Source organism: Microchirus variegatus (genome assembly GCF_963457635.1).
Source record: "Microchirus variegatus genome assembly, chromosome: 12".
Lineage (NCBI taxonomy): Eukaryota > Metazoa > Chordata > Actinopteri > Pleuronectiformes > Soleidae > Microchirus > Microchirus variegatus.
This window is the reverse complement of record NC_139813.1, coordinates 17,445,303-17,572,311: the sequence shown is the minus strand read 5'-3', so window position 1 is coordinate 17,572,311 and position 127,009 is coordinate 17,445,303. Positions and strand designations below refer to the sequence as shown.

At 38.8% G+C, this 127,009-nt stretch overlaps 6 protein-coding genes across 7 annotated transcripts; 4 read left to right on the top strand and 2 right to left on the bottom strand.

The window, feature by feature from the left end:
* Positions 1–32,655: 32,655 nt before the first annotated feature.
* acp1 (acid phosphatase 1) lies at positions 32,656–42,537 on the bottom strand. Of its 2 annotated transcripts, none has more exons than XM_083898791.1 (6): positions 42,404–42,537; positions 41,157–41,230; positions 40,161–40,274; positions 35,935–35,996; positions 34,490–34,595; positions 32,656–32,942 (listed from the first exon to the last, which is right to left on the bottom strand). In XM_083898791.1, exons 1-6 carry the CDS (start codon positions 42,444–42,446, stop codon positions 32,865–32,867), a joined length of 477 nt encoding a protein of 158 aa, XP_083754917.1. In that variant the 5' UTR covers positions 42,447–42,537; the 3' UTR covers positions 32,656–32,864. The 2 variants fall into 2 exon arrangements, with proteins under 2 accessions (XP_083754917.1, XP_083754916.1); XM_083898790.1 differs by lacking the exon at positions 40,161–40,274 and adding an exon at positions 39,983–40,096.
* A 10,764-nt stretch (positions 42,538–53,301) lies between these two features.
* Positions 53,302–54,297, top strand: fam110c (family with sequence similarity 110 member C; the record flags this gene model as incomplete). Its single annotated transcript, XM_083899227.1, has 1 exon — positions 53,302–54,297. The coding sequence occupies one exon, from the start codon at positions 53,302–53,304 to the stop codon at positions 54,295–54,297; it is 996 nt and encodes a 331-aa protein (XP_083755353.1).
* Positions 54,298–60,046: 5,749 nt separating this feature from the next.
* On the top strand, positions 60,047–69,518 carry fbxo25 (F-box protein 25). The gene is made up of 11 exons (XM_083898835.1): positions 60,047–60,105; positions 60,757–60,920; positions 63,519–63,631; positions 65,178–65,227; positions 65,323–65,415; positions 65,515–65,608; positions 66,133–66,317; positions 66,407–66,589; positions 67,384–67,527; positions 68,378–68,404; positions 68,778–69,518. Exons 2-11 carry the CDS (start codon positions 60,802–60,804, stop codon positions 68,865–68,867), a joined length of 1,098 nt encoding a protein of 365 aa, XP_083754961.1. The 5' UTR covers positions 60,047–60,105; positions 60,757–60,801; the 3' UTR covers positions 68,868–69,518.
* A 2,846-nt stretch (positions 69,519–72,364) lies between these two features.
* LOC310935274 (testis development-related protein) lies at positions 72,365–88,256 on the bottom strand (the record flags this gene model as incomplete). Its single annotated transcript, XM_083899132.1, has 4 exons — positions 72,365–72,785; positions 74,063–74,178; positions 80,733–80,783; positions 88,170–88,256. The coding sequence occupies 4 exons, from the start codon at positions 88,254–88,256 to the stop codon at positions 72,365–72,367; spliced, it is 675 nt and encodes a 224-aa protein (XP_083755258.1).
* A 13,565-nt stretch (positions 88,257–101,821) lies between these two features.
* cmtr1 (cap methyltransferase 1) lies at positions 101,822–110,857 on the top strand. Its single transcript, XM_083899027.1, has 24 exons — positions 101,822–101,961; positions 103,074–103,178; positions 103,776–103,927; positions 104,043–104,201; positions 104,326–104,418; positions 104,508–104,579; positions 104,752–104,846; positions 105,626–105,698; positions 105,809–106,007; positions 106,090–106,208; positions 106,361–106,457; positions 106,575–106,707; positions 107,071–107,250; positions 107,491–107,547; positions 107,648–107,705; positions 107,784–107,852; positions 107,971–108,102; positions 108,427–108,552; positions 108,742–108,833; positions 108,978–109,046; positions 109,129–109,176; positions 109,353–109,465; positions 109,594–109,702; positions 109,821–110,857. The coding sequence occupies exons 2-24, from the start codon at positions 103,079–103,081 to the stop codon at positions 109,954–109,956; spliced, it is 2,481 nt and encodes an 826-aa protein (XP_083755153.1). The 5' UTR covers positions 101,822–101,961; positions 103,074–103,078; the 3' UTR covers positions 109,957–110,857.
* A 605-nt stretch (positions 110,858–111,462) lies between these two features.
* Positions 111,463–116,560, top strand: hebp2 (heme binding protein 2). The gene is made up of 5 exons (XM_083899174.1): positions 111,463–111,526; positions 111,755–111,868; positions 113,802–113,937; positions 114,529–114,709; positions 115,536–116,560. The coding sequence occupies exons 2-5, from the start codon at positions 111,791–111,793 to the stop codon at positions 115,711–115,713; spliced, it is 573 nt and encodes a 190-aa protein (XP_083755300.1). The 5' UTR covers positions 111,463–111,526; positions 111,755–111,790; the 3' UTR covers positions 115,714–116,560.
* Positions 116,561–127,009: the final 10,449 nt, after the last annotated feature.

The following is a 127,009-nucleotide window of genomic DNA, read 5'->3' as shown; positions in this document are numbered from 1 at the left end:
CTGCTATTTTTTGACCACTGTAAGCGGTTAAAATACAGCAGGAGCTTTAGTTATAGCAGCTCAGATCTGCACAGTACACACACACACATCATGTGATGACTGTTGCACAGATTTATGACGCGAGGACATACAATGCAACTATATGACCCAGTTTAGTTTGCTGTAATGCATTTTATAAATGTAATAGAACAGCAAAACTGCACATGGGATATGCAATATATACAGTATGAGGAGATTTGGGAATGTGACGTCATTGTATTTGTTGTCTATATGGAAAACACGAGGCCCTGCGTTTTTGAGATTTTCCCACTCTGGGAGGTCCTAAAACAACGTCTCCGACAAAAAAAGGACGCATATTCACCTCGACCTGTTTTTGTGTGGACCTCATCTCCATTTTCAAATTTTTAAATTTCAAATTCAGAAATGGAAGCTATCGCAGCAAAGATACGCAAGTGAGCTTTAGCTGTAGAGAGGATGGCGCTCTCCTCCATTGTTGTTTGATTTTGCTGCCCTGTCTGTGCAAATAGAAAGACATAATACATATATAGCTATATATATATAGATGTGATTTGAGTGCACATATGTGACACGTATATCTGTTTCCGTTTGTCATTGTTACACATGCAGCTTGATGATCCGATCGATTATTCTCATCACATGTTGGAGCTACACGGGGGGAGGGTCTGAAAAAGGAATGTGCTCTGAGACGTGTGTGGCCTACAATGAGTCACCTTAAAGAACCATGGAACCTGTTTGTGGTTAAGCTTAAGTCATAACCCTGCAGGGGTTAAGATATTTTTTTTTTATGACTTAAGATTTGAGATGTTTTGTGCTTTATGACATTTTCAATGTTTAACCAAGAACATGACATTTCCCTGGCGTTAGGTTCTCCACTATAAAATATACATATATTTAATGAGGCTTTGAATGTTAATGTGAAGCATGAGTACACTCTTAGAAATAAGGGTTCCAAAAGGGTTCTTCTACAAGGGCTGAGGTTCTACCTGGAACCATTTTTGTCCTCATAGGAGAACCCTTTTGGACGGTTCCACCAAGAACCCTTTTAAAACCCTTTATTCAGTAAAGGGGTTTTAAAGGGTTCTCTGGATCAAAATGGAACCATTAGTGTTACGAAGAACCCTTGAAAAAACTTTTTTTTGGGAAAGGAGCAAATGGTTCCAGGTAGAACCTCAGCCCTTGTAGAAGAACTCTTTTGGAACCCTTATATCTAAGAGTGTAGCTATATTATAGACAACTTATAATACTAAATATGATTGATAGCTGTTGTCATGAACCGTTTGAAAGGGAAAATGTCTTCTTCAAAAGCACATAATGGCGTCCAATAGTCAACGTTAACATCCGCAAAAGCTTTAAAAATCAGCAGTCCACATTGTTATTGTTGTTATGGGTGACATTATTATTATTATTATTATTATTATTATTATTACCAGTGGCCATGATATCCACACACACTTCCTCATCACTTGCTCTGCAGCTTAAGCTTAATCCAGACAAGGATTCTTCTTCCTCCCTTAAATTCCTACATTCCAAGTCTCCGGTCAACTCCCTTGTATGATTATTTTGTCTGTCTGTACATTAAAGATTTTCTTTCTTTCTTTCTTTCTTTCTTTCTTTCTTTCTTTCTTTCTTTCTTTCTTTCTTTCTTTCTTTCTTTCTTCCTTCTTAGTGCAAAATGGAACACCTGCGTTGAATGTGTGTCCTTTGACACAGAGGAGGAGGACACAGCAGTTAGACGGTGCACATTCACTGTTTGACTCTTTCAATGAATCTTCCTGAAGGAGCAGGGAGAAAACCTCCCACTCTCTCTCTCTCTCTCCACTCTGTGCACCCACTACATTCCTCTGACAACAGTCATGTCCACTTAATGTTGGACTGCATGTGTGTGTGTGTGTGTATACCTGTTATTCCTTATGTTGTGGGGACCTAAAGGCACATTATAGGGACTCGTTTTCCTTCATGGGGACAAAAATCAAGTCCCACATCAAGTAAATGACTACATTTTGAGTTAGGCTCAGTAGGTTAAGGTTAAGGTCAGGTTAGTAGTAGTATAATCCGTCTCCACCTTTCCTGGAGAAGAGAAGACATTTACCTGAAAGGATCTTGAAATTGAATTATTTGGCAAGATTCAGAACAAACCTTAAGTGGTACTGTATATCACCTTAAATTTAAAGTGTTTCTCAAATTCTTAAGTGCAATAATAATACAAAATGGCTCATGTTGGAAGTGGAACATGGAAATCTGTTTGGGTTGACTAGTTGAATAGTACGGGCTAATGTGAACACAACCTTGTTATTAACTTCAGGGACATTTTTATTTATGTTTAAAGAAAGAAAAATACACTCTGAAAGAACCAACGACAGCTCATTATCAGTAAATAGTAAATTGTAGCCATGTCTAAATTTAATTTACTTGCATGAGAAGATGAATCCAAATGAATGATGCAGGTTTTGTACAAGTGAAAACACAGGAGTAAATTAATACTGAATACTGAAAATCTGCTTTAAGAAACTGCTGCTGTGTTTTTACAAAAACTATGAAAATCACCATCATTTTCTACACCTTTAAATACTTTATATACTCAATAAAATGCCAGGACTCTGGAGTGTGAAGCTGCACATATTTCATAATAAAAGCCTTGTTGAATAAAAGCATGAATTGAGGAGTCTCATCATAGTGTACTGTAGCAGGTGGAGAGAGCAGGAGGGAGGGAGGGTGAGTCGATGTCACACCTTTTTTTAAAAAATGCAGAAAAGCTGAAAAACAAAGTGACTTTGGGAAAAAAGTCCAAGAGGATCAGTCACTTGATCAGGAAGTGAGTCAAAGCTCATAATCACGGTCTTTTGTTATTGTATTGATTGAGAAAGAGAGCCTTAACTGGCAGACATCACATCATCACATAAGAAAGCCAAACAAATCAAAAGTCTCCTCCAACCAAGTTTTACTCACTAAATAACAAACAGAACTTCTCTTTACAAACCTAATCTTATCCTCACTAGCAGTTTAGAGCGTAAACTTAACCACTGTGCTCAATCAAGTAAAAAGTAATGTATTTCTTTGACCTTTATTCAACCAGGTAAATCAACTGAGAACTAATTCTCATTTGATTGTGATGATGATCGGACAAGAGGCAGCATGAAAACAAGGCACACAAACAACACAAAAGGGATACAAACAATATTAAAGTATGGTGGCCCTGGAGTGTCAAACACTACAACATTGAGAAAATGGAAAGACATTAAGAAAACACATAGACAATAATAAAACTCAAAAAAATTCATAAAACACTAACACTTTAAGAAAACACAAAAACATTGAGGAAATGCAAAAACATTAAAGAAACACAAAAACTTTAAGAAAACACAAATCTAATGTGTTCTGTTTTGCTAATGTTTTTGCACTTTCTTAAATGTTGTAGTGTCACTCCAGGGCCACCGTATCAAACCATTCATAACAGTCACATGTATGAATATAAAATATTTTGTTTATAGCAGGTCATTTACTCATAAACTTACCCAGAAACAGACTTACTGTTTGTATCCACTGGCGTTGCCCCCTGATGGCCATTCAAGAGAATGCAGGTATCAGACACTTTTGCATTTGCTTCCATCTCTGGACCAGTATTCTACATAATTAATAGTATAATATACTATTAATTATGTAGAATATTATTATTGTGGTATATTGTATGCTGTTAAAGAAAAATATCCACCATATGAAACAAACAAAACTTTTTTATATATGTTTATATATTTAATACTTACGTTTTTGACGGATCATTCAGAGGAATCTCTGAAACAGACATTTCTGCCTTCTGTAAACACACACAATTTGGACGCAATGATGTTTTTTGAAGCATTTGCCCTCATTTTTGCTCCTCGCATACATTGTTTTTTTTTTTTAAATACTTATTTTGATTTCTCTTTCCCAGTGTTAGTTTTTTAAATGGCCTCTCTTCACATTGGTGTTCATTTAACGTGTCTTTATCCTTTTGTTTTGACTCTCAAACATTAGAATATTAGAGAATGGTAAATATGTTGCATTGGCGTTCATGTTTACAGGATTCTGTTACCGCAGCAGGAAGCGTGACGCGTTCAGTGTTTGTGTGCACATATTGTTTTTATTATTATTATTACTACACGCGAGCACGCATCACACCACAACACTGGTGTCCTGTTTCATGTGCGAGGCTTTTGCTGCTCTGTCGTCACGGCGAGCACATGTAACAGGAACTGCGTGTCATGTGACTGGAGAGAATAGTACGCCATAAAAATAGGAGGAGGATGATGGGAATTTCTTTCCATGTCACATACCATAAGCTGATAATATACTTAAGTACTTACAGCGCAACCGGTACACCGCCACATTACTCATGTGCATGAACTTTAAAATGAAAGTGAGATACCTGACACGTACTTATAGTGAAGTATAAAAAAAAAAAAAGTGTGAGAAATCGACCTGATCTAAGTGAAATTAGAATTTCATGACGAAACTTTCCAACACAAAACCAGGTCTTAAAGCCTGGGACAACAATCCTGTTGTTAACTGTTGAGCAGCAGAGTTAAGCTCTGAAACACACACACACACAGAGAGAGAGACGTGTGGAGCTCAGAGGCTTAATCATCAGGTCTGTGTGAACTCATTTGACCAGTGGCAGCCATTGAGGGTTTGTCTGTGTTTAAAAAGTCAGCGTTCACATGTGATGCAACCGCACTGGTGTGTTTTCTTATATTAAAACTCTCTGCTCGGAAACATTGTTTGTCCGATATTGGTTTTCCACAACAAATTCCACATTGAAATTAAGCTTCAAGTTAAAGGAGATATTTATGTTGGAGCCCAACTTTGTCAAATCATCCATTAAAAAAACCAAGCCAGAGAAAACTCATGCACATGAATGCCACTGACAGCTCTCTGCAGATGCAGTAGAAGTGCATCACTGCACTGATACTGCTTCTACTTCATCTACAAATCAATCCTTGGACTGCTGCCCTCATATACACTACCGTTCAAAAGTTTGGGGTCACTTAGAAACGTCCTTATTTTTTAAGGAAAATAACTTTTTTTCAATGAATATAACATTAAATGAATCAGAAATACACCCTATACATTGTTAATGTGGTAAATTATTCTATACTATTCTAGCTGCAAACGTCTGGTTTTTAATGGAATATGTACATAGGTGTATAGAGGCCCATTTCCAGCAACCATCTCTCCAGTGTTCTAATGGTACATTGTGTTTGCTAATCGCATTAGAAGGCTATTGGATGATTATATGTTATATTGAGAGTATACCTGTATATATCAAGGTTAAATTTAAAAAGAAAAAAGGCCTGGAAATGAACCAGCAACCCAGTGCTAGCCATAGATGCCACTGTGTAGCCCTTAACTATTATATTATAACATTTCTGGTCATTTTTTATTGCCATTCCTTTAAGTTACATACATTATTGCGGACTCCTGCTCCAGACTGTAACACCTCATAGTATTTGAAAATAATTTTATGCAGGTAAGACATTTTCAAGAGATTCCATTTTGATAAATGAATAAAAATTTTCATTTTATTCCTGTGTCATTTAATAGAACTATTTAACCCTGAACAAACAAAAACTTTTTTTCAAATATCAATTTCCATATAGGAGTTTTCATTTGTATCATATTTGATACAGCGGTCACAATGCTCAAAGTGCTTTTTCTTGAACAAAAAATACACAAACAAATCCAACAAAAACAATGCAGCAATTGAACTGGTTGGGTGGAAGTCTGGCAGACATAACATTTCAGTTATTTTTACTCATTTTACGGTTGACAACCTTTTTATTTTGAGTGATGGTAGACTTGAAAACAGTTGTTCAGACAAAGATGCACTCTGCATTTCTCACAGTACACATGGGCAAAGTGGGCTACGCAGTGTTTGCATCTCTGTCGGGTTTCCCATCATTTTATACTATATATATACTATATTTATCAGGTTTTTCAGGGAAAAAAGTTGTCACACTGCTCAGGTGGAGGGCTCAAAAACTCATGTATCACATTATGATACGTTTGGCGTTACAGGGTTAAAAAAAAGAACACATTTATTTGGCACACTCACTTCTGGGTCCCAGTCTGCAGATATATTACAATAGAAACAGGAAAAGGTCACATTAAAGAAGCTGGAAAGTGCAAATGTTTGATGCCAAGCTGGTCGGGTCCAAGCTCTTTGACGTCTAGTTTTTCCTGCAGTCTTGTCTTTTTTAGAACAGTGTTGTTTATAGTGACTTAACTGAGTTTTTTTTCCTCCTCCATCCTCCCTTGTTCCCCTTCCGAGTTCTATAAACCGTAAAAATGTCAGTGTCTTATTCACCGTTTGTCTCTGCTGAAAAAAGAAAAAGAATCATCTTTCTTCAATATTCCAGACTTGTATTGTAACTATATGTTATTATAGTATGTATATGTATTGAACCACGTAATAAAGACAATAAGCAGGTGATAAACGGTAATATATCGGTCAAATCTAAGTGTGTTGACCATGTATTTGTACTTTCTGTAAGAGTCTGGCTACAAATGACTTGCTACTTTGCCTAATACGCTCAGGATCACTTGGACGCCTAAAGTAAAGACTGTCAGAAGATTATTACGTCACCATGATGTGGTAAACAATGTCTGGACTGAGTCCTAGGTAACTGGTGCACATTTCAAATGAGAACAAAAATGTCGCATCATCAAGAGCACAAGACTTAATGGATCTTTTAAATTAAAAAAAAACAAAAAAAAAAAACAGTGTACATGTGAATAATGTCATCGTGGGATCATGCAGGCAAAGATAATGATGTAAGTACTTCAGTTCTTCCAAAGAAGCAGCTCCTAGAACGAAGGCTGCAGCCACACAGTAACTGATCCTTGCCTGAGTGCATTTACTGTACAGTCATGGTGATGCCTTTTCTCGAGAATATACTGTTGTCAAGCAAGAGTCTCCTTGGAAGTAATTAATCTCTCTGATATGAGCGGGTGTTATATCACGTTTGGTTATTTTTCCCCCCAAATGCAGAAACTGTTCCTGTAAACATTTCATTGCTCATCTATGCTCGACATGTGGATAAATGATGATTAAAAGATTTTTTATTAATGTGACTATTTTGGCTGTACTGTTGTTGTTGGTGAGTTCAGTTTGTTATATGAACATTATTCCTGAGTCACATATTAGGAGGATTTTTACGGCCAGTTGCTTTAGATTTATCACATAATGAACCTTTAAAGCGTTTTCAGTCAGAAACAAAAACACACATTTGCTGCCTCAAGCTAACAACGTGTTGATATTTATTGTGCATCTTTTCTGTGTTTTTAATTATTTGAGGCTAACATGCAGGTAGTTATTGCAACTTAGTAGTTATTTTATGGACATTTACTCCCCAAACCTGGCTGTTAACATGACAACAGCGCGGTCAATTCCAGCAGCAGAATCTATTTGAATCACTTCAGATTTTCTGTTTCAGAATAAAAGCTCTGAACTCAATATGAAATTTAACATTTCATTTCAGATTAGATTTGTTAAATCATCTGCCGGGCTAGACGCTGATACTGGCGGGCCAGTTTTGGCCCACGGGCCACCAATTGCTGACCACTGACACAGTGTCCACTTTGCCTAATCTTTTCTTGAGCTCTGCCTCAGCTATTTGGCAACTGCTCTACAAAATAAAGCATTTAGCTTTTGCAACCATTCACTTACTGTCTCTCTCAAGCTTTTAGATCCCTGCAAGAAAAGTGTGTTAGAAACATTTACTCCCCGAGGGAAAAACAACAACAACAACAACAACAACAACAACAACAACAACAACAACAACAACAACAACAACACTATAGATTCTCAGGAATCAGCTGTCTTCACTTTCAGCAGTCACTGCTGGATGAGGTGACGTGGCATGACTCACCACACGTGTACCGAAGAAGTGAGAAGAGAGGTGAGATCAGGAGCTGCTGACAGGATGCTCTAACTGCATAGGAATCATTTCACTCCTGGGTAGTGGGTATTACATCAGCACCGATGATGTCTCGTGTCTCCGTCATCTCTTCAACTCTCCAAAATAAGTAAACGTGGTGATTCTGCACTCCCGGAAATTTGAAAATAGGGAGACACTGGCGCATCCTGCCTAAACAAACAGACTCCACAGCGTTTGTTCGTTTGCTTTGCGAGACTCCGCCACAGACTTAACGAAACCGTCCACCACAGCTTTCACTCTTCGCCGCCGTGTCTTGAGTCTTTGCATCGCCTGCAGATGTAAATGAAAGGCAAGTCTAACGTTTTTTTCTTTTTTGCTGAACACAGGGCACAGAAGTCATTAGCCAACCGTGTTGACCTTATGCCGAAAAACACGTGTGCCAGCGCCACGCAAAGGCAAAGGCCCAAGAATCGCACACACAGGCACTAAGCAGGATAATAATCTGATAATAGCAAACACACATTAAGAATTATTATGCACAGACAGGCAGCAAAAAAAAAAAAAAAAGTGCTGCATGATCAAAAGAAAAAGGCAGCCGACAGAGTGGAGAGGCAGAGCAGAGCTGGCTCAGGGAGATATCATTTCCTTCTACTTAATGTTTTTGTTTTGGTGCCTGCTGAGAGAACATGAGATCCAGGCCTTTACTCGTAAAGTGATTTACAAAAGAAGTACAACTTTGCACAGTTATTGCTTTAGTTAGTGGGTCTACTAGGCCTTAAAGGTTTGCTTGAACCGATGAATGCATTCGACATTATAAAGATGCAATATGTTAATCTTAAAGGGGACATATTATGCAAAATCAACTTTTTTAATCATTTAGATCCTTATATTTGGGACTCTGGAGGTCCTATCAGTTGGCAACGTGTGAAAAAAGATGACTCACTCATCTTTTTTGTGGTCCTCCTCAGTCTAAGTACAGGGGATAAAACACACGATGTTGACTTCCGCATTCACTGGGACGTCACAATGTGCTAAATTCCGGGAATCGTTGTATCACGGAGCTCCGCTTTGTCTGTAAAACACGCGAGTGTGCTGGTGAGGCCAACGGCATCCGAAAACCGAAAGTCCGTGAAGTGTTCTATTCTTGGCTCCACAGTGCAGCACAGAGTTCTACACAAACTTCCAGCCTCAGAGGATTTATCTGTCCAGTGGGTACATGTTATATATGACGGCAATGTGCCTGGTAGTGTCAGCAAATGATCGCTTTTCCAAATGCTAACTGCTGTTAGCTCCCAGTAGCCTCTGTGGCTGATGTCATTTCCTATCCTGTTCGTTTTACTTTTTTTTAAGGTGGACCTTTAAGGTGGACCTAAAGAGATACTACTAAACAGAGCATTCTGAACAGGGCTGTTTTGGCAGGGTGGTTGAACTGCTGTGGTGCTTCATCCTTTAGGTATTTTGACCAAAGCATGTCACAGACATGTTCATTAGGACACCAGGGAACTAGGTTAACTTGTCCCCTTTAAGTCTTTAACTGTGCACATGTTGTCTGTGATCAGTCTGGCGTCATGGCTCATGGTTTTATAGATGGAGGACAACTGAGCTGTATGTTTAAATAAAAAAAACAATGATTGATAATATTTATTTTATCATTTCTGATGTAGATTACCATTAATCTGATAAAAACCAGCATCTATGAGTGGGAAATCATCTTCACATGCAGTTCATCATTGGGTTACTGGTTTTATATTTCATGAAGATCCACATGTTTGTTTTACTCCCTGAATTAAAAAAATCTGTCTCGTGTTTTAAGGCTCCACAAATGAAGTATTTGCTGAAATAAAGTTATGATAAATATTTTTTTCAACAATATAAATAACCAGAATTCTTCTTGTGAGATCCAGAAAAACAGGCTAATCAGCAGTTTACAAAATAAATATTTTAACCTCTCTGGAAAAACATCATGGGTGTCATGCTTATTTATTCTCAGTGGCTTCACACAATTCCCAAACCACTTCAATGATTAGCACATGTGTTCTTGCGTACATGGTTTGTCACAATTAACATTTCAAAGCCAGATTACACACAAAAGTTTTAATAAAGGTATGAGCTCAATATTTACTCATGGAATACTGCGTCACTTGTGTTTATCAAGGAGAGCAGATGGCACATCTCGTGACAACCTCAACCACTAGAAACTCGACTGAAAGAGTTTGCATGTTAGCAACGAGGCTGAAAAACAATCAGAAACATTTTGTTTGGACAGAGGAACTCGGCAAACGTGTGTTTGCTCGATGTAGTCTAAAATGGGTAAACATGATTTATGAAAATGTGTTCCCAACTACTGCCAAAAGTAACAAACCTACAGTAATACGCAACCAGAACAAAGAGAAGTAGGCAGTAGCAGTAATAATAATAATATAAGACATACACACAGACACATCAGTAGGAGATAATTTGACCAAAGTTATTTCAGCTTGTCTTTACAAACCATCTGTTTTAGCTCCATTGTTTCAGTGCATTGAAACCAGACCTACACTGATGATGATGATGATGATGGTGATGATGATGATGATGAGGTGTCTCAGAAAGGGTCAGTTTGGTACAGTGTGGTATTATACCAGAGTAAATGGATCAGTTAAGTCTTGACGGAGCTTGAGCAGCTTACAAGACATCACTCCTTTGTGACCGGTGTAAATATTAGGGTCCGGTACCGTTGATAATTGAACCGATACCGTATCAGTATCTGGAATTCTGTACCGGTACCAAACGGTTCCTTATTTCAGTACTTTTAAAATGTTTTTTAAAAAAGTCTACACTTCTCAGTTTAAATTTTTTATAAAGAAGATTAAAGAACAGTCAATAAATAAACCTAAATAAATGTGAGTAAGAAACTAGAAAAGCACTCGGAGAGTGCAGACCTCAACCAAGGCAGCTCAGCCCCCCACAAAATAGCGATAAAAATAGTGATAGCGTCTACGGATCGCGCCCAAAATTCAGGCACTTGTTCCTGGTCCCACTGCGGACATTTCCTGAACATTTCACAGACAGACAAATAAACAAACAAACTCCGGCGAAAACATATACCTCCAGGCCAATAAATATAGAACATTTAGGTTCATCAACAACAACAATACCTCTCTCTTCCACAACCAACGCGTCTTCTTTTTTTTGTCAGCCCTTTGTCTCTCGTCACAAACAAGTGCCGAAAGTTAGCCAAACGGCTAATGCTAATCACAGACGGCAGGCTAATGACAATCAAACGCTTTGCTGTCGTGCTCTCGTTACATCATTTAGCCGACGCTTTTTATTCAAAGCGACCTACATTGATCAATTCTCACATCTGAGAAAGGCAAGTAGCATTAAGGGCCTTTTACTAAGGGCTTTGCCTAAGGGCCTTGCCAAAGGGCCTTGCCAAAGGGTCCACACTGTGTATTAGCTGACCTTCCTTGACCCTCCACACCAAGGTCTGTGGACTATACCACTGAGCTATACCAGCTGTTCTTGTGGTCTCGCGATGCATAGTTCTCACATTCCCCTGCTCTCCCATACATTTGAAGTCCCAAAATTTGGCACCGTAGGAAATATCCCATGGAAGTTGAGGTAATTCAATGCCCGTCCCCCCTCACATTCTCTTCTCATACAAAGCTTGATGTGTTGTTGAGACAAACAGCCACCAACCGAGCTGACAGTCCGCACAATTATATGCAAACCGATGTATGTATCGTATGTATGTCTGGAGCTGGAGATCACAGCAAAGCAGAGCAGAGGGAAGATCTGGTGGAGGAGCTTTTTAGTGGAAAAACTGCACAGCTGCTGATGATCGTGAAATAGTAACTGCTTTACAATATAAAAGGGGATTGTTGAATCAAATAAATTCCAAAAGCCCCACTCTGTGTGTGTGTGAGTCTTTCGGCTGCTCCCTCCACGGGGTCGCCACAGCGGATCACCCACACATTTGTTTGTTTACACCGGATGCCCTTCCTGACGCAACCGGCCCATATATCCGGGCACGGAAAGGTAAGTAGCATTAAGGGCCTTGCTTAGGGGCCCACACTGGGTATTAGTTGACCTTGCCCTAACAAGGTTCCACACCGAGGTCTGTGGACTCTACCACTGAGCTGTCCCAGCTGCCCCAATGCCCTACTCTCCGGAGCTGATATCTAAAGTAGCAAAGCTCACTGTTCCATGCAAACTGAGACAAGGAATTCTTTACAATTTCCATGGGTCCCTTAGGAAAAGTGAAGCATGCCAGAAACATTCTGAACTGGCCTCACATGTCTCAACACACTGAGGAAATAATACCTCTGCGTAACCCATTTGTAACAAGAACAGGAACAGCAACCCGAGAGTCTCGCCGCCAGTACCCGACTGACCGTGGGAAAAACGAGGGATGTCGTGTGTGTGTGTGACTATTTCTGAATGTTCAAAAAAGACTTCCAAGTTCAGAGGCACCACAAGCAACAGCGTCGCAATGAAAGCAATGTTTCCGAGGAATGCTATTCCTGATGCTGTCATGTTGAATAATGGTCCACAATATACCAGCGCTGAGATCAAAGACTTCACAGAAAGCTGGGGATTCCAGCACATCACATCTAGTCCAGATCAAGCCCGATATAAAACAGAGAGTTCGTAGTGTGACACTACTAAAACTTTTACTGGGTAAAAGTCCAACAGTGATGACTCGTCCAGCTGACTCACACGTACGCTGAATGAAAACACTGATGCATCAAACTTTTGGTCACACTGAGAGCTGAGAAATGTTCAACTTTACAGTCGCAGCCATCAAAACACAAGGATCGTATAATGTTTATGTGTTTAGCTCTCGCACAACAAAGTTCCAGGTTAGTTCCAGGTCTTCACATTAGTGTAATTAAAAAATTGTTTTTGTAATTTTATAATTATGTTCCTATTTGGGGGAAAATACAGAATAAAGTACGACACATTCAAGTGGACATCTGATTTAGCGTGTTGTCCAAACAGGTGCCTTGTCTCAACTAGGCTTTAAAACACGCGTTCAGATTCATGACAGCTGAGAAGTTGCATGTAAAAACCTGCAAATGTGGTTATCGTGGTAATTTCACTCTTTGTCACCAGAGCGGAGAGAGCTGGAAAAAACGCCTGTGCATAGTTTCCATTTGTCGACTGTTCAAATTTAACACGCAAAATCTGGTCTTTGTGTATAATTACAGTGTGTTTTCTAAATAAAACTGTTAGTACACTATTTTAACATGCAGTTAGCTGTGAATAAATGCCAGATATTGAACGTTATTGGGCAAAAGCACTCAACTCCCTGTTATGGTTAAAATAAGCCAAAAACATGTACACATTTTGAGGCTTAGGTGTTAAAGGGGGTTAAATGTGTGGATTCTTTAAAAAAAAAGCAGGTTTTTAGTTAGACAAGGGTTTTTATGGCTTTATTTTTATGTCTCTACTTATTTTATTGCAAAGGTGTTATATTAAAAAACTTACCTACTTAGGACTTTAGCACCATAAGTTGACCGTCTTTCTTTGACGGTCTTACCTGCAAGTAGAATATAATGTAAGACAGTAAAGCGTTGGTCCTGCAAAACATCAGCAAAATGCAATCGTTTTTTTTTGTATCGTACACACCAGATGGTTCCGGTATCTGTATCTGCCACTGAACAGGACATCTAACAGAACACAGAGTCAAGGGTGTTCGGTAAATGCGAACAAACAAACAAATCACTGAGCACACACTGTTACGCCAAAATATGAGGGACAATTAATAAAGCAGCCAGAGATAATATTATAATAATAATAATGTCAAAGCAGATCAGATCCACAAATTAGACGACTTGGATGTGGAGTTTCAAAAATGCAATAAAAGCCGCTTCAGCAGAAGCCCAATATCGTCAGCCATCTCCATCTTAATTAGATAATAATAAACTAACTAATGTAATGGTAAATTCAATTTCTTTGACGCAGAGCTACAGCTGCCCAACAACCCTTTCCTAGAAGATATCAAGGCAAGTCCTTTTGTGTTATTGGTTTACAACATCTGCAGGATACCTCTGTGGGAGTCTGTCCCCCTGATACCGACCGTAGACAAAGGGGTGTGAAAGCACGACCTGGAGGGGCAGACCCCTATCCCAGTTAAAGAGATCTGAAAGGGATTTTCCTCCACTATGCTCTGGGTCTTTCTTCAGCTATGACTACTCGTGGGTAGATTGAACTTTTCTTTGCAGAGAAAATAGTCTCTATTTCATTCTTCACCGGCAGCAGAGAATTTCCACAACACTAACTAACTAGCTAACTATGTTCAGAGCAGAGCATGCATGTGGACATGTGAAATTGAAGGTGAGTTGCTCTTCTGTTTTGGCCAAGACCATCAAAGACAAGGCCAAACCCTACGCTTGAAATACTTCATTGTGTGACACTGCCTCGTTTATACATTAAAAACAGGTTGTATATAGTGGATGTTATGGTAAAAAATAGTAATGCTGTCAAACGTTAATGCGTCAACATTAACACGCGTTAGCGCATGACGCGTTTCCATGACGACTGACCGGAAAAAGACGCGCGTGACGTCATGTTTACGTGACTCCCGATTGTTAAAATGAGTCTCTAAAGTAACGCTAAACTTTAAAAACAGAGGCACACATACGCAGTACACAGGTTACGCTAGTTATTTGTAGCACTGCTCTTCTCGTTGAATAAAAAGACCGCTCCACTTCCACTGTAGACGCGCTAACCGGCGCTAAAAGGAGCTAATGCAGCTAACGGAGCTAACTGGTAAACGGTGCCTGGACTACAGTGTCGCGGCACGCAAACATTACAAAGACCACAGTCATTCGTGTCTTTTCCCGGTCAGTCGTCACGGAAACGTGTCTTGCGTTAACGCCCGTTAATGTTGATGTGTTAACGTTTGACAGCACTACTATTTTTGTTGTGTTGTGTGTTAACGCGTGTTAACCTTTTGCACAGCACTAAAAAAAAATGTTTTTGTCCAGGTTATCTCGATTAAAGTGACGATTAAAAGGTATCAAGACTTTTATGCCTAATGCACCAGATGTGAAGACCTCACCAAAACAAATTCCTCAAGCTCTTTTATGTGTACCGGGCATGATCATCACCTTCATGAAACCCAAAGAGACAGAAGACCCGAGCTTTTCTAGCTCCAGTGAGTCACTAAGCGAACGCACATGACTGAAGCCGAGTGACTCAACATCCCTCCGTAGTATGAGTGTGGAGTAACCGAGAGTGTGTGTTCATGTGAGTGAGCGAGTGATTTGTTTTCCTGTGTGATATATATCATGTTTCAGTGACGCGCTGGCAATATCACATCTTTACATTTACCCTGTTTAAGATACTTCCTGAAACAATTTGCCACACAGGTGTTTTATAATCTGGACTGATTTCTCTGCTTCAAGCTTGTCAAGCGAGTCGCCTCTCAATCTAAACTTAAAGGCGACTAATATTCTTTATTTTTCTCTCACTTCCTGGATACTTCTGTCTGTCTTCCAGGCATTTTGACAGCTCAGTTCCATTTAGCTTCCACAGTATCGAGATGCAGATGCATGCTGTTCCAAATCTCATATCGTGTCTTCCACCTGCAGTAACTCTCTGGAACAACTCAAGTCAAGTCTCTGTTTGTGAAATTTAAAACTGATATTGATTTAAGATTCTGTGATTCCCATGCTGAGACTGGAAGTCTACACATAAACACCTGTAAACTATGACTAGAAGACATTTGTAGATTTATTCTGGATAATATCATCTGTTTCTCTCGTTTGAAAAGGTAGTTTTTGGTTTCCTAAAGACCGATACAAAACACAAGAATCCAAATTTATGGAGAAAAAAACAAACTTTCTTGTATTTTGAAAGAGTTTGAATTTAAACCTAAAGACAATATCTTCCATTTTAATGTTGTTTTACAAGATTATTCCTTTTATCTGTTTTAATGTATTTTATTTGTATATATGTATTATTTTATTTTACTCCAACATAGAGCTGCAACTAATGATAATTTTCTTAATCGATTAATCTGTCGATTATTTTCTCTGTCTATAAAATGTCAGAAAACATTAAAAAACGTTGATCAGTGTTTGTCAAACCTGGAAATGACGATGTTCTCCAATAACTTGTTTTGTCCACAAACCAAAATGACTCCGTTTTAATGATTTCTTTGTTACGTGGAGCAAAGAAACGAAGAAAATATTCACATTTAAGAAGCTGAAACAATCAAAAATCTTGTTTTAAACATGAAAAAAAGCTTCAAACCGATTTAATCGATGATCAAAATAGTTGACGATTAATGTGCGATGATCTGAAAAACAGGTCAAAATGGCCGCTGTAAAAAAGGTTATTTGATATCATAAAAAAAGGTGGCACACTCACAGTCGGTCAAGCAGAGAAGGTTGCTCCATCCCATAATCCATAATCCCATAAAATGCCTTCATTTATGTGCAGATGAGAAGGATAATTATACTCACTGTCGTTCCATTTACACCGACCAGATGAGAGGATTTTGTGGGGGCCGCTAACAAAAGCAGGACCACTACAGGTGTATCCAATGATCTTAATGGTGGCTGCGTTCAATTGAGGCAAATAAATGGCAGAGTTTACTGCGATTTAATGAGTGAATGCAATGGAAAGAAAGGCTCACTAATGTGATCATTCACACCTGTGCTTTCCAAACAAGCCCACACTCACACTGTCTTTTATTGCTCAGGTTTCTTTATTTGATTCAGGTTTGTTTTCCCTACGCAGTCGACGTGTAATCTGTCAGCAATACGCCTCGAAACGCACGTGCGTTCACGCTGTATTAAAGTTTTTACACAAGGACGCACGGCTGCAGCAGCAGGACAGTGAGAGTTACAGTAACCGAGACCCTACCCTAACCCTTGTCGACAGACAGTAACACACATTTATCCAAATGTGTGCCAAACCTTTCTGCAGCCTTTGCACTGTGCACGAACGCCAATTACACACACTGCTGCTTGATGCAGAGGAAGCAATAGTTCCCACAATGCTTTTAAAAGTTCATCAATCACACTCACTCAGTGTTACAGTCAGCTGTTCCATGTGTGTGTGTGTGACCTGCATGTATGAGTGTGTGTACCGAGCAGCTTGACATGAAAAACAGACTTTGACCCAAATTGCCCTCTCACACAGCACGGAGCTGCAGTAAATAAAGAGAACGAGGTTGGCAGCGAGATGGAGACACAAAAAAACCACATGCAGCAGACACATGAGGCTACGTTTACACTAGCACAGGTATTTTTAAAAACTTTAAAAAAAAGACTTTCGCCTGCGTTTGTGCCTTTCGTTTACACACAAACGGCAATTTCGCCTCTGAAAAACGATTATTTCTAAAAAAAAAAAAATTGAGATTTTGGAAAACTTGCGTTTGCATGTTAACGGAGAAAAACATAGTTTTAGGCAATCTACGCTCCAAAAATGCAACCTTTTTACATTTAGTTATGATCATTTTTACATGTTTGCATTTGCAAATACAGCTCTTATATTACGTAGAGGAGCAGAGACGTGTTAGGGCTCGGAGGTGAGCCAGTATCGCCGGTTTTGGGTCCGACCTGGGCGGACTGCTGTGTGGTGGGAGAACTTTGAGAATGAGGTTATTGTCCCGGAGGAGTGGCGTGACAATTTTAGGATGTTGCGATCATCGCTTCTGTCACTTGTATAGTTACGTCAATACATCGAGGGTTCTGATTGGCTTGTATGGATTTCTCCTTCTTCCTACACTGCCGCCTACAGGCCTGGCGTAGTTACGATGGCTCTCGACAGCTTATTTATGCGGGTTCATTTTAAATGGAAACCTTTTTGAAAAAAATTATGTGTGCACAAAGTTATTTTGGAAAACTGAGAGAAGAAAAATGCTTTAAGTTTAAAAATATAGTATAGTTTTAAAAAAAATATCCAGCTAGTGTAAACGTAGCCTGATTGTTAAAAAAACACACAACATGTCACTCTCATGTCAGCTTCCTTGACTCCAAATTGTTAGAACAAATAGTATTTTACATGTATATATATATCGATTATTTCCAATCAGAAGGGGAAATAGGCATAGTTTGCGCTATATTAACAGTTAAATATATGTACTCTCAGATGACCTTATACAGACATGTGATTCAGTCAGCTGTCCCGCATGTTCTTGATGTTTCCCCGCTCCAACACGCCTGATTCTAATAAATCAGTAATTATGGGTTCTGCAGAGCATGTTGGCGAGCTGACCATTTGAATCAGGTGTGTTGGAGCAGGGAAACATGTAGAAAATGCAGCACAGCTGCTCTAAATGAACAGTCAAAATCCTTCTTTATGTTTCTGTAATGGTTAATACACCATTATGTAGAAGCTCTTTAGCCAAAATGATATTTTTAAGGCTCAAATATAATCACTATTGTTATCCATGAGTTTTTAAATGTACCATTTTACAAAAAACAAACAGAAAAAAGATAGAATAGCATGTTATTATTTCTCGATTAAGATGTCAAATTATAGTTATACTTCTCAGAGAAGTCCAGTGAGCCAGCTTTAATTTGGGTACAAAAAGGGGAATTCAACATTCAGGTGATTGTACACTCAAAAATACATCAGTATAGTTATTTTTTACTTTCCATTTCTGCCAAATAAAAATGATTTCAACCACACTGGACCTTTTAGGCTGCGAGATGCAGCACACATTTTAGACACAGCATCTTTATTTTCAAAAGAAAACGTGTGAATGGATGCAAATGATGAAAGAAAATTTCCTTCAGAATCATCAAAGAAAAAAATTAAATACAGACTCTTTACGTTTTATATCACGTTTTCTGATTATAAAGCATCACAATCATCTGCAATTTCTGTGTAAAAGTGATTTGTTTGAAGCGGCAAAAATCAAATTGTGTTGTTTGGCTTAAAGGCGACGCAGTAGCAAGAAAAGACACAGCAGGTACTTTTCTTCGGAGCTGGTGTTGTGATGTAAGACAATAAAAACTCCTCCATGAAAACCATGTGGGATCTCAAACACTCTTCCCTTTATTTGGTGATGGGTTACATGTGTGTGGTTTGCGATTGTTTTTCTGCCAATTCTGCATCCCAGTGGCCAGATGTATCCATACGTTTTGCGATCTGTTTTAGGTTCAGATGTGACCAAGTTGCCTCTTCTGACTTTATTCCATACTGTCACAGAATGACATGTTCTCACGCAGATCATGTGCTTAAATAATCCCACCAAAGGTCTGCTCACCACATCCCTGAACACTCCACTGCCTCCACATCAAAGGGAAAGCATATGTACACATTCAGTACATCCATACTTAACTTATGGTTCACTCTCACATCTGTTTTGTTTCGTTGTGTCTTGTTCATTTCCAGCTGTAGATTTTTGACTCTGGGACTCAATGTCCAAATGAAGCTGTACTGTATGGCTTGCTAACAATATAGCAGAAAAGGTGTCAACAACAGGTTATGGTTGCAAACGAAAGATGTTTTTTTGTCAACGAAAAAGTCTGATGCAGAGCGATCAAAGACCAGAGTGAACATCGTTGCTGGGTTTGGCGACTGAAAGTCCAGAAATGGCTGCAAAGCGATGCCATGGCGGCCCGGTATAGGTTCACTTTATGTCTTTGTGGTTTTTGACCTCCGCCAAGGAGGTATGTTTTTCGATGGAATTTGTTTGTTTGTTTGTCTGTTAGTTAGCAACATAATTCAAAAAGTCAGGCGAGATGTTTGGATTTGGATGAAATTTTCAGGAAATGATCAGGAATAAGTGATTACATTTTGGGCGTGATCCGTGGGGGGGGGGATTTCTCAGATTTCCTCAGATCAACAGTTCTTCCACCGCGGAGAATGAAAGAAGCTGTGTTGTTGTTTCCTTTATACACACAGTCTATCGCAGGATCTCACAAAAGTGGCGTCCATTCGGAATTATCGCATAATCTTCCGTGAATACTGCTGGCTCCCAAGGCACCGCTGCGCTACCGTAACGTAGTGCCCGGTTTGGGGATCGACGCTAGGCAGAGGACAGGAGAAAAAACCACGCCGCTGACATTCTGCTGCTGTAACGCTCGCGGTGGAAATCCGCCTTTAGCGGAGTTCTGCGCTCTCCGAGTGCTTTTCTAGTTTTCTAATAGTTTTAGTAGTATTTGTTGTTTTTCATCATCACGTTGTCAACTGAACAAGTATCCAACAAAACTTTGGCGTCAAGGAAAGTTATCGTGAATCCGTGTTTGAGGTTCTGGAGGCATAGCTTCGGAGGGACGTCTGAAGAAAGGGGCTTGGACTTTTGAATTCAAACTGTAGCCTGCTCCAACGGTTTTTTCCAGGATCTCCAGCCTTTAATCTTGCCTGTTAAACAGTTATTCCGCTCTTCCTCGAGAGGCCTACAGTCCTAAAACATCTGGAGGTCTGCAGAGGAACAGTGTACCTTACACTTGTGTGCACTGTTTTATCCTCTTACTGGTGCGGGCACTTCTAAAAACCAAATCGTGAAACTGAGCAACTCGTAAGAACCTCCACTGGGTTAGGGTTAGGGCCATGTAGATGTTCAACCCCAAACAACACAGATTGCAGCATGATGCCTCTGTTCAGTAAAGTTACCTGCATATTCAGAGACATAGCGGTGGATTCCGTCTCTCAATCCCAGTTCATTCATAAAAAACTTTTCTATAAATTACCCCTGTTATTACTTGTCATAAACCAGTGTCGCCGCTGTTGCTAAAATGGCTCTATAATTACAAAGAGTACATTAAAACACCCTGTTAGAACGAGGTGTGCTCGGAGCAGATGACATCCTCTGGCTTGGGGTACAGAGTAACCTGACATATGAGCCCTTTTGTCCTCATATTTTACATAATAAAACATAAGCACTTTGTGAGCTGATGGACCAAGTGGCCACCTCGGTCGTGAGGTCAGCCGCCTCCAAGTAAAGAAATCAGGTAAATAAAACCCCTCATTCTTGCCTCACATCCATTTTCTAGCGCTTTATCCTCCACAGGAGGGTCACGGGGGGGGGTTTTGTCAATCTCAGCTGACATAGGGCGATAGGCGGGGTCCCCTGGACAGTTGGCCAGTCCATTGCAAGGCCACATATAGAGACAAACCACCATCCCTTAACTTCTGCTGCATGTAAAGCACAGCTCCAGAGGAAACTGGATAACGATTCTGGACATATTAAACTCATCTTATCATCACCGTCGTTAATGAAAGAAATACTACAAAGCTCCCACTCACTGAAAAGGTCCCCAAAGTTCCATCATCATCCCGACATGTGATTGGAAGAGTCAGTACCATGATCTCAACGACGATGGGGGATTTATTAAGCTGTCAAGTTGTTTGCTAACTGCGCAAATCAAACTCGCACAGCTGTGTTCACCAATAAGGGTTTTTATTGTGAGTGCGACGTCGTCCCGATGTGTACACAGAGATTCATATACAGTCGTCTCTGTTTAAGACGATGTCCTACTTTTTTTTTTAATTATGAAATTATTTGATTCAACATTTAATTATATATAACCCTGTCTAATATTTAAATTACAATTGTCTACATGTGTATTTTTTTATTTAATATTTTTATTCTATTTTATTCAATTTTCCCCCGAATTGTTCCCCTGATTCAGATGAATTTTTCATATGGTCGAAACCCAGCGAAACAGATACAGTATCAGTCCGATACATGGTCAAAATCACTGGATTGGATATCGGACAAATAAAAATGTCACAATCCAAAAACTCCTCCATTTATCACATGCTTCACCATGCACAGACTGCAAAAAATGTAAATAAAAATCAGCAAGAGCATTTCAGCTGAGTTATGTTTTGGGCTGTTTCTTTTTGCTTTTTAGGAGAACAACATTTGTCACGTAGTTGGAAAATTATGTCATTGAAATAACTTGGCACAAATGTGTTGTGATTCAAGCTTACTGTAGTGGCAAATCCTATTTCTTTGTCTCAGAGCTAGAGCCTTTCCCTAACACATAATACCAGGTCCTTTTGTGTATTGTATATTATGTAATTAGGATGTCTAGCCTGAATTTGCACCTTCCTACAACATCCGCAGGTAGTCGGCTCCCCGATAACTACAGTAGACAAAGAGGTGTGAAAACATGGCCAGGAAAGGCAGACTCCTTTGTCTATTGGAGGAATGAAAAAAGGAGAGTTGCTCAGGTATAAATGTGGAGGGCTCACTTTGCTCTGGGTCTTTCTCCAGCTAGGATCACTCCTGTGAAGATTGACCTTTTCCTTGCCAAGAAAATAAAACCTTGTCGGCCGGCAGAAGTTCTCTATTTTCGAAAAAAACTGATACAAAACCAAACATACTTTGGTTTTGAAACCAAAGTATGTGTTTCCTGATTTGAAACACATTATGTTTAACATTCAGTATTCCATAGCCATCTATAACATCAATTTATTGCACAAAATGAAAATATTTCTGTGGCCAAACTCAGATGACCTCCCACTCTCTGACCGCACTGAAACAATGGCCTTGTGTAACACCTTCAAGGAAGGGACATTTTCCACTTGGACAAGCAATAAGAAAAGGGATGAAGTTTACATCCTCCTCTAATTATAATAATAAAAAAAACCACGATGTTGAAACCAGTGAGGGATCACATTTAAAATCATATGAACGTGACTCACTGTCCATCACAAGGTATGGACAGAAGCGTTTCGGCTCCAATAACCAGTGGCATGTACTTATATTTGCACACAGTGTCACAATGTCATAACATTATAGAGGACACAGGATATAGATGAGGATGTAGCACGGGGGGAAGTTGCCAGAATGACTTGAGATCGTATGTGAGCCACACTGAATCATCAGCCGCTTCACCGCATTTTGAAAATGGAGTATTTTGTTTTCCCTTGGCACTTTCTTTTTCCCCGTCTATATGGAAAGATTTTAAGATTAAACTCAAACAAAGATGCTGGCTTTAGTGTTTGTTATTTTGGATAAGAGTCAAAAACTCTTTTTTTTTTTTTTTGATGCATCTCAAATTTGCCTCAATAGACTCAACCGTCTGTGCACCAGAGGTCTGCACCTCGCACTTCTGGAGCCACGTGAAGCCCTTCACACCTTCTGCAGCGTCTCCTAATATTCACTAATATAAGTAAACACCGTCTTGAATGACTTGTGGTTGTCCAATCTCGAAGATAAGGCTCATCAGAAGGGCAATTTTTTGCAGAAGCACAAATGAAAACCTTCCAAATCACAAAAAAATGTGTGTTTGAAACATGGATTGCCATTCCTGACACTTAAGGAAAATGAAAAAGTATGCATTTGATGTCTTGTCTATTTTTGGATCCACATAATAATGACAAAAATGATTGCTAATCTTTTAAAAGGCTGAAGCTATTTATCTATTTAAATAAATTTTACGTGAATACGATAGGGATTCAAATAGGTCTACGAAAATAAATTCACAAATATAACTACAACCTATTGGTAAGTGCAATTAGCATCTCTGTGCAATACACCCTGAGGTTCTCAAAGTGTGGTACGTGTACCATCAGTGGTACGCAAGCTTCCTCTGGTGGTACTTGGAGGAAAATCAGAAATATTCCAGGGTATTTGCATAAAAAGTTTAAGAACCACTGCTTTAAACTACTTTATTGGTATGACTTTCAGTATGTTCATATTATGTGTCAGTGTGTGTGTATTGAGTTGAAATCTTGTTTATGAGATGTTGTTTTTTATCTTTTTTTATAGTTTTATTGTATGACACGTTTATTGACCGCCGCCAGGTGGTATATGTTTTTCGCCGGAGTTTGTTTGTTTGTTTGTCTGTTAGCAACATAACTCGAAAAGTCACAAACAGATTTGGATGAAAATTTGGTGGAGGTCTGCGCTCTCCGAGTGCTTTTCTATTTTGTGTTGTTTTTATATTTTCTACAGTGTTTTATTGTTTTATTGTATATTCTTAGGTCTATTAATTAGAGGGCTTTATAAATAAAGATGGAATGGATTGGATAGTTTTTAGAAAATACACGGTCGATTTTGTCTTGTACAATGACAATAGAAGAATTTTTGTTCTACACTTAATAGCATGAGATCTAGATACATTTAATTTGGTGAGATGGGCCAAAAAATACTCTTAATCATGAAGGTTGTGGACCTGTGTCCATGAATCATTTAAGAAAACTACTTTTGAGGTGACAACGTCATATCTGTTGGATGTTACAGGAGAACGTGGCCTCTGGACCACTGGAACGAGTACAGTCAACACAAACACCCGAGAGCTAAAAAAAATAACACAAGCAAGATTGGGAGAAGGAAACTAAAACACTGCTGTTTGAAAAATAATCAAGCAGTGATTTGATTTAGAGAGATAAAGCAGGCATAAAAATGAGCTGCGAGTTTGGATTTAAAATGACTCAGAAGAGTCCAACAGTCTGATGTCAACAAGGGAGGCTGTTCCAGAGAAAGGGAGGCAGCAGAGAGATGAGCTGGCTTCTGCACTGAGGACAGACTGAGACTGTGAGACTGTGAGAGTGACGAGCAGACAACAATATCAGCGTACAGTAGGAACAACCTGACCGCAGAATGACGCCCTCTGCTGAAACAGCAGCTGCAAATGTCAGTCAGCAGGGACGGTTTTATACGTCCTGGATAGTGTGAGATATTGAATTGAATGCATGGTAAAAAAAAAACATGTGGTATCATTTAAAAAAATGGAATTTAGTCTGTGGAATTGTGATTTGAATAAAGGTTATTCCAAGTTTTACACTGGTCTGGACAGTCCAGATTATTTGTTTTACACAGAAAACAAGTGGTCATTTTAGTCTCAGGGTCAGAGGTCACCCACTCCCAACTCTAACTGCAAACTGACACATTGACAAATGACAGGGCACATTTGCTATGAATTAAGTGTGTTGTCATTATTATAAACAACAGAGGTAGATTCATTCCTAACCGTGCAGGGAATCATCATAATAAAGTAAATCAAAAGCATATAAAGTCTGAAGTCTGTGGTTGCATGGAAGCGTATCATTGTGCCGGTTTTGGGGAGGAGGTGACAGCTGTGCGCGCTGTCCTTTCAGCACCAAGGTTTGACTTTGTGCTCAGTCACCAAAGTTAAAGGCAACTTCAGGTCACGAAATCACGAGATCAAGCAAACACAGCAGGGGCTGCAGTGATCATATAAAGGCGAACAAAAAATAAGTAAAATGTGTTCAGACTTTTTTGGCTTGAATTCATTGTGCGGCTTTAGTCGAGCTTTCTGTTTAAAGACCTGAAACACGAGATTGATTCCGCTCACATTTTTTTCATAATTCAAGGTTTATGAAATGTTTGGGGCGGGGGGAGCCAACTGTCTGAAGTGGCTTAAAACCAAAGCCGTAGCACTCACAGTGGAGTAGAACAGACTTATCTCCAAAGGGAGCAAAGCCTCTGTGTTTGTGAGGTCCAATTTGCGCCAGAATCTATAGCGCAACAGTAAGAGTTAGAGATTATTAACATTATCAGTGAAACGCCGCGGAACTGTGTGTTCCACTTCCCTGGAGCTGCGTAAAAGGTGCATTAAATGGTGTTAGGGGACTCGCAAAAAGGACTACAGGGAGAAAGATGTGGGTATTCGCGCTCTGTTCTCGGCTGAGTGCAAATTTCCGTGGAAGTATTAGCTGGAAAGGGAGGCTTCCTGTAACCGTATCGCACAGATAAATGGGAAAAACGAGAAGGAGGGGGACGCGCGCGTATAACTGCTCGTTGGAGTCATTTGGACTTTGCGGAGTGCCGGTGGTGCGTCATATTGTTATCGCCACAGACACGGCGGAGTAACCCACGAGGGAAAGGTCACCACGTCTCTGCGAGACAGAATAAAAGGTGAGCGTATAACTTCACGGAGATTAAAGTGCCACTGCAGCAGCGAGGACGCACGCGGGACTTGGATCGTTGGAGCCGTTCTTCCGCGCTCTCCTCACTGACGCAGGCACACGGCGCACGGTGGATGAGCACGGATGCTCGCGGAACACCTTCATATGACTTAAGAAGCTTCATTGGTTTTTGTTCCGACACAAGAAGAGACTTTGAGACCACATACTTGGGACTGGGCGCAGGAAAATAACCAAAGTTGCGCACATTTTGTCCTCCTTTTTCATCACTGTTGGACGCACGGGACTTTATTTTTTTATTATTATATTTAAGGAATATATATAAAAGATCTGCAGGTAATGGCTTTTAAAAGTATTAATCCATCTCTGTTATGTATAACTTTAATACAATGTCTTGTGTCAGCGTCGCGCCTTGGCTGTGATGCAGTACATGAGTTTCCTTCCAAACTCATGTCATTTATTATAAGAAAGTATTTAAGTTATCAAATCTCACTGATGATGTGACCAACATGGTTGTATTGACTCTGGTTTATCTTTATGGGAATAACTTTTGATTTATGGGGGGGAAATAATGCGATGCGTAAAGTTGGAGTTATTCTGGATAAACGAGAGCTTCAGATTTATTGCGCATAGTTTCATATCAGTTGGCACTTTTCTCACTGTGATGATGAGATGTGGACGCTCTCCGTTACTCTCCTTGAGGATCGCTCTCATGTCTCTCTGGTTATATCCCGCAGGTGTCCGCGCTCACTTTCACCACATACGCGTTGGATGAGGAGTTCGGCTTTTGTCCGGTCGTCTTTTTCACTTTCCCACTCCACGGGAGCAATGAACGGACTGCGCAAGCATTTCACCGTGGGACTGGTACTAATCATGTGCACGCTCACCAGCCACTGTAGCCGGAGCGCGCCCTCGCTGGCACCGGCGGCGTCTGCAGCCACCGGCAGGCACGCGCAATTGCAGCAGCAGCAGCAGCAGCAGCAGCAGCAGCGGGGCTTGAGGCGGATCGTGGAGATCATGAGACACGCAGAGGAGAGCCAGAGCCAGAGCCGGAGTCGGAGCGCGGAAACGGACTCGCAAGTGCTCTCATCCTCGATGGAACCGAACGATTTACGCAACCTGAGAACGGACAGAAGAGATCCGACTCAGGGTGAGTGACTGCTTCTCATTCTCTTTGCCTCCTCATCAATCTCCTGCCAGTATTCAGATCACTGATTGATGCTTTAAAGTCACAGCAGATATAGATTTGAACTTTAGCGTTAAATGTGCCTCCCCCTTTCTTCTCTCTGTCCACAGTTATTTACTCCAAAGATCACAAAAAGAAGGAGTTCCTCACACATGTAACAGGTAAGGCAATCCCTGTGTTTCTCACGCACAAGTGTCTGCTGGCTGTCAAGCGCAAGTGTGCAAGGAAGTTCAAGTGGATCTGTGTGTTTTATGACTGGCCGTGAAAAAACAGATGTTGGTGCAGGTGCTTTTGCAAAAGTTGGAAATGTTCTTCATGCCGGTTCTTAATTCACCTTTCAGGTCCACTCTCCTTCAGCCCTAAGTGCAGAAAGCAAGTGTACAGACTCTACTATCACACCAGAGACTGCACGATACCCGCATGTAAGTTGCAATTACACTTGTCACTTAACACTACACTCTTAGAAATAAAAGCGCTAAGTAGAACCATATAAGGTTCTTCGGCTTGTCCTCATAGGAGAACCCTAAGAAACCTTTTGAAACCCTTTATTCGGGAAAGGGGTTTTAAAGAGTTCTCTGGATCAAAATGGTTCTTATTGGAACCATTAGTGTTACCAAGAACCCTTGAAAAACAAATGGTTCCAGGTAGAACCTCAGCCCTTGTAGAAGAACACGTTTGGAACCCTTATTTCTAAGAGTGTAGGGAACTGAAGGGAAAATGTGCCTCGTTACCAAAAAGGTCGTAGAAGTCCGAATCTGTGTACTTTTTAACAAGTTTTACATCATAAAAGTTCTTAAACAGACCAAAAATAGCTTTGTCATGCTTCACTGCTTCACGATCTCCATCATAATGCGAAAATCTTAAGTCAGCTCAGAGATTACGTAAAAAAAAAAAACCCCACTGAGAACAGGACATTTTGTTTCACAGGTCATAGAAGGACGCTGCACACTGGAGCAATGTGCAATAAACCAAATGGAGCGGGCCCCTTTTTTGTTTTAGCAGGGAAAAGCACAGGTGTTTCTGATCACAGGGCGGTGTGAGTGACAGTGAAGTGAGGCCGCAGAAGCAAAATGGAACTCAGCCAATCGCTAATTGTGTGATTTAGCTGCGACTATGTCCTACCGTGACCTGCCAAAGTGGCTGCTGCTGCTGCTGCGTTGAGTGTAAATAAGTTTACGCTGTTGACACGCAGCTGGTGCACGTTTGTTAGCCTTTCTATGCCGCAATCATCGAAGAAATAACCCATGCAAACATGCCACTTTTTTTAAAATAGATTACTCTGCACCATTAGTTGAGGCGTTAATATTTGTTTTTGATAATGCAAAGACTGCATCAGTCAAAGCTTACATCAAAGAAAGGAAGGAAGAGGCAACTGAGGAAAAACAAAGGATGAGCAGATGATGTGAGATAAAGAGCAGGTTCACTGCAAAAGGACAAAATATCTCAGATCTTGGCAAAACAGGCTCGTTTCTGGATTGACTCAATGTTCCCTGTAAGCAGTCAGGTTTTGAGAGAGGACATTTTGTTTGAATTAAGCTCGGAATATATGTGCGATATAAATCGACGCAAGGCGCTGCACAACAAACGCTCCCGCCGGCCGCACTTTGACCCCCGCCTGATTCATTTGTCATGTGTCGGGAAAAAAAAAGAGCCACTGAAAAAGGAAACAGTCCAGCGGGCTGACTCTGTCGGAGCGGGTTCACGTCAGTTCACTTCAGACCTTTTCTGTCCCTAAAGGGGGGGGAATTTGACACGAGACGTGTTTGTTTAAAACAAATTCCACCGAAACATCAGCAGCAATAAATACACGAATAGATAAATAAGCATAGGGCTTATATGTGCTGCTTAAAGTGTCCCGGAGGATTTGGCTGATTGATTGAGGAACAAAAGGAATCTGGGATATAAGTAAAGTAGAATAACTAAAACTGCATTATAGGTGGGATAGATGTTGGGTAATTATGTTCCCTGAATAGAATTCATAGAAGAAGCAGCAGCCGTCTCTTAAACATACTGGCGTTTATCAAATGTAATGAAACAAATTGCACCCGACTCATGACTTTGTCTGGTCCTCAGAATGTGGCTGGAGAGCAACACACTGCACAGACATACACTGCTTTGCTGTTTGCTTAATGAGAATAACTACTGTATATGGTGAAGACACTTAAAGATATGAATAGTTTGCAACATGTATGCATTACAAATTCATTTTTTATCGATACCAAATGTCACTCTCTGTCACTTTTGTGTCCACGGTGCCCTGACAGCAAGAGAGGATGTTATTTGGCAGCGTACGTGTCTTTGTGCGCGTCCTCCGAACAAATCACCCCCCTACTGTGAGAAATAGGTCGACGTACTGTGTTGAAAATGCACTCGCTCACCTGTCTCTCTGTGTCATTTCAGACTACAAAAGATGTGCGCGGCTCCTCACGCGGCTAGCCGGCAGCCAGCAGTGCACAGAAGGGTAGCGGAAAACACAAGGTATGATATAGCACACATGCACACACACACACAAGACATGAGGTCACAACATACAAGTTTAACGCACGAGAAGAGACACTCGTTCACTTGTGTAAAAGTGACTGTTAAAGGTGCATAATGTAATAAATCTAAACCAACTGGCCATAAAATCCTCCTAATATGTCACAGAGACTCAGGAATAATGTTCATATAACAAACTGAACTCACCAACAACAACAGTACAGACAAAATATTTGCATAAAAAAAAATATTTTGCAGTCAGTAGAGTCTCAGCTGCCGAGCAACCACGGGTTGCCAGTTACGTCAGGAAACGAAACCTAAAAGACCTCAGTATTTTGAATTTGAATGTAGTAACCGTTTTTTGGCCACTTTCTTACATATGGCACCTTTAAAGGTTGTAAAGTATACACTAATTAAGATCGATTTATCCTCCGTACGAGGGTGTGGGTGCCAATCCCAGCTGACATAGGGCGAAAGGCGGAGGGGGGACACAATGGACAGGTTCACCAGTCCATCACAGGGACAACATAGAGAGACATATTTAGACAATCATCCACTCACACACACGTTGGTTCAATTAACCTCCACACAGAAAAAGGCTTGGACTGGGACACGAACCAGCAACCTTCACGTGCACGTGCACCGATTATTACATACCCATTACTGCACACAATAACATAAAAAAAACCCCAAAAAAACAGATTTAATTTTAAATACATGTTAACTTGTAATTGAGCTGATTTGTTGTCTTGTAAAGCCACTTTCACTGAATTGAAAGTGTTAAAAAAAAAAAAAAGGAAAGATTCTTGTGTAAATAAGAGCTCGAGTTCAATCATGCTTTTCTGGAGACACTCAGAATCAATCATGGGGCTAATGTGCGTGCAGAATCCACACACACACACACAGAGGCCTCAGCAGCTGCACAGTGAGAGTAGCAGATCTGCGGTTTCCTGATTTGTTGTTCGAAATTGTTTTTGGAGAGGAAATATTTCGCCGTACGCTGCCAAGTTGGAAACGCCGCTGAATTTCACTTGCTTGTCTTTGCAGGAGGAAGCCAAACACACCAGTTCTCAAGAAGAAGAAGAAGAAGGAAGAAGAAAAAAAAACAAAGTAAAGTGCCTTGGACACTAAGAGGGAAGCCTAAAGTACTCTGATCATTCCCAACTGATATTATGCACAGTATTGTCATCCAGTGAGCTCGCTTGTGCTAAGGCGTGGATTACTGCCACCCACTGCTCTGGCTGGACTCCGCTGTTAGCCGTCACCACGAGGGATCAAATAAGCAACAACAACAACAACAAAAGGAAGAAAAAAAAACAAACTGATCAAAGATAAAGAAACTGAAGAGTGGAGAAGAAAAACGAGGAGGCCAAAAGAAACAAACATGGAGACGTTTTGTTTTTTTCCTGCTGGCGTCCAAACGAAAAAGGGATTGCAGATGTGTTTTAATTTTGTTCATTTCTTTTCGAGCAAAAGAGCAAATATCAAATGTACTATTTTCAGTATGATTCGCCTTCTGCGATTGGTTTACTCTATTGGAGTTTATCGGGTTGAGCCCAAACTTTTTACTACTGCACTACTTAACGACACTGATATATATATAAAAAAAAAAAAAGGTCTCACAGAGCCCCGAGTTACTGCACAATGACCTGCTCACACCGAGAGAGAGAGAAAGAGAGCGTGAGCTGTGATTGAATTATCCATTCCATGATTATTTCTCTGCGTCTTTGTGAGACATGTTGAAGAATGAAGTGGCAGTTGTAAGTCACAGCCCTCCTGTGGATCTCAGAACGAGTCTCACAGTCTCTATTTATTCATTTTTGAAGTGTCGGCCACGACCAGTTAAACCAGGAGAAACACACATGTACAGTAACTGTAAGGCAAATCGTAAGAGGACTCCACCTGACTACCATAAATCAAAGTGACTGGCATTTATCAAATGGGTGTTGACTACATATATACAGTATATACTGTATATTTAAAAAATAAATAAATATATTTAAATAAATTATACGATTGGTACAACAGTGGCTCGTCTTTGTTGTCTTACATTATGTAGTATTGTCTTCGAAGGAAGGAAATTCTCCGTGGATGACTGCATGAGCGTGTTTGTCTGCTTAAAATGGAGGTTGTTGCAAAATGATTTTTTTATGTGCGATCCTGTTGAGTGACATATTTCACTGGGGGGGGGGGGGGGGGAGGGGAGATAAAAGATTCTTTTTGATGGCCCCACTGAATAATGGGTTAAAGGTTTGTGTGAAGTGAACTGTTTTAATGCAATTTGATTGATGTGATCCTTTAATACGTGCCTCTTTTGAAGCTTGCGCGATGTCGAAAGTAGAGACTGCAGGAAACGGGTGGAGGGGGGGTGATATACATCAAATGATTTCAAGTCAGATCTCTACAGGTGATCGGGACGCTGTCATTTTGAACTAATGCTAAAACGTTTCTTGGATGTTTCACCGAAATTACATCTCTTCTCCTTGTACTGAAGCTAAAGTGGAAACATCACTACTGTATGCATCATCAGATTCCTGCACGCTAGACATCCACAGTGCTGGGTGGGAGCCAGTTTGCAAGTTTTTTGACACAAACATCTGCTAAATTTCTTTCAAAGCGCAAATGTACTTGCAGGGGGTGTTTTGGAACATGAATTTGGTTGTTTGTGTTACCTTGAATCAAAGATCTAATTTGCCAGAACTCACGGCGAACGCATCACCCATTTACAACTGAGTCAACGCCTGCCTCGCACACATTATTCACATTTAAGGTCATTGAAGGCACCTTAAAAAACTTTCCAGTCATCGTTTGATTCAGCTTCCCTTTTAACTCCACCCGTGTTCAGTGTTTTACAGCAGCCCTTTACTCTATGTTCCACCTCAACCGTGGTGAAACGAAGTTTGAAAACAAAAACACACAGAGGGGTCATTTGCAGTCGAACTGACGTCTCATTCGTCTTTGTTAGAAAAAGCATAATCAAACACAGGTGTTAATATCGGTAACACTTTTGATTAGGGAACACATATTCACCATTAACTAGGTGCATACTAACATACAGAAGTAGCATACTAGCCCTTTATTAGCAATCATTAAGCACATATTAACACCTTATTCTACCTCTATTACGACATGATTTAAGATTTTTCCTACATAAGGTGTTAATACGTGCTTTATATTTACTAATAAAGGGCTAGTATGCTACTTATATGCATGTTAGTAAGCAACAAGTAATACAAAAATCACAAAACTTACTCTGTTTAATTTATTTTATTAAATCAAACGTGTCCACGCAGAGCTGTTGTCATCATACACAATGTGCGGCTTGTGCAACATATACAACACTATGACTACAAGTACTTTCATTGACATCTACACCAGGGTCGGTACTGCCGAGTGCTTGTGCGACACACCGCAGCGCTCTTGTGGGGATTATTTACGTGTGTCCTACGCACTCAGGGAAAGGTCACGCGTCGTTAGGAGTTTGCCTCCAGAAAAGCTTTGCAGCAGCGCAAGCACTGCTCATACACCTTTTCAAAGTCGGAGGCACTTCCCTAAGAGACAAAACATAAAGGAAACAAAAATTCAAAATAAATTTCAGTGACAATAGTGAGAGATTAATGTTGTATGGCAACTGCAACTGATCCATTTGTTGGGACATTTAACTACATCGCAGTGATACACATTACTGTCATGCCATGTGGTCGATGGCAAGGGAACACAGTCTGATATTCTTTCCAGAAACATAGGGTTCAAAGCCAAGAACATGAGACAAACTAACACAAATGACTACAGTCAAACTGTGGTCAACCACAAACTCTTCCTCGAACCACATCCCTAATGCGATGACTTGCATCTTGGGATGTTTGTTTGACAAAAGAGGCAAAATGATCTGTTCTCCGTATAGACCATACAGGAAATGAATACTTTTCGAGCAACATAACCATTAATTTATAGGAGTTGTAAAAAAAAGAAAAAAGAAAGAAAGACGAATGGAGAGTTTGTGGAGTTAAATCTTATCATCACAAATCAAACTTTTCATTTACTCCCCCTCCACTGTTCCTCCTCATAAGCCATAAGATGATAAACAGCAGCCATGGACCTGGTTCCAAATTATTTGGCTGCAGAAAAAAATCCCGCAAGGCACAAGAGCAATGATTGAGCCATGGAACATGGAGAGGAAATAAAAACTAATTTGAAAGCAGAAAATGCACTCGTCCGTTCATATTAACATAATTAAATAACAGTTAAATTACTTTTAGTGGTGTTTTGTGCACATTTTACAGCTGCAGTGCAGTCTGTTTGTTGTGTTGCTCCATATGGAGAGTGGATTCACTCCTCAGCACCTGCAGAGTGAAGTGCTCAGTCCACCGTCATGGACTTGGGATAAAGTAACTCCACCGCCCACTGTGTAACATATCCTAATCCATTCCTTGTCCTTAAAACCATTTTTGGAATACGGACAGTACAAGTAGTATTTTGCATATCCACTGGGGAAAATGACATTTTTCTTTGTTCAAAGGTAACCGACAGATTGCATTGGCCATGCACCATTAAATAGTTTGAGGTTATTAAAGCGCAAGTTCTCAACTGGTCTCCAACTTTGAGCAATGAGTCTTCCAACAACCATCTCTACTTGGAACGCTACGATGACTTGAGATATTGAACGTCTTATTTTCCTATATTTTTTCCTCTGATCTCAGGTGAACAGGGGTCACACAAAGGTAAATAACTCCACACTTCAAATCATAATTTAGCAAGGTTTAAGTTACAATTATGTCTGAAAGGTCACCATCATTCAAAGCTTTTAACACGTGTCAAAAACAAATTTTTCACCTCAAAATTGAGGACAATTTACAACTGTAAAAATGTTATTATTTGACATTTATTTGTATTAATTTCTTAATCTGACATAAATGTGGAACTTCTTTTATTTTTCAGTTGTACAGCTTCCCAGCTGTTATTTTTGTGCTGTAGCTTCTTTATTTATAAAATGCATTAAGTGGGCTTATTACGTGTCATATGTAAACACATATTCTCAATGTGTGGAAATCATATTTATTATGCTTCAATAAAAATCCTATTTAACTCGAATACTTACATAGTACGGGTCTTCGATGATCCTCTGGTTCTGCGGATCATATAAACCAAGAAGCTCAATCTTGGCTGTGGACTTTTTCATGGCGCTCGCTTTGCTTTTCAAGTCTCTGTGAAGGCGATGAAGCAACAGCACGTTACTTCATGAGAGCGCACAACAAGGAAATAAACACAAGGATCTAGCACATGTTGTCTGAACTGTAAAAACAGGGAGGGAACAAAAGACATATTTTTTTTTTATCCTGTTCTTAGAAGAAAAAGAGTGACCTCTCCATTTTCCCTAAAGCTGTTGTCACGTTTTAAAGACTTTCAAATAACAAATGCATCGTAAACTTCCTGCCAAGGCACAGCTGCTGAACAATGTAATAATATTCACCAAAAAAATGTTAAAACAATACTTAACATGGACATATTAGCGTTTTGTCTTATTTTCACAGTCTGGACAGCTTAGCACTTGTGGGGGGGGGGGATGTGTGGGAGAGAAAACGGGGGAAAAACTGCCCAAAGAGCATAGACGAGGCATCCAAGGAACTCAGTAAGCTGCTTACAGATCAGATCTGCCATGGGCATGTGATTTCTAAATGATCCCTAAATGTTCAAAGTAGCAAAAAAAAAAATCCCCCCCCACCCTCACCCATGACCTTTGGTAAGAGCTTAAGAAAGGATATTGCTCATTAAAGGGAGGCATTCACCTTCAAGTTAGCTGTAGTTCAATGTTACTACCATTTTTCGTGTGTATGTGGCGTTAAAATCACTGTCAAGACGCCAGCCTTGATCCACGGTAACCACTAAGCAACAAGAAAAGACACTTCACACAACACCAGTGTTTTAAAGGACTCATATTATACCCTATTTCTCCAAGTTAAGCTAGTTCCCTGGTGTCCTAGTGAACATTTCTGTCACATGCTTTGGTCAAAATACCATAAGAATGAAGCACCACAGCAGTTCAATCACCCTGCCAAAACAGCCCTGTTCAGAACGCTCGGTTTAGTAGTATCTCTTTATGTCCACCTTAAAAAAAAAGTAAAACGAAACTTAAGGGACAGGAAATGACATCCGCCACAGAGGCTACTGGGAGCTAACAGCAGTTAAAAAAGTGATCATACATAATATCCACTTGACAGATAAATCCTCTGAGGCTGGAAGTTTGTGTAGAACTCTGTGCTGCACTGTGGAGCCAAGAATAGAACATTTCACTTTGCTGACTTCCGCTTTTCTCGGATACCATTGCCCTCGCCAGCACTCTCGCGTGTTTTATAGACAAAGCGGAGGAGGACCAGAAAAACATGAGTGAGTCATCTTTTTTCACACTTCCAGAGTCCCAATTATAAGTACTTAAATTATTAAAAAGTTGAATTTGCATAATATGGGACTTTTAAGCCACTGTGCATGCCACTATGACCCAAACTCAGGGGGAAACAAACACTGCAGCATGATAAAATACTGTACCTCAAATTACTCTCGTCCATGCAGAGAATGTATTCAAAGCCTGTGAAATCATTCTTGGTCACCTGGAAGTGGAGAAGACAAGACAAACATTACATTTGGCTTACCGAAAAAATACAATTCAACACTTTATCACGAAGATCCACAGGTGGCTGTGCAAATGTGTCATCAGACCTCAAAGATCCACACAATGGGTTTTGATCGGTCGGTGCCGCCGAATAACGACATCATTTCGGTCTACAAAAGCCGACAGAACGTGTTTGCCATTCTTTGTCAGTGTGTCAATTTTAAAAGTGGGTAAATGAAACGAGAAGAAGCTGCCACAGTGTTCCACAAAGAGCTGTTTACTCAGCAAGGGTAGCTGACTTCATTTTGCTCCGCTGTTGTGTGGGAAAACTATTTGAGCTGCGCACAGCATGAAAACAGATCATAGTTCCAATTATAGCCATCTGAACTACAACAAGCATTTTGTTGTCTGGCTGTGTGGTGAACAGATATGCCACTTTTGTTTTTGTTGACTGGGAAAACACTATTGGTATTAAAACACTTTTGTTGTTGCCACGGTGACCAGGGGCGTAACCAAATTACCCAGGTCTGCAATCTTAAAGGTAACAGATCTGAAAAAGATGCAGAGGGGAGTTGTGCAAAGAGTTCACTGTGCCAATTTGTACAAATGCCTCAGTCGTGAGGGCAACAAGGGGCAAATGACAGAGGAGAAGAACAAAAGGAAACATGAATAAAACTCCTGTATGCTCCAGATGTTGAACTATAGATGTTTTTAATCAGAGAGACAACCATGGACATTCATTTACCAGCAGTGGAGTAAACGGATGTTTGGTAGAACTCTTATGTTGTAAAATGCCAACAGTGTCTGGCTATGTATTTTTCATTTGAACACTCGCAAGCCCCTTCTCTCGCACACAGTGGTAAACACTGGTGATGACAATCACAGCAGACTGTGCTGACTACTCAGCTCTTGTGCAAAAGCCGTTAATTTATCTTCTTTATAAATCCCAATCATTTCGTTGTTTGGTCTAAAAAGTGTCAACAAAGTTTGAAAATGTTGACGGGATCAGTGTTTCCCCAAACCTCCAAATGATGTTCTCAAATGTTGTACTTGTTCCACACACAAAAAATATTCTGCTTGAATAATTTATTTGTTATATGAAGCAATGAATATTTTGTTTTTTCAAGAGGAGGACTGACAGATCCTCCCACTAACCACCTAAATCAAATATCACTATATACTGCTAGGAAAATGCTAAATAGGGGAAATTGTGTTTTTAAATCATTATTGACATGTGGAAAACACTATAGTAACAAATCAGTGCCAAATATTTCACTTAGCTTTGCAATGTGTTGGAAAAAGACCAAAAACTCAACCTGTAACTTACAGCAATAAAATCAAAACAATGACAGGTGAAATGAATGTGACTACAACAAAATGGTATTTATGACTAAAACTGATGCACATTTATTTATCATAAGTTCACTCAAGGACAATGTACTCATGTTTGATATAAAAATGTAGGATTTGGAGGGATATGTCAATAGAAACTGAACAAAATATTTACAATTATGTTTCATATTTATTCATAATTACTTGGAAATTGAGAACTGCTGGAGCTCTTCCACAAAACTATGAACAACTCAAACACTGGCTCAATAGGAAGGGCTTTTCGTGTTTTTATGCTACCTGAAGGCGACCTTATTTTCTCATATAGATTTAGTAAGGAGCATTTAGACAAATATATTTAGTTAATTGCTGTTTGATGCCACTAAACACTGGTCCTAAATCTAACGTCTGGCTGGGAATAGCACAAAACCTGGATGTCTGGACATACGGCTTGAAAACTGGCAGTGCCAATGGTACTGTAAACTTTACCAAGCAAAATAAATTGGGTGACAAAAAGGACAAATTAGATGATGAGCAAAGGCCAGTGAAAATAAATGAATATGGTGATAAAGGAAAACAGGAAAGAGAAATGCTCGTCAGCGCTCAATTTATGGATTTGGCTGGGTTTAAGCCAAGGGTTGAACCGCTCCCCTGGTTTGAGGAGATTAGATCTCAGGCATAGGGTGAGATCTCTCAGGATTGCACTGAGGACAAAAACCAGTACATCATAACAGTTGGAAGCCGTACGTGGACAAAACTCTGGGGGTAAAAGCAGGCCCATTACAGGATTTAAAACATATGCTGCAATGCGATACAGTGATTGATTGGCTTCATCAGTGTCACACCTCAAACAGATGCCATCATTTTTGCAAAGTCGACCTCAATCTGATCACAATGTTCTCCATCACCTTCACCGACAATCAAGTATACAACAAGAGATAAAGATGGATGACAAATCAAACTCCAAACGTGTGCAGACCTGACCTAAAATCTACTCTGGAAAAACAACATATCACGTTTCCACCATATTTACAGATAGATCTTGGCGGTGAGAGGGAATCACATAAATATCAACTGCTGTACCAACACAAACATGTGCCAGTGAGGGTTTGCCTGGCTAATTAAGCAAATGCTATGCTTCAAGCAAAGAGGGGAAAACTGGGCTGGAATGTTAAATATGAACAAGATGGTGAGGCAATAGCTTTTATGAGTATTTATTAACATGTATCCCGACGTTAAGATTTATTTCAAAGAATTTTAACGAGAAACACCGGTCAGGCAACAAACAATTTAAATCCTTTAAGACTATAGATCGTCTCATTTTACCTGGCAGTGAACCAAACATTACTAACTCGTCCTATCAATCATCACATCCAGCTAATTGTCAGTACTGCATGTGTCTCTTTGCCATTAGCACGTTTTTTGTTCTCGAAAAAACTCGAAAGCAGCTGTGCTGAACTATTTCTGAAATGAAATATACAACAGCTGTGCAAATGTCTCTTTATACAATTATCACCCAACTAAACAAAACTATGGTAAAACTTTTACAGCCTTTCCTGGTGGAAATTAAAACTAATAAGTGTTGTGCCTAAATGTAAAGAATGTAGAGCTTGAATACATTGTCCAGACAGATCTGAAGTCCTAAAAAAGATAGTAGATAACTTGTGTATATAAAATAACATAAGGAGCTGAAAAAGAAAGAAAGAAAAACTCAAATACTGTTTAAAGTTCAAACTGGTTCTTTCTGTTTTGGAACAAGTCATGAGATCCCTTAAACCCTAGGGTTGTGTCCTCAGAAGCTAAGGCCCTGCTCAGACGGATCACAAAGCGGACGGCTCCGAGAACATGTATGAACGCACCAAACTTCCACATCTGATGAGGCCACATTTTTACTTCCTCTTGCATGTGACAAAACTTTCACAAGACGTCACTGTATCCGAGGGTTGGGCTACACCAGCTTAAATGGCAACAGTTTACACTACAGTTGTTGCCATTCACTCACACATTGTGCAATGACTTTCCTATCACATATTTATAACACCCATTCAAATACAGTCTTCACAGACATCAGGGCCAACAAGGGGTTAAGTGGAGTTAAGTCTCCACCACTGAGCCACAGCTACCTCACCACACTAAACTTTATTTCTACAGAACAAGTCATTTTTGTTTATATAAACAAAAAGAGACAAGAGTGTACTGTTAAAGTAGGCAAAAGTCAAATGCCAGTCCAAACAGTGCTAACACAAACAGGGGGTGCAGACAAAATTCCAAAAAATCCAATTAAAACTGTCAAAATGTGAAGGCAAACCACAAGGATCACAAACAAGAAGGACGCAGTAACTAACACCACACTGTGGCAATGTAAAAGGCTGTAAAATACAAGGCTATAATTACACTGAAAAATAATTAATTACATAACGAGACAAAGGTGCAACAGGAAACTCATGGGAAAAGTAAAGAAAAGAAGGAAATACAAAGATAACAAAGTGGCAAAGTTGAACTTGGTAAACTCAGTCATTAAATATGTGACTGTGTTTTAAAACCAAAGGCACAAGGTACTAGTTTTTAGTGTAAGTGTAGGTGTAATTTTTCCAACTTCACTCATACACAAAAGCATCCGTGATGTGAGGAGAGCAATGACACATCTGGTTGTACCTGTCGGGCCCTGTGGTTTGTCTCAATGCCATGACTCCTGAGACAATCCAGACCACGGGCGTCCGGTAAGCTGCCTGTATTCCAGTCGGATGTGGCACCACTGTCTATGACCCACTGCAACAACAGAGAGGAAAAAGGGGACGCTAACTACTGTAAAGAAGTGTAGAGGTGGTCATACCTGCCTGGCTACATGCCTCATTGGCACATTATGCTTCTCCATGCAGGCTTGGCCACGGTAGTCTGGAGGGTTTCCTATCTCATAGGTGGAGGTGGCAGCACTGTCTATCCTCCACTGGTCAGAGCACAGGGAAGAATAACACAAGTCTGATTCAACTGTGTAACTCAAGCTCAGACATTAAAGTACTGTGCCATGTCCTTCAGAGCTTCAACTGTATGTCATGTATGAACCATGACATATAGAAAATTACTAGGCACTCAATAAAAATGATATTACATTTATTTGTGATCATCAGCCAACCTTTAATACCAATAACCGCTCATTTGTCACCATTAACTATGCACTAATGTATTTTGAGGTATAAGACATGAAATCACAAAAACAAGTCTTGCGTCAGTTTACATTTATTATTATTATTATTATTATTATTATAATTATGAATATCAATGGATTTGAAAATGACGCTCATATCGCTCAGCCCTGCTTTGATTAATAATGTACTGTATGTAAATGTAATGGCAAGAACCATTCAAACTCTTGCATTTGAGTGCAGATTTGTCCACACTAATAGAAATGAACGATTGCATGCACATCATTTTGAATTAATTATGTGAATCTGGTGGATTATGGCACAAGTGGAGTCAAGAGTCTGGCTTTTCAGTGGACCAGTTAAAGCCCAGACAATAACTCAGTAGAGATGCAATAGAACAACATCATACCTAGTTCAAACGAGGGGTAAATCCGAGCTTAAGCTACAGAAAACTTTTATGAAAGTGTTACTTGCGTCAGCAGTGTGTTGATGTTTTACGAGGGCTTACCTACATTTACTTGCCAGTGAAGATACAAAACAAAACCTGTAAAGCTGCTCTGATTGCAAAGTCTTTCCATTGTGTGCTCAACACTTATATATTTTTGCTAATTTAATAGCTGTACTAAATAACACATTTCAAGGACAAAAGGTGTGTGCATGTATTAATATTATAATAACGTGACTACCTTATCAACAACGCCTGCATCTGTGGCCATCTTCCTGAAGACGGCTTCAGCGATGGGGGATCGGCAAATATTCCCTGTTTCAAAGCCAGACAAGTTTTTACATTTTTAAAAAAGGTACACACCAGGTATTCACCTACAATACACAATATACATGTCATAGTCTTAGTTTATGTTCTGCTATATTACACATTACATCTGACAACATATTTATGCTTTATTTAACCAGATGAAAAAGAAATATTTCTAAGTGACCTGGCCAAGAAGGCAGCACAACAGTCACAGACAATGAATTAAACACAGCATATAACCAATCAAAAATACAAGATCAAGGACACACGTACAGTTACTAAAATGACCCTGGAAAAAAATTAGAAGAATTCACATCCATCAAAAGGGTTTATCTTGACGATCAGTGGAAATCGACTTAAACTCTGCCACAGAGATCAGTTTGGACAATTTCAGATCAGACTGTGAGTGGTGCCAACTAACTTGTTATGAAAAGTAAATGTTTTCACCACAAGGTTAAAAAAAAGTAAAGGGTTATTAAATCATATATGCCACACAAAGAGCTAAAAGTAATCCTGCATTAACATTTGACACATTTAATACTTCATGTCACATTTTATTACCTATGGAGGACGAGGAACAATGTTTTCTTATTTAATTTCATTAATCAACAGTCTTACTTAAGTTAAATTACTTTTGATTACTTTGTGTTTACCGCCTTTTATCATTATTATGCGCGTTTTATTTATTTATTTATAATATGAAAAGGTGAGGTTTTTTGTTGACCTCGGGGAGACAACAGCTGCAGTAATGATAACTAATGATTAATGTCTCTCTGTGTTCTGATTGGCTGTGAGTTGTTTTAGTGGGACAGGGAAGCCGTCAGCCTCCATCATGTACTTTGACCTGCCGTAAACTGACCGATGACATAAACCGGTCGACATTTGCAAAACTCTGTAACAAGATATCACCGAAAATGTGACTCGACGTTTTCACAACACACACTGTGTAGCTCGTGCTTCCATCACACGAGACGGACATTTCTGTTAACGAATAACCATATTTTACCAATAGTCATTCATTCATTTATTAGCGGATGTCTGTTAGGTTTCGGTTTTGAAAAGAGAAACGTAACTCGTGTCACATTATGACAACATAATACACCCCGTGACCTGTAAAGACATGTTATACATACTTATATATACTTTTGATAATATATTGGGTTAAAACCAGCTTCTTACCCAGGCAAACAAACACAACAGACTTGTTACAGCTGCCTGCCATGTTGACGCTGATCTTTTGTTGCTGTCCTCGCTTCTTCCGTCTTCTCCGTCTCGTTTCCGGCAGCAGGAGTGGAATGCGTCGCGTTGCTGCCTCCCTCGGTCGGGGACTGAACTGCAGCTCAGAGAGTCAGTCAGTCCACCTGTGGATAATGGATTGTTTTTCAGTCTGGTCAAGGAAGTTTCTCCTGCAGTACTACAATGTTCTTCCTGTACATTTACTGTCGGCTACTTTATTATAATATAACACTTCATATTATTTTACTTTTACTTATATGTCTATAATAACTAGTACAGATATTATAATAATACATTTAAAATAGTAACATTTCCCATTTGAAAGGAAAGGAATCAAACATTAAAGGTTAAAGTTTAAAGGAATAAAAAACTATTTTAAGAGGTATTTACAACTTGGAACAGTTGTATTATCTCAGTGTACAGCCTGTTGGAAATCATTGAACAAATACATTTTATACACACATATACATACTGTGTAAAAACTTGTGAATAGTTTTAGCTACTTTCTGCATCTACTCAGCAGCTAAATGGAATTGTGATTGGAAGTGATATGGATTATGCAGAAATAAAATAAAAATATATTCTATTTGGTTAATTTTCCCCATATTTGTCAACTGCATGGGTTTGTTCTTGTTTCAATGACTTGGTCTTACAAGGTATTTGGTAAATAAATAATAAAAAAAAGACATTTGTTTGCCAGACAGGAAAGAACAAATTTCCACTGATCTGAAACGCATGCAAATCTGGCTCACCAGCCTGTAACAATCACTTACTTTTTATCACCAGATTAGTAAACTTCTGTCTTGAAGTGTTGATAGCAAAAGTTAAAGTTGCAGGGAGGATTATCATCTTACGAGGGAATATACCCATTGACGTGGATACACAGCTGGGTAGAAGACACGTGCAAACTCATCGTCACGATTGATGAAATCCACAATTCTTACGATGTCAGATAACAATATGGGTAAATCGGCCCATTTCAAGACACAATGTTCCTTGTGTGTGGACTCCTGGTGTGATTTCCTAAGGCCGGGTGAGAATTGCACAGGTCATGAGAGAAAATCCTGGAGCAAAACAGATGACTTTTGTAATTACACAGTGCTGCATTGCATCACATTCTTTCTTTACAATGACCTATTGTCTCAAATTTATGGAAAATTACAGCATCGCTTCTATGCCAGTAGTGTGACCTTGTTTCAAGAGCAATGTGTTGATCAATGCACATTACCCCATATCAGGCATTGGTCTCACACTCATATTAATCTTTGACTTTTGTCTCCGAGTCTGTTTGAAAGAGCTGCACAAATTGGGAGTAACACGGTAATGTTTTCTTTGATTATTATGGATATGAATTCAGAATACAATTGGCTAGAACTGTTGCCTTGCAGCATAAAGACCTGGGTTTGCAAACCCAGAGGGAACAAGGGTTTTCTCTGGGTTCTCCGGTTTCCTTCCACAGTCCAAAATATGAAGGATAAAGAAGTAGACAATGAATTAATGTATTGCCAATACAAAGGTCAACTTCATACTTCCTGTCATCACTTCTGGATGAGTTCTAAACATTCCAATCACCACCTCAGAAATCAAAGATTTTCAGGAAGCGTTAGAGGGTGGATCATCAGTTTAACTTCAACGTGGTGGTTTACTAAAGTTTTAATTCTGGTAACAGCTAAGGTTTAATTACAGTGGAATCTGTGTTAATAAAGTATATTTTCATATAGTAAGTCAAACTCAGGGGCCCCCGGTTGGTATAGTGGTTAGCAATCTTGTCTTTGCAGCAAGAAGACCCGGGTTCCTGGGTTCGAGCCCCGTTTGGAACAAGGGCCTTTCTGCAAGGAGTTTTCATGTTCTCCCCGTGTGTGCGTAGGTTTTCTCCGGGTTCCTCCCACAGTCCAAAACATGCAATATGGGGATTAGGTGAATTGGTCACTCTAAATTGACTGTAGGTGTGAGTGAATTGTTGTTTGTCTCTATATGTGGCCCTGTGATGGACTGGCAAACTGACCAGGGTGTACCCCGCCTATCGCCCTATGTCAGCTGAGATAGGCACAGCAACCCCCGTGACCCTCCGGTGGAGGATAAAGCAGTAGATAATAGGTGGATGGATGTCAAACTCAATGTTATTTTATAAGAAACAATGAAAGCATGACTACATCCATTCAAGACTATGGAACCACACAATCACCATACAGCTGTGTACACAGATGTGTTAATATTACGTGCACTTGTCCATCGTCTCGTCTTGTAAGCCGGTTGTGCCGTTTGTGATGCCAGCAAATGTAAAAAGAGAAGGAAAACGTGTAAAGAGAAACAAAGCATTCAACACCTCTGGAGTGACTGTATCCAACTGCAGCGTCCTTATGACGCTCAGACTTACATCTGGATTCCTGGGAGGCACAACAAAGGCAAACACAGGAAGTGTTTTGTCACACCTGTAGAGATCCAACTGACAAAAAAAAATACCAAAGACTTCAGAGAGACTGAAGAGAACATAGTCCAGGACAATGGATTAAACATCCAGTGCACTGCAGGTGTGAGAATATGAATGAGAATAAGCACAGAGTTTGACTGAACCAGGTTGCGGCTGTGAAAGCAACTGTGACAACTAAATACACTGTATTATTGACCTCTTTCCTCTTGGAGAGGAAAAGCAGACTGAAAGAATCTGTGCTGGGGCATGCATGTCTGTCAACAGCTGACAAAACAAATAATGTGACCAGTAAATCACCATTTGACTTACCGTCTGCTTCTGTTTTCATTTAAAAAAAAAAAAAAAAAAAAGGTTTAATGTTGTTTAATTGAGTTTCTCAGTCTGTGACGCTGATTGAGGGCGGGGGATAAACCCTTCTTACCTTCAACAATGAGACGCAGATGCGGCGGATGAAGTAAAGCACCTATATTGAGCACAGGCTAATCCCTAAACTACCCTGTTCCATGACGTGGATGGAAATAAGCGGTAACGTATTTCACACTTCGAGGAAAACAAAAGCTTAAGAATGAGTAATTCTACTGGAAGAGCTACAATAAATAACTGACCCCAGCAGGACAGACATCACTGTGTCCGAGGGGCATGAGAGACCGTGGACATTTTTGCTTTTAGACTACGAGCATGCTCGTGTTTGTACGTGTGTAGAACGACCGATTGACACGCAATCCACGCTACAGCACACAATGTATATTGTCAAATTGACAAATCAGCCTTATCTGACCAGTGCAAAAGGGGAAATTACATTGTGGACTGTGCTCTGAAAGTAATAAACACTCGGGAAGGGCCTTCGAGGGCAATCGAGATCTGGAAATTGGTACTCTAGCTGAGGTCTGACAAACCTGTATGAAACAGGAAGCAAGACACACGTCACATGTAACCTCATGTGACCCTTCTGAGGAAAGAACACAGGAAATGGTCAAAACATGTCAAGGTATCGAAAACTTATTTCTGCTAGCAATTAAATCTTAATCATTTACAGACAGAGGTAAATACATTTTATTATTTCCGCTTCTCTGTCTCTAGGGGTCGCCACACCTGCTTTTTTTAGTGATCCACATATTTGGATTTGACATGTTTTTTTTTCTTCCTCCCTTGCTCCGGTTTCAAGGCAACCTCCATTTCCCCAGGAATGACAAAATAATTAGCACTATTCCAACTATTGGTTTGGCTGTCTGAGCTCTTCAGAGAGGACACTGACATCGTCTTAGGAAAAACTCACAAATCAAATGACAATTAATTGGTCTTTATTTTCTATTTACCATGTTCATTGTCTCTCGTCTCTGCTGTAAGCTCAACACCCTCATCTGGGCCAAACAGTGAATCATAATAAAAACGAGACTGAACACAATGCTGCTGAGAGACACAGAATAAAACAGCTTTGTTCTCGTCCACAATCGGCCTCTGCTTAGCACCCTACAAACGGCATGCTCTAAATTTAAAGGATGTATATACAGTACAGCATTTGTTGCCAAAAGATGTCATCTCATTTCAATGCTTTTGCCGGCCCCCTTTTTTAGTGTACTCAGCATGCAATGTTATGAATACAGTCTCCACGTGTTGTGAAGCCAAAAAGTGAAAGTGGAAGCCAAACCCTACCACCACACTACAACTTGATAAAAAAAAAAAAAAGAGCAGAGTCATGAAAAAAGTGTAGTGTCTCATACACAGGTAGCTGAGCTTATGTTGGGGTTGCACTTTTTTTTTTAGTGTAAGTGTTAATAGTTTGCACACGGAATTTATGTATCCTTCTTCATTAGTGGAAAAACGCATCGACATAAACGACATACACAGGCATCGCAGTCATTAATCTTCACAGTTTTCTTTTCGTTTGCTCCGCATCATGAGAATTCAAATGAAGAATGTCACAGATGTTCTTGTGCAGAAAATCCCATTGGCTAAAAAAAAAAAAACGTGCTTCCATTCGATTTCTCTCGCTGATCCATTATTCATGCAAGGATTCGTTTTAATCTGGACAACATGTGACTATTAGCCTCCCACTTTCTAAGAGAAGAGGGTGTTTTTGGTGTGTTCCCAGTTACAGATGTGATGGACGGGGTCAGAACAGTGTTTCGCCAAAACAGCAATTTTCCTTTAGAACATTCTTTAATATAAAAGGAAACATTAAGTGCAGGACAAGAACTTATGAAATCCAGGCCTGCCGTGTTTTAAGACGTCGGAAATAATTACTATGAATAATAATTAAAGACTTCAGATGCTTTGTTCTTTCATGTTTGGCTCGCTCTCATTACACTTGCAAAGTTTGTTTTTGATATTGCACTATGGTGGTTTTATTTATTCCCTGTTTTTTTGCAATCAAGCATGTGATTGAATCAACCACAATCAAAGATTTGAATCATTTCAATGTGATGAATGTAAAAAAAAAGCTAAGTGGGTGAATTTTCAAAGAAACCCTGTTATTTTCACATTACCATGTGAAATGTATACATCTTATTGAGTGCATATGTCATATTTATCATTAAAATAAAAATGTAAATCTAATTAATATGCTTATTTAATGCTCCAGGACAGATTATTCATCGTTGACTCCACCAGACTATCAGACGACATTTGGATAAATATCACATGTGTAGCCCTGACTTGAGATTTCACCTTCTTCTCTTTTTTTGGTAATGCAGCAGTTATGCATTAGTGGACGACACCATGACATCAGTGAACACAGAGAAAAAGAATCTGATAACTGACCTGCAACAAAAACAAAAACCTCCAGTAACTGGGTTTCAACAGTGCATATTTATTTATAGTTATTCTTTCAGTTGTTTATTTTCATAGTTGAGCAGGCTATTTTTCAAAGACTTGAGAACTGCAGGATCAAGTTTTCATATGGCAGGAATTACAATATTTTCAAACTGTTGGTCTTGGTTGTAAAATGAAGTAGCATTTCCATATATATTCCAGATATTCTTCTACATGAATAGGTTTATTTACTTTATGTGACTTTTTAAACAAATTATGAGCAGGAAAAACAAGTTGTCAAACTGATGGCTACGGACACCAGGAATGTATAGTTCTATTATCATTGTAATTCTTAAATCAGCCTACACCAGTGCATTGAAAATACCACAAATATGAGGAGAAAAAGCTTCACTTGCACATACTGATGGCAAAATGTACATCAGTCACACTCCAGTGGACACTAAACTCAGTTCCACAAAGCTTCAGAACGTGCACATGGACAGGTGTGGATGCTATGGATTGTTGTTCATCCACACTGAAAAGTGCATGCACTGTGGTCGCCTTGAAGCACAATTTCTGGCAGACAAATTTGCGGATATATGGACATCTGCACTGAGCCTTGTGTGGACGATTCCCTCTGTGTCGGAGGCTGCCAAAGCATTTTGCATTTTTGAATAAATAAATGAATTAATGAATCAATGAATAAAGGAAAGAAAGGAAACCCAGTCCTGATAGGTGGATACGCATTCGGCATCTCCAAAAGAAGTAGCGGAACAAACAAGTCATACTGGTCTTAATTTAAGAATGTTGTTTACTCCATTCTAAATTTCTTTGAACACATGAGGGGCATACCTGGCTCGTAGCAGTACATCCACCGAGAGCGGGTGTGCCGATTATGTCACTTCCGGGTATTGGCCAATCACAAGACAGTTGGGAAGGCTCTACGCTGGCTGGCCAATCACAACACACTCTGTCGTCTGGGTGTGAGATTTCAGTCGCAAATATCGCGGCTGAGGACAGCGTCAGAAAAGAGAGATTTCTATCGGCTCATTTACAGTAGCTGGGAGGTTTTTGACCATAAAAACAAGTTCATGTATGTAAGTAGACCTCCATAACTAACATATATGTGCAACAGGACCACTCTATGTGAGCTTTAACAAATGATGATGATGATGATGAGAGCAGTGAGGGGAAAACAAAAACCCTAAGGAAGGGTGTGTGATATGAGCTGTGAGACGAAGCTTCAGACGCCTTATTCAAACTGCCAGGAAAATGTATTTTACTTTGCATATTCAGATTTTATCTAATTGGCTTTGTACGTCTGCAGCTGTGTCTCAGTCTGAAGTTAGCCTTGGAGCTACTGCTACATGTCGTATAAAAATATTGATTAGCTTTTAAATTTATTTGCCACAAAAGGCCACAAAGTAATACAAAAAAAAATGGACGATTAAAATGTTTGAAGTGCCATTAAAAAAAGTCCAGTAATCATCCACACAGTTGTTTACAGAAATACAGTAAGACGCGCCTGTGATAAATAGTGACTGATTAAGTGGGAGGTGACGGTGACCTTATATTCCTGTAAAATTAGTGCTGAATGCGTAATGACTAATTATCTCATTAGTTTACATAAGACTCAAACAATAACCGCTAGCGAAAGATGCCTGTGGCAATTAAATTTAATCATTTGCAATTCATTTTTATTCGAGTCAGCCAGGTTCATTCACGTCTCAAGGATGGGCGCTAATTATTGTGAATGAATCAATAAACACACAATTAGCAGATGATGCACTCCCGCATTTAAGTGTAGAATAAGTTTTGCCATCTTGCGGCACAAGTCGAGAATGAAATTAAAGTCAGAGAGCTCATGGGAAAACGACTAAATATGTCAGCGCTCATGTTTACTCTGCTCCTAACCGTAGGCTGCTTCCTCTCTCTTTTTCCAATTAAGAAGATTTCAGGCATCAGTCAGACAGCATGCCAACAACATAATGAATAAGATGAAACACAGGAGGTTTTGAAGACATGGTTTGTGTGTGTGCATGCTATTGTAGCTTCCTCCTCAGGACAAGTCATTTTAAAGGAATTGTATGAAAAAAATTAGCAGGGAAGACAATAATGAGGAGGAAAATAACATGCAACAAATGTTTCACTCAAACCATGGATGTTGTGGTTCAGGGTCAGTGCATTAACCGTAGGTGGAATTATTTTAGTATATAATTCACCTGTTTGTCATTAACAGTTTAGGATAAGCGTTTAAATCAGAATTTAACTTGCGTTCTGGTGTATTCTGTAATGGTTTTTTGAGAAAACGACAGCAGCTGAAACAAGGTGTAAACACCAACATCAGTTTACTATTTCAAAAGCAAATGTATTTACTTAGAGTTCTCTCACACAGCAACATTATCATTGACTTGGAATCATGTTTTGGGCTCAGGAACAGACAGTCACCTTCCTATTCACTCCATTATTTTTGGTATCCACCCTGTGAGGGACATAACCTCAGTTAAATGCTCTTGTATGTTTACCACCCAGTTACAAAATGTGTCCGTCTGCTGTGTGGTAGGTAGCGTACAGTTGATTTTAGGAAATGTTTGGCTGGGAAAAAGCTGCCTGCCTCTGGCTGAATATGAAGCAACAGCGAAGGTGGAAGAAGTTAAGTTGTGGGATGTTGAAAGGCGTTTCACAGAGCTAAGAGAAGCAGCCGAATGAGGTCATTTCATTCACTGTTTAAATACAATATTGATCACACCTGTTTATCAATTATATATTATCATTTGAATCCACTTATTGGCCATTTAAAGCGTCATATTCCTCTTTTTTTTAAAGTAACCTTGTCACCCCCTGGGATCAATAGGAAAAATCAATCATCACTATTATCTTCATCACCTCGTCCAAGATGTGACATGCACCTCTTGCCCAAACGTCATCTGGGATTGGTTCCATCCAGCTCCTCGTGTGACCTTCAGGAAGAGCATGAACTAGGGGTAGGGAGGGAAAACAAAGCTCAGTGTTAGTGCTGAGAAGGGGAGGAAGGAGAGAGAGCGAGACAGAGAAAGACAGACAGACAGACAGATAAACAGAGAGGACATGAAAGAGGGAAAGAGTGAGTGAATGCTGGCTGTTCCCCCAAGCAGTCTCGGCCTATGGCAGCATAACTAAGCGACCAGACTTTGACTGAATCAGAAAAATCTGAAATTAATTTCAAGAACATCGGGATTCATTTGAAGCAGGGATGAAGGAAGGACAAAGCCTAAGTAAACACTGCTGAATCCCCAAATGGACTGCTCCGTCTGATTTAAGGGAAACCAGTCAAAAGCAGTCATACGGTTTAATATAATTGCAATCAACACAAAACCCAGATGTGGGTTTATGATTTACACACACTGTAGAATTTGCGTCCGCTTAACTGATTTGAGGGGGATTCAATAGCTGTCTGTCCTCAGAAAGACAAGAAAGACTTCTTATTCTGTGGTGCTCGATGGTTACAGTGACAAATCCACCATGTGGTTTGGCTCTCAAAGAGTCAGGAGTTGAATCGGATTGTCTTAATTACAAGTCTGACGACTTCCACAGTGCGTGTCCGAGTGGCCGCTCTCTGCCTCTATAGAACACGTTAACTAGTGATAAGTAACTTTTACAGTTCAGTTTGTGCACAGATGTTTTGGATTCAACGTCGGTGACTGTTTCCAATTACAGCGAACAAGGATTCAGTTCTTGCCCTTTAATTTTTATGATGGGATTTGCATTGTGCCGCTTTAAATTCAATCCATTGTACACAAACCTCAATCCTGCAGCTTTTGTGGGCTAAGATGGTTTTGATTCTCTATTTGGAAATATAAATACACATACACCAATCAAACATAACATTAATACAGCTGGTGACTGGTTTTGTGGCAGATCTGTATACACTCTTAGAAATAAAAGTGCTAAGTAGAACCATATAAGGTTCTTTGGTTTGTCCTCATAGGAGAACCCTTTGTGGCTCCTGGAACCATTAGTGTTACCAAGAACCCTTAAAAAAACCTTTCTTCGGAAAGGGTTTTTCAGAAGCAAATAGTTCCAGCTAGAACCTCAGCCCTCAGGACCCTTTTGGAACACTTATTTCTAAGAGTGTATGTTCATTCTGAATTATCTGACGTTTTTTTCTATGGTTTCCTAAATCAAAAAGGTATGCATATTAACATGATCAAAATAGAGGAATAGAAGCACAGGAAAGAAACACCTCCATAAATTGGCTCAGATGTGTTTTTTTTATGACTGGCACAGCAAACGGTGTGATATTTAGACCCTCGTAAACATGTGTGTTGTCAAGATTGTGATTGTGAAAGAAACACAGGCAGCAAACCAGACAATCCAACAGAGAACAGAGGGAAAGGGCGAGTATATACAGTATACACGCCAGGAGTGACATGACAAGACAAGAGGCGAGTTAAAACAAAACCAACACCAGTAACTGCAGGACAAAAATAAAACAGGCAACTACGGTATACAACCCAACTACAGACAATAAAACACAAAAACGAGTTGAACGTCATGCTCATTATTGTCGTAAAAACCAAGTGGGAGTGTTGGAATGTATCAGATATTTATATTGGCATTTGTAAGTCATAACATGAAAAGAAAACATGCCCTCAAGGCCAGGTAACTATTGCGCTGGTGGTCGATGAGTGTTTTATGTGTCCTCCTCATAAATAGTCTGTGATCGTTACAGATCCACCTTGCACAGGTTTAAAAGGATCAATGTACTCACTGTTATAACATACACGGAACGAGCCAATACAAATAAATAATAGTCAAACTGTAATGAAGCAAAAAAGTGTTTTTTACTCTGAGGCCATCCAGCTGCTCAACACTTGCACAAAAAATGTATTTGCACACAGCACACTGTCAAAAACTTTAGTCAAAATGGTGTTGAATGCATTGCATTTTTTATGTATTAGATTTTATGTTATATACTGTACTGTATTTGACCTTATACCCTTTTCTGTTGCTTCTTAATCTTTTTGTGTGCAACCTCCTCATGTCACTACATGTTTCACTCTGTATCTCTGTGCCCGTCACAAATACAAATCCTTGAATCCATCCATCCAAATGTTATTTGTCTTTCAGCGCTACGTTGTTTTGATTGCGTTGCCAAATGTATATCACTGTACTGTAATATACTCTGTACCTGCCTTGCCATACACTGACTTGTTTAATTTGGTTTGGGGGAATCATGTAATGTGCAAGTCTGACACTGTTATGTGCACCACGCCTATTTCATTCATCAGTTCCTCTTGTGAATGAGTTTGTAAAATGTGTTTTTTTTAATGGAACATTTATCAGAAAACTGAGGATTCTGTCCTGTGTTGTGAAACAAGCATGAAAAACAGAATTCCAGCAGGAGTAGAGAAAACAATCATGCAGCAGTGTCAGCTTTCAATGTTCTCTCCTATGATGGTATCAGGTGTACTTTGAACAGACTTGTGTTTGGTTAAAATGAGTCTTGCACAGGATGGGTGGGGTAATGCGATGTGTGTTTGAACAGACAAGGTGAAATCTCCTGTGATACGTGCTCAGGCAGAGAACGGGCTTGAATGGAATCTTTTACTTGTAACAGCGGAGAGGCTGTGCTGCACACTAAAGGATTATCCACTCTTTGGATTTTATTAAAATCACAATGGAGACAGGCAGTGACACCAACAAAATCCTCGAGAAGGGTCCCGAGTACCTTCGAAAGCAAATGGAGCTGGAGAGCGAGTCAAAAGGAGGCATGAGCGCTGTGGAGAGGCTCGCTGCGAGCAAACTTCAATACGTGAAAAGCCAACAGGTGGTCCATACAACTCAGGAGTCACTGATCAGCCTCGGATCAGCCTCTGTGAGCAGCACAGAGTCTTCAAACCGGAGCTCAAACCGTGGTGAGAAACTTGTCACAGGGAGTCACGCAAAGGAGGCTACAAGTGGTGCCTGTTCTCCAGGACAGGTACGTCGATGCAGCTCTAAAAAACGACCCGACTCCCTTCTACTTTACAGACAGAAATGCGACCTGCTGAAGGGAGCAGCAGGTAGGAAAAACTATGCAGCTCGAAGGAGGCTGGTTCATAGAAATGTCCCACTAGTTAAGGTGGGAGATGAAGAATGTGAAAACAAGGAAACCACACCTGAGGAAACGGCAAAGGAATGCAGCCCACATGGAGCTGCCAGCCAGTCAGAGGGGAAGAAGAATGGAGCAGTAGAACGCAGAACCGAGAGCAGGGGTTCTGGGTCAAAGGTGACATCAGGTCTCCTCCCTGTCCCCGAGTTTGAAAGGAGGGTCGGCAAAGGTGTGAGTCGGTCTCACTCGGACATCAGCTCCAGGTACTCCAAAAACTTTGCAGACTTTGATGCTTTCTTCATGTACTGTGGGCTTGAGGGGGAGGTCATCGAGTCTCTGGGCAGGGAGAACTTTTCGGCACGCTCGGACGAAAACGCACTAAACATCCGGAGCATCAGTGTCTCTGCGGAGGACGGCTTCTCCAGGAGCAGCGGTGACAGCGACGGCCTGCAAGAGGAAAAGCTGCACGGAAAGCTACGTCAGGGGACGTCCGTGATCGAACGTAACGCGCGGATTATCAAATGGCTGTACAGCTGCAGGAATGCCCTCGAGTCAGGGAAGAAGTTACGAGATCTTGACTAAGATTGTTCAGTCGTTAGTTAGAGCTTGAACGCAGTTGCCTACAGCCAACTACTGAAGATGGCGATGACCTGGATGACTGAGAAAGAACCTTCACAGACTGAGATTATTTCTTCTTTCCTACAGTGACCAATGCTCATCTCACAAGACGGCACATCTAACCACACAAGAACTACACGTGAACCAATACCATTTCAAAAGAGACTAGAAGTTCACATATGTACTGTATGTAAAATGAGGTGTCAGAGTGAGTGACTGAGTGAGGGGGATTATTATAATCTTCCATTTTGTACAAATGTATGGATGAGCCACTTCTGAAAGCTAGTGAAAATTTAGTTTGCTTTTAAAAAACAACAACTATCAGCTGTCTATGTTCTCTGTCAATGAGTAAAACGAAGTATACACATTATTTTTCTGTTACAACAATGTTACGTTCAGTGATAAATGTAAAGACCGCATATGTTCACACGTGAAGACGCACACAAGTGACGTGAAATTACATTGGCTTACTTTTTACTGATAACTTATTTACCTGTGATCTAGAAGTCCATTATCAGCTGCTAAGTAGACCAACGTTTGTGTTGCCAGGTTAGTTAAGACATTTTAACCAACTCTCATGTCTACACTGTCATGCAGTCAATGTTAAATAAATTGATCAGAGATACAAAATTAATCTGCTCACTCTTTTATTTCCCCATGCATTCTGCTAACATAAAACATGTATTTGTCAATGCCTTATACCTGGAGGAGGTGCAATTTATAAACTCTCTAAAAAGAGTTATTTATGGTGGTGGATATGTGGTAGATAAAGGTTTACAACTCATGTTGTGAAACCTGACATTCTTGCCATTTAGGGCGTCTCACAGACGTCCATAAATTATATTCTTAAAAGTGGTCATTTGTCAAAATTTAAGATTACACACATACAAGAACATGTCAGTTTTGTTTCTGGCATAATTATCATTAAATGTAGCTGCAGTTCGACCATAAGGCTTGAAAGAGGAGTTCCTATTGAGTGAGAGGAATGCACCTTATTATGAGATGGGTTAATATCTTGTTGTGACCCAGTGTAACTCTATCATGCTACTTCACGCCCTCTCTCCCCCTGCTTTTGTCTCTACACCACCTTCTCTCTTTCGCTTTGTTTGCCAACTTTTCTCTGATGATTCAAGCTCAGTGGGTGTAGAAGTGGAGAAGCAAGATACCATAAAAAAAAAAAAAAACACAATAGCAACTAACCAAACAAGGGCCAGACTGTGTTAATCGTTGGAGGAATTAGCACACATTCTGCATCTCCTACACGCAGACAACAATAAATATTTATGTGGTACATAATATTTAGCTCTTTGTGTTGTAGACTAGACGCACCTTCTCCACAAGCCTGACTGTGTATTTTAAATGAGGGCAAGTTGTATCCTGTCCTCTCCAGTTGTTTTTCTGCAGGACTTCTTAAGATGAGAAAAATGGTGCAATGTACACACTTTTTTGGGCTTGTTTATCCTTTTATTAGTATTTATTTGTGGCATTGTTTTTCAGACAACTTTATCCTACATGGAGTAGCAGAAAACTTGAAGATATGGCAAGGCTATTTCTTGTGTCCCTCTCCCGCTCTATTCAACATAGTTCATATAGACCTTTGCTGTTTATGTGGACGCGAATTGACAAAAATCATGATATTTTGCAACTGAGATGCTGCAAGGTAGCTAACAGAACTTGTTACGCTAATCCTTCTGTAACCATACATCACCTGACTCAACAAGCTATAAAATAATTGTTATAGAAGGAACTCCTGAACTGGATCTATATACTATTCCAGTTTGGTTGTTTTAATTCCTGAAATGCCTCAGTTCCCACTAAGTGAGGTAACTGTAGAGTCTGAAATAAGTAAGCATTTAGTGATGATACAAGTTGACTAACAATAAACAGCACATGTAAAGAACTGACAGGAAACAATGAAAAGCTTCTGTTGCTGTTTGGATTAGGACATTTTGTCCTTACACAAACGGAAACAAAAAGAGGAAATGTAGAGTTGTTGATGTTTTTCTTGTCATCAATTGCAGCTTTACTTTGCATGAAACTGTGCTGAATAGTTTGGTACACATCTTGTTTATATTTAAGGCAGTTGCACTGTAAGTACACTTAAGGCTGGCACGTTCAAAGTGAGACCTGGGGCCAAAGGCAACCTGGACCTGGGACTGAATTTCATGTAGACATCTATATGGACCTCCACACATTTACGTTTACCTGATGCAGGAAGCAGCTGACCCCCACACTTAAGTGTTTTTGTCCATTATTGCTCAGATATATTTTATTTTTTCTTAAATGACGATATTGCCCCGTTTCATTGATGCATACAGAAATAATTGAAACTGAACATTTTTTGAATGGGATTAATTAGAGAAACATTTAAATGGACCAAATGAGAAAATAAATCACAGAATAATCAAATTGTCAAAATGATTAGTTGCAGCCCTATATACACACCAATGATTTGCCTGCTGTGACCTGACAAAGCGGCCACTATTGGTCCAAATATGGACAACAATGAGCCATGGCTAATATTGAGCTAATTAAGCTAACACTAAGCCATAATTGAGCCAACAGCATGACACAATTCAGATTACTTTCAAAGCTGAAAATGAGCAAACATGCGAACATTAAGGCAGAATCAGGCTGACAATAAGGCACATCAGAGCTAACGGTGTGCTAGGGCCAATTTTAAACGTATAATGAAGCCAAAACGATGACAAAAGCTACGCACCATTTTGGATGAGTTACTCCATCTGGACCAGGTACAGGTGACCAACTTTTCGGTGTCTGACTTCACGCAGCGGTAGGTTCTTTTTTTTTCTTTTTTTTCCACGGAACTTTATGGCGTATTTTCACCGGCTCTGCACGCTTCGGCACGGTTAAGTTGCGTTTCCACTAGCATAGTACCTGATGCCAAGTATTATTTTTAGTAGCGACTCTACTGCCGGCTACTGATTGGCCAGAGTGCCGAAACAGGAAGAGACGTCGGAAACAATACTGAAGCGGAACAGTACCGAGATGTTTACCAGTTAAAACTAGTTAACAATCCTGAAAAAAGGGGGTTAATCTCCAACAACTACCAGGTAAATGTCTAAATGTCAGCACATTTTTATCCACACTCCATACCAGACGGTGGCGGTAATGCACCAAATCGTTGTTTACCAACCGCTATGAAACCTCGAAGAAGAACCGTTTCGGTAAACAGCAGCACTTTTTTCGTTTTACGGTGGGTTTATGTGTTTTATTTTCTAAGTAATGGCACTGAGCTCACGTTGGCTGGAGAGGAAGAGAACGGAAAAGAGGAGGAGGAGGAAGCCGCCGTGGTCATCATCGGATTTGAAAACACCTGCGTGAAGATGGATCAGGTGTGTTGTATGTCACCAATCAATCAAATAGTCTCCTCTTATGCTATATATCCCAAACAATATTCAAATTCCTCTCCTTTACCTCCGTGTTTTAACCGATATTATTAAGTCATTAATAGTCTACCGCGATGGAGCCAATCCTGATTTAGGGAACCTGGAGAACATTCACATACACATGTGGCTAACATGCTAATTTGGTATGACATTGGTGCGTCTGAATTTCGTTAAACAGTTGTCTATCTAACAGTTGGGGGTTGACGATAATGTCTGGAAATGCTCAGCTAAATACAAAAGAATTCACAGACATACGTTTAGCTAGCATGCCCTTTAGCTAACGCATACAATCTGAACTATCCCAGTGATCAGCACTTAAATATTTTGGTTCACAAACGTTATTCATGTTTTCCATATTTACAACATACACGTTTGATTTGGCGCTTATAAACCTTGATTTATTTTCTACGCTTGGCTTGGCTGTGTGTAAGTTCATTACACATACATAAATAAAGCTCTCATGTTTGTCAAACTCGCTTTTTGGGGGGGGGATACAGATGATGAGCGCCCTCTGGTGAATAAACGTAAGCACTGCATGCTTTTGTTTGACACTGTTGAGTTGGAGATTGAGCCTCAGCAGCAGATTATTCCCAATCAAACTGTTGCACTTTCATATGGTTATTGTTGCATAATTTCCCACATTCTCACACACCTGTGTATACCTATAAAGGGACATATATTATAGCACGGCACAATCATCTTTCTATCATTAAGATGAGCATTTTCTATACTGGACTGAATTTAAATTCCTCTAAGGACATCCTGTGTCATTTAGGGACAGTAGGTCATTTCATAACAGCACCCTTTTTGATTGTAAGGGCACCTTTAGGAAAATAGGAAACGTAGCAAGGGCTTCTTATCGAGCAGTGCATCACTTGTCTCCATTAGAAAGGCACTCCTTAAAAAACAATAATTTTTTTTAAATGTTAATTTATCTTGACACCGATTATCTCCACTGCTCCCCCGTCCACTGATCTGCACCAATTTAAGGGATAAGTTGCCTCTCTGTGTTTATTATGTTTACACCGGATGTGTGAAACTTTGAATTGAATTGAATTTACTGTGTATAACCTAAAGGGGGCAGTATCAATCAGCAAGACTGTACCTTATACTGTGTGATGATGTCTGGGCATTCAGACCAAACCACTCACAAATCCACAGCAGTGATGTCATATAAAAAATATATCATTGTATGCATGTAAATGTGGAATTCCAATACTTTGTTATTCCAATTTCAAGCTATTTCACTTCATGCATACATTGAAAAATGGAACTTGGCGCTAACAATACAATGCCAAGCTGATGGCTTGTTTGTGTCTCTGTTAATGCCAAAGAGCCTTGAATTTGCAGTCCTCCCACCCATTGGGCAAGATGGTAAGTTTGTTTGATAGATTCAGTTTACTCTCCTCTGGTCTCCCTCACAAATCCATCCATAAACTTGAATTGGTCCAGAATTCAGCTGCCCGCATCATCACCAGAACCCCCTCATTCCACCGCATCACCCCCAACAACTCCACTGGCTCCTGGCTAATCTCAGAATTCACTTCAAAATCCTCCTGTATGCTTTCAAGGTCATCCACAACTCTGACGACTCTCTTCCCCTCTTGATTATCCAGACACAAAACTCACCTGTTTAAAAATAGCCTACTTACTGTAATTTCACTCCATTATATGTATACTGTGTCGTCCTGTTGACAGTTTTTTATTGTGTGTTTTTGTAAAGTGTCCTTGAGTGTTGGAAAGGCGCTTATAAATAAAATGCATTATGATTATGATGATTATGAGTATTTCCACCTTTAAAACTTAATTGTATTGGGGTTTTTTTAGCTTTGTTGTATGGGTGCATGTATTTAGTACAACATAATGTGGTCACCTCAACCGTACTGATGATGATGATCATCGGTAAATGCAAGTAGTTATTACACATTATTATAATAACAATAAGTAAAGTAATAATTGTTATTATCATAAATGTATAACTGTAATTGTGTATTATCACCAAACACAGATGTCCCATCTCCCCACGTCCAAATCAAAACACAAGCGCATGTGCGCAGTCTCCCGTCACGTGTGTAGGAGAAAGCCACAACAAAACTAAAGGGAGGGGAATAAAGAGAAGGAAGGTGATTGACGGCTAGAGTCAGCCAATGGGCGACGAGATACTGGGTAGCGACGAGATACTGGGTAGCAACAATATAAATACAGACCTTTCGTCCAATGAGATTGCAGCAAAGGGGGCGTGGACGAATCCCAGGGTCTGAACTGTGTTTACTTCCGTCAATATTCCTACTGTGCAGGTAGGAGCGAAGAGGAGCCGCAGCGGAGTCAGACCTACTACGAAGGGAGACGTCCGTCTGTCGAGGTTGGTTTCTCGGCCATGTTATTCAATGTCACTGCTCTAATATAGCACAATTGCGGTTTCTTAAAAATATCTTCTTGTCATGGTTCTATGACGCGTAGATTGACAACTTTACATTGTTATTGTGTATATATTTTTTTTTTCCACAAATGCTGTTTTTGTGCTAAGAAAATATGCGTCACAGCTGTTGTCAGGTGTGCCTCGGTGTTAAATAGTGTGCAAACAGGCGAACCTATTTGTTTTGTCCAACAATAAACACACTGGTGGGCTGCAAACTAAAGCAATTGAAGGCCATAGTCGTTTTAAAATATAGCCACTCCATGGTGACATTTACCAGCTCATTTATTCCATTGAACATATTTTGTCAAAAAAGGGAAATTCAATTTGGAATTTTAAATATCCTGTATTGTATAAGAAGGTCATTCTAGCCACAGACCTGAATTCAGATGAAAGTCTCCATCTTAATCTGATATAATGTCACCTTTATTAGTTGATGACTTGAATTTCTCATCTCAGCGTTTCAGAGTTCTGGAGTTATTCACATTCAGTTTGCTTATGATTGCATCTCTGCCTTTGAAGAATTCAGATCATAGAAATTGCTGTTGTAACAACTTCTGTCTCCTCCCTACCCCCACCCCCACCCCCAACCCTCAGGTACATGTGGCAACATTCTATCCTCCCTCTTCACTCACAGTGAAAATGCCTTTTCTGGGCAAGGACTGGAGGTCACCAGGATTGAACTGGACCAAGACGGAGCACGGCTGGACGAGGACTGACCTCTGTGGACACAAATTGCAGGATAACAACTTCTTGAAAGAGTAAGTTTAGAATTTTGGCTACTTTAATCTGCCTTTAATGGAGCTGTACATGTTACACGAGTCAGAGATTTATCAGATTGGGTGTTACTAAAGCAGGGTTGGGGACCTTGTACCTTTTTGTGCGTCTACTATTGGTGATTTTTAACATTTATCTGTCTTCAGAGCAAGACATGGCAACTCCTATTGTTAACACACATAACCTGCTCTGGGACAGGTTAGGATTGCAGAATAATTATGTAGAGCTTTCCTTTTTTGTGTCGGTTCAGGATTGTTGTTACTTGAACTGAGAATTTCCTTAAAGGGGCAATTTACCTCCCACAATTCCAACCTGTTGTTGCCAGATGAGCACCATGGCAACAGGGGGCGGTGGGCATTTGTGGGTCATTTAACATGCGACCAATTTGTGTGTAGTGTATTCGATCAGAACAATGAACAAAACAACTGAGATTAGTGTTCACAGTATTGCAGTGGGAGAGGTTTTAAGTTGACACATGAGCTGAACAATTTAGGGGAAAACATTTTTTAATTGTGATTTATCTTGCATATATTGCAATTGCAATCTGATTTGCGAAATAGGTCGAAGGTCTAAGGACAGAGGATGTTACCAACCCTGTGAAGTCCTGTGAGACAAACCAGGTTTATACAAATAATTGATTGATTGATTGAGATTGATTGAGATTGATTGATATACAAGTCAACTTTCAGTTCAATACTTGTACTGTAATATGTCTGAACTGTGACAGAGCATGACCATACCATGCCATCAAAAATATTTACCACTTTAACTACACAAAAATGACATAAATATAGAAATAAATCCATCATATGATTTCCATACCATGCTACTATGGATTTACAACAGCATTAGAGCCAATGTACAAAAAAACTGACATAAGCTAAAGTAGTTTTTACTCAAGGTTTCACTTAAGTTACTTTCTGGCATAATACATGTTTGAAAACTTCATGGCGTCCTCATCTGTTTTGGAGAATGGGACACCCTTGAATGGGTCACCTTTGATGTGCACATGATGCACATCACATCAAATATCGCAGGGTTTACTTACTGCATGATACATGAAATATCTTATCTTTGTTAGTTTAAGGTCTCTGATAATGCAATTTGCGTTTTTGTGTCACGCTATATAAACCAAATTTATTTGAGTTAGATTATGTTGCTCACTAAAATAATCCCAGCTCCAGTTGGTGATATCACCATCTAGTCATTGTTGCTTGTAAGTAACTAACAACAGTACCTCACAGTGTGACATTAGCTTATCAGTAGTTGGTTGCATATAAATGCAAACATCATGGTAATTGGACGATTACCGATGACATCACCGTCCACTTGGTAAGCTCACTCAGAAAGGCCAGTGACATCACACAGCCGACGTTCAGCGCATGTAGCCCAGAGTGACACAGAGTAGCATTATGATCACCACCACTGACATGGTACACAGTGTTACAGAAGTAGTTGAGACAATAGTGCAACTCTGAATGTCAGCAGACGTCTGTCGCCTACCATCTGATGCGGAACGTTTGATAATTTGTTTTCTTGACACTGGCTGAGCTGTCACTTGGTCTTACTCTGCTGCTCGAATCCACAAGTCCCTGTTTTTAGTCTTTTATTGGCTCTGTGGAGGATGCTGTGACAGATTAACTGTACTTGTATGCTTCTGCAATCGGATAAATGGATAGAAACGGGATTACAGCTGCAGAGCTCATTGACTTGATCAGATTACTTTACAGTCCGATAAGAAAGCAATATTGTTCACTTATGATTCATGGGAAATGTGTTTTTTATATATATATGTATATATATATACACTGAAATCTCACTAGGAAAGTGTGTGGATTTTCTTGTGAATGAATATATTACTGCACCTTAGAGTTTCAGATTCATAGTTGTTAAAAGTTCATTAGTTTTTTCATTCAGTTTGAAAACACTACGGAGTAAATGCAGAGTGCAAAAATCACACTTATCTCAACAACTCTGTATTTTATTTATCTTTTTTTATTTACAGTTGTCGTTAACATCTTTTCCAGTCCTGTAAGCATACAACATGTAATGATTAATAACCCCATTGACACAAATTATCCTTTAGTGAACCATAGTGCTGTCCTGCTCTGTTTGGAAGCCTTTAAGTAGCAAGGAATGTGAAACAAGAATTGGGGTTGACATCTTAGGTGGCGTTGATGTTATCTCTCCCCAAAATAGTCTGTCTTATCAGAAATGACAAGGATATTTAAACCACATCAAACCACAAATGCAGAATGGCTGACACATGCACACTTTCATGTCCCGTGTATGATGTATGATAATGAATAATATGGGGTGTTTACGTGAATGCTTCATTCTCTTAGTGCTCAGTGTGCTGTTAACAATGGCTCGAATTTAACGTGTTGGTCCACATAACAGCACTTATACCAGCCAAAGCTACCACATGCTACAACAGAGAGATACACATTCCACCACCTGTAGAATTGCTCCATGATGCTGCAGCCGATTCTTCAGTGTTTTGTAATTACACAGTTTTTCGGGTGCACTGGTCACTGTCGCATATACTCTGTTAGTAACACATTCCTTTCATGCTTTATCAGTCCAAACAGGCTCTGCAGTGACTACAAAGAGAACGTGCCTGTGGGAGACGTGTGTGAGCTCGCCACCACAAAGAGGAAAAAGGACTTCTACAACAATAACGCCAAATCTCAGTGTGAGTTTCAGCAGCAATTATTGTCACTGCCTTGTCTCTGTTTTTTCACGCAAAGGGTTTGTTTCATAAGAAGGAAAATGTTCTACATTTGTAGTGTTTATTAGTCAAATCATTCGAGCAGTCTCACTGTAAATATTGCTCAATATGTTGTCCATAAATGGTCAAATTTGATATTGCAGAGTTTTAAAAAAATTCGTGAAAACGTGAACAAAAATCACAGTTTAATCATTCCCATCATGAATGCTGCAAGAAGGGGAAGAAAAATAAGTAAATTTTTCCATATGTACTTGTATATATGCATGTATACACACAATAGAGAGTGACATTCTTCATCTGTCCTAACCCATCATCTTTCATCACATTTAAACTACAAAAAACACTGATCTCTTCCCCTAAACCATGTTTGTTTTTGTTTATTTGGTTGGGCACGGAAACTATTTGAAACTTTGTTTATATGTTTCACCAATTATTTCCAAGCTGAATTTAGTTCTCTTTTCCCTCCCTTCCATTCAAGTCCCATTCATTTGCCCTTAGATTTATGTTTTCATTTCTTTATATATATATATGTATATATATATATATACATATATATATATATTTTCTTTATATGTTCTTCTGTCTTGTTTTCTGTTTGGAATTGTAACTGCATTTTGTCTGAAATAAATATGTACTTATACATATATATATTTAGCATATATATATATATGTATATGTATATATATACATATATATGTATATGTATACGTATATATATGTATATGTATATATATACGTATATATATACGTATATATATACGTATATATATGTATATGTGTATATGTATGTATATATATACACGTATGTATATATACGTATATATGTATATGTGTATATATATGTATATGAATATACATATACCTATATGTATGTATATATGCATATACATAATATGTATATATATTGTCCAATACTTTAGATTATGGAACACATATTCAGCATTTACTAGGTGCTAACTAACATACAATAAAAGTTGCATACTAGCCCTTTATTAGAAAATATTAACCACATATTAACACCTTATGTAGGACAAATCTTAATTAATGTCATAATAGAGGTAGAATAAGGTTATATAGAGTAAGGTGTTAATACGTGCTTTATGATTATGTTATGAAATGTTGAATATGTGTTCTCTAATCTAAAGTGTAACCGGCCAAGGATCACCTGAGGCCCCTCTCAGCGTCGTCAAACTAGTCCAACCTGTCAAACTTGTTGATTGACATTTCAGGTTATTTGCTGTGTCCGATCACTACCTCTTCTTCAAGTCACTTATAGTTGTCTCTGCACACATCGCAACAGTTTCCGTATAAGGTTGCCTGCTTGTTCTGCATCACAACAGAAGCCCCCGTCGACCTTGTTCTGTGTTTTGTTCACAGCTGGAACAGACAACAGTCTTAACAAAATGTACTACAAGGCTATTGGATTGGATTGCATTAGGGTGTTTGTCAGTCACAGCACAGTGTGTGCATGTACATGTTTACCCAACACATGTTCTTATGTGTGTTTTAGTTGTCTACAGTGATAAGTGGATCTATGTGCTGAAAGGAAACTCAAAAGAAGTAAGTACGACAGTTTTCACAGGATGGATTTATTGGCTTTTCTGCATTGTTTATGTCTGTGTGTGTGTGTGTTTTTGTGAATGTTTGCCGTGCAGCGACCCGGATATTGCACACTCGGGGAAGCGCTGAACCGTCTAGACTTTTCAATTGCCATCCAAGACCTGAGAAGGTTCGACTACGTTGCAAAGGTGAGGGACAACGATCGCGAATTTTGATTACCAGTTGTGTTATGACGTGCAGAAAGTGGGTCTTCCTCTAACTGTGTCACACTGTCTCTCATCTCACAGCTATTCCAGCTAATAGCCAGGTCCAAACTAGCATCTTTGAGTGGAGCTGCGCAGAAAAACTATTTCAATATACTGGAGAAGATTGTACGAAAGGGTAGGAAGACCTGAGACAATGACTGATCATTTTATAGAAACATGTTTTTCTGTTAAAGGTCCCATATTATACCCTATTTCTACACGTTAACCTATTAAAAAAAAAAAAAAAGTAAAACAAAACCACAGAGGCTACTGGGAGTAGCTAACATCAGTTATCATTTGGAAAAGTGATCATTTGCAGGCTCTAACAGGCACATTGCCGTCATATATAACATGTATCCACTGGACAGATAAATCCTCTGAGGCTGGAAGTTTGTGTAGCACTCTGTCACTCTTCAAGGCGTTCCAGTGAGCGCAAAAGTCAAAATGGGGTGTTTTATCTCCTGTACTGAGGAGGACCACAAAAACATGAGCGAGCCATCTTTTTTCACACTTTGGTGACTGGTAGAGCCTCCAGAATTAAAATGATTAAAAAGTTGATTTTGCATAATATGGAACCTTTAATGTTCTTTAGAGTGAATGTTGATAATAAGTCTTTTTTGGTAATGTTCTCTTTTTTCTCTCCCCAAATCTTGGCTTTAGTCCTCGATGACCATTACAATCCTCGCCTTGTTAGGGAGCTGCTGCAAGATCTGAACCTGACACTGCAGGATCTGAACATCCATGTGGGCCGGTGTGTCCTCGTGGGCAACATTAACACCTGGTTCGACAGAATAGAGGCCATTCAAAACTGGCAGCAGCAACTAAATGATCTGCAGGTTCCCAAGGTAGAGACAGAGGCTAGGTGTATGCATGTTTAAAAACAACATCAACAACAACAATCCTCTCCTAATGTCACTTATTGTTTGTTCCACAGAAACTATACAGTGGCATAGCATTCGACGATTTGCCGCTGCACATGCAGAACAAGATCTTCTTCAATTTGTCAGATGCGTGCGACATCATTAACCTGGGACAGGCCTCATCTTCTCTGCTCAGCCTCAGTGAGAACCGCATTCTGTGGAAGAAACTGTGCCATTTTCACTTCTCAGACAAAGAGGTAAGAGTAAAATGTAAACGTTTTCTAGTTTCATCAAGAATCACGATGAAGGAAAGAATGAAAGACACTTTTCTAATGTAAGATATATTCAACAAAGTACATTTACCTATACGATTTTTTTGTGTTTTCCATTAAAAGTCACACTTTTATTCATCTAAAGAGTTGCAAAATGAGTAGAAAATATAGTCAAGACATTGACAAGATTAGAAATAATGATTTTTATTCAAAATAATCATTTTGCCCTTCAAACTACTTTCTTCAAAGAACCAGCAAAACTGTTTTCAGCTGTGCTTACATAATTGCACAAGGGTTTTCAAGGGTTTTCTAATCATCCAATAGCCTTCTAACGCGATTAGCAAACGCAATGCACCATTAGAACACTGGAGAGATGGTTGCTGGAAATGGGCCTCTATACACCTATGTACATATTCCATTAAAAACCAGAAGTTTGCAGCTAGAATAGTCGTTTACGACATTAACAATGTATAGAGTGTATTTCTGATTCATTTAATGTTATATTCATTGAAAAAAAGTGATTTTCCTTCAAAAATAAGGACATTTCTAAGTGAGCCCAAACTAGTAGTTGTCTTCAAGTTGTTCCTGCGATGGCCACCAGGGGGCAGGATTGCTACATTAATATCAGCTCACAAAGCTCAATGCTTCTCTCTCTCACACACACACACACACACACACACACCCCTTTTACCTTTTAATACCATACAACACCATCAATGAATAATTGTTGTAAAATATGATTACAGTGTCTTGTGTGTGTATGTGTGTCACCAATGCAGTTCTGTCAGAATTTGGTCCTGACCAAGGCTGACAACTTGGACTGGAAGCTCATGTACTTCACCTTGAAGAAGTACTACCCCATGAGGGAGCAGTACGGCGACACCCTGCACTACTGCAAACACTGTCACGTCCTCTTCTGGAAGGTAAACACGGACACAAACCACACCCACAACCGCATTCACGTCATGCCACTAAATTAGCAAGCAGGGCTATTTATCGACTGCAGGTGTATATACAAATTGACATTTGAAGCTAAATGAAAACGAGAGTAGGATGTTTGGTTCAAGTTTATTTAACTGGTTTATTTAACTTCCTGCTTTATACTAACGATGACTAGAATCACACAGTGTGTGTGTTTGAAAAGGTTTTTTCTCACAGTCCTGATGTCTTTTTTAAATTGTATATACATCAGACGTGGAAGAAAGTGAACTTATCGAGTTTGTATCAGAACACGTTGTATTTTCCTGGCTAAAGAGACAAAACATCTATTATTGTTTTGTCTCAGATACACTTTGATCCAGTCACACAGACTCTCTCACACTGATAGCTGCCGTGTGCAGACAGCGAGCTGTTCATTAAAGACATGTTGCTCTTGCACTTTTCTCTAGTTTCTAGCCATGGATCGACTTCCTGTCAGTTATCAAGGCCAACATGCCTTTTCAAAAAAAATGATCGGCTTATTCAAAGTGGAGCAAACGTGCACACAAAAGTAGCTCTGTCAATATTACTAATCGTTGCGTTCCGCCAATAACTCGCACTGTGAACTCATTCATGTAAAGGTGACTGAGGTCAAACAAATGACCTCAGCTGATTTTCATCCACGTGTGAGACAAAGATTAAGCCCAGAAAAACTAAGTACGTAGATTAAAAATAACTTTATTTGTCCTCCTTTTTATTATTTACTTCACAAGATCTTATTATCCTCCTTGACTTATACTGTTTAACCTCTTCTTGCTTCTCATCCTGGTTTCCTTTCTCCCCTGATTCCCTAAGGATCACCACCTGGCTTTATTATTCAAGGTACTTTTTTTGTTTTTTGTTTTTCTCCATGTGTTGTCATCGTGTTTGCCTTAAGTGTGTGTTTAGTAAACAGTCTGGCACCTTCTTAATCCCCACTAACCACATAGTAAATCATACTGAGTTATCTGTGTTGTTTCCTTTAACACAAAGCTAACTCTGTGTGTAGTGATGTCGTGGCTGTGTTGCACCAGCTATTGTCATATCATCTGTGTGTATAGTTGTAGTTTTTGTTGTACTGTATTAGTTAGAATAACTGCATCTACTACTATAAGCTTGCTGTTGAACTGAACAAGGTTAATTTGGAATTTTCCAGCAAATGTCCAGAATGTCCAGATGTTGTCCTTTAACAATACTATTGTTGACTGTGTTCCAGGACAGTGGGCATCCATGCACTGTTAATGATCCGGACAGCTGCGTCATGCCTGTCTCTCCACAGAACTTTATTGACCTCTTCCAATTTTAAAGCCTCCATGCTGCTCTTCAAGCCAAGCATCTGTGTACCCTCATTCTCAAGACCCAGGAGTGTGCGGTACAAGAGTTTTTTTTTTATTATTTATTTTATTTACAGAAAATACAAAGGGCTTTGATTTAGGAAAAAAAAATGTCTACATGTCCGTAATGCACAAATGTTTTTCATAAGAAAGGTTGAATCCTTGTTGAATCTTAAGAACGTTGCTAGTACAGTATCAAAATAAATGTTTGTCAAATCTTCTGACAGAAAAATATGTATATAAAACGAAATAAAGTAAATGTAATTAATATTACAAATGAATTTACACGGGAAAACAGGTTGTAGCATGTTTATGGTCCATGACTTGTGATTAGTCTGTAAAGGGTAAAGGGTTTGTCGTGATAACATGGTTGGTGATGGTTTATTTTAACTATTTAAAACTAGGATTTTTCATACAGTTTATCTGCAATATGTCAGGTTGGGGAGGCTCTGTTTACATACCTTATGTTGTCCTTTGTGAGTTCGTGCTCTGTTGAATGCATCGACACCGAGAGAAAATAGTGTTTTAAAAGTCCAGAAGCCGGACAAATATTTATATACTGCCAATGTACTTTTGTACAAAACCATCCAGTAACCAATAGGGGAAATGTATCCCTACTTTTGTAATGCTCCTTTACTGTTCTACTCTTTATGGTACTGTTGTGAATTTTATGACAATGGGAGTAGCTTATTAAAACAATAATCATTTTTAAGAAACTTGCTTCTGCTCTTTGTGTGTGTTTATCTTTTTAGCTCTGTGTGTCATCCATAAGTTCACATCTATCTATCTATCTCTATATAAAGCAAGTTATGTCTGTCTGTGACGGGTATATCTCGCTGACTGTTAGTCAGTTTGCCCTAAGAGTTTAGATATGGGTTGAGCATGGACCGACGGTGTGCATCCTTGATTTTCACGTTTTCTGGAGTAATTCTAATTTTCGCTGATTTATCACGCCACACCAGACGGTAGGCAGCGACTCAGCTCCAGCGGCGCTGTCTGGAGCCGGGAGGTGGGAGTGAAGAGGCTGTCCTCGCTGTGGGTGAGACATTTTCACACAGTGCAACGCAGAACATGGTGTTATACTGAAACATATAACACTCATTCATTCCCCAATACGCGAGCACATGTTTATTTAGCATTAGTGGGCTACTGTTTTGCGGCTAAATCGGCGAACCTTTTTCCCAAGGGAAGCTAGCGAGGCTCAATTAGCATTAGCGTGGCTAGCTGTTTTGTGACTGTCAGCCACGCTTAAATCTCTTTACACTACGTATTTGATTTGCGGTGTGTGCAGTTATACTGACACGACACAGTCGGTGTCCGTTCACCAATACGCGAGCACATGTTTATTTAGCATTAGCGTGCCACTGTTTTGCGGGTAACTTGGCGCGAACCCGTTTCCCAAGGTAAACTAGCGAGGCTACGATTAGCATTAGCATTAGCGTAGCTAGCTGTTTTGTGACTGTCAGCCATGCGGGAATCTCTTTACAATACGTATTTGATTTGCTGTGTGCAGATTCAAAGCAAAGTTTTAAAGTTCTTTTGTTTGTAGTTATGTTTTTTTTTTCTAATCCTTGAGACATGAGAAGTAAAGATTAACAAATGGTTTGTTCACAGAGGTAAATACAGTGTGTAGTTTTCACTAGCATTTTGAAGAACAATCATTTAAACTTAATGTTTTTGCTGCTATCTCTTCTGTGTGGATTTTGAAAGTAGCAGTCGAGTCATGAACAGTATGTACTCCAGACTTTGAAACATTTTATTTTATATTTATGATCTGAAACAATGTGACTCAACCCTTTTAGTGAATAAATACAAAATATCACAATGAATGAATTCTCTGAAGCAGAGATGGCTGCAGACTTTAATATCAAACAAATTCAGCAAAATGTAATTTTAAAAAAATAAAGAGAGCAAACAAACAGTGTGAAGTTTCAAACATGAACTCACTGGAAAAAAAAAATATTGTTAATTTTCTGCACAGTAACATGACAACCCCCCCTGGTGGTCAAGCTTATGGTATTTATTTAACCTACTAGTGAGAGTAGAATGCACAGCAAACTTTCCTGTCCTGTTAGGGACGTTGTACGGTGATGTGACGTGTATGTACACAACAGCTCTCAGCTCAAACCATGAGCCAGCAAATATGTGACATCATTCCATAGACACAAGGCACTTCACAGGTGCTCAGAGTCACTTTCTTGAGAATGTATTCAGTAACGTAGTGTATCGAAGTCGATGACACCGTGTGTTCATGTGATTACGTGTCACAACATATTATATTTGTTGCGTCAGGATCATATAAAGGTGGACTTAAATGATGATAAAGCCTTTCACTGATTTGTCAGTTGGGCTTTCAAAATATCATATTTGGATGACTAATATTGTAACTAATATGACATGAAACATGGAACGTTGCCACTATATACTTCTCATACAACAATCCCAACAGTGATTCTACAACTCTGTCACAGTGTCTCTGACATTTTTTCCTTTACCTCTCACACACACACACACACACATTTATACCAGGGGTCTGCAACCTTTAGGCTGGCTTTACACGACAACACTCCCAGGTGAAACTGACAAAATATTTTATCAGATGTGCCTTTCGTTAAGACGCAAACGGCGTCACGCTGGCTATCCTCCCGTACGCATTGACGTCTGATCCATGTGCAGTACAGCCAAACAACACTTTGAAATAAATGAAAATGTGACAGGATGGACAGGACATGAAGTCGCATATTTTAGTGGACAAAATATTAAACCACTTTCATTTATCGCCTCTATCTCTAAAAAAGAAGTGTTCACTTTTAAAGAATTCATGAAAACTAAATAAAACATAAACATGGTGTTTGTTTGTTTTTTCAAAGGCGCTGCAGAGCCACGTGTTGCAAACCCCTGATTCATACACACTGGTATGCCAGATGCCAGATGATGAAGACTTTCATAATCACATTCTCCATGCGTAGATTAAGGCTTCGACGAGACGTTTGTAATTGCATAGATATAAACAGAAAACCATTCTCCTGTTATCATTTCTTAAGTAGATTTTTTTTCTTCACATATTCTCTAATATTAATAATCTAACAGCCACAAATGTACACAAAAATCAACTGTCAATCAAATATATATATAAGCCAGACCAGTGGCTGCCAGAGTGAAAATGGTGCAGTAGTTTAAGGCTGTCATTTGGTTTTATTTACAATTCAGGCCAGTGATTGAGAAGCCACAGTCCTCACAGTTTATAAACTGACATGATGTTTTTCTTCAAGGACAAACTTTGTGGCCTTTTGATTTTCAGGATTTAACTACAGTACAGCAGCTCATCATCAGAGTTGGCAATAACACTGCTTTCAAAAACTGGACTATGAAGACAAGCAGACGTCTGCTTCAGGCTTTCATCCCCGTCGCTGATGGTGCACAGATGAGGACGGAGGGAGGGAAGTGGGCGTCGGACGTTAAACAGCCACTATTTAAACCCCTCCCACGTCATGTCCGACATGATCCCTCTGCTCATCCGGCTGATGCCGGCCAGCTTGACTTTGGCGCGGGCCGTCCACGTGACGGAATCAGTGGAGTCTGAAAGGTTAGCGTAGCGGGAAGAGTCCTCCTCTGCGCCCTGTCCTCCCCACGAGGCCAATTCCAGTGGAAGGCCTAAAGACTCGGGGGGAGACTCCTGCGAGTCCTCGTTGTCTTCTGGGGCTTCGTCGGTCACTGACTCGTTTAAGTTCTCCAGCTGAGGCGGCTCCCAGCCCTCCATCTTCTCCAGCTTTTTGGAGGGCGATATCTGCCTCATAGTCATGGAGACGCTCTCCCAGAAACAGAGGCCCTTCTCTGGTTTCTCTTTCTTGTCCTTGTCCTTTTCATCATCTTTGATTTTCTTGTGCGACCTTTAAAGAAGAAGATGATGTTAAAGCTGCTGCCAACCACACAAACAGTTTAGCATCAATTAAAAAAGTATTAAGCAGTTCTTCTAAAAACAGGAGTGATGGATGGCGGCCAGCAGGGGAACATTCCCCATATGCTGAGGAGCCATTCTATAGGAAGTCTCCTTTGTTTGTCACAGCATGGTGATTCATTTCAGTTTTCCTCTTCGTACTCGGGTCCACTTCCCTGAGGACTCTGAGAATTCATAACTGCAGGCGAACACAGCTCTGCTTTCCATATAAACAAATGCAAGTGGTTGGACATGACTCCCATTATTCCCAGCCTGTTTTTGTAAATGTTTGTGCTTCGTGCACTTGACCGCTCGGGTACATGAACTTGGGCAGGTCTTACATACGTTTCAATAGCAGATTGTCGCATCAATACTTATAAGGATTAACCCTTTAACACCGAGCATATCACAGATGATGCGTTTGCGAAAGTGCACTTTGCATTACCGTAATTACGTAAAAATACTAACGGTTTCTGAAAGCTGAGAAGTTGCTTCTTAACATCCATGTGTGGTTATTATGGTAATTTCACTCGCGCTGTTGCGATTAATCTGTCGATTATTTTCTCGATGAATCGGTTGGTTCATAAAATGACATAAAATGTTAAAAAACGTTGATCAGTGTTCGTCAAACCTGGAAATCAAAATAGTTGCCGATTAATTTAGTAATCGATTAATAATCGATTAATCGGTTCAGCTCTAGAAAAAAATCGCCTGGACATGCTGTAATTTTTCATTTTTTGGCCTGTTTTTGGGACAAAAACTCAAACAAATGTTATTTTAAATATGTACACTATTTTAACATGCAGTTAATTGTAAATAACTGACAGATATAGAAAGTTATTCTGGATTAATGGGGGAAAGCACTTGCAGGACGTTCTCTGGACCTTTTTATGGTTAAGTCCAGACAGACATTTTGCTTAATTTGAATTTAAGGCATATAAGGGATGTTAAATGCGCTTAGATTGTGACTGAATTGCCTTGAACATGTCCACTGGCTGGGAAACTCTGGGAATACATCAACATTCAAGTGCTGTACTTGGGGAAATTTAGAAGTGCGTGTACAAACATAAGTGCTGCTATTTTATACTTTCAATTTTAGTTTTGTTTGACAACTAAAGTAAACTATTTAGCAGATTTACAAGCAGATACATAAATAAATGTTCAAATTTATAAACGTTGAAGGATCAGTCATTATAATAATCCCATACTATTCAACGTGTGAAAGCTCACCCTCTGCGGTCGGCCAGCTTCACTCCGGTCAACAGAAAGTGCTCGTCGTCTTTGGAGGAGAGCATCTTCTTTTCCTTCCTCTCCTTCTTGGACATGATCTTTTTCACCTTGGCCTCCTGACAGAAACCAGCAGACAAAAGACAATTTGTGTTTTTGCATTTCAGCAGACCTGAAATAACTCGCATCACCCGCTGCATGTTTGATTCTAATCTTTGATGTCTACTTTCCCTGCAGATAATCATTCTGTAAGGTCGGCTACACAAGAAGTTGGAGACGTGAACTTCCTCAACTTCACTCCATAATACCTTATTGGGGCAGCTGAGGATCAGTGGTAGAGCGGGACCAGTTACTGGGCAAGACACTTAACTCCAAGTTGGTTGTATGAATGAATGAATGAATGAGGGATGTCAGATTAAAAAAAACATACTATACGGACAAAAATATTCGTACACCTGACCATACAGGGACTGTAATGATATATTCAAATAGATATACAGTACTTTACTATGGAGTTGTTCCCTCTTTGGATGACTTTCCTCATGTTTCAGTGGGGATTTGTATCCATTTATTCTGTAGAGCAGTACCTAAAAGGAATACTTGAGTAGAAGTCCAAGTATTTTACCAGAAAATGACTTTGGTAGAAGTTGATGTCACTTTTTTATAATACTACATAAGTAAAAGTCTTTAAAGTATATGACATGTACTATATAAGTATCAAAATCATTTTCTGATATAAAATGTACTTAGGTTTTAGAAGTACTGTAAATGTATTTTTAAAAAAAAGTGAATTGGAGGTTTGAGCCATTGTCTTTCAACTGGAAGGATGTGGGTTCAATTCCTGGCTCTGCTAGTCTATATGTGTCCTTGAGCAAGACACTTAACCCCATGTTGAAGAATGTGTATGAAAGATGTGCAAATGGGTGAATAGTAAAACTAGTTTAAAGCAGCTCATCTAGATAGATAGATAGATAGATAGATAGATAGATAGATAGATAGATAGATAGATAGATAGATAGATAGATATTCAAAATCCTACAGCCTCAATATATAAAGATATAAAAAGTGGGTCTGGTAAAAAAAAAAAAAATACTTCTATTGACTGCTGTTTTTGGACTTCGCCTTTTATGCATCCCAGTTATGAGCTGAGCACTATCTCGATTGGATGTTCCTGTGTCAGTCAGGAAATCCTGAGGCCTTTGAAGAACTCGACTGTTTCCTCACACCTCATAAAGAGCATGGCAGTAATACAACATAAACTAAAACACATTATAATCTATGTGGATTTAACTTTAATCCAGCTCCAGCCCAGGTGTGACCTTGCACAACGGCACAGTTTGCTGCAAAAGACATAGTCACAGCAAAGGAACAAAGGGGCTTGAACGGCACTGGCTGCTCAGTGAAGTTTGGCACATTCCAGCGGAAGACCCTGCACCCCCTCTGAAACTCCACTGGACTCCCCCATCACATCAAAATTCCTCCTCCTCCCAGTGAGACACAAATCCCCCTCCACAGTGATTATGAAATGGACTTTTTGGCTCCGTTTCTCTCACTGTCAGAAAAGAATTCTTATAATCAACGATCAAGGTCATAACGTTAACGCTCACTTAACGTCCATTCCTGTCTGTGCTTTGTTACTCATCAAGGTATCGTCAGGATTATCAGCTTTATCAAATGAACATATTTGACCCCGGACAACCCTGCTCTTTTGTTTCCCCACTGTATATTTTACCAAGCGTGAAGGTGCTCTATTCAAAGAGCTGTGTTCAAGACAACAAGTAAACACATTGCTGGACATGAAAGTGGTCACTTTTCAGACCGAACAGGATCATAACAGTTTGTCCTATATGTGCACAGGATGCACAAACTCTTTGTTTCATTTACTGCACACGGGAAAATATTCAAGGATCCCGCTCGTGACCTCAGTCGTCTCGTATCCAAAACTATTTGACATTTACTGGATTTGTTAAAAATTGTAGCTTACTCTAACGGTGGTATTTCACGAGGAGACAGGCACTAAGCTGATAAAATGAAAAAACAAATCCTCCTCCTCTGCTCAACCTCCCATCGCGATGAACATGCCTGTGGACGAGAGCGCTGCCAGTTTTCTTACAGAGTTTATTACATTCACAAAACTTCATCTGAGCCGCTTTATCCCATCATCAGGTATAAACTAGATTTGCTGTACTTTCAGAAAACAGCGATGCCAAAGAGAGATTGTGTGCGTTTCTGAATTCCAGCGTGGTATTATGTGCTACATGCATGTGTGCACATACAGAGAGAGAAAGCCTGAATGGCCCATTCACCATTCACTTCAGCATTAACCTGCAGGCCAAGAGATCCAAAAACAGCTCAATGCCCAGTAATCTCTCCTTAGCCAGAAAGTAGGTGAACCAAGCGGCTCATTGAGACTGGGGCTGTGTGCACGAGCTTCACCTTCATGTCCACGCTTGACAGAACAATAGAGCTCCTGTTGGGCCAAATCCTTCCATCCATATGTCTGAGTAAAGAGCTGAGGGATTAGAGATTTATTCCAGATACTGTATGAGTATGTTTTTTGAATAAAATGCACAAGGGTCTTATTCTCAGGAGACAAACATACGATATAACAAACAACAATTAGTCACGGACGGACGGAAATACAGTAAGACAAGTGGAGCAGATTAAAATGCATTGAAGAGCAGGAACAAGTTTACGGAGATTTCTTCAAATGCCCTTAAAGATCGTTTGAAGTCCCCCAATGGAATCAAACTGGACAACTTTAGATCCCGTTAAAGGTGCCATATGTAAGAATGTGGCCAAAAATGGTTACTACATTTAAATTCAAAATACCGAGGTCTTCTAGGTTTCGTTTTCTGACGTAACTGGCAACCTGTGGTTGCTCAGCAGCAGAGACACTACTGACTGCAATGATTGGTAGACTGCGGTAGGTGGCACCACATGCCAAAACATGATTTCAAAACACAAACATGATTTGCAGTCTGCAAAATATTTTTTTTTTTGTTGGTGAATTCAGTTTGTTATATGAACATTATTCTTGAGTCTCTGTGACATATTAGGAGGATTTTATGACCAGTTGCTTTAGATTTATTACATAATGCACCTTTAAGTGATCCATGTTGAAGGGGCAGAGTAAGAAAATGCCAATCTATATCACTTACATGCTTACTTCTCTCTCGTCTTAAGTCAAAAACATGGGATAAAATGTCTACTACTTACAGCTCATAATGGAAAAAGAAAAGTGCCCCTTAAATCCCTCAACTCTTAACTCAGACATATGAATGGTTGGAAGAATTCGGCCCAACAGGAGCTCTATTGTTCTGTCAAGCGTGGAGATGGTGAAGGCATATCTCCCTCTCGAGGTTTCAAAGACACTGATCTATGCTTTTATAACATCTCGGCTGGATTATTGTAATTCTCCGTATGTGGCCTCAGAGCAGTCATCTACGCAACGGCTCCAGCTATAAGTCCAGAACGCCGCCGCTCGCCTTTTGACAGGGAAGAAAAAAAAAGAAGAGAGACCACATCACACCAGCGTTGCGCTCCCTCCACTGGCTTCCTATCCATTTTAGGTCTGAGGTCTTCTTCTGTATCTGCCCCCAAACTATGGAATGATTTACCCTTCCATTGCAATTAAATCTGCAATTTAAATCACTTTTAAAGACCAACTTCTTCTCCTTGGCCTTCACTTCAGGATGAGAATAGTCAACCATGACACTTCTGTCTAGATTGATGACCTCCGCCATGGAGGTATACGTTTTCGCCGGAGTTTGTTAGTTTGTCTTTTGGCAACATAACTCGGAAAGTCATGACTGGATTTAGATGAAATTCTCAGGAAATTTCTGCTATGGGACCAGAAATAAGTGATTAAAATTTGGGTGTGATCCGTAGGGGGGAGGGGTGGTGGTCTGAGCTGCCTTGGTGGAGGTCTGTGCTCTCTGAGTGCTTTTCTAGTTTTAAATGTGCTCTAGACATAAAGTCAACTTGACCTGACATCGGTCTGACTAAATTACACATTTTAAAAACCTTCAGTGACAACTTCTCAGACCAGTGAGCGCAGTAAAGCCTCATTATTCAGCAACAGGAAGCAGCTAATGTTTTCCTTTGGACGCGTGATTTGCATAATCGTCAGACATTTTAGGGAGAAACTCATTTTCCGAGTCATGTCACGCTCCACCAAAGTGTTTCCACAACTATTCCTTCAACAAGTTGTTTCTCATTTTGATTTAAAAGTTGTCTAACGATTGAATTTGTAGCTGAAATACAATCCAGTGTGTTGCAATAAATATCTAATAAGTTATTTTATTGAAAAATGAGCCGTCCTGACAGCTATACTGCGCCAGTTTAGAAATGAGTCACATTATGGCTCTGCTGGTATCTTTTAGGGTTTATTAAAGATGTTTTGAATATATTGCTTGATAACAGTCTTTGTGTATGTAAAGTGAATCAGCCTCTTACAGCTACAGGTGATCTCCGCTCTATGTGCCCTAATACGAGCATAAAACCACCAAGAGTGGACGAGTTGTCGCCGGCTGTTCACAGTGTCAAGAGAGGTGGTTATTTTCAGACTTGTTTTTCTTCCACAGTCATTGTTCACATCCATAAGGCCCAGCTCCTCGAAGGAATGCTGCATTTCCTTCCCTTCTCCAGCCCAGCCGTCGCAGTCCTCACAAACAGAGCAGGTCATTGGAATGTGTCTCCCCGTGAAATAACCTACAGTGACTATACAGTACATACGATAAGAAGAACTCTTCAGAGTTCAGACATGACCTCACCTTTAATTGTTATTAATAATTTATTCTCTCAGGAACAAAGACGAGCAGCAGACAATCTTTTTCCCAAGCTGCTGCATTAGATAAACTGGCCCCAAATGATAAAACTGTTATTTACAAATGCTACGTTCATAGGGATTGACCGATGATTGCGATTATTTTTGACAGTAATTGCGATTGCAATATGATTTGTAATATGAGAGAGAATACTAATTTTTTCATCCTTTTCATTGGAATAACATATTTAAAAATGATTACTGTGATATTTGTGCAGATCTGTGAGAAACCAATAATTAACAATATTGAATCCAAAATGGTAGTTGGACAAATTTTGGCTTGAATAAATATTGCTCAAAGCGCAGTAGGTCATACTGTATTGTGATGTAACTCAATGAATTATTCAGCCCTACATGCATCTATAAGATGTTCTCTTCCACACTCTACTTGGATCGTGTTACCTGTGTTGAGTTTTAAACCAACAGTGAGCAGTTTTAGGTTAAAGGTACAGTGTGTAGGATTTAGTATTTGAATCAGAACTGCTTTGCCAAGTCTTTCCTGACAAAGATAATACATTTCTAAGCTAATATTACGGTTTTATCAGGAAAAAAGTTTGTTTACCATATGGAAAATCATCTGAATGCTAATTCTTACCCCATAGCAATGCAATACATGTGTATGATGATACTACAGACAGTAGTGATGGTCAAAACAACAAACATAAGACATGAGAATGATCCTGACTTAAAGGACTCATATTATACCCTATTTCTCCAAGTTAAACTAGTTCCCCGTTGTCCTAATGAACATGTCTGTGACATGCTTTGGTCAAAATACCATAAGGATGAAGCATCAAAGCAGTTTAATCTCCCTGCCAAAACAGCCCTGTTCAGAATGCTCGGTTTAGTGGTATCTATTTAGGTCCACCTTAGAAAAAAGTCAAAGTAAACTTAAGGGACAGGAAATGACATCAGCCACAGAGGCTACTGGGAGCTAACAGCAGTTAGCATTTGGAAAAGTGATCATTTGCAGGCTCTAGCAGGCACATTGCCGTAATATATAACCTGTATCCACTGGACAGATAAATCCTCTGAGGCTGGAAGTTTGTGTAGAACTCTGTGCTGCACTGTGGAGCCAAGAACAGAACTTTTCGCAGACTTCATGGACTTCCTGTTTTCGGATACCGTTGCCCTCACCTCGCCAGCACTTTACGGACAAACAGAGCTCAGCGAGACAACAATTCACAGAATTAAGCGCACTGTGACGTCCCAATGACCGCGGAAGTCAACATCGCGTGTTTCATCTCCTGTACTTAGACTGAGGAGGACCACAAAAACATGAGCAAGTCATCTTTTTTCACACTTTGGCGACTGGTAGGGCCTCCAGAGTCCCACATATAAGGATTTAAAAAGCTGATTTTGCATAATATGTCACCTCTAAATAAAAGTGACCTCACTCCAAAGCAACCAGTTTTAGTATAAGGGACACACACACACACACTTGTGAGTCATATCAACAAACAGAATGATTTTCCAGTGATAAGCTCGAGGATAATGCAGACGATGATAGCTGGAGGCCGGCCGTACGTGTTTATAGATAAACACTGCAGCTGTCCTCTGACCCTCGTGTGCACTGTGAGACACTGATCATGTGACGCGAAGGAACCGTCTGTATGAGTGCGTGTCCTTAAGCGAATGTAAAGGTTTCTCTGGCCAATCCGGTTCACACAAAAATAAGCGTGACGTCACAAAAGTGAGATAATGAGCGTGTGCATGCTGTGTTTTTGGTCAGTGTGCGAGAAGATAAGAGTGTGTTGGGTGAGTGCATATCTTTGGGGAGTCACCACTGTCAGTGGTAAAGTGAGTATATGTTTAGGAGTGTGTGTGTGTGTGTGAGCTGTTTACCTTTGATACACCAGTGACAGCTTCCTCTTCCTCTCCTTCTATATCTTTGTCCTGAGAGAGACACACATACAAGCAGTGAGTTAACACAAATAGCAACCTCCCAACACACACACACACACAGCAAAGATGCGTGAGTGTTGAGTGTGCACAGGCTTTCCTGCAACAGGGAAACCTTTTTAGAGCTGTAACACAAACATACTATGTTTGGATGGATGGATGGATGGATGAGTGGATGGATGGACGGGTGAGGCGGGAGCTCAGAGGAAAACACTCACACAAAAGAGAGCAGAAAAATCCTTGACCTGCTGCTTCAACAGTAATATTTGGGTGTATGGACAGAGTTATTTTGGTTCCATTGTGCTTCTCTTCTTTTTTTCTATATTTCCTTTGCACAATATTTGAGTTACATAGTGTATATTTAAAGGTCCACACCTTAAAGTCAACAACTGAAGTTAATGAAGTCTTAACTTTAAACAGACTTTTTGTGTTCTCATGGGCCTGCATTAAAATGCAATCCTGTGCAGAAGTCAGCTAATGCAATAAAACAATAATAGTTTTATTGTTTTATTGCAAAAAGCTAATAAAAGTAATATTAGTAGTATTTAAAGTACCCAATATTGTTTTAGGGTTTAAAAGCAGCTGCTAAAAGCCTCGTGGAGGAGTGTATGGTTGGTTATGGAGAAGGTAACACCTGCATTTGCAAGATCGGCTGAGGATTTTTGTTTATTGTTAAGAGTTAACTGTTCTTTACGTTCTTGTATATAGATACAGTTTTCTAAATATAGATACAGTTTTTCTATTTTTGTCTATTTTCCCACCGGTAAATCGATTTTCACTGTGTTCACCTTGGGAAGTTGGACAAGTTTGTACTTTTTTTTAGAATATAACTTCAACTAGATAGATTTTGTAGCATTGGTGCAAATTCGCCAAAAACGCCCTTCGTTTTCGCCTTCAATCCAAAATGGCGGCCTTCCTGTAGGATTTACAGGACACTTGTCATCGACTTTTATTTAGGGCCCAACCTAATTAATGCGTGTACCAAGTGTCGTTCATGTACATTAAACCCGATGAACTACTAGCACTTTTTTGCATCAGTTTAGCCCCTCCCACTTACATTTTCCATGCTTTCAACGACTTTAACATGCAATCAGGTCTGATGTGGGTGAAAATCTGTGAGTTTTGAGGCATGGGAGTTTTGAGGCGATTTATTCCACGGAATAATAATAATAAAAAAGAATTCCTTGCATTTCAATAGGGTTCAAACACAACTGTGCAAGACTCCTATTGAAATATGGCATCATTTACATGAATCCTGTACTATTATCTAACTATAAACCAGGAAAAATACTTGATTGTTGATTAGGTAGACAGTCTCGGGGGGGCATAGTCATGTTCATATATCTTCTTGGAATTTAGTGGCTTGTGACCACCGAGACAAAACAAAAACCTATTGAATTCAACACAATTTGCCTTGAGGGGCTTTACAGTCTGTACTGCAGTTAAATGACACCCTCCTTTCTTTAGACCCTCACATTGAGTGAGTTAAAACCCCCCCCCGTGCAGACGTGCAATAGGTGTCCACATGTGCAGAAACAAGTTCAGCAGATAAAACATCTTATTTCCAAAGATGTCTTGTGATTAATAGGCCAACGACAGCTCACATACATTACTCATGTTTTAATCTCCACAGCCATTGTTGTGTGCCGATTTATACACCTTTGAACACATCTGATTTGATTTGGACTCGCTCCACAGGATGGAAAAAAAAAAATGCAATTAAATCATTAGAAAAAGGGCAGCGACAAGTCATCAGACGCGCAGCTGAGCCCGCAGATTAGTGAAGTGGAGCCAGGATTCCAGTAAAAATGATCAAAGCCGTAAGAACTTCCAACATCTTACGACTCCACGAGGAGGAGGAGGAGGAATCGCGGATGGACATGTCTGTGCAAAGTCCACAGGGTCTCCAACCACCTGAGCGGATCAAAGCCGCACTCTCACACAGACTGTAGTGATTGTTGATTACTGTTGAGAGCATGAAAGCATTAACAAGTTGGAAAAGAGAGGAAAACTGTCGGTGAGGTGTGTGTGTGTGTGTGTGGTGGTGGTGGGGTGGGCTCTATCAGGGGGAGAGAGAGTGTAGTGTTTCTGAAAAATATGCTGCTAACAAGAGAAAGCAAGAGTTCTGCTTTCACCCCTCAGGGAGCAATTTCTCTCTCACACACACAAGCTCCTGCTGTCTCTCTTTACTCCTCCGAGGCAGGTGTGTAAATTATAGCAGCGTTGCTTTTCAAAAAAAAAAGTCAGATCACTTCTCGCCAGATTACTATGGCAATAAAGACGCGCGGTGAATTTCAATAACAAAGCACCGATTTCAATGAACAACAGGCCCCCCCCCCCTCCGCACCACCGTGTCTCAGTCTCCACAACAAGTGGAATCGGTATAATTCAAACACTCGATTTCAGAGACACAGACCGAGTCAGACAGAGGAAATAAAACATCTTGAGTGTATGAAACATATGAGGCTGTACAGCCTGCAGGTGGTGAGCTTAGCTTAACCCAAAACCTGGTCTCCATTCACACACTGGTGTCGGGGATGTAAGGAGAGACACCTCTTATTATTCCGACTCCAATAAGACGTTGATATGACCGAGGGCTTCTCCGTGTGGAGTTTGCATGTTCTGCCCAGTTTCCTCCCACCGTCCAAAATCATACAGAGGTTCAACGGACACTAAATTGACTATGGGATTGGAATCAGTATCTGTAATGTCAGTATTGTGACGTACAGAATGTCCAAAACTCCTCTATATTGCATGCTTCATTACTTTAAAAATGTAAATATGTAAAATGAGTCATGTTTGGGCTCAATATTTGTTATATAATAATATTTGAGAACTACGTCTTTGAAATGTGTTGTTAACAGCGTCATATTTCGCAAATGGCATAAAAATTGTTGTATCAGAATAATGCCGGTATTGGTAGATACTCAAGTTTGTGATATCGGTACCTGGACTGTAGCTGTGAATGTTCATCTGTGTGATGCACTGGCAACCCTTAAAGCTCTCATAGAGTGGTCCTGTTGCACATATATGTTAGTTATGGAGGTCTACTTACATACATTAACTTGTTTTTATGGTCAAAAACCTCCTAGTTGCTGTAAATGAGCCGATAGAAATCTCTCCTCACCGAAGCTCTCATCAGCCGCGTTGTTTCAGACCGAAATCTCACCCCCAGAAGAAGGACTGTGTTGTGATTGGCCAGCCAGCGTAGAGTCTTCCCAACTGTCTTGTGATTGGCCAATACCCGTAAGTGACGTAATTAGCACACCAGCTCTCAGAAGAGCAGCTCCCTGCCGCAGTCCCTTTTACGACTTTGTTGTCCTGATCTTCCTCAGCAGATATATTCTGACTTATACCTTCTGATCCTCATCGTCACCATTCAACGATTGAGACGTGCTCTGACCTTCATCTGTATCTTTCCACAAACCCACTTCACAAAGTAGTGGAACCCCCGTCAGTGGCATTACCGCAGTATTCAGGCATGTCACTGCTTAAGCCTTGGGCAAACATCACAGACTCACAGCTCGCTGGACTTCCTCAGAGAGCGTGAGCGGTGACGGAGCAAAGCTGAGACACTGGCTCTGCTGTCGCTCCTTGAGCTTAATAATATCCCTTTATCCTTGTGTGTGTCTGAGTCAACACAACGTAAAAGAAGACGATATACAGTTTCTTGCTATGACTACAGACTTACATAACATTTTGATTAAGTGTTATAAGACAGGAGACTACTACTTTGTGCAAGTGACAGTCAAAATAAACAGTTGTGGCCTTCAGATAAGAATAATGTGGCTGTGACTGGAAGGTGAAAGGTTCAAACCCTAGACCACCGGGATGAAAGAACCCTTTTTGGCTCCAGGTAGAACCTTTTTATAAAGATTCCACCTGGAACCCTTTTAAAACCCTTTATTTAGGAAAGGGGTTTTAAAGGGTTCTCTGGATCAAATCTTCGGGAAAGGGTTTTTCAGAAGCAAATGATTCCAGGTAGAACCTCAGCCCTTGTAGAAGGAACCTTTTGGAACCCTTATTTCTAAGAGTGAGAATGTGTTGTAACCTTTACATAGATAGTATTTATTTAAATATTATTGAATTGCTTTATAGAACCACTTTTTCTGACTTATATTCAGGTGATATATGTATACAAATCTTGCAAGTTAGACCTATTTCCCATGTGTACGACATCTATCAACAGAAATTGGACAAAAACACATTTATGATGGTGTTTTATGACCAGAAAATTAAGAATTGTTGCATTTTCTTAGCCTTAAAATTAGCTCTTTATATTATAAACAGATACTGTCATGTTGTACTGCCTTGTTTGTACTGTAGCCCACAATGGACAAATCAAACACTATCTTTTAGGATGGGCTTTTTGTGCTTTTAAAGCCATGTGCACTTGGATGGCAAACCAAAAACGTAACCAGGTGGCCGCAATATGCAACTTCACACCTAGAGGCCGCTAAATCCGACACACTGGTCCTTTACTGCTTTTACAGCAGAACAAAACACAAATGCAAACTTATTTCTTAGGTAGCCAATCTTCAAGCAAGAAATGTTATGTAATGGGACACTGGGTCAAAGGTCAACATGAATAACTTGATGGCTTTGATGACCTCAGGATCTCCACAACATTAATAAAAGACTAAATCAGTTTCCAATGCTTCAAAGAAACCATGATGCTGATGAAAAATGCTGCCGGTTATCTCTCTGTTGCTCAGCATCAGTCAGACCAGACAGTGTAACGAAAGCAATTTGAATAGGGAGAATAAGGAAAAGCCTGCCTGTCCAGACTGTGTTATCCTAACTTTATACCCTGACCTCATCCTGTACCATGCACTGCTGGGTAAAGTGTGTTTTACGACATTTTATTATCCCACCCCCGACCCCTGGATGTTCTTTACAGGCCGAGACTTTCCCAGGATTTCTGACAAGTCCCTGCTCTTTGCTCGAATCGGCTCCTATAGTTGGGAACAGAGTCAGAAACTGATCTCAGCGCAGCTCTTCGGAGGTGAGGACCACATACGTTGGTTCCCAGGGTGGAAGTTAAGAACGGTAAATAAAATCCAGCTGAGGGTCACAGATTTGTGACGTTATCACAACAGCAGATGAATAAGTGCTGGGATCATCTTTCCATTTATATTTAAACACCCAGTGAATGTTGTGAAAAAAGTCCACACCTGAACCTTGTCCATTCTGTTGGAATTTTATTGGAAATCTAATCTGCTGGTTAGAAACTGTCAACATTGCAAAGGATTTCAGGATCTCGACAAACAAATAAACATGTATGATTACTGCGTCCCGTAAAGCCAGGGCTGCTGGATGTGTGTGTGCAGAGGTGGAAAAAGTACTGAACAATTTTACTCAGGTAAAAGTACCACTATTTTAGATTTTACTTAAGTACAAGTAAAAATACTAGTCTAAAAATTTACTTAAAGTAGTAAAAAGTTGGGGTTCTTTCTTGTGTCGTGCAAAAAGGACAAGTGGACCAAAACCTTTACAAATTAAAGTGCTGACAAAAGAAAATATGTAAACACACAACGTATCAGTCAAAATGGGTCAAAGGTCACAAACACTTGCCAAAGTGTTCGGTGCGTGAATATTCATCTTTTAGATAACGTTGTTATGAATGGATGTCAATGCAGTGTCCTAAGAACAAACCAGTGTGTGTGCGTGTCCGTGTGTTTGTGTGTGCGTGTGTGTGCGTGTGTGGGTGTGTGCGTGTGTGCATGCGTGTGTGTGCGTGTGTGTTATCGTGGACACCCCCAACACCTTGACAGATCCCAGCTGCTTGAAAGTGCTGATACAGAGACCTCACAAATACTGGACTCTGCTCCTGCTCACCTGGTTCTGCACATTAACAAAGAGTGTGTGTGTGTGTGTGTGTGTGTGTGTGTGTGTGTGTGTGTGTGTGTGTGTGTGTGTGTGTGTGTGTGTGTGTGTGTGTGTGTGTGTGTGTGTGTGTGTGTGTGTGTGTGTGTGTGTGTGTGTGTGTGTGTTTTGATGTCTATCTTCCAAAGTTTCAAGTAACACAGATTGACAACTATTGTGAAAACAAAGACAAAGAACCAAACACAAACACAACAAAGTCAAGGGGGGGGTTCGTTGACTGACTGACTGCCAAACCTGGAGAGCAAAACTGCATCCAAAGTCTCTCTAAAATAAAATAAAATAAAAACATATTGTTTTCGAGTAGTGTTTATCTCTTTAACCTTTTTGTCGTTCCTGTCACTTTCTTCCTCAGTTGACATTTAACGACCTCTTCTTCCTGTTTAACTGTCATCATTATGTGTTCACTTTATATGAGATAGAAGAAAAATAGAATATAATAATAGATTGTTTTGTTTTGCTGTCTTCAAATAAGTGTCAAATTGTTGTGTTCATGTACTGAAGCAAACAAATACTTTGTTACTGTACTCAAGTACAAAATTCACGTATCTATCTGTACTTTACTTTGTTATTTTTTGTATTTCTGGCAACGTTTACTTTTACTCCACTACATTTCATCTAACTATCTTTATTACTCCTTTTACTACCAAAATAAATCAGAAGAAGAAGAGTTGGTATTATGGTCTGTATTTATATATACTCCATACTGCTATTCACACGCTTCAATATGGGCTTAAGTGTCTTGCTCAAGCACATACAGAGGCCAGGAATTGAACCCACAACCTTCTACACTCTTAGAAATAAAAGTGCTAAGTAGAACCATGTAAGGTTCTTCGGCTTGTCCTCATAGGAGAACCCTTTTTGGCTCCAAGTAGAACCTTTTTTATTAACCCTTTTAAAACCCTTTATTCAGGAAAGGGGTTTTAAAGGGTTCTCTGGAACAAAATGGTTCTAACTGGAACCATTAGTGTTACCAAGAACCCTTGAAAAACCCTTTCTTTGGAAAAGGGTTTTTCAGAAGCAAATGGTTCCAGGTAGAACCTCAGCCCTTGTAGAAGAACCCTTTTGGAACCCTTATTTCTAATAGTGTAGTTGAAAGACAATGCTTCCTAACACTGAGCCAACATGGCTCAATCCTAACTCCTCACTTTTTAACACTTTCACTACTAAAACTTAAGTACATTTTATATCAGAAAAGTACATTTGATACTTAACTACAGTAAATGTCATACACTTTAAGACTTACTGAAGTAATATTATGAAAAGTGACTTCAACTTAAGTCATTTTCTGGTAAGATATGCCTACTTTTACTCAAGTATCACTTTAATGTACTTTATACAAGACTGGACAACAGTCACAACAGGTGTAGGAATCATTATGAAATCTCAGTTATATATAGAGTTATATATTATAATTTTAACCTTAAACACACACACACACATGTATATATATCCGCGGCTGTGTTGCTGTTTCCCTGTCATCTGTCTCATTGTTACCTTGTAGGAGTGATGATGGTGCCAGGACATGTCGTCTTCCTCTGACGCATAATCCACCAGCACTTTACTCTTGCTTTTCTTAAACATATCTGAAACAATCCGTCTGACTTCTCTTAAAAAAGAAAAGTGAGTTTGGAGTGAAGTTTATCCCCGGACTCTTTGGTCACTTTCAGTCCGTTTTTTCTTCCTCTGGAGAGGTCGCGGCACCGGCGACGACGCAGCGCTGAGGCTGAATCCAGGAGTCTTCTTCTGAAAAGTGCTCAGTCAAATTTCGAGTTGTCAGTCGCTGGGTGACTTTTTCTTTAAATGTCGCTCGTCCCGCTGCTCGTTCCGTCAGTGATCGGCGTGTGTTTGGTGCGTTTTTACGCAGACAGACTCGACCACCTGGACTCTCCACAGCGTCGCTCCGCCCACATCCCCTCACTTTAGTGCTGCTCCTCCGGCTCTCAGTCTGTCTGTGGAGTTTTTGTTGCCATGGCAGAGGAAGCACAACGAGGATCTTACTCGTCTGTGGCAAAAAAAAAAAAGATTTTCACGTTGTCAGTGGCCAATAAGTAAAATAAATGATTAAAAACAAGAGCCTAAGCGTCAAGAGTCAAGTTTATTTCATCCATTTAAATGAAAAATACACATTTTATAAATAAAAAGATGAACATAACATACAAATCAACATCTCCAAGAATGTTTAACTTCAGAAAATAGTGTTATTCAGGCCTTAAAACATTTTCTAACTATATTTTGGTTTGAACTATAATACTAAATACTGTACTATAATCATTCAACAAAACATTATTTAAATATATACACATGTTATTTAACACATAACACATGTATAAAAAACATACATTCTATTCTAGGAGCCATATTCTTGGCTTAACAAGTACCGAACAATAACAAATACGAGCTCCCAGTACAAGTACACAAACAACTTGGCCTGTTTGATTTATTTCTAAATTCGGCACAGTTAAAACAATATGTGGAAGTACTAAGATGGGCTGTTCTGCTTAAAGGTCTTGACTTTTATCGCGTGAACCTCAAAATAAAGCAAACAATCTGAGATTAATCTACAGGATCAGGGTTTTTCTTAAGAAATGTTTGAGAGAAAGGGTTTTTTTTGTCTGTGGGTGTGTTAATCTTATCTCTTCCAGTTGACTGATGTCACATTTACTGCAGACAGAAGCTGATGTATATAGATTAAAATACTGTTTTGTCCTGTACCTAAAGATTTAAAGACAACTGTTAGCCCCCCCCCCCCCCCCCCCCCTCTCTGTCTCTGATATCACGGGGAAACAAACACCATACTATGCTGGTGGAATGGCCTCTGAAAATAGTCACAGTTTAGCTCCAGTTAAGACAACTCACCTGACTCAAAGACCCGTAAATCCCTGTTTCAATGTCTACATTATGTACAGTAAGCTAGAGATGTGGATACTTAGAGGGAAAAACCTCACATGTGCACATGGTTTTGTATCTTTTGCTTAGATAACTGGATAAAATCAGCCTGTTGTGTTTTCAGTGGCTCAAAAGAAAGCAGCGTGTCAGGCCCATATTGGAAACAGTTATTTTTGTTGCACATGATATATACAACATTCCAGAATTGTGTGTTCAGTTCTCGTGATTTCTTGTGTTTCGCCGGTGTCAGCTCGTCATTAGCGCCAGCTGACACGAGCCATGAGTGGGTTGTTAGCGGACGTCCCATCACCCGTCACAACAGGCAGGTCGGTGACCTTTGACACAGAAGGTCATCAGTGGGTCAACTGTTCATTTGAGACGCTTTCTGAGACGTGCATTCCCACAGTATCTCTACAGTGGTTATTTACAGTCAAAGGAAGCCAGTGTCTTATAGGTCAACGTCGACTTTTCTGGGCTTGAGCACCGTGGGGGGGTCAGGGCCAACAGAGCCTGGTATCAAAGGTGCAAGGAAAACACTATTTTGCTGAAGATGCTTTGAAAACTGACAAAATTTGCAGCAGAGATCAGGTTTGGTAAAAAAAAAAAAAAAAAAATTAAAGTTCTGTAGTGAATGAGCTGTCTGCTGTATTTAATGTCTGTTTCACATCATCTCAGCTCACTCCTTTGGGTTCTTTCAGTCCTCCAATCTCTAATTTCATCTCACAAAAAGCAAGTGGAAATAAGACATAGCTGAGCAGATTCTCTATTCATAATATTCTAGTAATCAAGAGTAAAATAATTTGGATTTGTGCATATTTGAGATTAAAAATAACAAAATAACGATAATAATAAGTGTATAATCACAATGAATTAAGCTTTATGCATTATCAGGGCTGCCATCTGGTGCCACCATGTTTCTATAGCAGGCCAAAGACAAAACAGCCATGGTATGTAATGTATGTGACATTTTGAGGCATAAGATTAACATCACTTACAAAGAAGGACAACATATTTTCTGGCGCGCAAACACCACAGTGGTTCCCTTACACACTTGGGAACTTGGGACTTTTTATTAGAATTTGCAGACTCACCAGTAGATCTTTCATATAAGACCTTTAATTTCCACACAAGTAGGGACATTATATTAGTTGCATCAGCCTCCTTTACACCACAGACTTGTAACACTCACTAAAGTGTCTTCATCACGATGAAGTAAAGTGTGTGTGTCAGCATGTACATGTGCATGTGTATTGTTAAGAAAAAAGTGCATAATAAGTCACCCGGATGTCAGTCAGCTGCTCTCATCATTTAAGACAACAGCTCAGGTCCCACAGGGTCAAACAGTCACGGGGGGGACGACGTCTCACTGGGACACAGATGTGCTGTACAGCTTGTACATCTGAACAAGAGGACTGAAGACTGTTGGCTGCTTGTGCAGGTGGTTTAAATTCTTCCTTAACTGCTTTACTGAGCTTCACGGAGATGATCAAACTGTCATAACAACACTGCTGTAACTGTCTCGCGGCAATAATTTGTCTTACGCACTTTATCATGTACATAATATCATCACCTTTCTGTGTGAATATGTTATATATGTATAACATTCTTATTCTGGTTGTTATATTTTATTGCTTATTGTTGCAGTTATTGTATTTACTATAGTTTTTTATCTTATACTTAAACTGAGCATCTGCTCTTGGTTATTGTTCCAAACGATATCTCTTGGTACTTGGACAGTGACAATAAAGGAATCTAATCTAATCCAAGCAATTGTTTTCTGGCAGAAAGTCGCTCACAATGCTTGTTCTAATTTTAAAGCAGCAATAATCAATTTCCTTTTCTCACATGAAGATTTATTGCATGTTGAATTACAGACTGTAAAAGTATTTCAGTCATAACTGTTGTTATTATGGCAGGAGTCAAGCTTAATATTAAATATTGCCCTCTGGGAATCAACCAAACTAAAAAAAAGGGGATTAAAAAAGTAAGTAAATATTGCACATATGTGATATATGACTCCAAAGACATGACGGGGTTGCCCTATATTCACTGTATGGACTTGTTGCTTCCAAAAATGACTAAATATCATGTCACATTTGCAGCTTGTTTCTACTGACCCCATGTGGCAGAAATGAAGTTGTCCTGGGATTTAATTTTATCATTCATAATATTATTACTGCCTGAAAAGACAAAAAAAAAATAAAAAATTAAACACGTCCTTGCTCATGACAGAGAGACCCTTCATTGTGATGCAGCAAAGGGAAAGAACCGGTCCTGAGATTAACCATTAATCCTTAACTATCTAATGAGATTCACAGGTCACAGTGTTCCCCTGCACGAACCCACGGGTCCACGTCCGAAAGTGTCGGATAAGAACAGAGATTAAAGCTTGAGTTTGTTCACACACGCTAAACTCTGATGGAACGTAAAGATTCTCCTCGTGATACGGTATATGTCAACACAACCAAGCAAGAAAGTTACAGAACATTCTTGCAGAGCATGTTTTCCATGCAGTAATAGATTATTATACAGGAATTTTACTGCATTATTATACTTTTATCCCTCATTTCCTGCTTCGAACGTCAGGTGAATACAAACATTAGATGCTGCTCTGTGTTGGAAAGTTGGGGGCAGATGTGAGATGAACAGTCTTTGCCACAAAATGTTCAAGGTCAAAGGTAAACGCAGAGGAGGAGAGAGGGGGAGGATGTGGAAAAGGAACACATCTTGGCGAGATAAGGGCTGAAGTTGAACTTGTAGAGCAGGTTTTGTAATCAGAAAAATGAGTCTTTAGCATGACTCCAGCACATGTAGAGCAAAACATGAGGCAGGTGCTCGCAGTGCAGTAGACACTGAAGTGTCCGTGCAGCCTGACGAGGATATTTGCCATGTAATTGTCTTCATCAAACCCACTACAAGCATGTGTTCACAGCAAGGTAATTTACAGTCACACCTCATTAATTTTGCACAGCAGAGCTAAAATAGCCTGGATGTGTCTTGGCATACACACCTTCTTTTGTTTGGTAACAAGCTGCCAGGCAACATCACACATCGCCCAGCTGCTATTTCCCCTGCCGCTCTATAAAGGAACCCAGAGGAAAACACACTCTGGTGATGATGAGATATTAGATACAGTAGCAGATATCATTGGTTTAATATATAACCTTTTCTCCTGTCTGTGTGTGTCTGTGTGTGTGTGTGTGCGTGACAGCGTTAAGCTTTGATCAAAATATGACTTCCCGTACACAAAAGGTGTTTTTCATCACAAGTTCAAGGGGAAAGAGAACTTTAAAAACAAGCTTAAGCTCTTTCAGTGGATGTGCCAGGTGACTGAGGACACACAAACAAATGGACAAATCCATCAGGTCAATAAAGGCAGCGTGCTTTTATTAAGCCGGAGCATGTGTGAGTAGAGTAAATAAACGAGTCAATGAAATGTGTTTCCTTATTAGTTTTCATTCTCTCTTCTTTGTGTGTAAAAGAGGTTAAATGCACAACCAAATCACAACAACATTAAAATTATGTTGTGTATTACAACCCTTCTGCTGTTGAGATGGAAACGCACAGCAGTGTGTAATGGACTTAATGTAATTCTCGCTACCTGTCTGCACAGTGTGAGGATTAAATGTCCAGTGTGTAAGAATTAGTGACATCTAATGGTGAGACAGCAGATTGCAACACATGGAGGACATGAAATAAGATACGGCCCTGAAGATGGCAGCCTCCATAACGCAAGACCCTTGTCTAGAGTACATATAACGGGATTATTTTTGAGAAAAAACCAAATAAGTAATTTTGTTTTTTATAGCCTTAAAAATAATTCCTTTGCTCTACACTTATATTATTCCGGTCTTGTATGAAGTACCTTAAAGGGATACTTGAGTAAAAATACAATCTTACAAAGTATCTTACCAGAACATTACTTTAGTAGAAGTTGAAGTCAAAAGTACTGTACTTAAGTATCAAAGAGTAATTTTCTGATAGTATTAAAAAGGTGTTAGGATAGGGTAGGGTGAGTTGTCTTGTGTTTCATCTGGAAGGTTGTGGGTTCAATTCCTGGCTCTGCTAGTCCATATGTGTATTTGAGTGAGGGTATGAAAGATCATCAAGCTCCTCAAGGCTAGAAAAGTAACAAGGACAATTAGAGGAAATGTAGTGGAGTAAAAGTTTCTAGAAATATAAATAGTAAACTACAGATACGTGAATTTGTACTTAAGTACAGTAACAAAGTTTTTGTACATTACAACACTGTATTATTCTTACATATCGAATACAGACACTATATACTAGTATTCAAGAGTTGTGTGCAGTTTCTGCCAACAAACACACTGAATACATATATATATATAGGGTCACAGATTGTACAAATCTACTCCTGTACCAGTTGAGCTGATCATATATGAAGTGTTTCCACCTGAGGCAGCCGAGCCACACACACACACACACACACACACACACACACACACACACACACACACACACACACACACACACACACACACACACACACACACACACACACACACACACACACACACACACACACACACAGGTGCAGCTCTAAATGACCACTTGTGGTATTTTCGCTCTCATTTGATAGCGGTATGAGTCTGTAAGGTAAGAATCACAGGAACGTACACACTCAGGCGGGTATATCAGGCGAGCTTAAAAAGGGTCTGGAGGACCTTGTGGACACGTCCCTGGGTAACTTCTCTCATCCGTCTCTCCGGTAAGCGCAGACATTCAGCTCTTTGTTGTTGCTGCAAGAGATGGTAACAAGAGCCTCCTGAGGAGAAACAGACACATAATGGAGACACTGTCTGTGTGTGTGTGTGTGTGTGTGTGTGTTTGTGTGTGTGTGTGTGTGTGTGTGTGTGTGTGCATTTGGAGTGAGAGTCAGGGAGAGTAGGAAATTTAGTCTGTCTGTCCTCATAACTCCCAATTCCTCTCTGCCCTCAGGCCAAGAATCTGATGTAAGAAAGAAAAACGGAGTATTTCCCTTCACAAAAAGCCTCTGGTGACAACAGTGATGACTGACATGTTGGTAAATGTCCAGCCAGTGGTGATAAAACCCATGTTCGTGACTGTAGCTGTCTTGAGCGCCCAGCATATTTCCAGTAAAATGCTAATTTCTAATCTCTCATTAAATCCAGAGTGGCACAACTGTAACCTTGACTGGCTCCTGCCAGGATAGAATTGGTTTTGTTTCTCCAAAGCAGCTTAGATCTATAACTGGGTCAGACCTGATACACAGTCGTACAGTACGAGCAGACCAACATGCCTGAGCTGAGCTGTGCCAACGTGAATCAGCAAGACGGGGGGAAAAGAGAGCAGAACTTGTGTTATAAATACAACGTTTATTTACAGGACAAACCACACCTCAGAGGTTTGTACAAACTGTTGCCCCAGTGTATGCAAGCATTTCTAAACTAATGACTCTGATGAGAAAAGAAAGTGTAAAATTTAAAATAAAATATGTGTTGTGTTGATCATACAACTGGTCTTGCGCAGGTCGCTCACATTTTAAAGTTTTTCTACTTGCAATGGATCATGAAGAAGTGTGAGAACGAGGCTCGAATCCATGCTGACATCTAGTGCACAGGGAAAGTACAGCATGTGCTCGTTTAATTAATTTTTAATAATTAATTTTAATGTATGTTTTAATGCTCACGGAATAATTCACTAATAATGCTTCAGTTCACTTTAAGGGCCGACCAAAAGTGTCATGGAACTACAATATAATTTATTTATTCATTTAATCCATATGACATATTTAATGAAACAGTTTAGCTACCATATATTTGCATTTAGAGATGAATTTTGCATCTTTAATACTATTTTTATTGTGAACTATATACTGTGTGTACATACATATATATATATATATATATATATGCATGTATATATATGTGTCATATGTGTGTGTGTATATCCTCCATTACAAAATAAACACTTTTATTTTGAAATTCTGTTCAATATGATCACAAATATTATTCTTTTTGTGAATCATGATGGATGAATTTTGCATCATTAATACTATTTTATTGGGAACTATATACTGTGTGTGTATATATATATATATATATATATATATATATATATATATATATATATATATATATATGTATATATGAATGTATATATATGTATGTATGTATGTATATATATAGTTAGTTAGTTAGTTAGTTAGTTAGTGAGTTTATTTTGGTTACAAGTATTCAGAAATAAATGCAGGTGCATTTGTGTTGACACATTTTAAACAAACATTCTTATAAAGTAAATGGCAACATTCTGCACAAAAGAAATGGACAGAAAAGGTGTGATAGTGACTCTAGAAAAGGAGATCAGTTTTTAATTTATACATACATTTTAATATTATAGAGTATATATAGAGTTGGTGATGATTCTTATAGCCCTTTTTTTGCAAAATGAAAACTGGTTTTGTGTTAGTAACATTTGTACGATTTTTGTAATCAAACCACAAAACAGTCTTTCAGTGTCTTGGAAAATACAATTTTAATGTTGATTTTTTTAAACAAACTCACATATGATTTTCTTTAAAGTGGCATTTGAAACATTAAATGTCTTTTAATATCCACACAGATGACTAACAAACAACATAGTAATCATGCCAAGCATGACAATCTGGTACACACATATGTACATTACAGCAATAAACACAGATACAAAATGTACATTTGCGTTATTGATCCGTTTGTTCCGTCCACTCACAACTTAGCTCTTAGTTGTGTCCATTTCAGGGTGAGTGACCTCTTTCATATAAGCTGCTCTAAAAAAGTGTCATAAGAGGATCAGCGAGGGCTCGTTGTATCACTTGCTGTTGCCTTGTGACCTGTTGACATGCTCGTCTTTAACGACAAACAAACACAGTTTCACTGCTAATATTCATTCATCGTCGGTGAAACATTCATATGCTGTCAAACAAAATATACAGCAATAAAAAAAAGGAACTATGTTAAGAGACCTCGTAGTGGGTCATTCATCTACAGTCATTACTGTGGCGTGCAACTGGGAGCGATCCGGGTGGATTGACATGTTAGTTCAGGTGGCGTCCAGGATGGTTGTCCTGGTTCCTCTGCCTGACAACGGTCAATCCAGCGAGACGTCGCCCAGTCCGGCTCATAAAAGCAGCTGGTAGCTACTCCACGACATCGTCTACGAATCTCATTCAGCGTCAGAGTGATATGTACAAGTTTGACGTATTCACAAAGTAAAGTGCAAAGTTGCATTGTTCATTCATTAAGAAAACATTTTATGTTTCTGTTTGCAGAGTTTAGTGTCATTTCAGGAGCGGTCGGACAGTAAAAACACTCACTTCAGTTAGAAAGAGAGGGATATGAAGTTGAAAACCTCTGCGTTACATCAAAGAATCTTTCTAAATGGAAAAATAACGGTGGTTAAAGCATTTTTCTTGGAGCAGCAGCTTGGATGCATTTCTTTTGAAGACCACAGATGTATTTAAGTTTGATTATTTGGCCTTGTACATCTAATTTGAGGCCATTTCAGACTGAATACTCCAGTAATGAGGGACAAGGACATGGGGGACAGACTGTGGTTCAAGCACAACATCAACCGAGCTTATCAGAAACATTTGACTTCACTTTGCTTAAACAGGGGGATTTAAAAAAAAAAAAAAAAGGAGATAAACTCATAACAAATCAAAATACAGTATGGGATAATTAAAAGGGAAGAAAACTGAAAAATAGAAATTGTCCATATTAAATTTGACTTCTTTGTGCTGCTCTCTTCATGTCATCATTAAAGCAACAGCAATGAAGTGAGTGTGTGTGTGTACACCTGGTATTCCTTATGTTGTGGGAACTTAAATCTATTTCTACAGTCACACCATGGGGACTTGTATTCCCTATGGGGACAAAAATCGAGTCCCCATAATGTAAATAACTACATTTTTAAGGTGACAACAATACAATGTCCTCTGAAGTGTGTGTGAGTGTGTGTATGTGTGTGTGCTTGTGTCTCGTTTCCATTGTCCATCTCATCTAAACAGGCGACTCGATGGCTTGTAGTGCAGCGTCAGTTGGCGGGAACTGTAGCCGGACATGCCGATCCCCATGAAGCCCAGCAGGGCGGCCATGCGCGGCATCACCGGCCGCTCCCTGCTCTGCAGCACAGCCTGGGCTGCCTGGGTCTGAAAGAGACGGCATGAGTCACCACCTCCACCTCCACCCAAGAAGCCATGACAACAACCGGGCATGATCACCAGACGTGATGATGACCAAGCCACAGGGTCACCAATGTTCCTCCGTGCTCTGGCTGCTGCAGAGTCCTTTAACAGCTGACTATGGTCACACGCCCGTCTCACACCGGCGATGGTCTTAGCATAGGGGAAGAGCCGCACTAGAGCCTCCATTTGTTTCTTTTTTTATATCAAGATTCAATACTTATCTAATACAGTCATGTGCAGGTTTGAAGGCCTCTCATAATTTTGAGCGTGTGTCCAAGACATGTCCTAAGATCAAACATAAATTCAGTTACTTCTCTTCGCTCATCACCACAGGTCATTTTCAAATAAGGCTTACGGATGTTTACGGATTTATGTGAGAGATTAAACATCACTGCAGCAAAAATGATGCTGTTTTTGCTACATTTAAAGATGCATTATGTAATAAATCTAAAGCAACTGGCCATAAAATCCTCCTAATATGTCACAGAGACTTGGGAATAATGTTCATATAACAAACTGAACTCACCAACAACAACAGTACAGACAAAATATTTGCATTAAAAAAATCTTTTGCAGACTGCAAATCATGTTTATGTTTTGAAACACAAGTTTTGGCATGTGGCGCCACCTAACGCCATCTACCAATCATTGCAGTCAGTAGAGTCTCAGCTGCCGAGCAACCAGGGGTTGCCAGTTACGTCAAAAAAAAAAACCTAAAAGACCTCTGTATTTTGAATTTGAATGTAGTAACTGTTTTTGGCCACATTCTTACATATGGCACCTTTAAGAGCTTCTGGGTTTTGTTTACAGTAATGCCATAACAATATATTTAGGATTAACTCTGACCTATTTTGGTTTTGTAATGAGACTTACCTAACATTGAACTTGGATGAGACACAAATGCCCACCAGACTGACTAGAAACACGGATCTCATGCTATTTCTCCAGAGATCCAATTAGAGGGTATTTACCTGACCCACAGAGGAGCTAATGCACCTCTGATTTAATTCCAGTCAAAGACAGGCTGCTGTAATCCTCTATTCCAAATCCTGACATGACACACGCACAAGTGGATAACTTATAATGCATGCAGTGATGAGTCAGGAGTGACTGTTTTAAATGGGGGGCAGTCAAAATTTTTTCTATGACGGGCTTGCAAATGTGGAACCCACTACAGAGTGAATTAAAATGAATCAAAGATGATAAAATATAGGACAAAAATCACAATATTTGTAAATCAAAAAAGTACAATATTGCACATTACAAAGGCCCAAATGTGGACAGGAGATGGAAACAGGCAATACAAAACATTAGTTACTACAGCATGTTTAATGCAGGCTGGAGCTGTACTATTATGCAAATTTATGAACATGATGAGATTTCAAAGATGTGCAGAGATTATCTGTATCTAATTTGACCTTGATTTGACCTTTTTAATTCACATCAAAATCTACATAAGCACTTTCTATGTACAGCTACAAGGAGACGTGCAGGGCCTGAACTCTAGATCTTGTCTGTTGTTTGTTATTTCCATCCCTCGAGGGAACTGTTGTGCCACTGCAGGTGTCCGAGACTAATCATTAATCTATCAACAAAATAAACCTTAAAGCATCTTACGCACCTGGAGGTATCTAATATATCCAGGGGTCAGTCGAGGGATGCGGAAAAACATTGTTGTTCTCTTCAGAGCTGAGACCAGAAAAAAAAAATAACCCCACAGCCCTCAGGAGTTTCTGCTCGGAAACTTTATGACTGTGAATCCCTGCGCTCCCCTCCCTGTTGTGTCTCTTTTGGTCTCAGTCCTTTTCAGTGAAAGAATCTCCCCTGTGTCCGCAGACGCTCTCCTCGCTCAGACAAACTGACACACGCCTTCACTCTGATGGTTTTCCCTTCAGGCAATCCAGTCTCTATAAGTAGTATATAAAGCCTTGGCTTCATTGCGTAAGCCGATCACATGTTTGTGTGTATCTTTGTGTGTATGTGCATTTGTGTCAGTGGGAGATTAGCAGAGTCACCGTCGTGGAAGTGGATTAATATGCTGTACCTGTGTGAGACGCGGTCCAAATCCATGGGACGCCATTATTTAGAGACGCAACACATAACCCCGTCAATGGATGATGTGTATATAAGTGATGCTGTAATAACTTTACCAATTAAGAACAATTAAAAGTTGTTTTTGCAGTATCTCAAGTATAAGTTCTGTTATATAAACATATGAATTAAGACCAGGGAAAGGCCCTTGTACACGTATACACAGTCACATTTATATCTATTAAAAACGTCAGGCCTTCATCTCAGCTGACCATATTTATATATCTTTTTTGCACCCAGGTGACTCCAAGATGTGCGAGATAAAATATGCATCAGGACATAACAAAAGGTTAAATTAAAAAGTAAATAACACAAAATAAACAGAAACATAAAAAAGTTATAGCATTTACTTACTTGTGTAGTATTTACTTTTGTTAAGGGGTCAATTTATCTTACATATCATTTATATTTATATATATATATATATTATTTGTTTACAGGATCACTACAATATACAGTAAAACAGAAGCTCAGTTTTTACATACGGCAAAAATTCCACATTCCTTTTTATGTAAAGTCTGCTTTTTTAAATCAAAGATTAAAACCTATTTGGACAGTATTCTGAGATGTTAAGAGGAAGAAGAAGAAGAGTTCGTGTCAGGAAGCAGAGCTTTGGCTGCTTCCTCAGGTCATCTATCTGCGGTGTCACGGAAAGGGAGCTGACACTGTTTCTTCTAAGAAGGATTTGACGTATTCATCATGAAGACATGCACACACACACTCTGACAGGTCTGGGACAGTATGGTTAGGAGAAATTTCATTACCACCCAGCATCTGCTGTAGATACAGTACAACCTCATGGGAAATCATAACTTGTCATGTAAAAGAAAATATTTTTTAATAGATTGTGCAGACAGTTTGGCGCCACAACTGTGGTCCTGATATGTTCCTGGGTGACCTTTTTTCTCAAAAAAACAACAAATTTTACTAAATAAACTCAGCAGATTAGCCCAATCTTATTCACATGCATGACTGTTTAAAGGACAGTCCAATCGCTTAATGACTAAAACAATTCAATTAAGGTTTGGCGTAAATGTGTCTCAGCTTATGTGAATGTCTTGTGTGTCCCTTTGAAAACAAAGACTCTAACTCGTAGCTGTCACATGGTGTATTGTGTTCACCTTGGCATGAAATGCACTCATGTTTTTTTTTATAGCTCTTCTGAGAGGTTAATTTATTTTGTTTGTAGGGAACAAGTTTTTTTTTTACATTTGTTGTCAAAATCGTCAAAGCTGAAATTACAACATTGCTGCACAACATTTTAACATACATTCTAACACACTCTGTTTAGTTATTGTTTAAGAACACAATTATTAATTCATTCATCCTCCACATGAGTGTCGTAGGAGGTGCTGGTGCCAATCCTTATTATTTAATTTTAATTATTAATTAATTATTTGTTTATTTATTTGTTTATTTATTTATTTAAGTAGTAGTACCCCTGGTCAGGAGGGGGCCGGTCAAGTAAAAAAAAGTCCAACAGTGGTAAAAATGAACTGTCTTGATAATCCATCATGATATTGCAATTAAAAAATATTTAGAATGGCATTACACACCTTTTCAAAGTGTTTGTTTTGATATAAAGTTCACAACAATAAAACAGATTTAAGATGCAAAATGAATCTGTAAATAACAAAAAGAGACAGAAATAAAATAGAATCAAAACATTACATAAAAATCTAAAATTATAAAATAAAATAATAAACCATTGAAAACTAGACACACTCACATATTATAATCAAATGTTGAATTTAATAATGTGATAAATATAACCTAATGTATTAGCACGGTCAAAATGTTGTTCATGTTCAATGTTGTTGGTCAGTTCGGGACAGTTTATAATTTTAAATATCATTTTAAAAGTTTTTGAAAACAAAAACAAACAGGCACTTATCTGGAAAGTCCTTTTACTCTTTGCGTCATCGCCGCGCGTCCTTAGACTCAGTAGGACCCCGGGCAGTTCTAAAAACAGAACGCGGGTTTACTTGCAGCCACGGAGGTTCTCTTATCAATATAATTCACAAAGGAAATGTTCGACACATAAGTGGAACTAACGCCTTGTCGATGCTGGTGCAGGAGAGTGAAGTCTGTCACTCTGAGCTGGTAAATATTAGCTGGCTAACATAGAAAGCTAACAGCTAAAGCTGCTACAGCTACGCAGTTTCGTTTCACTGAAAACTCCCACACTGACTCTGACCAAACAAGTCTGTTTACTCCACCTGTGTCGCGCTGCTAAAGTGTCTATCGGAGAGTGGTTCGTTGTCGTTATTTGCATCAAACCCAAGAGCTAACATATTCATGTAAGGAGTGAGGTTAGCAGTTCGCGAGATTGTAGTTAGGCTGTAGCCATGTGAACGAATAAGACGTTGCTTATGAATCGCTGCCGTGTTTTACACGGAATATGCTAAAACTGAGTCTGGATCGATGGTGATCAACATTATGTCACGCTGACGTAAATTACATAAACGAAGGGCCATAAATAAAGTATTTAAAATAAATAATAATCATGAAAGTCATTTTATATCCAACATGTATAGCGTCGACATTTAAAAAGTGAAAATGCTTTAAAAAAAAAAAAACATTTCCTGTGACTTTCAAAATAAAATACAAGTTGTGTTTCACTTGGTAAATGCTATTGTGGTTCTGTATTTGCAGTATTTCTCCTACATTCTCTCTAAATCAGACTTGTGAAAATACTTAAATGGGCGCTCACATTCTGAGGCAACTTTTTTTTCTTTCTTATCTTCCCTGATTCTGTCATCACAACAGTCTATATGACAACATTGATCTATTACTTGAGCTGAGCAAGAGTCAACTTCAGGTATCCTGTGAGGATAAAACTGGCCATGTGTGCTGTAGATGACCACAATCACCATCTGATGCCCTCAAGTTAGAAATTACACCTGAACATTCATGATTTTCTATATTAAATTCTTGCTAATTATGTTGACCCAAATTTGATTAAAAATGTATCACTCACTCAGACCTTGTTGGTCATATATCACAACAACAATCCAAACATTTCTTCCTTGGCTGTTTCAACACTAATTGTCAGAAGTGATTTCCCACCTCATGTTTTATATTGGATTTAAATTACGACTGCCTTTGCTCATGGATTTCTGACACGGTCGTTCCTCTCTATCTTATGTGTGCTGCTGTACCCCATCCATCAAACAGATAATGTTATTCTTATTGTCCTCTCTGTTTTATTCCAGCCATAATGAAGAGAAGAGCTGAAGGACAGTCGACGGTACTGAAGGAGGCAAAAATAAGTCGCGATGACAGCAGCTCAGATGAAGAGTCACAGCTATCCAGACAAGGTGGATATACATTCATTTATGGTCTAATTTAACAGAATGCATACTCAAACAACCTGCTGAATAGGATTCCCGCTGTGGCTCTGATACCTCTCAGCAAAATGTAACAAGTATTTGCTCTGTGAGACATTAAATGGCTGGTGTGGGTTTGATTGACATCAGTGGTGCTTCTCTCTCTTAATTAGTTTCTAACAAACCAGGTTAAACATATGACTTTATCGGTGATTTGTGGATGATTATTTAATCTGAAGCGACTAGTTTTCCTGTTAAATGATAAACTTTGTCTTAAATGATAATATCTAAACAGGGCAATCATGTTTTTGGTCATTATACAACACCACCGATAGATGTGGATATTTACTGCACCTTCACTGTTGCAGTAAATCGGCAGAAGCATAAATCTGTGAGGCAGTAATTCTATGTGTATTTCACTTTGGGCAGTTTATGTCTCATCTTTGTACATTTGAAGGTTTGATTTAAAATTCACTCAACTTAAACAAAAAATTGTCAATAGGTTCAAGATTGTAATGCTTAAGATTGAGACTGTTGAATCTGGTGATCATCACAGTGTGTGTCTGCATGTGGTTTTGTACTGTCCAGACTCGAGCCAGAATGAATCCCTCAGCGATCAGGAGGATCACAGACCAGGGTTCTCCATGCCGTCCATATCATCCTTTGATGAACAAGAAACAAATGCTCCTGCAGACCCCGCCAATTTCACAATGTACAACAGTGTGTCACAGAAGCTCATGGTAATGTTTCCCAAAAAAAGTGATGTATTTGTTTTGAAAAGATTTGTTTCATTATGAAAAGTATTTATAAGAAACTTGAATACTTGTGTTCTTGTCTGTTGTTTCTCACATTTAGGCCAAGATGGGTTTCCGTGAGGGCGAGGGTCTGGGTAAATTTGGCCAAGGACGTAAGGAGATCGTGGAGGCCTCCACTCAGCGAGGTAGAAGGGGTCTCGGCCTCACACTGCAGGGCTTTCAGGGGGAGCTCAATGTCGACTGGCGTGATGAACCCGAGGTACACGGCACTAAATATTAAACATGTCATTTTTGTGTTTTGGTGTATTTTAGGTCTAAGTTACACATAACTGTTATTGCTACCTCTCACAATTTGTCTCTTTTTCTTAATTGTGTCCTTCCAGCCCAGTGCTGTAGAGAAACTGGACTGGTTCCCTGAATGCACCACAGAGAACCCAGATGATGATGAGCTGAGGGACTGGATGAGAGTGGGACCGGTAAATAATAATTCTCGATACCTGCACTCCCTTCAACTGATAAAGACATATTTAATGTTTACATACATAATGTTTTTGGCTGCTTACAGAGAAAACTGAAGATTGAGGATGAGACAGAATTTTGTTCTGAAGATCTGCTGCACACTCTTCTACGGTGTAAGGTGAGTGAATAACTTACTGTTCTCTTATTTTTAAACATAGGATAATATACTTTGCCTTAACATGGTGTATGTTGTGTACAGTGTATGTTGCCATGTGAAATCTAGATTTATAATTTCATTAAATTGTTCTTGGGGTATGTTACCTCTAACCCCTGTTTGTGACTGCCGTCAGACGGTGTTTGATAATCTGGAAGGGGAGGAGATGAGGAGAGCTCGCACACGCTCCAACCCTTACGAGACAATCAGAGGAGGGATCTTTCTCAACAGGTCAGTCTTACCTGGTTATCACTTTCTGAACAAGTTAGCATTTGTTAGTTTCTCTTTTTATTTAATGAAGTTACTTTTGCACCATTTGAAAAAAAGCCTGTACCGATACAGGCTGAAGGGGTTCAGCCTGTATCGGTATATAATCTTTGAGACTAAAAATGTGTTATTGTTGTTTTTTTTTAATTACAATTTAATTGGGAGGGGCATGAATAGTGATCAGTGATTTCATTGGAAGAAATGTTGAAGAAAACATTAAAAATGTTTCATGGCAGCGACAAGTACTTGGTTAGTGGACTTATGTGTTTGCAGAAGTGATGAAATTTGCATGGTTTCTTGAATGCAACTTGCAACCGTTTTTCAAAGCTCAATGCACTGTGGACCCCACAGAAGTCATACAGTTTTTTCAGGATCTTTAAATGCATCTCTTCAGCTGCTCCTCTTCCCCACTCAATACACTATGGGCCCTATGTTAGTCTCACTCACTCTTATGTACTGGAATAGTTGACAACATTTTTTTTCTTGTTGTAGGGATTTTCTTTTCTTTTGTCTTAATTGGAAACATAATTTAAAGTCTGTCGGTTTGGCTGGAGCACTCATGCTTTTCTCCTTGCTCATAAAGATTGTGGTGAAGTTAGTTTGAAAGAAAGCACATGTTACTAATCATTACATATTATTCCCAGTATTTCACGTTTACCTTTCAATTGCTCTAATAATTACTATTTGTTGTGTTAGTCCTTTTCGTGCAATAACATGTTCTTTTTTGTGGTTTCTGTATTTAGAGCAGCGATGAAAATGGCGAACATCGACCACTGCTTTGATCACATGTTCACCAACCCAAAGGATCCCAAAGGGGTGAGTGAGTCATAAGTACCTGTGTGTGGCTCTGTGTGATCAGAGTACACATGCAACGTACAAACAGATGGTGAGATAAACTGATGTGTCTGTCCACTCTCACGATGCAGAACCCTCTGACGAAGGACCGTGAGGGTGAGCTTCTGTACTTCGGTGACGTCTGTGCGGGACCAGGAGGCTTTTCGGAGTACATACTGTGGAGGAGACGCTGGCATGCCAAAGGCTTCGGCATGACACTGAAAGGACCGTGTGACTTCAAACTGGAAGATTTCTACGCAGCGCCGAGTGAGCTGTTTGAGCCTTATTATGGTATGTTAACAAAACCTGCACATCCCACCCAGGAGATGTCAAATGAATGATTCAGTGAGAGCTTGACCTCTATGTTTCCCAGGTGAGGGAGGTGTGGATGGCGATGGTGACATCACACGGCCAGAAAACATGACGGCCTTTCGGAACTTTGTGCTAGAGAGTACAGAGAGAAGAGGGCTGCACATTCTCATGGCAGATGGGGTGAGACTGTTTGACATGTTTGTTTGTTTTTTTAAAATCCCAGGTAGCCACTACTACATGTGCTTTTATTGAACTGGGGTTGAATTCATTTAAAGCTTCCTGTTTGTAGATTGTATCAGGTTTGATTTAATGAGTGTCTCTGTCTGTGGTAGGGTTTCTCTGTGGAAGGTCAGGAAAACCTTCAGGAGATCCTGAGCAAACAGCTGCTCCTCTGTCAGTTCCTCACTGCCCTCTCTACACTCAGGACAGGTATGTGAAGTTAAACTCACAGGCACAGCCTCTGATGTTTTTATTACTGTAGTGCATATGTTTTAAACACAATGCATTGTCCAAATTAAATCACACTATCATCTTTGTCTTGTGCAGGTGGCCACTTTGTCTGTAAGACGTTTGACCTTTTCACTCCCTTCAGTGTGGGTTTGGTCTACCTGGTCTACCTCTGCTTTGACAGGATATGTCTCTATAAACCTGTCACCAGCCGACCTGCCAACTCTGAGAGGTCAGTGTGTGTGCGGTACAACGCAGATTAACAGTGTAGTTTTCTCCAAGCATATAAAGTTGTTTTTTTTGTGGCATAGATCATTTATTCCTGGCAGCAACATAAGCTTTAACTAAAGTCAGCAGAGGTGTCTTAAATAATGTCCCACTGTCAAGGTTTTGCTAACAGGCCCATTTTACGGAATAACAACCTAATAGCTTTTCAAATTATTCAGCTTCATGTATTGATTCCCAGCATAGAGCTGCTTAGAACAATCGTGCAATGACTTGGTGTGAAGGAATAGCAAAGTATCTCCAATTTTAGACCGCTTGTACAGAATGTATTTGCCTCTGTCAATCTCCTTCCACTCACTGCCACATGCAGGTACATAGTGTGCCGCGGCCTGAAACCAGGTTCAGATGCCGTCAGGGAATACATGTTCAGAATAAACCTGAAACTGAACCAGCTGAGGAATACGGATAGAGATGTCACAGATGTGGTTCCACTGAGCATCATCAAGGAAGACGCAGATTTCTATCAGTTCATGGTCAACTCCAATGAGAGGTAAAGAACCACAACATTGAGAGACGCCCTTTATCTTTTCATGTCAGTCTGAATGACGGGAATTTAATTCTCTATCTATCTCTCTCTCTCGCTCTCTCTCCCTCTCTCTCTCTCTCTCTCTCTCTCTCTCTCTCTCTCTCTCTCTCTCTCTCTCTCTCTCTCTCTCTCTCTCTCTCTCTCTCTCTCTCTCTCTCTCTCCCTCTCTCCCTCTCTCTCTCTCTCTCTCTACCCTCACCACAGCCTCTGTGCAGTCCAGATCAAGGCTTTGGCCAAGATCCACGCCTTTGTCGTCGACCCGTGAGAAACCATTCTCTTATCTCTACTCCAATATAACTGTTTGTCTGGGATTGCATTTGTGTCTGGAACAGACTGTGTGACACTGTGTCGGTGTCTCTAGGACTCTTTCGGTGCCGAAGCAAGCTGACATCAGGAAGGAGTGTCTGAAGCTCTGGGCGGTGAGTAGAGAAGCTATTAATGTATTTTAATTTTTGAAATTTTTCCACCTCTAAATATTTCCAATCATCTCCTTCCAGGTTCCAGACAAGGCCAGGGTGACTCCTGCTTCCTCTGACCCAAAAACAAAATTCTACGAACTGAATAAGGTCAGTTAATAAATGTTGGATTAAAGATTATTTTTAATCAATCTGCTCTTAAACTAAGGGGTTTGCTGAATAAACTCTGAATAAACAAATATACTGTGATACTTTGTCTCAATGTCAGTCTTCAGACGTGGAGCCGTTCCACTGCAAACTCACACATCTCAACTCCAGTACGCTTGAAAAGATGCGCCACATACTGGACCACAGGTGCATTGTGGGAGGTGGAGAGCAGATCTTTCTTCTAGCACTCGGGGTGAGACTCACTTTCTTTTATTACCCGTAGGAGGAGTGTGTGTGTTTTATGGTGTTCTTCATTTTATCTCTTAATGTTAGGATCCATGTGCTCTGCTCCTTTTAGTTACCATAAAATGAGCTGTTTTATGTGCAAACCTGTTTAAAATTCTTCTGGTAGAGATTAAAACTAAGAGCTGACTGGCAGACTTATTCACCCCTGATGTTTTATTTCCTTGTTTACTGGGTTAGTAATGACTGCTGTAGAGGATTTACAATTTCTGTGTATTTTGAGCCTGTTTTTGTCTTTTTATCTCTTCTCTCCATTCTCTCTTAACTTGTGTAGAAGTCTCAGATTTACACATGGGATGGGAAGATGCCACTGCGCTGGAGGAAACTGGAGAATTTTAAACTAGAGCTGCCAAGGGACACACTTCTGAGTGTGGAGATTGTCCAAGAGCTGAAGGGCGAGGTGAGAAGAGGGAGTGGAAAATTGATGGAAGACTGTTTTGACTCCATTGTTGTGGATGGGATTTTGCTTTGACTCATTTCTTCAAAGTTTAGTTATATTTTCATGACAATTAGAGCTAAAAAAATTACAGCTTACAGTATGCATCCTTTCTCTCCTCTGGTTTTACATGTATGCCATTTTGACCTGTAGGGAAAAGCTCAACGTAGAATCAACGCAGTTCACGTAATGGACGCACTGATTCTCAACGGCACTGATGTAAGAGATCAACACTTCAACCAACGGTATGTGTTATCCACACCCAGTTACAGCTTTTATAAGAAAGATATCATCATGTATCCTAATAGATTAATGTAAAGTGACTCTCAGTTATTCACACTCCTCACATTCCTCACTTCATTACTAAATAAGGACAATTATGTCTCCAGGATCAGGATGGCTGAGAAGTTTGTGAAGGCAGTGGCTAAACCCAGCAGACCAGACATGAACCCCATCAGGTAGATCTTTTTTACACTTGATACTAATAAACAGTAGCACATGCAATATAATGGACAAACATTCAATGTTCTTTTCCCCCAGAGTGAAGGAAGTGTACAGGTTGGAGGAAATGGACAAAATCTTTGTCAGGTAAGAAAACGCAGATCTCTCATTAGTCGACATCAACTATTAAGCCTTTTGGTTGCATTTCATTAAATCATTTTACTTTTCTTTGTGTTCAAAGTTACACGTGTGGCTTCCTGGCAAATAAGGAAATTCTAAAGGCCAAAATAACCCTTTCTTATTTTCTTGTTTTCCTTATCCAGACTAGAGATGAAGGTAACAAAGAGTTCAGGAGGAGTCCCTCGTCTGTCCTACACCGGCAGAGATGACCGACACTTCCTCCCCACAGGACTCTACATCATTAAGACAATCAGTGGTGGGTATATGTCAGAGTAGCATCTCCGTGTCGGAGAACACTGGTGATGAATTAGCTGAGAAATGGTCTGTAAAGTCATGGACTTGTGGTTTTAATAACTGTGTGTTAAATATCTTTTTAACTTTTAGAGCCTTGGACGATCGCATACAGTAAGAACTCCAAGATGAAGTTCTTCTTTAATAAGACAACCCAGGAGTCCACTTATGTAATGCCACAAAACTGCGCCGCTCCTTTCCAGTAAGTGCCGCCTGTGTACATATTCACACTTAAGTAATCCTAATTTCACATAACCTATTATGTGTATTTTGATTTGCATAGCTAATGTGTTGTGTCCTTTCTTTGTCTCCATCCTCAGTGTCTGCCACTCTGAGCGTCTCTTCTGGGCCTGGGTGGATGGAGTCAAAGTTCACGAATCTCAGACACGGATGGATCCTGAGAAACTGTCCAAAGATGATGTTTTGTCCTTCATCCACAGGAACTACCAGCCCTGAAAATCTTACAGAGTCCAGAGCCTCACCAGCTGCAACCTCAACACACAGTGCACTAAATTATGGAGGACATAGATCATGCTATGTTGCAGTTTGTTGTTTTTATTTTTATTTTGACCGTGGAAGGATTATGAAAAATACAACAGCTGGAATTGTCTTAATGAATCCTAGTTTTTATTGTCCTTTTGTCAATCAATGATCTGCTGTTGAATATTCTAAGTTCTCCAAATTACATTGATGTGAGAAATAAAGACCAGGTGGTAACTGGAGCTCTGACAGTGATACCTTGACAGCAACAGGCATTCGACTAACTAATAATGTCTCGTGCCTTTTGCACTGTTCTTGTTCAGCACATAGGACAACAAGAAGACAAAAAGCTGATGCCATTGTCTCCACGTTGAATTGCATGTCTCTGTTGATTTGTGTTTTTTTTTTTGTGGTTTGTAGTCCAAACGATGCTTGTGTGTATTTGTTCACATCACACTTACAGTAATAGATAGGATCACAAATGTTAAACTATGCATCCAGGTGTGCAAACACAGCCGTGCTTGCCTTGCTTTAAACACAACTGCTCCTCTTTGTCTCTGTAGAGACGAGCTTCTGCTCCTCAGTGCTCCTGCTAATCTCTAGTCTGTAAACTCAATAAACACAGCAATCATGTTCTCAGTCATCCTCAATACCATGTCAATGTTCATGTCGATTACAGCTGTAGCAGCTTTTCTTCCATTTATACCTGATCTGTCATTGAGGTTGTTTAAATTTCTGGAAGTAGTCGTAGTTTTGGGATGTTTTTCCCCCTTGACTCTGTTCTGATTGTGCCTCATTTTGCCTGGGCTGTATGTTACTTAAATTCTGCAATGGATATGTTTTTTCCTCATGTAAAGTTAGCTATCAACTCTTTTGATGTAAATAGTGGTAAAAGTTAATAAATGGGAGATGTTCAACCCAGAATGTACATTTAATGTCTCACTTTTAATGAAATTTTAAGAAGTTATTTATAAAAACACACCAGATAGGCCCATATGTTTACATAATAATTCAGGACTTTGTATTGTGCAACAAAGGTTCTCTGGATCATTGCATTGCTGTGGTCTGATCATTTTAAAGTCATCAACATCAGCTCTACAGCACACGATGTGGCCTGAATTACTGTCTAATTGAAAATAGTTTAATATTCATAAACAAGCAATGTTCAACTTGAATCTTAAGCTTTGAAAATACACCTTTTTATATTATATATATATATATATATATATAAATGTGTTATTGCAGTAGATTAATTCAAGCAGTTCTCGCTTTATGCTTGCAGTTATGCAGGGTGTTTAGAGTCAGGCAATTCTGTAATTTTTGTAAACTAATATTAACAGAACCATGTTCTTTGCACTAAAGTTTTTTGTTGTTTTCTTTACTTTTCTTCTCGTCGATCAGGGAGTCTTATTTTGAAATCCAGACTCGCTCAGCCAATCAGGTTATAGCTTTTTTATGTAACCGGAAGTTGGCGATTGTTATGAAACATTAAAAAAAAAACGCTGTCCACCCTCATGCAGTGTCCGCCAAACGCTTGAATTTACAGGTATTTGAACCTTTTCTGTCTCTAATGTGTTTTTTTACAACTTTATTTTTAACTCAACGTGTAAAGTTACGTGTTAAAGAGCGAAATGAAGACTAACAGTTATTTTCTGAGATGCGTTCATACATAACTAGTGTCATGTGACTTGATGAGGTTGGCTTAAACACCTGTGAGAGGTTTCATACTCAACAGAAAATGTCAGTTATTTTCCCACTTTGTTTTACTTTAAAGACTTTAAAGACAGAATTTGACCAGCTGCTGATCATCATGCTGAAAGCTATGGGACAAGCGCTTTTCTCCACTGGCCTGCAGAATCCCAAATTCACAGCAGACGAGGAGAAAAAGGTAAAACATTTGCCAGATGACCTTGTAAAAACACACAAACACAATTAAACCTTTGGCCCCGTGCTCTCGTGATTACTGTGCACTTTGTTTAGAAACATGTATTTAATTAAAGTATTTCACCAACTGAAATACATTTCTTTGAAAAGTTCTGTGAAGGAAAAGTATTAATAAAATACTGTATGAAAATCAGTGTCCTTTTAATTAAAGGTCCATTGTATAAAAAGGAGGTGAACTTATTTTTAAATTATCATATCTTATGTATCACCTGTAGTCATTTGATGTTTTATTTATTTTTTATTACCCCAGAGTCAGTCTTATAAATTTAAATTAGGAGCCAAGTCAGCTCTACTGAGGCCGCCATTTTTGACACAATGTTTTTTTTTTTACGGTAGCCCACAATGGACAAACTAAAAATCTTTTGAGTTTTGATGATTAAACATTAGAAACACACTTGGAAGACAAGGGTGAGGTAAGGGATGTTCAGCTGCTACATGAAACGTCACCACTAAATGTTCACTGTATTTTAAAGATAAAAACAATTCCAAAAGGTGAGGAAATTTGAAAATTATACAATAAAGATAAATGTCCTTAGGACAAGTTTCAGCAGGAACTAATGAATATTTTCTTGATCGATTTAATCTGTTGAGTATCTTCTTGATGAATCGTTTGTTTACATTAACTGTCAGAAAATGTTGATGAATGAATGAATGAAAATTTTTCCCAAATCTCTAAATTGATGATGTTCTCAAATGTCTTGTTTTGTCCACAAACCAAAATTATTAAATTTTAATGAGCGCAGAAACCCGAAACTTTTCACATTTAAGAAGCTGAAAGATATAAGAAACTGGTTTTAATTCTTTAAACAAAACACTCTAACCAATTTATCGATTATCAAAACAGTTGACGATTCATTTAGTTATCGATTAATCGAAAAACTGATTCAGCCCTACACTTGAAGAGCGTGTTGTAAATCTAGTGTTTACCATTGCGTCAGACCAAAACAAGGATATACATATATCTTAGTGCTTGGCAAACTGGTTAAAAAAGATCATGTTGTTGTGATAATTGTCAGACTATTTTGCTCCTAACTGAATATAATTGTGGTTATGAGCAGAAAATGCCAAAAAAGACACATAATGGAGAAAACGCACCTGAGCTAAAACATTCTAAACAATTGTTTCTATGTCTAAGTTTATTTGTACATTTTATGAAAAATATATGGATTAATATTATGCTTTTCCAATTCTGATTTTGAGGGAAGTTACCTAGTTATTGCTTTACTGCCGGAAACTACTACGAACAGAAAACCTTGTTATCAGATCTTTTATGACACAAGAAGTTGGATAATGTGATAACAATGATAACCGCTCGTCTGACCTCTCAGATTTACTGCACGTTCAAGTTTACAGCATTAACACAATCACTTTGTGTCATAGATATTTAAATTCTAAGGGTAGGTCTTTTTTTTTTTAATAGATTATCATGAAAGAGACATAATTTGACATTTCAATTCAACAGATGGTGCCAAGTGCTCACAAATATGATATATTAATAATATGCAATATCATGATAATATGGTATGATGACTTAAACATCGTGATAATATCATATTGTGGTGTCTCGAGGCAATTCTCGACTTATTAAATTCTATAAATAAACTATATATTTAATTATTATTTTCATGCAGCAACAGTTGAAGTAACTCATAGCACATATATATATATATATATATTATTGTTATTATATTTATTTGTGTGTGTGTGTGTGTGTGTGTATATATATTCATATGTAAATGTGTGTGTTTTTGTGTATATATATATATATATATATATATATATATATATATATATATATATATATATATATATATATATATATATAAAATATATATAATATTATGTTGCTGTAGTGAATGTTTGTTTCTGTTTTGCAGGGACAAGACTATGAGATCAGAACCTACCACCCCACTAAGTGGATCAGCACCTCTCTGACTGGGATGGAGTTGGATGCGGCCAATAACGCCGGCTTCCGCAGGCTCTTCAGCTACATTCAGGGCAACAACCAGAACAGTGAGTTTGAACACTTCTAATCATCCGGGTGTGTGAGGTCCGACGTTTTAGCTTTAAACTTGACTCCGAACGTGAGTTATAGAGTTGTTGTTGTTTTGCAGGATAAAGTTATGAATAATCTCAGTTGAAGAAAAGGGCACCAATGAATAAATACAAGAGAAAGTGCACTTTGGCTCTTGCTCAGCAGTTTGTATCGGCACCACTGCCTTTTGTCTGACTCAGCACTTAACACCAGCTTTTATTTATGAGAATATATATTGTTTGTGTTGTCGACTGCGGAGGTCTGCTGTGTAAGGAGTATGTGCTCTATAATCACGTTTAATCTGCAACACAGTCTGGTTATAGTGTAATGTAGACCCACCACCTGGTCAGGCTTTTCCTGAAAACTGAGAGTTTGTTATTTTTGTGATCAATTAATCTGTCAGACTCACTCACTCAAAGTGATTATTATAACAGTTGGCAGTTAATTTAATGGTTGATTACTAATTAATAATTGTTGCAGCTTTTTATTTTTTGCTTTTTCATTTGTTTTATTCCCTGTCAAATTTGCGTGTTACAATTTTATTTCTCCCCCTCTTAAAAAAAAAATAGAGGTCAAAGTGGAGATGACGGCGCCCGTGACGTGCTGCGTGGAGCCTGGAGCAGGACCTGCATGTGAATCTAAGTTCACCGTGTCCTTCTACATCCCAGAGGAGCATCAGGAAAATCCACCAGAGCCCAACAGCCCGGAGTTGTTTGTGGAGCACAGGAAAGAGTTCACCGCTTACGTCAGGTAAGAATGTCGCGCTTAACAGGAAATGGGTTCCTGTGCTAATTTTTGCTTATGTGTAAAATAGTTTAATTCTTTTTATACATTTTTGATATACATATGCCAAAAAAGATTTTGGACTTCCGCGTTTATTTCCGGGTTATGGGGCCCATAGAGCATGCGCAGTAGTGTCACTACCATATAAAGATCTATAAAAGCCCGTGTCCATGTCTCGAGGTGTCCTGTGGACACTTTTACAGGCGTCTCTTTTACTATTGCGGTCAATGGGAAAATTGCTTTTTGGGCTTTTATGGGGTTTTCTGTTGCAGTACCCACAGTGGCCACCATGTAAAAATTGTCTTCAAGGCAGAGGGGGCGCTGCTCTATCCAGTTCATATAATACATCCATGGTCCTCAACTCAACAGGAAGTCGGCCATTTTTAATTTCACGTCCATCTTGGCGATTAACACATTTCATAAACGAACAAACGCGCCTGAGCATGTTAATCGTACAAAAACACAAACATTTGGACTAAAACATCGAAGATGAAAAAAAGGGCCTCGCAGATTCAAAAAGGGCGTGGCCACGGCAAACGTCAGAATTTTGGCGAAACAGGAAGTGGCCCGTAACTTTGCTTTATGTTGACTGATATGCTCAAAATGTCATACATGAGATAATAAAATATGGCTGGAAAACATCAGTACATGAAAACTGATTCAAGGGTATACTGCCACCTGCTGGCAGGACTTTGATGAAATGAAATTGTCCAATTGATTGCAAGTACATTGCAAAAAAGAGGTTGTATGAAGAGAAGGAATAAAAATGGATGCTTTATTCTTGTCCTTCCAGGACATACGGTGGTTTCTCCAATGAGAAAATAAAGCGTGAAGAGCTCCTGAAACTTCTGGAGAGCGTGCAGAGGGACGGCGTGCCGTACGTCGACAAGCCGTACTATGTAGCTGGGTATGACAGTCCCTTCAAACTGACCAACCGCCAGAACGAGGTTTGGGTTCTGAAGGAAGCGTAGAACTAGACGGTTGCAGCTTAACAATCAGGCATAAAGATTGTCTTCACGCTTATGTCACAGCACTTCGATTCACACAGTTGTATCAATTACTTATGATGAAATAAGCTGAAAGAAAAACAAAAAAAAAAACAAAACAGTGGGCTAATATTTCCAGCAGAGGGCGCCAAGTAGTGAAAAGATTACCCTTTGCTGGTGTTTGACAAAATACATTATTTTCAGCTGTCCGTTAAATCGAAATACTTTTTACACCTAAACCCTATTGTCGCAAGAATCTATTACAATACAGTACTTAAGATATGTACATTAAAGTCTTGTAATGTAAGTATTTCTTTTATCCACGCGGAGAAAAGTAAAGCTCACAGCGTAGCAAGGAAACCCTTTGCTAAAATACTTGACTCAATGTGAAGCCCCAGACTCTGTCCTCTCTTCATAAGTAGGGACTGCTTTCTAATAACTCAAATAGAATAGTTCTGTGGTTCATATGGCAGCGTGTGAGTAGGGGAAAAAAATACTGTGAACCTTGTTATTGTTGGAGGAGGAGGAGGCAATATGTTGTCTGATCCCATTCATCACCTGTCGTCACCAGCCACATCAATGACTCATCTATCGTCTCTACACACAACAAACACGAGTCCTGATTAATTCTGGCGTGAGCGTGCGGTCGGCTCTGCGTTGTTGGCGCGTCATGTGGGTGTAATGTATCGAAAGTTACTGCAAGCTAACTATATTATATTATACTATATTATAAATATATTAAGCCTTTTAAGAGTTAACGATTTTTTGCATCAAATCATGTTGTTGTTTACATTTATAGTTCCTGATGTTCAATGAATGATGTTACTTATCTCAAAAGGGAACGATAAACACTGCACTTATATGAGTTATTGAAAATATTACACATTTCTTAATGTACTATTTTAGCATAATCAATAATAAATACGCCTCATCAAATGATTGATTACTCTGATTATTTTCTACCCTCATATCTCCAGTGTGATCATGTATTTGTCATTCATGTTTTTCTTTTTCGAAGAGATGTTAATCTGACTTGTAGTGGATGCAGTTTTCTCATCTGACCTCCACACTCCGATGGTTGTGACCTTTTATCAGTGGAATGAAATCCTCGCCACAGTTCACTTCACCCTGTATTCTCCCTCACCTCCTCATGGTCGTCTGATGCTTGCGTGCTGAGTCATCCGTTTTATTTGTGGCAGTTTTCTTCCCAATATCATGTTCAGGAACTAAGCAGACGTGACCGGATTTTAATCCTCTGCGCACACACGCACACACACACACACACACACACACACACACACACACACACACACACACACACACACACACACACACACACACACTCACTCCACCTTGTCCACTCAGATTGGCTGTACTCGGTGAGGTGAAACATTGCTGCAGAGAGGAAATGAGGCTTTGTTTTATTCCCAACATCAGTCGTGAATGTTAATTTTATTTTATGTACCCCCTCCAGCCTGGTGAAAACCTGGAGCTGACAAAAAAGATTAACTCTGGAAAATTAAAGTGCAGTGATACAATGTGATGCAGTTTTGTTTTAGAGGCCATGATGTAATTAACGAGTATTTTTGACTAACTGAAGGCTCCAGTTTCTTCCCACATCTCAGAACAGCAAATGAGGCTAAATTGAGCCTCATTTGCTGCCAAAACCATCTGTGTGATTTTTTTTTTTTTTTTTCAAATGATATTGTTGGCAGTTACTTTGCAAAGCAGGCTGCAGCATTTATGTGTTTCTTCCAGAGTGCACATTTGGCGACTTGACTAAATTCAGTTGTTTAGGAAAATGTCAAAAAATACAGGCACAATTTTCTAGAGCTTTGTTGTTCATTTTGTCAGTAGAATCATATAATGCCTTGTTGCATTTCCAATTCATAGAGCAGGGTCGTGAGATTTTTTTAGGTGATTTTGGATGACATACTAAATGATGACCTTTTTGTCACATTTTGGACAACCTACTAAAAAGTATGACGTTTTTGTCAAATTTTGAATGGCAGTATAGTGATGTTTTTGTCTAATTTTGGACCAACATTTTTTGGTCAAAAAAATTGTGAAATTTTGAACGTATGACGTTTTTGTCATATTTTGGACGACATGGTATAGTATGACTTTTATAGTATGACTTTTTTTTGGACCAAAATTTTTTTTCAAAAAAGTTGTCAGATTTTGGATGAAATAGTGTAGTATGACATTGAGGTCGTCGACATAGTATAGTATAACGTTTTGGTCACATTTTGGGCAAAAACTTTATCAAATGTTATTTCCAATTTTGGACGACATAGTATAGTATGACGTATTTGTCAAATTTTGGACCAAAATTATATATATTTTTTTTTTAAATGGTCAGATTTAGGACAAAAATAGTCTAGTATAACATTGAGGTCGACGACATAGTATAGTATGACATTTTGGTCAGATTTTGGACTAAAAGAAAAATTTCAAAAAAATTGTCAGAGTTTGGACGACATAGTATAGTATGACGTTTTTGTCAAATTTTGGACCAAAATGTTTTTTTTTTTTTTAAATGGTCAGATTTTGGACGAAAATAGTCTAGTATAACATTGAGGTCGATGACATAGTATAGTATGACGTTTTTGTGAAATTTTAGACCAAAATTTATTTTTCAAAAAAATAGTTAGAATTTGGAAGAAATAGTGTAGTATGACATTGAGGTCGACGACATAGTATAGTATGAAGTATGACGTTTTGGTGAAATTTTGGGGTAAAATGTTTTCAAAAAATGTGTCAAATTTTGGACGACATAGTATAGTATGACGTTTTTGTCAAATTTTGGACCAAAATGTTTTTTCAAAAAAATGGTCAGATTATGGACGAAATAGTGTAGTATGACATTGAGGTCGACGACATAGTATAGTATGACGTTTTGGTCACATTTTGGGCTAAAAAAATGTTTTTAAAAAAATTGTCTGATTTTGGAAGACAAAGTATAGTATGAAGTTTTTGTCAAATTTTGGACCAAAATGTTTATTTCAAAAAATGGTCAGATTTTGGACGAAATAGTCTAGCATAACATTGAGGTCGACGACATAGTATAGTATGACGTTTTGGTCACATTTTGGAATAAAAGAAACATTTCAAAAAAATTGTCAGATTTTGGACGACATAGTATAGTATGATGTTTTTGTCAAATTTTGGACCAAAATGTTTATTTCAAAGAAATGGTCAGATTATGGACAAAATAGTCTAGTATAACATTGAGGTCGACAACATAGTATAGTATGACGTTTTGGTCACATTTTGGACTAAAAGAAAATTTTCAAAAAAATTGTCAGATTTTGGACAACATAGTATAGTATGACGTTTTTGTCAAATTTTGGACCAAAATGTTTTTTTCAAAAAAATGGTCAGATTTTGGACGAAATAGTGTAGTATGACATTGAGGTCGACGACATAGTATAGTATGACGTTTTGGTCACATTTTGGGCTAAAAAAAATGTTTTTAAAAAAATTGTCTGACTTTGGACGACATAGTATAGTATGATGTTTTTGTCAAATTTTGGACCAAAATGTTTATTTCAAAAAATGGGCAGATTTTGGACGAAATAGTCTAGTATAACATTGAGGTCGACGACATAGTATAGTATGACGTTTTGGTCACATTTTGGAGTAAAAGAAAATTTTCAAAATAAATTTCAGATTTTGGACGACATAGTATAGTATGACGTTTTTGTCAAATTTTGGACCAAAATGTTTCTTTCAAAGAAATGGTCAGATTATGGACAAAATAGTCTAGTATAACATTGAGGTCGACGACATAGTGTGGTATGAAGTTTTGGTCACATTTTGGACTAAAAGAAAATTTTCAAAAAAAAATTCAGATTTTGGACGACATAGTATAGTATGATGTTTTTGTCAAATTTTGGACCAAAATGTTTTTTTCAAAAAAATGGTCACATTTTGGACGAAATAGTCTAGTATAACATTGAGATCGACGACATAGTATAGTATGACGTTTTGGTCACATTTTGGACTAGAAGAAAATTTTCAAATAAATTTCAGATTTTGGACGACATAGTATAGTATGATGTTTTTGTCAAATTTTGGACCAAAATGTTTTTTCAAAAAAATTGTCAGATTTGGGAGGAATTAGTGTAGAATGATATTGAGGTCGACGACATAGTATAGTATGACGTTTTGGTCACATTTTGGACTAAAAGAAAATTTTCAAAATAAATTTCAGATTTTGGACAACATAGTATAGTATGATGTTTTTGTCAAATTTTGGACCAAAATGTTTTTCCAAAAAAATGGTCAGATTATGGACGAAATAGTGTAGTATGACACAGAGGTCGACGACATAGTATAGTATGACGTTTTGGTCACATTTTGGGCGAATAAAATGTTTTTTAAAAAATTGTCTGATTTTGGACGACATAGTATAGTATGACGTTTTTGTCAAATTTTGGACCAAAATGTTTATTTCAAAAAGTGGTCAGATTTTGGACGAAATAGTCTAGTATAACATTGAGGTCGACGACATAGTATAGTATGACGTTTTGGTTACATTTTTGGTTTTGGTTACACATAGTATAGTATGACGTTTTGGTCACATTTTGGACTAAAAGAAAAATTTCAAAAAAATTGTCAGATTTTGGACGACATAGTATAGTATGATGTTTTTGTCAAATTTTGGACCAAAATGTTTATTTCAAAGAAATGGTAAGATTATGGACAAAATAGTCTAGTATAACATTGAGGTCGACGACATAGTATAGTATGACGTTTTGGTCACATTTTGGACTAAAAGAAAAATTTCAAAAAAATTGTCAGATTTTGGACGAATTAGTGTAGAATGATATTGAGGTCGACGACATAGTATAGTATGACGTTTTGGTCACATTTTGGACTAAAAGAAAATTTTCAAAATAAATTTCAGATTTTGGACGACATAGTATAGTATGACGTTTTTGTCAAATTTTGGACCAAAATGTTCATTTCAAAAAATGGTCAGATTTTGGACGAAATAGTCTAGTATAACATTGAGGTCGACGACATAGTATAGTATGACGTTTTGGTCACATTTTGGGCTAAAAAAATGTTTTCAAAAAAATTGTCTGACTTTGGACGACATAGTATAGTATGACGTTTTTGTCAAATTTTGGACCAAAATGTTTATTTCAAAGAAATGGTAAGATTATGGACAAAATAGTCTAGTATAACATTGAGGTCGACGACATAGTATAGTATGACGTTTTGGTCACATTTTGGACTAAAAGAAAAATTTCAAAAAAAGTGTCAGATTTTGGACGACATAGTATAGTATGATGTTTTTGTCAAATTTTGGACCAAATTGTTTTTTTCAAAAAATGGTCAGATTTTGGTCCAAATAGTGTAGTATGACATTGAGGTCGACGACATAGTATAGTATGACGTTTTGGTCACATTTTGGACTAAAAGAAAATTTTCAAAATAAATTTCAGATTTTGGACGACATGGTATAGTATGATGATTTTGTCAAATTTTGGACCAAAATGTTTTAACAAAAAAATGGTCAGATTTTGGTCCAAATAGTGTAGTATGACATTGAGGTTGACGACATAGTATAGTATGACGTTTTGGTCACATTTTGGGCGAAAAAAAAGTTTTTAAAAAAATTGTCTGATTTTGGACGATATAGTATAGTATGATGTTTTTGTCAAATTTTGGACCAAAATGTTTATTTCAAAAAATGGTCAGATTTTGGAGGACATAGTCTAGTATAACATTGAGGTCGAAGACATAGTATAGTATGACGTTTTGGTCACATTTTGGACCAAAATGTTTATTTCAAAGAAATGGTCAGATTTTGGACGAAATAGTGTAGTATGATATTGAGGTCGACGACATAGTATAGTATGACGTTTTGGTCACATTTTGGGCGAAAAAAATGTTTTCAAAAAAATTGTCTGATTTTGGACGACATAGTATAGTATGACGTTTTTGTCAAATTTTGGACCAAAATGTTTATTTCAAAGAAATGGTCAGATTATGGACAAAATAGTCTAGTATAACATTGCGGTCGACAACATAGTATAGTATGAAATTTTGGTCACATTTTGGACTAAAAGAAAAATTTCAAAAAAATGGTCAGATTTTGGACGACATAGTATAGTATGATGTTTTTGTCAAATTTTGGACCAAAATGTTTATTTCAAAAAAATTGTCAGATTTTGGTCCAAATAGTGTCGTATGACATTGAGGTTGACGACATAGTATAGTATGACGTTTTGGTCACATTTTGGGCGAAAAAAATGTTTTTTAAAAAATTGTCTGATTTTGGACGACATAGTATAGTATGACGTTTTTGTCAAATTTTGGACCAAAGTGTTTATTTCAAAAAATGGTCAGATTTTGGACGAAATAGTCTAGTATAACATTGAGGTCGACGACATAGTATAGTATGACGTTTTGGTCACATTTTGGACTAAAAGAAAATTTTCAAAATAAATTTCAGATTTTGGACGACATAGTATAGTATGATGTTTTTGTCAAATTTTGGACCAAAATGTTTTTTCAAAAAAATTGTCAGATTTTGGCCGAATTAGAGTAGAATGATAATGAGGTCGACGACATAGTATAGTATGACGTTTTGGTCACATTTTGGACTAAAAGAAAATTTCAAAATAAATTTCAGATTTTGGACGACATAGTATAGTATGATGTTTTTGTCAAATTTCGGACCAAAATGTTTTTTCAAAAAAATGGTCAGATTATGGACGAAATAGTGTATTATGACATTGAGGTCGACGACATAGTATACTATGACGTTTTGGTCACATTTTGGACCAAATTGTTTTTTTCAAAAAAATGGTCAGATTTTGGTCCAAATAGTGTAGTATGACATTGAGGTTGACGACATAGTATAGTATGACGTTTTGGTCACATTTTGGGCTAAAAAAATGTTTTCAAAAAAATTGTCAGATTTTGGACGACATAGTATAGCATGACGTTTTTGTCAAATTTTGGACCAAAATGTTTCTTTCAAAGAAATGGTCAGATTATGGACAAAATAGTCTAGTATAACATTGAGGTCGACGACGTAGTATAGTATGACGTTTTGGTCACATTTTGGACTAAAAGAAAAATTTCAAAAAAATTGTCAGATTTTGGACGACATAGTATAGTATGATGTTTTTGTCAAATTTTGGACCAAAATGTTTCTTTCAAAGAAATGGTCAGATTATGGACGAAATAGTCTAGTATAACATTGAGGTCGACGACATGGTATAGTATGACGTTTTGGTCACATTTTGGACTAAAAGAAAATTTTCAAAATAAATTTCAGATTTTGGACGACATAGTATAGTATGATGTTTTTGTCAAATTTTGGACCAAAATGTTTTTTCAAAAAAATGGTCAGATTTTGGACGAAATAGTGTAGAATGATAATGAGGTCGACGACAGTATAGTATGACGTTTTGGTCACATTTTGGGCGAAAAAAATGTTTTCACAAAAATTGTCTGATTTTGGAAGACAGTATAGTATGACGTTTTTGTCAAATTTTGGACCACAATGTTTTTTCAAAATAATTGTCAGATTTTGGATGAAATAGTGTAGAATGATATTGAGGTCGACGACATAGTATAGTATGACGTTTTGGTCACATTTTGGACTAAAACAAAATTTTCCAAATAAATTTCAGATTTTGGACGACATAGTATAGTATGACGTTTTTGTCAAATTTTGGACCAAAATGTTTCTTTCAAAGAAATGGTCAGATTATGGACAAAATAGTCTAGTATAACATTGAGGTCGACGACATAGTATAGTATGACGTTTTGGTCACATTTTGGACTAAAAGAAAAATTTCCAAAAAATTGTCAGATTTTGGACGACATAGTATAGTATGATGTTTTTGTCAAATTTTGGACCAAAATGTTTCATTCAAAGAAATGGTCAGATTATGGACAAAATAGTCTAGTATAACATTGAGGTCGACGACATAGTATAGTATGACGTTTTGGTCACATTTTGGACTAAAAGAAAATTTTCAAAAAAATTGTCAGATTTTGGACGACATAGTATAGTATGATGTTTTTGTCAAATTTTGGACCAAAATGTTTTTTTCAAAAAAATGGTCAGATTTTGGACGAAATAGTGTAGTATGATATTGAGGTCGACGACATAGTATAGTATGACGTTTTTGTCAAATTTTGGACCAAAATGTTTATTTCAAAGAAATGGTCAGATTATGGACAAAATAGTCTAGTATAACATTGCGGTCGACAACATAGTATAGTATGACGTTTTGGTCACATTTTGGACTAAAAGAAAAATTTCAAAAAAAGTGTCAAATTTTGGACCAAATTGTTTTTTTCAAAAAATGGTCAGATTTTGGTCCAAATAGTGTAGTATGACATTGAGGTTGACGACATAGTATAGAAAGACGTTTTGGTCACATTTTGGGCGAAAAAAATGTTTTTAAAAAAATTGTCTGATTTTGGACGACATAGTATAGTATGGTGTTTTTTGTCAAATTTTGGACCAAATTGTTTATTTCAAAAAATGGTCAGATTTTGGAGGAAATAGTCTAGTATAACATTGAGTTTGACGACATAGTATAGTATGACGTTTTGGTCACATTTTGGACTAAAAGAAAATTTTCAAAATAAATTTCAGATTTTGGACGACATAGTATAGTATGATGTTTTTGTCAAATTTTGGACCAAAATGTTTTTTCAAAAAAATTGTCAGATTTGGGACGAATTAGTGTAGAATGATATTGAGGTCGACGACATAGTATAGTATGACGTTTTGGTCACATTTTGGACTAAAAGAAAATTTTCAAATAAATTTCAGATTTTGGACAACATAGTATAGTATGATGTTTTTGTCAAATTTTGGACCAAAATGTTTTTCCAAAAAAATGGTCAGATTATGGACGAAATAGTGTAGTATGACACAGAGGTCGACGACATAGTATAGTATGACGTTTTGGTCACATTTTGGGCGAATAAAATGTTTTTTAAAAAATTGTCTGATTTTGGACGACATAGTATAGTATGACGTTTTTGTCAAATTTTGGACCAAAATGTTTATTTCAAAAAGTGGTCAGATTTTGGACGAAATAGTCTAGTATAACATTGAGGTCGACGACATAGTATAGTATGACGTTTTGGTTACATTTTTGGTTTTGGTTACACATAGTATAGTATGACGTTTTGGTCACATTTTGGACTAAAAGAAAAATTTCAAAAAAATTGTCAGATTTTGGACGACATAGTATAGTATGATGTTTTTGTCAAATTTTGGACCAAATTGTTTTTTTCAAAAAAATTGTCAGATTATGGATGAAATAGTGTAGTATGACATTGAGGTCGACAACATAGTATAGTATGACGTTTTGGTCACATTTTGGGCTAAAAAAAATGTTTTTAAAAAAATTGTCAGATTTTGGACGACATAGTATAGTATGACGTTTTTGTCAAATTTTGGACCAAAATGTTTTTTCAAAAAAATTGTCAGATTTTGGACGAATTAGTGTAGAATGATAATGAGGTCGACGACATAGTATAGTATGACGTTTTGGTCACATTTTGGACTACAAGAAAATTTTCTAAATAATTTTGGACCAAAATGTTTATTTCAAAGAAATGGTCAGATTATGGACAAAATAGTCTAGTATAACATTGCGGTCGACAACATAGTATAGTATCACGTTTTGGTCACATTTTGGACTAAAAGAAAAATTTCAAAAAAAGTGTCAGATTTTGGACGACATAGTATAGTATGATGTTTTTGTCAAATTTTGGACCAAAATGTTTATTTTAAAAAATGGTCAGATTTTGGAGGAAATAGTCTAGTATAACATTGAGGTCGACGACATAGTATAGTATGACGTTTTGGTCACATTTTGGACTAAAATAAAATTTTCAAAATAAATTTCAGATTTTGGACGACATAGTATAGTATGATGTTTTTGTCAAATTTTGGACCAAAATGTTTTTTCAAAAAAATTGTCAGATTTTGGACGAATTAGTGTAGAATGATATTGAGGTCGATGACATAGTATAGTATGACGTTTTGGTCACATTTTGGACTAAAAGAAAATTTTCAAAATAAATTTCAGATTTTGGACGACATAGTATAGTATGACGTTTTTGTCAAATTTTGGACCAAAATGTTTATTTCAAAAAATGGTCAGATTATGGACGAAATAGTCTAGTATAACATTGAGGTCGACGACATAGTATAGTATGACGTTTTGGTCACATTTTGGGCTAAAAAAATGTTTTCAAAAAAATTGTCTGATTTTGGACAACATAGTATAGTATGACGTTTTTGTCAAATTTTGGACCAAAATGTTTATTTCAAAGAAATGGTCAGATTATGGACAACATAGTCTAGTATAACATTGCGGTCGACAACATAGTATAGTATGACGTTTTGGTCACATTTTGGACTAAAAGAAAAATTTCAAAAAAAGTGTCAGATTTTGGACGACATAGTATAGTATGATGTTTTTGTCAAATTTTGGACCAAATTGTTTTTTTCAAAAAATGGTCAGATTTTGGTCCAAATAGTGTAGTATGACATTGAGGTCGACGACATAGTATAGTATGATGTTTTTGTCAAATTTTGGACCAAATTGTTTTTTTCAAAAAATGGTCAGATTTTGGTCCAAATAGTGTAGTATGACATTGAGGTCGACGACATAGTATAGTATGACGTTTTGGTCACATTTTGGACTAAAAGAAAATTTTCAAAATAAATTTCAGATTTTGGACGACATAGTATAGTATGATGTTTTTGTCAAATTTTGGACCAAAATGTTTTAACAAAAAAATGGTCAGATTTTGGTCCAAATAGTGTAGTATGACATTGAGGTTGACGACATAGTATAGTATGACGTTTTGGTCACATTTTGGGCGAAAAAAAAGTTTTTAAAAAAATTGTCTGATTTTGGACGATATAGTATAGTATGATGTTTTTGTCAAATTTTGGACCAAAATGTTTATTTCAAAAAATGGTCAGATTTTGGAGGACATAGTCTAGTATAACATTGAGGTCGAAGACATAGTATAGTATGACGTTTTGGTCACATTTTGGACCAAAATGTTTATTTCAAAGAAATGGTCAGATTTTGGACGAAATAGTGTAGTATGATATTGAGGTCGACGACATAGTATAGTATGACGTTTTGGTCACATTTTGGGCGAAAAAAATGTTTTCAAAAAATTGTCTGATTTTGGACGACATAGTATAGTATGACGTTTTTGTCAAATTTTGGACCAAAATGTTTATTTCAAAGAAATGGTCAGATTA

Coding starts and splice junctions, on each gene's coding strand:
- acp1 (XM_083898791.1), bottom strand. CDS start 42,446: ATGGCAGGCAGCTGTAACAAGTCTGTTGTGTTTGTTTGCCTGG. Junction 41,231..42,403: donor TGTTGTGTTTGTTTGCCTGG/GTAAGAAGCTGG, acceptor GCTTTGAAACAG/GGAATATTTGCCGATCCCCC. Junction 35,997..40,160: donor TGAGGCATGTAGCCAGGCAG/GTATGACCACCT, acceptor CTCCACTTCCAG/GTGACCAAGAATGATTTCAC.
- fbxo25 (XM_083898835.1), top strand. CDS start 60,802: ATGCCTTTTCTGGGCAAGGACTGGAGGTCACCAGGATTGAACTGGACC. Junction 65,416..65,514: donor GGTTCGACTACGTTGCAAAG/GTGAGGGACAAC, acceptor CTCATCTCACAG/CTATTCCAGCTAATAGCCAG. Junction 66,590..67,383: donor TTCACTTCTCAGACAAAGAG/GTAAGAGTAAAA, acceptor TCACCAATGCAG/TTCTGTCAGAATTTGGTCCT.
- cmtr1 (XM_083899027.1), top strand. CDS start 103,079: ATGAAGAGAAGAGCTGAAGGACAGTCGACGGTACTGAAGGAGGCAAAA. Junction 103,179..103,775: donor GTCACAGCTATCCAGACAAG/GTGGATATACAT, acceptor TGTACTGTCCAG/ACTCGAGCCAGAATGAATCC. Junction 109,177..109,352: donor ATGGACAAAATCTTTGTCAG/GTAAGAAAACGC, acceptor TTCCTTATCCAG/ACTAGAGATGAAGGTAACAA.
- hebp2 (XM_083899174.1), top strand. CDS start 111,791: ATGCTGAAAGCTATGGGACAAGCGCTTTTCTCCACTGGCCTGCAGAAT. Junction 111,869..113,801: donor CAGCAGACGAGGAGAAAAAG/GTAAAACATTTG, acceptor TCTGTTTTGCAG/GGACAAGACTATGAGATCAG. Junction 113,938..114,528: donor TCAGGGCAACAACCAGAACA/GTGAGTTTGAAC, acceptor AAAAAAAAATAG/AGGTCAAAGTGGAGATGACG.